Here is a 142,300-nt window from a genome sequence, read left to right as displayed (position 1 = left end):
GATGGAGCGGGCCCTGCCCGGAATAGGGTACAGTAGGCTGTGGTCCTCCCCCTTACACAGACGGTGCTATAGACTAAGTGTTGGTGTCCCCCCAAAATCTAGATGTTAACTCCTAACCCCCAGTGTGATGTTATTTGGAGGAGGGGCTCCAGGAGGTGGTCAGTCATGAGGGTGGAGCCCTCATGAATGGGATTAGTGGCCTTAAGAAAGAGGCCCTTCCGAGCTCCATTCCCCCTTCTTTCATGTGAGGACACAGCCAGTGAGGACACAGCTGTCTGTGAACCAGGAGGTGGGTCCTCACCAGGCACCTAACTTTCTGGCACCTTGGTCTTGGACTTCCCAGGCTCTAGAACTGTGAGAAGTGAATTTCTGTTATTTAGAAGCCACCCAGCCTATAGTATTCTGTTTTAGTAACCTGGATGGACTAAGCCACTTGGGGACAGATCCCTGCCATTGAGAGTCTGCTCTTTGAGTGTTTTTTTCTGTTAATAAGAGTGGATTTATGTTCCTGTGGAGGAAACAATGACTTTCCCATGAGGCTGTTCCAGTGAGGATGCTCCATAGTAGTTGACAGGCTGCAGCTATGGACCCTTCGAGGCAATGATTCCTGATGTATTTTCTGAACCAGGATACCCTATTTGCTAACAGAGCTCACTTGCATCAGTTGTTCACATTGTTTACTTGTTTATATCCTGCCCATGCCCAGAGGGGCTTGTAAATTTATTCACTAAATATCATCAGTTGTTGCTAAAGATTGTCGGATTTGGGGCTAGAGTCACTGATAAGCAAGATGCTTGCTGTCGCTTACCCTGTTTGTCCTTATGCCACTGCTAATACTTGTGCTTGGGACCCCCTGGTTCTTGCTTCTGTATGCTCTGAGATGCCAGATACTCACACTCGGAGAGAGGTACACGAGTCAGGCTTATTTCAGATTTCCAGCCAAGTTTGTAGTAAGCCCTTAGTTGTGTATTAGCCCGCAGCATGTGGGCACAGGAATCTCATGAATGGAAAGTTTCAACGGAGTCTGCTATTCTGAAAACACCAGTCAGCCACGTAGAGGAGCCATGTGCACAGCGGCCATCACTCATTTTCTTCCTTTACCTGCTCTGCCCTCTGTTAGCTGAGACGGGACTCTGAAGTCCCCCGGGTAGAGCCCTCCTCTCACCACCACTTCAGGTGCCCAGGAGGGAGCACAAGGAGGGCAGTGGGTTGTGGGCGGAGGGGTGACTAAGCCGGCTGGGATCCTGCAGGTGCACAGAACCCTTGCACAGCTCTGACGTCAGGATGGACAAAACAGTCTTCCCAGGCTCCTCCCCATCCCGTAGGCCCTCAGCCTGCCCCTGGCCTTTGAGGGGTCACTTTGGAAGTAGCAACGAGGAGCACATTGGGATGGACTAAAGAAAAACACCAAAGGACAGAGAGCTCTTATGGTTTGAATAATGTCCTTGACTCCCCAAAATGTTGAAGTCCTGACCCCCAGTGCCTGGGGATGAGATGTTATTGAGGTAGTCTTTGCAGGTGGTGAAGTTAAGATGAGGCCATTGGGGTGGGCCCTGATCCAGCGTGCCTGGGTGCGTCCTTATGGAGAGGGAAATTTAAACACAGATGCGCGTGCGTACAGGGAAGATGATGTTTGGAGACACAGGGAGAACACCTACCAACCAAGGAATAACTGAGGCGACCAGAAGCCCGGAGAGCCCTCCTCAGCCTTCGGAAGGGGCCAACCCTGCCGACAGCTTGACTTGAGATTCCTGGCACAGCAGCCCCGGGCACTAGCCCAGGAGCTCCCGTAAGTCCCAGCGTGGGGCATGTGCCCTCGTGTGAGCCCACCCCGAAGACTGTCTCCTCATCAGTCATTTTCAGATTGTTCTGCCGCCCACAATCTGGGTTAGCACTCAGAGCCTAAAGATTGTCCCTTAGCTCTCCTCTGTTTCTCTCTTAACGCTCCCCGCGATGTCCCATTGCTGTTCTTGTTGAACCGTATCTGTCGTCTTCTGTTCTGAAAATGTACTGGGACTGGTTTTGAGCAGGTAGGATAAGACTCACAGCCTCAGACAGTGATCGCCATGAAGGAATAAGTGTTCTGTGGTACTCAGAGTCCCCAGAAACAGGAGTCACCACAAGCCCTGCGGGGCCACGCGGGGAAGCACCCAAGTGAGATGATCAGGCAGGGGGAGGGGGAACCGGGCCAGGAGCCTTCATGTCAGTTGACGTGGGAAGGAATGGGCAAAGCAAAGGGAGCAGGTGACACAGCTTATGACTGGGCAGTGTGATTAACCTTGGTGGGCGCTGGGCTCTGTCCCTAGCTGCCCCCACCTGGCCGTGGGGTAATTAGGGCAGGAGAACAGTGTCCTGGGATGTAGAAGTGTGGTAATAAGAGAAGGGTGTGGTGTGGTAGTTGATTTGCATATCAGAGGAATGATGGAAGGTGAGCTGTGGTTCAGGCCCACAGCCCCAAATGCCAGCGCATCAGGAATACAGAAAGCCCGGGCCGGTGGGCTCAGTGGTTAGAGCGCCGGCCTGCTCTGAAGGGTGTGGAAGGCAGCCAGTCGCTGTGTCTCTCTCACATCCACGTTCCTCTCTCTCTCCCTCCCTCCTTCCCTCCCTCCTTTCCACTCTCTTTGAAAACCAATGTAAAAAATATCCTCAGGCGAGGATTAATAGCAACAACATAAAAGAAGACAGAAAACTGAGCAAGTATCGTCAGTACTTCCCTACGTTATCCAGTTGTGCAGTTTACATGGCTGTTTCCACCCCCATCCCCAGCTTACACTTGAAAGAATTCCTAATCAAGTTAGCAAGGGCCCTGGTAAATGCGTTCTCGTTAGCATTTGCAAGCTATACTCTGTCTCTTGTCAAAAGAATGTCCAAAAAACCCAGTATTGTTACTTAACACCGCCTGTCCGTGAGCTTGCTGCTTAATTTGTATTACAGTACTTCTTTCTCTGAAAGCTGTGTCCTTTAGAGGAAAGCGACGTTGGAACGCCACCTGTAGCCTAAATGTTCTGTCCAGCCCTTCCAGCCTTCTAGAGACACATTCAGGGCTCCCTCTGACCCCCGTTTGTGCGCCTCTTCATTTTTCGTCCTCTGTGCCAGTGCTAAGCCCAGAAGGAACCCTGTTCTGCTCCCCAGTCTCGGCCCTGAGGTGCGCGTGGGGTGGGATGTGATTCAGGTCTGGCCAAAATCATTGGTTTAGGCAGAACAGGTGAACCAAATTGGACCAATCTGTTGTGTTAATTGCCTGTTGCTTCTGTAACAAATTACCACAAGCTTAAAACAGCCCACACTTACTTTCTGACTGTCTGGAGGTTAGATATCTGACGTCTGACGCAGGTCTCCCTGGGCTAAAATCAAGGAGTTAGCAGGAGCGATTTCCTTTCTGGGGGCTCCGGGGCAGAGCCCGGGGAGGGGGGATCCGTTTCCTTGGCTCCTTAGGCTTCTGCCCTCCCTCCCTGGTCCTGGCCCCTTCCTCTGTCTTCAAAACCAGCAAGTGAGTCACATCCCTCTCTCACGGCCCCCCTCTCTCACCGCACCCCTCTCTCACCGCACCCCTCTCTCACCGCCCCCTTTCTCACTGCACCCCTCTCACTGCACCCCTCTCACTGCACCCCTCTGTCCCGTCTTCAGTTGTCACATCTCCCTTCGAATCCCTCTGCCCCCTCTCCCACTTTGAGAACCTTGACTTTCATGGGACCCGCCCGGATACTCAGGGTAGTCTCAGGGTCCTCAGTCACCTCTCTGAAGCCCTGCTGGCCAGGTAAGGGAACCTGTTCACAGGCTCAGGGATTGGGACCTGCCATCCTTCGGGGGGGGGGGGGGGGTGACTCTGCCTGCCAACTCGGTGAGAGTCCGTTGTTCGGCTCCTGCCGGGCCTGTTGGGAGGGACTCTGGCCGGGACCCCTGAGAAGCCACGCTGCCCGGAGCAGCTGGCAGCTGCCTTGGAACTCGGAAGGGAAGTGTGTCAAAGAATGGAGCTCCCGCTGAGCGAAACACGCCCGAGTGACGAAGGGAGCCAGGCCAAGTTCTGAAGATGGCCCAGGGCCACTGACGGCCACTCGGAAATCTCAGCCATCGAGCCAGCCAGTCACTGCCACCGTCGTTACACCTCTCCTCCTCGTAAGGCTGGAAGCATGAAGGACCCCCTTTACCGCTCTGCAGGACGTGGGGTGCAGCTCTATGCTGAGAACACCCGGACGGCCGCCCCACTGGCAGATGTCATGGTAGCTGTTGGTTCCGGGGGGCAACTCCGATTTTGACTCCCCCCTGGGCCCTCAGCTCTCAGGCGCCTGTTAACCAGTCAGGCTCTCATCGGTTTTCCTTCGTGAAGTGATGGGGTTGGGTGGACAGGATGCTCTTGGTATCTGCATATTTAAGACTCATCAAACCTCCAGAGCGGGGCCGAGCTGACAGGATCCTTTGGAAGGTCACTGAGCCAATTCCCTCGCTTAGATGAGGGAACTGAGGCGTGGAGGAGCTGAGGAGCTTCCCTGGGGGAGGCAGGGCTGTGACATGGCCCAGTCGGTGACCCCCTCCCCCCATGATCTCCGTCCTCCACCTGGTGAGGGAGATGTACTCACGGGTATATTCCCCGAAAATTTGTGAAGTTAATGTCATTCACTGAGATAACTCAATATATTTCCGTCTCAGCCTGAGAGCTGACATAATATTTGCATGTCTTCTTTTGCTAAGTGTATTTTTATAAAATAGAATTATTACATTATGCCAGTTTCCCCCAGTTTACCTCTGACTGACAGTCATTTTAGTACCAAAGAATTAGATGGTTCTAGAATCTTCTCAAAGCCATTCCAGGGATCAAGGAGAGATTCGGAGATAACACTAAATTCTTGAGGCAGCGCTAAATTCTGCATCGGAGTGTAAATCCTGGCGAATGCTGGGGCGAGGTTGATCCACTCCCTGTCCCTGCTCTCGTCCTTGGACCAGCACGGTGGACAAACAGAATGCTGGCTATTCTGGTTGCCTAATTAATGTGTGACAAACCACCCCAAAACTAGTGGTTTATAATAACAGTGACATTTATGGTCCTTATGAATCTGCTGTTGGGCAGGGCTCGGGGGACAGCTCGTTTCTGCCTGATGCTGAGGCGGTGTCACCCCAGCTCGCTGACTCATCTGCCTCTGGGTCTGTGCTGACCATCCACCCAGGACCTTTGCTGGAGCTGCTGGCCAGACACTCGCCGTGGCCACTCTGTGTGTCGTGGGCTTCCTCACACGGTGGCTGGGCTTCAGGATCGAAGGTCCCTGAGACCCAGCTTGCAGCGTCATTGCCGTCACATTTTATTTGAAGAGGCAGCACAGAGGCCCTCCCGGGTTCAAGGAGGTGGAAACAAACCACCCCTCCTGGTGGGGCCGTGGAAGGGCCCTCACAGGCCCTATGAAATCTGAAAACTGCCACCTGCCGTAGTGGCAGAACGTCGGAGGTGTGTCTGCAGCCAGGAGTTTACCTAGGATATCCAGAGATGAGAGGCTGTGCTGGGCTCAGCTTTTTGTTTAGGTGTTTGGGTTTCTTTTTTTTCTTTTTGTTCTTTTTCCAGCTGGTAAGAATTGTGCGGCCAGAGTGGTGTGGGCTGATCCCTCCTCCATCCTTCAGGTAACTGCTCTTACCCTGAGGGCCTCCTTGAGACTTTTGACCAGGAGAGTCAAAGAGAATGGAATTGGAGGGCTGAGTGACTCCTCGACCTGATCAGCATTTGCATCCAGCGTGCGCAGTGCCCTTGGGGTACCGTCCTGCCTCCTCCTCACCAGCCCACAGGAAGCCACCTTCCTCGGCTCCTGGTCACTGACCCAGCACCCAGAGCCTAACCTGTGCGGGTGCCGAGGGCTCCCCCTGAGGGAAACGCCACAGCTCACTTCAGAGGCCATGGCCCCGTGAAGGGGCGAGTGAAACGCTAAACTAGAAAACAGCGCCTGTTCAAGAACTGAGTGGAGAGATGCAAGAGGACTTCAAGGAAAGGCAATAGACTCTCAGGGAAATACGAGTGTTTTACAAGGGAAAAACCACATTTATGGAACTAAAAGCATTGCGTCCACATTATAACACACTTTTTCAGATGTGTTGAAAAATAGTCACTGCTAGGACTTCTTATCTGCAGCTCCGGAAGGTAGAAGACCCTTGAGCAATCTCTAGAGACTATTGGGACAGAAAGATTGTGATCAGAACTCCTGTATCAAACCTGATTACTGTGTATTTGCAAGGTTAGCACATAAAAGCCCTGGAGTTTATACTCATGCAACTTATCTGTTTATTACTCATGTGACTTATTACTGGAAATCTCCAAAAACTAGAAGGGTAAGAGGACAGAAAACAGTAGTGAGCACTGAATCTTGTGATGAATGTGTAGTTTAGCCTATAACAGATGTTTTTTACCAGGGATCTATGGTGTATGAGTAATTGTTATTAGTAAATGATGGTGATTGCAACAAAATAGACAAACTGGAAGGGGAAAACCTAATAACAGCCTGAAGTCAGATCTCCATCAAACTCAGGAGTGGGGGTGGGGGTTGGGGATGGAAGAGGGTCACTGGAAAAATACACGTTCTAGATGTTTCCTCGCACAGATCGGGAAAAGAGCAAGGAAGTAAAACAGCTTGGGGGGGGGGGCATTAACATATCTACTGATATGTTAATAGAAAAAAGTAGATTCAGTTATGATTTTAGGGGGGATAAGTTTCTTTATGAATGACTTAGGGTTCCCCTCCCCTCGATAATTGCCCACAATGGGGAGAAAGCTGTTTTTTAGCATGTATCTTGCAGGTGTACATCGCATTGCTAACCTTGATATTTTTGACCCCAGACGAACTGCGGTTTGGATTTCTCTGCTTGTGAAAGTTTCCCCATAAACCCTCACCTCTAGAGGACCATCAGCACCCTTGCCCTGCACCCACAGAACCAGCTGAGACCACAGTCTGCCAGCTCCCTTTGAAGCTGCATATCTACCTGGGAGCCTTCACAGCGAGGCTTGGGGATATTTGAGTCCCACGTGGGAAAGAACGTGGGGTCACAGGAAGTGGGAGAGTGATCCAGAGTGTGTATTTTCATCCACTGGGAAACATGAGAGGTAATGGGTGTAAGGAGGAACTAACGGACAGAGCAGATGCCCGAGGGGCACTGTGTCCTCTCGCCATAGAGAATTGTGTCTAAAGTCCTGCTCACTGGAACCCGGAGCAGGCTCCCCAAGGTGAAATCTGCAAGTCATACAGGACTGGGCACCAGGACACTGTCATTTTCATTGTCACAGACCTGCCTCCTAGAGACATATACTTAACAAGCCGCTTTCCGTTGGACAAGATCATAAGTTTATTTTTAAAACTATGCCCAGAACCATAGACCAAAAAAAGACCTTGGCAAGTCATTGAGTTCATCCTTACAGTTCAGAGAGGGCCACTCTTCAACTTCACCCCAGAGAACCTTCCTTCAGTGACAAAGATCAGGAGAAAGGTGCTGCAGGAGGGCTGGGATCTGTTCTTCCTGAGGTGTCAGCCCCCTGTCTCAGGAAACCTTCCTGGTGCTTGCACATCAGGGACCCAGAGCAGTGCTTGGGCTCTGGCCACTGAGGAACCAAACTGTGAGCAGGGGACACTCACAGTGCACGCAGTGCCTTTTACCCTATTCTGTGGCTCCAAGATCGTCCTGCTCCACCCTTAAAATCACCGAGTTCCCAAAGCCCTCAGAGCTCACAGTGGCAAGGAGGGGGTTGTTTGCCAGGCCATCATAACACAGAACCACAGACTGAGGGGCTAAAAACAAGTTCAGAGGCTGGAAGTCTGAGATCAAGTGCATGCAAGGTTGAGTCCTTTGGAGGCTGTGGAAGGCTGTCTTCTCCCTGTGTCTGCACAGTGGTTCTCCTGTGTATGCATGTGCCCTAATTTCTTATAAGGACACCAGTCCTGTTCAATTAGGGCCTGCATTAATGACCTTATTTTACTTTATTATCTCTGTAAAGTTCCTGTCTCTAATGAATTTAGAGGGGACATAGTTTAGCCTATAACAACACTAGAGAGCAGACAAACACCAAGACCACTTTACCTGCAGCCCAAACCCATTTCCAAAATCATGAGAAGGCTGCATTCTTCACAGCCCTGGTCCATGTATGAGAACTTGTGAGAGATTAAAAAAGAAAGACTTTTAAAATAACACATATGCCCAGCCGGGCGTGGCTCAGCGGTTGAGCGTTGACATAGGATCCAGGCGATCCGGGTTTGATTCCTGGTCAGGGCACATGCCCGGGTTGCGGGCTCGATCAGTGACTCTCTCATCATTGATGTTTCTCTCTCTCTCTCCCTCTCCTTTCCTCTCTCGGAAATCAATAAATATATATTTAAAAATAAATAAATAAATTAATTAAATAAAAAAAACATGTATGCATAAGAATATATTATGTAATAATTTATATTAATAACTTTATCATACATTAATATATAACATATTGCATTATTATGCATATATAGGGTGTCCCAAAAATGTATACACATACTTTGAATCATTATAAAGGCAGTTTATTAAAATACATTTCATTTTCAAAATTGAGCTATCGTCTGTTAAAGCGTGTACACATTTTTTTGGGACACCCTGTATATGTACTATTGCAGCGAAGAATTGATAGGATTTGTATTAGAGATTTTAAAATAATGCCTGGGTATTTGGGAACCAGCAAGAAAATTTCCCATTTACTTTTAAAACTCCTCTTATAAATGTATTTATTTGGTTAACCTTAGTGGCATTATGATATGTTATTTATAACTTGGTATGTTCATAAATTTATCACATGTGGCATAAAAATATTCCAGTTTACATTATGTTGTAATACATGTTATTTTATTTTTAAAGACTTTATTTTTTAGAGCAGATTTAGGTTCACAACAACATTGAAAGGAAGGTAGAGAGATTTCCCATGTGCCCCCTGTCTCCAAACATGCACAGCCTCCCTGTTCCCAGCGTCACATGCCACAGTGGCGCTCTTGTCCTTCCCGTGGATGAACCCCCGTCAACACATCGTTATTGCCCACAGCCCGTCGTTTACCTCAGCGTTCGCCCCTGGTGGTGTCCATTCTGTGGGTTTGGAAAAATGTATATATACACATATACCTGTCATCATAATATCATACAGCACATTTTCACTGCCTTAAATATTTTTCTTTATTTTTATTTTTAAAATATAGCAAAGTGCACACAGCATAAATTTACATTCTCAACCATTTTTAACTATGCAAGTCAATGGCATTAAGTACATTCACAGTTTTGTGCAGCCATCGCCTCCATCTGTCTGCGGACCCCTCCATTCATCTTGCAGAACTGAAACTCTACCTGCGAAACAGTAACTCCCGTCTTCCCCTCCTCCAGTCCCTGACAGCCTGCCTTCACAGTACACGCATGTCTGTTGTAGAAAAATTGGAAGATTTAGCGCAAGGGAAGAGCAGAGGACTGGCTGGGAACGCTGGCGTGGCCCCGAACATATCTTATTGCCTCCCTGCATTCAGTTGCTGTGCACACTGGTTTGTAGCCCGCCCCTTTTTGCTTAGTATAAAGTACAAGCGTAGGCCTCTGTGAAGCAGTGCTCTGGCGGACCTTTCTAGAGCCAAGCCTTTGTCTACACCCTCCATTGTTTCTTCAGAAGGAGTTTCTTCATTTAAGTTACTTTGAGAAAGTCATTCTGTCTTTTTAGGCTTTTAAAGGATTGCCAAACTGCCTTCAGAAAGATCGTATCGTTAAAGATGGTCTCGTTTAATGCTTCCAGCAGCTTGGATGAGCACACTTACCTTCCGTATCTCCAGCAGCCTTGGGTATTGTCCCTCAAAACAATCAAAATAATAGGTGGGTGTGGTTTTAAAAGAATCAAGTTATAGGAAGAACTTATAATAAACAGGTATCAGCCTTCTCATTCCCATCCAACTCTCAGTCCTGCTCTCTGGAGATGGTCTGTTTTTAGTTTCTCTGGTGCTCACTCACTCACTCACTCACTCACTCACTCACACACTATTTACTTTCTGCTGGTGAGATGAGGGTTTGATACCACCCACATCCCCCTCCATACCCATTTTTAAAAATTATTGTAAGAATGGCTGAACATTTGCGTTTTATATTTAAGTGTCTCTGCAGTTGCCACGGATGGCCCAGCTGCTCGTGGCTGGCTCTGCTGAGCGTTACTCACCGCCCCCTCTCCAATTCTTGTTTCTGTCAACTGTTTTCTTTTCCTCTCCCTCTTTCTTTCCTTTCCTTCCCTCCTTCCCATCCTCTTTTTCTCTCTGTTCTCGTTTTTAATTTTTTTACATTTTGAAATTTGATAAAATTTACATTTATTCTCTCCTGTAATCATTGTAACTCGGCCTTCTATGCCTTGTCCATAGGCTGGTTCTAAAAGTTCAAAAATCGGTGAAGTACTTCTATTAGGGCTACTTACAGGAGCCAAGGACTATGTCAGTTGTGTTTCCATATCTCCAGCAGCCTTGGGTGTTGTCCCTCAAAACAATCAAAATAATAGGTGGGTGCAGTTCTGACATAAAGATACCTGTTCATGTAAAGGACGATTGTCTAGTGCCAAGGCTTAAATGGATTCTTTTTTCTAACATTCTAAAAATTATTCAATCAAGCATCACTTTACTTTGATTCATATTTGAATCCTATCTTTTGGGGGCATTTTCCCCCATAATATTTTATGGATTATCTACTTTTTTCCTACCAGGAGAATTGTATTCTTTCATACCTTCCAATTTACTCATTCCATTTATTACTTTGCTAAATCTCTTTATTTTAGAAGGTACTGGATTCTCTGGTATTTCTTCTTGTTGGTCTCAGGTTTAGTTCTATTTGTTCTTACTGGGTTAGAATTTTATTCTTATTTTTCTGGAGTGCATCCTCAAGGAATTTTCTCAGAAAGATAGGTAGCTGTCTTTACTATTTCTAAAAATGATTTTATTTTGCCTTCAAATTTGACTGATAACTTACCATAATAAAATTTCTTAGATTGAAATGAACTTTGGAATTTCTCTGTTTTATTCCAGCATCAGTTATTGCTGATAGTTTCTACTGCTGGTCTGATTGTTGCAGCATGATAGCTTCCTCCTCTCTGAAAGCATTTCAGGATTTCTTCAGTATTTTCACTCCTCTTCAAAGCCCATGTCCCTGCAGTTCGAGGACTGTGTGTGTCTTTAGTTCTAGGAAAATTCCTTTCTCGATTGTCTGTCTGTCTGTCTGTAAATAATTTCCTATTCTGCTCCCCCCCATACTTCTTTTAGAATTTACTTCCAGAAGTCTTTCCTATGCACTTATTGTTCATTTTTCATAACGTTTTATTTCTAAGGTATCTTTTTTTTTGAAGTCTCAGAAGAATCTAGTTAATAATGTATTTTGTTTTCCTAATTTAAGCATTTTCTGAGCTTTGCCACTTGTTTCTCCACACCCCTTAATTCCCAAGAGATAATTTTGCTCTTGTTAACCTAATTATTTTAATAGCCTTTTGTTGCCTTTGGTGGCTGCTCTGCCATTTGGGACCTTCTCTCAGGTTTCAGCCTGGCAAATCCTGCCCCGCCCTCAATACCTGCCCAAGCCACCTCCTTAGAAAGCCTTTCTCAGTCACTCTCCCTTTCTCTCATATATCCCTGGACAACTTGGTATTCTATGAAGACCCGTAGGGAAAAGTTAGTAATTGCTCCAGTGATTTTCAGACTAAAGAACTATGGGGAATTTCAAGAATATCAAATAACTGTACTTTTACTCAAAATAAAATTAGTTGTAGATGAGCCCTTCTGCTCCCCATATATTAAGCTAGGGTTGTATTGAACTATCATAATAGAACATCCACTTAGAATGGCTTTGGAAATAGTTTATTTCTCTCAAAAGTAAGTCCAGTCATCTGTTGTGGGAGTTGGATCAATGACTCAGTGATGTCAGGACCAACTTCTCTGCAGTTCTCTTTGACAGTCCTTCGTGGTTACAAGATGGTTGCTGCCACACCTGCCATCATATCTGCATTCCAAACAGGAAGGTGAGAAAGAGCTTACCTGGCCAGGCGTGGCTCAGCAGTTGAGCATTGACCTAGAATCCAGGAGATTGCGGTTTGGTTCCCGGTCAGGGCACATGCCTGTGTTGTGGGCTCGATCCCCAATATGGGGAGTGCAGGAGGCATCCAGTCTATAACTCTCTCATAATTGATGTTTCTATCCCTCTCCCTCTGCCTTCCACTCTCTGAAATCAATAAAGATATATTTTAAAAAATTAAAATAAAAAATTAAAATAAAAAAATGGAGATAATAACACCTCCCAGGAGTTTTTTAAGGAATGAGTGATTGAATTAACTGCATTTTCTTATTTTCTGTATTCATCATGCTGTGGCATCCATAGCCTCACTGACCTGGGAGAGGTTCTCCTCCCAGAGCCAGCTGATTCCTAGAGAGAGCAAACAACTTCTTACAAGCCCACCTTTGGTGTGCAAACCAGCCAATTCCGAGCCCATACCTCCACCCACCTCTTGTCAGAACCCTGCAGTCTAAATAGTATCCCCCTGCCCTAAATCACTCCAGGGCCGGGTACTGGACAATTGGGGACCACCCTTGTGCCCCAGAGTACACCGTAATTATTCAAACTGTCCACTCCTAAACCTTCTCAGTTTGCTTACCTTGCTTCACCTATTTCTTCATGTGAAAGACACAACAAAAGCCATTGCTACTTTCCCTTTACTCTCTGCCTCGGAATGGCCCTGGTGCTTCCCCCTGTGGCCTTTCAGGTTGTTGTGCCTCCTGGTAGGAATCAGTGAGTATCCAGTTCTTCATGACGGTCAATTCCATGTTTGCGCATCCTACCATATCTGATTAAAACACATCCTGGGGAGCTTTAAAACAGTAATAAAATGCTTGTAAAGCACTTAGCTGAACTCCTAGGCATTAGGCAAAAGGGAGTCAGGCAGGCACTTGGGGAAGAATGCTTGGGGCAGTGTGAATGATGAATGGGAGGGAAAGATGGTGGAGATGGAGACATAGGTTGCAAGGATCTTGTGGTCCAGGGCCCAGACTGGGACTGTGCAAATAGAAAGGGAGCAACAGGTGCTGAATATATTAGCGGTACAAAATTAAAAGCATTTGGCAACCTCTTGGATGTTGCAAGTTGGTTTATTATCTGAAGTGGTTTTATCTCTGCTTCAGTAGTCACTGCTTCATTGAGTGTCTTCTGTAATGTTAGCTGAGAAGTCTTCCCAGCTTATCTCTAAGTCCAACTAAGTGTCTTTTTGTGATCAGGCCAGACTCCTGGGAAGATTTCTAAGGTGTCTAGCAGTGAATATTTTCTTCAGCTTCATATTTCCTAAAATATACTCAGCACCCAGGATCTAGTTGATTGGTGTTATGTGAAATATACTTTATAGTTTTGTAGATTTGGGAAATGATGGTTAGCAAAAATTAAGCCATTTTATTTAATTTGCAGGATTTCTCAGAGCCTTTAATATTTTAATGAGACTTTGTTAATGGAGAAAATAGTACTCAGTGTTTCCCTGATTTATTTTTCCACAGAACCTTTATCTTAGTGTCTTATGAGTCTGTTTTTTTTTTCATGGAACAGTTTGAGAAACGTTGCTGTGACCTAACTAATGTATAACACTGGTGACAGCCAAGATTTTTGTGGGTAGTTCATTGTTCACCTGAAGCTCAATTTTTAGATTCATTTGCCAAGGCTCTATTTTGCTTTAGTCTGTTGGTGTAAAAAAAATTAAAAAAAAAAAGATATGATTTGTAACCCAATGTCACCCACACGGTGCCTGTCATCCTATGGAATGACTCTTACCCTGAAAATGGGACATAGTGTTCATTGCCCTGATAGTGAATGGTGCTCTGTCTTTCATTTACAAAGATGAGGCCCAAAAGACCAGGCTTCCTAAAAATGGCAACCTTGTTAGCTCACCTCCCTCCCTTGTGCTTCACGGGATGGAGGGAAGTCTCACATGAGTGGAAAATGGGCCAAAGGGACCTCCATTGATCCTTCTAACTCAATATTGATGAGTCTTTTACCAAGTCAGTAAAACATGTTCTAGAATTTTCTTAATTCTTTTGCTCTTCAAATAAGTTTATGACTCCAAATTTTTAAGAACTCTCTTAAAGAGCAGAATTTCTCTCCAGCACAAGATCCTGTTCTTTCCAAGGAGTGAGTTTGTTGCCTTTTTATCAGCTGTGTAGCTACAATGTTTTTATTGGTTGTTTTAATTTACATGAAGTTGATGTGTGCATAATTGCTCTGGCTAGCGATCAGGATGTCCTAAAACTCAGCTCTTGCTTTTAAACAAAAGGTAGTAAAAAAAAAAAAAAAGAGAGAGAGAGAGAAAGAATATATATATATATGATGTGTGGGAATCATTTATGTAAGTTTATGCTTCAAGCTTAGTGCTTGGTTTCTGTTAATTTTTTTATATTATGTAGTATTTGACACATAGATTACCTATATGTGTTCTTGTATATATGTTCTGAATCATGTTAAGAAAGGCATGTACCTACAACACAAATGCAGAACCAAAGCATGACCAATTTTGTTGAAGCTGCCTGTATATCCCTCCAAAATTCATTACTCCTTCCTTTCCCAGAGATAATCGCTATTTTAAATTTTGTGTCTATAATGCTTTCTTTTTATATAACTACATGTCTATTTTTCCCTTAACAGTATGTTCTTCAGTGATGCTTGATTTTGAGCTTTATGAAATGGTATAATTTTTTTAAGTGTTTTTCTCCCTCTTTTTTTAAGTCTTTATTGATTTCAGAGAGAGGAAGGGAGAGGGAGAGAGAGAGAGAAACATTAATGATGAGAGAGCCATTGATTGGTTTCGTTCTGCGAATCCCTCACTGGGGATTGAGCCTGAAACCCGGTCATGTACCCTGACCTGGAATCAACTGTGATCTCCTGGATCATAGGTTAATGCTCAACTGCTGAGCCACTCCGGCCAGGCTATGAAATGGTGTAATTTAAGTAGACTTCTTTTAATCCCCCCCCCCCCAATGCAATATTGTACTTCTAAGATTTACCCATGTTATTTGGGGTATTTAAGTTTTATTTCATTACTTTTTATTAATGCGTGATGTCATTATGTAAAATATCCCAGTTTTTTAAATACTCTTCTTGATGGTCTTATTATTTGTTTGTTGTTTTTGTTTGTTTTGAAAAAAAGCTTCTATGACTGTTTTGTAAATGTCTCTGATAAATTTGCTAGGGTTTCTCTAGAACAGTAGTTTGTTTTGTTTTTGTTTTTTTAAAAAATATATCTTTATTGATTTCAGAGAAAGGAAGGGAAAGGGAGAGAGAGATAGAAACATCAGTGATGAGAGAGTCATTGATCAGCTGCCTCCTGCACGCCCCCTGCTGGGGATGGAGCCCCCAACCCAGGCATGTGCCCCAACCGGGAATCGAACCTCAATCTCCTAGATCATAGGTTACGCTCAACCACTGAGCCGCGGCAGCTGGGCTAGAACAGTGTTTTTTTTAATGTAGGTCCCAACTCATTAGCGATATGAAATTAATTTAGCGAATATACCACCCCGACTTTTCCCTTTGAGGGAAGCCCCAGGACAGCAGGAATAAGAAGAGTTCAGGTTTCATGTAACATGCAAGATTTTACAGGCCTAAAGGACAGGTTATTGCCTCCAGCAGGGAATAAAAGCCTCCCAAAAGAAACCTGTTAGTTATAATAAACTATCAGCCATTGACCAGGGCTGGGGATCAAGCCTGCAACCAAGGTTGGTGCCCTTGACTGGAATCAAACCTAGACCCTTCAGGGCCGATGCTCTAACCACTGAGAAACACCAGCTAGGGCGGAATGAAACTTTTGAAAAGAAAACATAAAGCTTAACCATAAAAGAGAAGAATAATATATTTACATGAAAATTAACAACTGTTATGGTGGTTGAAAACAAAAGGTGAAAAGAGAATCAGAAACTGGAAAAGATACAGTATATGTAAGAAAATGTAACCACCACAGGATTAACATTCAGACTGTATCAAGAATGCCTGTATAAGTCAACAACAAAAGTCCACTGTACAGAGAAACGGGCTAAAGACTAGCACTGCTTAAAAGAGGAAATTCTAATGATTAACAAATATATAAAAACTTGGTCAACCTCATTAGTAACCAGAAAAATACAAATTAAAACTACAAAGACACCAGTTTAGCAAAAATGCAGATCTGATCATTCCAAATGGGGAAGCTATGGAATAATGGGAACCTCTGTAGACCAAAACTACAGGTGTAAATGCGTGAAAGCATTGGAGAAAACAGTGTGTCGTTATCTTGTACCTTTGACATTGAAACTCAGTACCCAAATGAAACATCTCTTAATGGAACAATACTTACTATGTTTGATGCACACGAATATTTTCAGTTACAGTTGATATACATCATTATATTAGTTTCAGGTGTACACCCCAGTGACCAGACATTACATAACTTAATAAGTGATCACCCCAATAAATCCTTTACCCATCTGTCACCACGCCTAGTTATTAGAATATTACTGACTATATTCCCTATGCTGTACTTTGCATCCCTGTGACTATCCTGTATCAGCCAATTTGTATTTCTTCATCTTTCCACCTTTTTTGCCCATCCTCCCAGCCCCCCTCTCACCTGGCAACCAACAAAAGTTCACTGTATCTGTGAGTCTTTTTTTTGTCTTATTTGTAGATTCAATTGTTGATAATACATATTTATTGCCATTTTATTGTTCATATTTTTTATCTTCTTAAAAAAGACCCTTTAACATTTCATATAATACTTGTTTGGTGATGGTGAACTCCTTTGTTTTTTTCTTGTCTGGGAAGCTCTTTATCTGACCTTCAATTCTAAATGATAGCTTTGTTGGGTATAGTAATCTTGGTTGTAGGTCCTTGCTTTTCATCAGTTTGAATATTTCTGGCTAGTCCCTTCTGGCCTGTAAACTTTCTTTTGAGAAATCAGCTAATAGTCTTATGGGAGCTCCCTTGTAGGTAACTGACTGCTTTTCTCTTGCTGCTTTTAAGATTCTCTCTTTGTCTTTAACCTTTGGCATTTTAATTATGATGTGTCTTGGTGAGGGTCTCTTTGGGTTCTTCTTGTTTGGGACTCTCTGTGCTTCCTGGACTTGTATGTGTAACTTTACCAAGTTAGGGAAGTTTTCTGTCATTACTTTTTCAAATAGGTTTTCAATTTCTTCCCCTCTCTCTTCTCCTTCCAACATCCCCATGATGAGAATGTTGGTATTCTTGAAGTTGTCCCAGAGGCTCCTTACACTCTTCTCATTTTTTTGGATTCTTTTTCCTTTGTGCTGTTCTGATTGGGTGTGTTTTGCTTCCTTACCTTCCAAATTGATGGTTTGATTCTTGGCTTCATCTACTCTACTGTTGATTCCCTTTAAATTATTCTTTATTTCAGTTAGTGTATCTGTCATTTATGACTGATTCTTTTTCTATGCTGTTAAGGCCCTTGCTAAGTTCCCTGAGCATCCTTATGACCAGTGTTTTGAACTCTGCATCTAATAAATTGCTTGTCTCCATTTTGTTTAATTCTTTTTATGGAGTTTTGCTCTGTTCTTTCATTTGAGACATGTTTCTTTGTGTCCTCATTTTGGCCACCTCCCTGTGTTTGTTTCTATGTATTAGGTTGAGCTGCTACATCTCCTAGGCTTATTAGTGTGGCCTAATGTAGTAGGTGTCCTGTAGGGTCCAGTGGCACAGCCTCCCTGATCAATCCAGCTGCACACTCAGGGTGCACCTCCTGGGTGGGCTGTATACCCTTCTGTTGTAATTGAGTCTTGATTGCTGTTGGCATGCCAACGGGAGGGATTTACTCAGGCTGATTAGCTCCAAGGACTGGTTGTGACCACTGACCTTTGACCTTCATCCACGTTGGAGGATCAGCTGTGCAGGGGCCCACAACACAGTGCAAGACTTTCTTCAGCAGGGCTTTGGTACCCACTGAGTCTACCCCTTGAGTGTGTCACTAGTGGAGGTGGTTGGGTGGTGCTTCAACATGGTCTGAAGCTGTCTACTGAGTGTGCTGGCTCTGGGGCCTCCTGGAAGGTGCAGGCCAAGGTCAGCCATGGTCTGTGTTCTTCCTAGGATCACCAGGCATGAGCTACAAAATGATCTGCAGATGGCTGCTGCTTGTGCTGGGTTTCTAGGTGCCCAGGCAAGGCCAAGCTGTGAACCAAGGCTGGTTGCTGCTAGTGCTAGGCCTGGGCCACTTAGCAAGATGTATAGGGTTCACTGAGGCCAGATATTGCTTGTTTGGGAGATTTTAGGAAAATCTGAAGCCTGAGCCAAAACAGGCCACTGGAAATAGCTTGGGTGGGCCCAAAAGTTGGGTGAAATAGGGTCTCAGGGAATCACCAGGGTGCCGAAAACAGTGTGATCTAGGTTGATGGAGTCTTAGATATGTTGCCCTTATGCTAGCTCTGTCAGGAAGAGCTCATCAAGGGAACAATGGCCTCTGCTAGCACTTCTGTCTGGGAGAACGCTGGCCCTTCAGCTCTTGCCTGGATGCCAAACAATTCAGTATCTCCCCCCCCCCCCATGTCTCTGGTGCCTAGCAAGCTGCTGCCCCAGTGCTGGAGCTCAGAGGGAGTGAGTCAGAGTAAGTGCATTGGCCCTTTAAGAGGAACTACGTGGGACTCCAGCAGCCTTAGCCTTCCTCCTCAATCCCTGCTGGTTTTTAACAGCTAGAAGTTCTGGGACTTCTCTTCTTGGCATTGGAACCCTGAGCTGAGAGGTCTGGTGTGGGACTGGGACCCCTTGCTCCTCACGGGGGACCTCCACAGCCAAGATATCCTCATAATTTTTATCTGCCACATGTGGATGTGGGACTAGCCCTTCCGTGCCTGCCCCCCTCCTGTCAGTCTTGATGTGGCTTCTTTAACTTTGTAGTTGTAGGACTTTCATTCATCTGGATTTCAGGCGGTTCCAAATGATGGTCGTTCTGTAGTCTAGCTGTAATTTTGATCTGGCTCTGGGAGGAGGTGTGTACGCTGCAATCTTGACTGGAAGTAAGTCCCAGGAGCTTTTTCAGAATAGCCAGTCAACTTCCCAAGTGTTCGTGGCCTTCTGATGGGTCCAGCCCTGACCAAGGATCTTTCCCTGGTTAGACCCACAGGCTGGTCAGGCGCCTCTTCCTGTGCCATTTTGATTTCTATTGTGCAAGTGCTTACCTCTTCCGCCCCCGCCCCCAGTCAGGTAGCATGGGGGGAGGGGAGGGGAAGGGAGGGGTGCTAATCTTTGGCGGGCAGTGCTGGATCCCTTGGAGTATGTGTGAAGCTGTAGCTTCCTGGTAAAGCAGACGGGCTCATGATCCCCAGCCCATTACACTCAATGATGTCCGATTCCCTTGGTTTCCTTCCTTTTATTAATAACTAGCTAACTACAGTAACAGATTTTTTCCATTTGTGTGGATCTGTTTCTGGGTACTCTTTCCTATTCCAGTGTTCAATGTGAACATTATATAATATTAATTACTTTGACTTTACTAAGTTTCACTATCTGGTAGTGAAGCTCCCTAATCTTGTTTTTTCTTAAGTCTTTGCATTTTTGTATACATTTTGGATGCAGCCTGTTAAAGTCATCTTTTTTAAGTCCTTGTTTGTACTTTTATTGAATTTGCATTCTTAAAAAGGGAATTTATATTTTTACAGAATTAATTCTTCTAATCCGTAAATACTATGTATCTCTCAGTTTGTCTTTGTTAATGTCTTTTATTAATTTAAATTTTTTCTCCATAAAGATATTGCCCATTTTTTATTAAATTTCCTCCAAGTTTCTTTTCTGTGTTAAATGATCTTTTTTTTTTTTTTTTTTTTTAAATATATCTTTATTGATTTCAGAGAGGAAAGGAGAGGGGGAGAGAGAGAGAGAAACATCAGTGGTGAGAGAGTCATTGATCAGCTGCCTAGCCCACAACCTGGGCATGTGCCCTGACTGGGAATCGAACCCCGATTGCCTGGATCCTAGGTTGACGCTCAACTGCTGAGCCACGCCCGGCCGGGCCTTAAATGATCTTTTAAAGTTAAGTTTTCTAAGTATTTACTGTTTTTGTTGATTTTGTTACATTGCTCATATATCCAACTACTTTTCTAAAGTTTCATTGTTTTTAATAATTTATAGATTGTGTCAGTTAAGGGTCTTCATTTTTGGTTTTGCATCTTTTATTGCAGTTACATATCAAGCTGGATAGACTTTATTTAAAGGAATATTTTTAACAAGTTTCTGTTAAAAATAATATTTTATAGGTACTTTAAAAAATAAATATAAGGATTCTACTCATTTTTTCTATTTTTCATGAGCAGACATTGAATTTTATTAAATGTTTGTCTGCAATTTTCTGAGATAGTTATGTTTTTCCTTTAATCTGTTAGTGTGATGAATTACACTTACAGATTTCTGAAGTGCAGTCACTCTTGCATTCCAGCAGTTAATCTGACTTGTTCATAGTGTGCTAATTCATTCTGTTTGGGATGTGTGTATCATCGTTTTTATATAAGACTGATTTATAATGTTCCTTGTCCAGTTTCGGTATCAAGTTATGCTTGTCTCTCAGAATGAGCTGCAGTGTGTTGCTGCTTTTTCTATTCTTTTTAGGAGTTTGTATAATGTTTGGAAATGTTTGGAAAGAAACATTTCTTGGAAATTTGTAAAACATCTTGATCTTCTGTTTTCTTTGTGCAAAGATGTTTAATTACTGGTAAAATTTCTTAAATGTTTATAGGACTGTTTAGACTTCCTATTTATTCTTAAGTCAGTTTTGGCTTGCTTTATTTTTCTAGCTATTTGGCCATTTGTCTAAGTTTTCAAATAAAGTTGTTCATAACGTTTACCTTTTTAATCTCTGCAGCACCATTGGTTATATTCCATTGTTATTTCCTATTGTTTATTCTCTCTTTTTCCCCCTTGATTAAATCTTATAGAGCTTTGACTTTGTTGATTCTGTTATATGATTTTTTTATATTTTACTAAGTTCTTCCCTTTTTTATTTTTTTCTCATTTCTTTAAGTTTATTCTGTGTATACTTAGTCTAAGTATTTTCAGCCTTTTTTCTTTTCTAATATAACTATTTTGTTCTGGTTTTTGTATTTTTTAGTATCACTTTTGCTATCTGACGCTTTTGATATGCAGTCTGTTCATTGTTTTTCAATTCTAAATATTTTAAATTTCTGACAGTTACTTTGGACCTGTGAGCAATTTAAAATTGTTTTAAAGTTTCCAATTTTATTTTTTTTAATTTTTAAATATATCTTTATTGATTTCAGAGAGAGGAGGGGAGAGGGAGGGAGAGAGATAGAAACATTAATGAAGAGAGTCACTGATCGGCTGTCCCCTGCATGTCCCCCGCTGGGAATTGAGCCTGAAACCCGGGCATGTGCCCTGACGGGGAATCAAACTGCAATTTCCTGATCTATGCTCAACCGCTGAGCCACACCAGCCGGGATGTTTTTTAATTTGAAATTTTATGTTAGTGATTTCAGTGATGTTAGAGAACATCATTTATGTGTCACCTGTCCTTGAAGTTCCTTAAGATGTGTTCTAAAGGCTAATAAGTGATTAATTTTTGGAAATGAATTCTTACATTCATGAGGAGAATTTATATTCTATCATGATTAGATTCAGGTTCTCATGTATGTCTATGAAATAAACCCTGTTAACTGGTGTTTTTCAAATCCTCTATATCTTCACTAACTTTGTTTTTTAATCCTCACTTGGGGACATGTTCATTGATTTTCAGGAGAGAGGGAGAGAGAGAGAAGCTTCGATGTGAGAGAGTCATCAGTAGGTTGCCTTCCTGTATTCGCACTGACCGGGGATCAAACCCGGACCTAGGTATGTGTCCTGACTGGGGATCAGATCCGCAGCCTTTCGGTATATGGGACAATGTTCCAACCAATTGAGCTACACCAGACAACACTTCACTTTTTTTCCCTTTATTTCTCATTAATTGAAAGAGGAATGGTGACATCTATTGTAAATTTTCAGGGCTTCCCTGGGGTTCTATCTGCTTTGGTCTATATATTTTGTGACTCTTATCACATACCCAAGTTCCGAATTCTCAGAGCTTCTTGACGAGTTAAACTTTTCTATCATTACATTGTGATCCTCTCTCTCTTGTTATGCCTTTTTTAGTTTTTGGTTCGTTTTGTTTTTGCCTCAAAGTCTGTTTTGGCAATATTAATGTAATATTCATTAGAAATAGCCTGGTATGTGTTTTTTCTCCTTTTATCTTCAATATTCCTGATTCTTTATATTTTAGATACAGTTCTTATGACTATCACAGGGTTAGATTTTTTTATTTTTAAGCTGAATGAATATCCTTAGCATTTTTTTTTATCCTCACTGGAGGGTATGTTTTTATTGATTTTAGAGAGAGAAGGAGGGAGAGAGAGGGAGAAACATCTTTGTGGAAGAGAAACATCCATCGGTTGCCTCCTGTGCGCACCCACACCGGGTATCGAACCTGCAGCCTAGGTCTTTGCCCTGACCAGGAATTGAAACTGCAACCTTTTGTTGTTCAGGATGACACTCCAACCAACTCCTTAGCTTTTAACTGGCACATTTAGTCCATTTTTATTAGTGATATATTTATTTTGTACTATTATTTCACTTTATACTTCCTACTTTTTTCTTCTGTACTGCTTTACCTACTACTATCTTTACCCTTTGTTTTGATTCACTGAGTTTCTATTGTGGATTTTTACGTTTTTGTGTTCTTATTTTAATTGTTTTGCCTCTATTGGCTTGGAAGATATGTGCTCTATTTCTGCTTTTTTATTGCTACCCTTGAAATGTTTATCATGTTTTAGCCTAACAAAATCTAAATTATTATTTTAACTCCCTAACAACAGATACTAGGAGCTTAGAATACTTCATTCCTATCATCATCCCTTCTGGATTTATTGTTTTCTAGTATCTCAGTTGTATCTTGAACTTTTTTTTACTTTTAAAATTGACGTAAAGTAAACGTCACGTTTTTCTGTATAGTTCTGAGTTTTAACGCACACATGGATTTGTGTAGTCACTGACAAACAGGATATGGAACAGTCCGTCACCTTCATTCACTGGATCACACCCTCCCCCGCTCCGGTCTGTGCCTCCCACTGCTGTTTTCCATCCCTGTAGGTTTGCTTTTCTAGAATGCAGCATAAATGGAATCACTCCGTAATGATGTAACCTTTTGAGACTGACTTTCTCAGGAAGCATGGTAATGTTTTTGGCGCCTACCCATGTAGCATGGGTCTGTGGTCTCCTCCGCTTTATTCCTGAGCAGTGGTCTATTGTTAATCCATTCATCTGCTGAGAGACCGTTTGGGCTGTTTCCAGGTTTTTGATTTTACAGGTTGCTGTGAACATTCGTGAGGGTTTCTGTGTGTTTGTAGACATACATCTTACTTCTCTAGAGTAAGATTGCTAAATCAAACGGCAAGTGTTTGTCCAAGTTTAGGAGAGTCCGCCCAGCTCTTTGCACAGCGGCTGACCGTTTGCATTTGGCGTTCCGCCTCCCCCGCCGCATCTGGGAACTCCAGGTGCTCGGTGTCCCCCCCAGCACTGGACGTGCTCAGGCTCTTTGTTTCTCGTTGTTATTTTTCTATTTTAATAGTATTATCGCATCTGGGTATTAATTTGCATTTTCTCAATGGGTAACGATGTTTAATAATTTTTCTTGTGCTAATTTGCCACCTATAGATCTTCCTTGATAAAGTTTCTGTTTGATTTTTTTGCCCATTTTTAATAGAATCTTCTTATTGTTGAGTTTGGGAGTTCTTTACATGTTCTGTATATAATTCCTTTATCATATATGCGATCTACAAATCTCTTTCTGTGGGTTGTCTTTTTATCTTTTAATAATGCCTTTCACAGAGCAAAACCTTTTAAATTTGATGAAGTCTAATATATCAATTTATTTCTTTTATAAATCATGTTTTTGATGTCATATTCAAGAACTCGTTTCCTAACCCAAAGTCAAAGATGTTTTCTCATATGTTTTCTTCAAAAGTTTTATAGTCTTATGTTTTATATTTAACTGTTATTTGAAGTGTGGGTCAAGGTCCCTATTTTTTCATATGAATATCCAATTGTACCAGTAGAATTTGTTAGAAGGTCTCTTTTTCCTCACTGAAGTGCCTCTGCATCTTTGTCAAAAATCAGTTGGTTATGTCCGTCTAGGTCTGTTTTCTTTATTCTGTACCACTGATTTGTTTTTCTGTCCTTTCACTACCACAAAATCTTAAAATTGTGTGGTGAGTTCTACAGATTCATTCTTTCTAAAAATTCTTTTAAATCTTCTACTTCCTTTACTGTTTTACATCAGTTTTATAATCTCTTTGTCTATATCTACAAATCCTACTGAAATTTTGCCAGGGATTGCTAATTTTAAAAATATTTACATCTTTACTGGGCTGCCTTTCAGTCCATTGACACAGTGTGTGTCTCCATTTATTTTGATCTCCTTTGACTTCTTTTATAAACATTTTGTAGTTTCCAGCATACATATTCTGTGTGTATATCAATAGACTTATACCTAAGTATTTTATTTTAAAGCAGTTGTCAATGGTATTTTATTTATATTCTCAGTATTCATGTGCGCATTGCTAGTATATGGAAATAAAATTTATTTTTGCATGTTTTCCTTGTGTCGTACATACAACCTTATTAGTTCTGGAATTTCTTTTGTAGATTCCTTCGTATTTTCTATATAGATGATCGTGTCATCTGCAAATAGGGGCATTTTTATTTCTTTCAGATCTGTATCTTTCTGTCTTCTTTTCTTGCCTGATTGCCCTGGTTCAGGCCTCCAGCACTATGTGGAATGAGTGTTGAGTGCAGACGTACTTGTCTTGATCCTGGTCTTGGATGGGAAAGCACTAGGCTTTCACCATTAAGTGTAATGTTAACCGTAGGTTAGGGTATTTTTTGTTTTTGCTTGCAGATGTTATTTATCAAGTCGAGGCTGTTCCATTCTATGTTTTATGAGAGTTTTTACTAAGAATGGGTATTAAATTTTGTCAAATGCTTTTTCTACATCGATCAATATGATCGTGTATTTTTTCTTCTTTAGTCTTTATTTAATATGATAGATTGCATTGATTTTCAAATCCCTGGCCTAGTATCTCTGGAATAAACCTAACTTGGTCATGGTGAATAATTCTTTTTATATATTGTTCAATTATATTTGGTAATGTTTATTAAGGTTTTTTTGCATCTATATTCATGAGAAATATTTTCTATGGTTACCTGTTTAAAATTTTTCTTCATTTCATTTTGGTATCAGAGGAACACTGGTTTCATAAGATGAGTTGGGAAGTGTTCCCTCCTCTTTCATATTCTGGAAGAGATTGTGTAGAATTGGAGTTAATTATTTTTAAACATCTGGTAGAACTCTTGGAAGCTTTCTGGGTCTAAAGATTTCTTTTTTGAGGCTTTTAGTAATACAGTTCAATTTTTTTTCTTTTTTTACTTAAAGAGTATATCTTTTATAAAAAAATGTTATTTATTGATTTGAGAGAGAGAGAGAAACATCAATTTGTTGTTCCACTTATTTATGCATTCATTGGTTGATTGTTGTATGTGCCCTGGCTGAGGGTTGAACCTGCAGCCTTGGTGTATCAGTATGACTCTCCAACCAACTAAGCCACCCAGCCATGGCTACAAATTCAATTTCTTAATAGTTATAGGACTATTAAAATTATTTGTTTTATATTGGGTGCATTGCGGCCATTTGTGCATTTTAAGTAATTAGTCCATTTCATATAAGTTGTCAAATTTACCTATGTATAGTTGTTTAAAGGCATCCTTTGAAATCTACAGGATTTTATAAAGGTATTCCTTGTTTCATTCTTATAAGTAGTAATTTGTCTTTTTTTCTTTTCAGTTGTACTAGAGGTTTTTTTCAATTTTACTTATCTTTTCAAAGAACCAGTTTTTTCTTTCATTGATTTTCTCTATTATTTTTGTTTTAAATTTGTTAATTTCTGCTCTTTATGATTTTCTTCCTTCTGCTACCTTTATACTTATTTCTGGTCATATTTTTATCAGTGGTTATAGTAAGAGATTAGATTTTTTTAAATTTGAATATATTTTTCTTTTCTAATATATGGGGTCAGTGCTATAAATTTTCCTCTCAGCACTGCTTTGGCTGTGTCTAATATTTTGTTAATGTTGTATTTTATTTTTATTCACTTCAATATTTTTATTTCCCTTGTCATTGTCTCTTTGTTCCATGAATTATTTAGAAGTTTTTGTTTAGTGTCCAAGTGTTTGGATATTTTTTCTTATCTATTTTTTTCAAACCATTCCTTGATTTTATTTATTTATTTTTTGTTGATTTCAGAGAGAGAAATGGAGAGGGAGAGATAGAAACATCAATGATGAGAGAGTCATTGATTGGCTATCTTCTATACACACCCCACTGGGGATTGACCCCGAAACCCAGGCATATGCCCTGACTGGGAATCGAACCGTGATCTCCTGGTCTGAGAATATTCTACATATGGTTTCAGTTATTTCAGATTAGTTGAGATTTGTTTTATGAACACAGATGTTTTCAGTCTTGGCCTATGTACTGGGAAAGGGTGCATATTCTGCTGATGTTGGATGGAGTGTTCTATAAATGTCCATTGGGGGAATCCTGTTGTTTAATGCAATTATTGTGTTCTTATATATTTGTGCTGACATTTAGAAAAATAACTAGCTGTTCTATCAATAGTTGAGAGAGGGCATGTTGAAGTCTCCAATTATAATTGTGGATTTCTCTCTTTTTCTTTCAGTTCTATCAGTTTTTGCTTCATGTGTTTTGCGGCTTTCTTGTTTAGTGCATACACATTAAAGGGATATCTTCTTGGTGAATTGGTCCCTTTATCATTATATTATGGTTCGCTCAATATTTTTGTTTTGGTGTCTATTTTATCTGATAATAGTACTGCCACTTTGTTTCCGTTTGATTAATGCCTGCAGGATGCTTTTCCTACCTATCCTTTTACTTTTAACCTACCTATATCATTATATTTGAGATGAGATTCTTATAGACACCATAATTATAATCCATTCTGCCACTCTCTGTTTTTAATTGCTACATGGAGACCGTTTACATTTAATATCATATGGATATATTAAGGCTTATTTCTGTTATTTCTGCCATTTCATCTTTTGTTTTACGTTTGTTTGGGGTTTTTTTCATTGCTTTGTGTTCTATTTCTTTTCTGTGGTTAGTTTACATTTTTATTTATAAGGTTTTTGAGTATATCTGTGTAGCTTTTTTAGTAGTGGTTCTAGGTATTACATTACATATACATAGCTTATCACAGTCTGTTAGTGTCATTTTACCAATTTAAGTGAAATCTATCAAAATCCTCCCCCGATTATGATATAATTATATTAAAATTTTCCTCTACATTTAAAACCACATCACACAATGTTATAAGCTTTGCTTCGGTCATCAGACATAATTTAGAAAACTCAAGAGGAGAAAGAAAGACAATTGTATTTACCATTTTTGCTTACCATGTTCTTTCTTCTTTCTGATAGTTCAAGGTTCTTTTCTTTACCATTTTTATCTCAGTTTAGACCTGTCTTTAGCTGATAACAATTTTGTTTAGTTTTTCTTTATCTGAGAATAGTTTGGTTTCTTCTTCATCTCTGAAGTATATTTGCAGTAGGTATAGGATTCTAGATTGACAGTTATTTTCTTTTAGCACTTGAAAAATAATGTGCCACTTTCTTCTGTTCTACATGGTTTCTCAAAAGGAATCTCTAATTCCAAGTGCTCTCCTCCCCTCCAAGTGAGTAAGGCGTCATTTCTCATTCACTGTTGTCAAGATTGTCTTTGCCTTTAGTTTATAGAAGTTTGACTGTGATTCTTGGTGATAATTTCTTTGGTTTATTCTCTTTGGGAGTTGCTCAGCTTCTTCAGTATGTAGGTTTATGTGTTTTGCCAAATTTGGAAAGTTTTCAGTCATTATTTCTTTGAGTATTTTTTCAGCACTACCTTTTTTATTCTCTTTTTCTAGGACACTGATGACATAAATATTTAATCTTTTGTTATAGTCCTACAGGTCCCTGTGACTTCGTTTTTATTTGTTGGTTTGACCTGGTTTTGCTCTGTTGTTCAGACAAGTAATTTTTTTTTATTGTGCTTCCTTTTAGTTTGTTGATTCTTTCCTTTGCCCCCCTGTTCTGCAGCTGAACCCATCCATTGGAATTTTAAAATTTAGATTATTGCACTTTTCAGCTCTAAAATTTTTATTTCATTCTTTATACCTTCTTTTCTGTGACTCTATTTTTATTTGTTTCAAGAATGTTCCCTGTTACTCATTGAAGCATTTATATACTGAATGCTTTAAAGTCTTTTTCAGATAATTCTCACATCTCTGTCATCCTGCTGTTGGCATTTATTGATTGTCTTTTTTCATTCAATTTGAGATTTTTCTGGCTATGGGTATAATGAGTAATTTTTTATTGAAATCTGGATACTGTGAGTGTTATGAGACTCTGGATCTTATTTAAACTTTCTGTTTTAGCTGGTTTTATCTAAAGCCAGCAGGGGAAGGTAGAATTTTTCTTTGTTACTGTCAAGTGAGAGTAGAAATCTAGGTTCCCTACTCGGCCTTCGTGTCCCCACTCCCCCAAGCATGGGGTGCTCCTTGTTACTGCTGGGTGGGAGTGGGAATTCTGGCTCCCTAATAGGCCTTCACTGATACCTCTGTGACTGGGAGGGGTAGGAGTGCCTCATTATTGCTCCCCACTTGGCTTTCATTAATATCATGGAAGAGAGTGGTCTTGTTACCACTGGGTGGTGGTGAAAGTCTTGACTTCGGCTTCCTGCGACACCACCTCCATGAAGATGGGGAGGGATGCTTCCTAAGCAAGTGAGGGTGGATGTCCAGGCTCCCCACGTGGTTTCCATTGTCACTGCCCAGCAGTGATAAATGTCGCAGCTCCATATTCGTTTTTCTCTGGCACTGATACTGTGGCCCTCTTACAGGCTGGCGAGGGTGGCTCCTCCCTACTCCCTACTCAGCCTTTGCTTGTGTGGGTGGGCTAGGAAAACAGTTTTTTCTGTAGCATTTGGCCAGAGTGAGCAGTTATCATCTATAAATAACTCACTTCCGTGATCCTTTGGCTACAGAAACCAGGCTTTCTTTGGGTTGTTTTGTCTGCAGCCATTGGTATTGCAGGTCGGAGCCTCCTGAGTTCCACTTTCAGGACATACGAAGCAAAAAACCCTGCCACGCCATTCCCTGGGTCTGGAGGTTCCTAGCCAGTCCGCCTTTTCTCCACCTGCAGTATTATGTTTGTTTTTTATATCCAATTTCCCTGGTTTTGTTTGTACATAGTGAGAGAAATAGGTAAAATACGTTTACTCAATATTCCTAGAAGCAGAAGTGCTGTCCCTGGTTTATTTAACATATCATTTTTTCTTCAACATTTTATACATATGTTGCAGTCTTTGGTAATTTCAGTTATTTGGACTTTCTGTATGCTGTTTCATCTGTCTTTGTAATCAGGTGTTGATCAGTTTTCATGTGAATTGGCGTTTCGTGTGAGCTTTTGTGAGAGGGCGTGAGTGTGAGGAGAGGGAGAGAGAGCGCGCACACCTGTGTGGGAGAACTTACCGGCAACCTTGTCTCTGAGCATCTCGAAGTGACACATTGGGATGCTCTTCTGCAAAGAAGACCTGCATTGCTCTCTGATGTGAGGCTCGCATTGCTCACAGGTTGGGAGCGTTCATCCAGTGTCTAGGTTCTCACCATGAAAATCTCAAGGCCAGGCTCCTCACCTGCTGGGGGCCCCACACTGGTCACCAGATCTCAGTGTTGATATTTGCATTTGTCATCGGGACCCTGGGGTCTCTGCAGTTGTTCTTGTTCGGGATAGAGGAGGGAGCACCTACTTAATTCCGTTACTTTAAAAAAGCCTGGGAAGAAAAGTGTGTGTGCTCTCCTTCCCCCAGCTTCCAGTCGGCAGCAGGAGGCTCTGCAGGGTGTCTTGTTTGCAGTTATTTTAAGGCTCCTGGTCAATTTCAGCATTGTCGCTTTTCTTTTAGACATTTTTGCTCCTAATGTCTCCGTTTTTCTAATCTCTATGTAAGAGAAGAGGGTGGGGAGTAAGTGTGAGACTGTTCCTCATTGTTTGATTGTTTCTGATACGTTTCTCATTTTTCTCTTTAGGGCAGAAAAGACTGAAGTTCTGAGCGAAGACCTCCTTCAGGTACGGTTGTCACCGGCCCTTAGCTGATGGACACTGAAGATACTTCCCCTTTAAAACCAAGCCACCCCCCGTGCCATGTGAACTCATACAAATCTGTTTAGAGGCGCCCCTCTGTGCTTTACAGCAGCCCCTTTCACTCTGAGTACCAGTTTGGATAAGGCGTTTTCGGAGACATTTAAAGTCGTTTCATTGTGCGGTTAGCAGTGAGTCCCACAGTCTGAGACCATGTCCCTCCCAGTCCTCCAGAATCGGACATCTCCCCAGCAGTTCTGTCCCTGCAGAAACATGCATCAGACTCTTTTCCCTGATTGTCCAGACCTGTGACCCCAGTGCTGACCTTGCCCTCACCTAGTGACATCACCACTGCTCTGTGTGCAGGTGGAGAAGCGCCTGGAGCTGGTGAAGCAGGTTTCCCACAGCACCCACAAGAAGCTGACTGCATGTCTCCAGGGCCAGCAAGGGGCGGAGGCCGACAAGCGCTCTGTAAGTGCCCTCCTAGCCCCGGGCAGGCTGGGTCTGCCTGCTGATGACAGGGTCCCACACTTGGGGCCGTGTTTGGGATGGCTGTTTATACGACCGCTTCTTTGTCTGAGAATCGACCTCCGGCGTAGCTCTGCTGTGTGGCAGCCCTCCTGCCTTTGAAGCCTGCCCAAAGCATCCTCTGTCTTCACCAGCCAAGGTTCAGCTCTCCTTCTTCCTTCCCCATCTGGGGCAACTGGAGGCTTGCGGGGGCGTGTGTGAGATCCCAGCATTGGGGAGGCTTTAAACCTTGCTCTTATCCCTGCCTCAGATCATTTATACATTCCACTTGCCTCAATAATATCTTACGATCTCATGGAAAAAAGTATACTGTGTTTTTGAAGCTTATAAGTGACCTAGAAAGGCCCTTGAAAATAGTTTTTGCTGTAATGAAACGACAAAGAGCCTGCTAAATGGAACCACTCCAGTGTCTTTGTATACAACCCATTAGTAATAATGGGCGTTGCATAGTGGGATTCCATTGGACAGTCCTTGGTATGAATGGTTGTTGCAGACTTACTTCCCTCTTGCCCCTTGCCCCAAATCACCACCAAAGATTAAAAGATTCTTAGATCTTCCCTTGGCTTTATAACAGGGGATATGCAATCCAAGAGATTTATTTCTGCTTCCTTAAGTTTACAATCAACATGTTTGGTGTCTGTTTGAGTTTTTTTAATTTATTATTATTTTTTAATCCTCACTCAAGGAGATATATATATATATATATTTAATTGATTTTGGAGAGAGAGGAAGGGAGAGGGAGACAAAGACAGAGACAGAGAGAGAAACATCAATGTGAGAGAGAAATATCGATCCCGGTGGGATTGAACCTGCAACCTGGGTATGTGCCCTAAGAATCGAACCCTCAACCTTTCCATGTACAGGATGATGCTCCAACAACCGAGTCACCCGGCCAGGGCTGTTTGAGTTTTTTCTGACCCGGAGTTACTGTGGACTTTCAGTTTCCTGGTGGTCTCCCAGAGCATCCCTGCACACGCCTGTGTTGGCCTCCTTCCTGTTGACCATTGTGGGGTGTGTCCTGGCTGCCCTTCATCCCATCTCATGCTGCAGTACAGGAGCCCATTCCACATGCTCTGTCAACCACTCCATTTGCTTCCCAGCCCCAGTTCTGTCTTCCTAATATTCCCAGCAGGAATCACTCGTGTGGTAGAAGTAAAACATTCACAGCTTTGGAAAACGTCTTTGGGAATAATTCTTCATCTGTCAGGAATTTCAGCAAGGGGAGCCTGAACAGCCTAAAGGGAGAGTTTGCAGAATAGCTTTGGACATGAAACTCTTTAACCAAAGAAGCCTCTAATGTGAGACTCTGGGAGCTGTTCTGGGTAGAGGCCTGCAGCCAGGCCTGCCTGTGACCCACCTCCTTTCTTCTGTTCCAAGAAGCCCTGTTTTTAAAATAACCCACCTACAGCCCGGCCGACATGGCTTAGCGGTTGAACCAGGAGACTGCGGTTCGATTCCCAGTCAGGGCACATGCCTGGGTTGTGGGCTTGATCACCAGTAGAGGGGCTCAGGAGGCAGCCGATCAATGACTCTCATCATTAATGTTTCTGTCTCTCCTTCTCCCTCCCTCTCTCTTTGAAACCAATAAAAATATATATAAAAAGAAGAGAAAAGAAAAGAACCCATCTACAGTACAGGATGTTTTGGTATCATGAGTGGCATCTGAATGTTTCCTCTCGAGGCTGGAAACTGGCCTTTGGTGGTGTTTACACTAGCGTTATTTTTCTGGGATAAGGTAACATTACCTAGATTTGTAGAACTTTAATTGGGTTGAGAGTCTTGCCAGTCATCTCAGTTGGGAGACATTTGGCTCCCCAAGTATGCCAAAATATAGTGTATTAATAGAAAATTTGAGATACGGGAAGGCCAACAGGTCAAGGGATGATTGGCACTGAGAAGATAGTTTGTTACTTACTTTCCTCAGAGGAGGGGGCATGCTGTGCCATGTAGGGCCACACAGAGAAGCGCCAAGGTCTGTAAGGAGGCAGAGGGAGGAAAAGGTGGGCAAGAGCCTTTATTGTAGCTTCCAGGGGAAGAAAGAGGTGAGGCGGGGTGAGCGGCTTAGGATTTTCAGCAGACTGTGGGACATGGGCTGTCCTCAGTTGTCTGGGATAAGGTAATCATCCTGGGGTGATTAGGGCAGGTGGATGGTGGCCTGGAGTATGAGAACTCCATAAAGAAGTGGTTGGGGAGGGGGACTCAGGACTGGTTGGTTTGCACTTGAAAGACACACTCATGGGAGAGTTAGTTACTGTCTCTAGGAATTGGCTAACCCTGGGAGGGGCAGTCCTTCCAGGATTAGCAAGGCTCCAGATGTCAAAGCCTCAGAATATGAAAGATAGAAGACATAGTTAATTAAATACACTGATTAATAGTAACTTCAGCAGAAAGGTACTTAATGTCTCAACAGTCTGAAGTAGCTGTTCCCAAGATTTGTTCATCAGCTTTGGTTCAAAATTCCTGCAATGCTCGGACTTACCCTTCTTGTCATAATGTGGCTGCTGCAGCTCCAGGCTTTTCGTCCACACATAACCACATCACAGGCAGGAAGCGTGAGGGTGGTGAGAGGATTTTTTTGTAGGGGAGAAAAAAATCTTGCCCAGAACATTTTTTTTTGTCTCCCTACCTAGCTGCAAGGGAGGCAGAGAGGTGAATATGTGTCAGAGAGCAATGGGTTTGTCATGACCATCCATGATTCACCTGCTGAGACACACACAGTTGGGCTTCTGTTAGCATGGAAGACATGCTTACGGTGTGGTCAGGCCCTGAGGGCTACCGCCTTGGGCAGTGATTAACACATAAACTAGGCACCTGTTTAGCTGACTGGAAGAAGTCAGTGGTGGAAGTCGGTGCTCAAGCATGGCGAGACCAGTGATGTCACTACACACATTTCAGGTGCTTAATTTTGTCAGTGATTTCTTGAGTCAAAGTCTTTTCTTATCCTACGATTAAATAAATGATCTGGCTGAAAAGAAAGTCAGAGAGCCACTTAAAATATTTTACAGTCACAGACTTACAGGAAAAACATTTCCAAGGCTAAATTTTTCACTTTTTTCTAAAGTAGAAAAAAGTAGAAACCTTTTCTAAAGTAGAAATCTCTCTTTGAGAGATTGAATGGGAAGCATGACACTTATTAATTGCCTCAAATACTGAAATATTTGCCTAGTTCTTTGTGGTTATTAGGTAAGGAAATGGGTCAAGATCTAAGGAATGTGTGGAGAGAAAAAGGGACGAAAAAGGGGAGCTAACTCGTAGATACAGACAATAGTACGGTGGTTACCAGAGGGAGGGAGCGGGTGACGGAGATGATTTAACCTTGGGTGGTGGTCTCAAAATGCAATATACTGATCACGTATCATAGAAATGTGCACTTGAAACCTATATGATCTTATTGATCAATGTCACCCCAATAAATTTAATAAAAATAAATAAAAAGTGGAAAAAAAAAAAAGAAGGAAACAGAGAGAGAACAGACAACGGAAAAGGTGGTGGTTGTGGGGACAAATGAACAAACACCAGCCGGGGCAGTTGGGTGTTGAAGGAGGGTCACGAGACGGACGTTCTCAGAGGGCGGAAGGCCAGCTGAAGTGGGCGTGTGGCCGTGGGATCTCAGGATTGGAAGGGACTTGGACAGTATGTAGGCAGGATCCTGCATTTTTTTTGAGCACATGTAAGTTGTTGCTTTTCACCATTTCTCTTTTAACCAGCTCATTACCTCTTAGCAGTTTAGTTACAGTTTCCAGCACTGAAACTTTTATCATACACCTTGACAGGCTTGGCCTGAAGGCTGGGGTGGCTGCCATGTGGGAATGAGCAGAAAATTGGAATTTTGTTGCCACTAATTCCACAACAGTATTACCTGGTGGGCACTGAGTGAAACTGGATTCCTTATGTGGGGTGGGGACTAGAAAGGATATGAATGAGGTTTCCTTCGTTAGTCCAGGCGAATAGCTGGTTGATTCATAGATTTTAAGACTCTTAGTGTAATGAAAATGTTTGGTTTTGTTTACCGTCCTTGCATTTCTCACAGGGAAGTCACGTTTAGCAAATACACGGTTAGCGTGTGTAAGTATTTCTCCACTTTACTCTACAAATACTTAGGAAGTACTGAGTCTGGAGTGCAAAGTGGAATATATGCCAAGTCCTGAGCGCTCTCAGCAGGCTCCCTGTCCTCTGTCAGCTCACAGCCTGGAGGGAAGCAGGCATCACGCAGTTCATTAGTTACACAAATCATGTCTTAGTGCTTAGATTAGCTTGCTAGCAATAAAATAGTAGATTTCCATGAGGAAGTAGCCTTTAAGGACAAGCAAATGATAGCACCAAAGGTGCAAACATGCCTCCAGGGCAGGGGATGACCTTTGTGGAGTTCCCAGGTACACGAAGGCATTTTTGAGAAACACAAAGGTGGCCTGAGTGTCTAGAGTCAAGGGCGAGGAGGGTAATGAGGCGGGACTGCAGGGGACCCGATCTAACCTTGTGGGTCTTGGTAAGGGTTTGAACTTCTTCCCTACGAACAGTGGGAAGCCAGTTGTAAATCAGGAGCAGCATGGTCAGATTCCTTGGCAGTAGCTGAATGGGGCAGAGGCTGTGGTGGAAGTAAGGGACAGGAAGACACACGGGCGTGGTCTAGGGAGATGCCACGGGGACAGTGATGAGGGAGAGAATTAGCATGTGTGGTGGATGTTGGATGTAGAGTGTCCAGGGCTTGGCATCTGAATGGATGCGGGCGTACGAGGAATGGAGAGGGATTTCAGGGTCCCTAGCTTGAGTGACTGTTGAGTCCATGGGAGGTGATAGGATCACCTGGGGAGAAAATACAGGGTGAGAAGACAAGTGGTCCTTGAATCGAGAACCGTAGGAACTTCAGTATTTTAAGCTCTAACAGGAGGAATATCTAGCAAAGAAAAACAGAAGTCAGAATGGTACCGAAAATCCACCTGCCTGCTCCAGTCGAAATCCCGGACATCATCTCTTTTTCTTTCCTCCCTTTCCATACCCTGCACATCTAGTCTTTCACCAAGTCCTGCTGGCTCTTCCTTCAGAGCATTTCCATCGGCTCCAGCGTTTGCCACACTAGTCCATGCAACTGTCATCTCTTGCCTGAACACAGCGTTCCTAGCAGGTATTCTGCTCTCCTCTCTGCTCTCCCAACCCCTTCATAATCCATTCTCTACCACGTGAATGAGTGTTTGCAATGGGAACCAGATGGTGCCACTCTCCTGCCTAAATCCCACCAAAGGATTCCCATTGTAGAAAAAAATCCAGCTCCTTCCCGTGGCCCTGCACCTTGGAGTTCAGCCCTTGCTCCCCTCCCCCTCACCTCATTTTCCAGCCCCACTGACCTGCTGCTGAGCATGCTTAGCTCATGTCCTTGGGGCCTTTGCACTTGCTCTGCCCTCGGCATGGAATATTCTTACCCAACATTGTAGGCCTGCAACGCATTGTTCAGTTCTTTCCCCTACTGCCTAACATGTTTGCTCCTTCCATCCCCCAATCACAGCACCCTATTTTATTTTATTTTATTTTAATTTCATTTCATTTTATTTATAGCATGTTTTATTACCTGAAATCATTGTGATCATTCATTTGCTCGTGTGTTTGTTCCCCATCACTGATATGTGAGCTCCATGAGAGCAAGGATCTTATCTCTCCGTCATGACTATATTCCTAATGCCTAGAACGGAGCCTGTCATAGGCTAGGCAATGCTAAAAATAGATTGTGTCACGAATCGATGACCCTGAGTATTTTAGGCGTGGAAGGCGCCTAACACATCAGCAAGCCAGTATGAATCCTTCCTATTCTACGCAGAAGCAGTTTAGCATGGTGGTTGTGAATTTAAGCTTGGGGACCTGACTATCCCAGGGTGAAACTCAGCTCTACTGCTTTCTAATTAGGTCTGACCTGGGGCAAGTCACTTACCTCTTTATGCCTTGGTTCCTTCATTTGGGAAACGGCCATGACAGTAATGAACTCCTACCCAGTAGGTGTTTGAGAGTTCAGTGAGGTGAGGCACTAAATGCCCAGTACAATGCATAACATGAATAAATATAAAGAAATACAACCGGCCGCCGTTATTACAGCTTCAGGCCGCCATGACCGCTGAGAGTGAGCACCGAGCAGTGAGTCTGGGCTGTGTCTTTTGGGGCGTGACCCACAGAAGAATGGTTGGGCTTAGAACTAGAGGGTGGTAGACAGCAGTGTTCAGAGTGGAGTTTGTGGGGTTGTGTGCGTGTTTGTGTGTGTGTTTGGGGAACGGAATGGATATTAGAATTGACTTTTTGTCCAAGTCATTTTACAAACTGTGTTGCTTGTGCCCAAGATAATTTTAGAGACGACAGTCGTCTCAGGTCATATTGACTGCTTCTAAACCCTAGAACATTCTCTTTCCTTCCCTTAATTCTTAAGGTTTTTCAGCACTGTAGAATCAGGGGGAAGTTTATTTTAATAGCCTCTCTTTGACCTGAAAATCGCTGGCCAGGTTGAGGTTTGCCAAGCACAGTCTTTTTACCATGGTCTCTAATACTCACCTGCGTATCAGGTGGCTCTCTCAGCCTAGATCCTTTTGGCGAAGGAAACACACTGAGCCGCCTTTCCAGATCCGCAGGCAGTGTCACCCTCCTAAGACTCAATATCCTTTATTTTCATGGTTTTTTTTCCCCATTTATTTCATTTTTCAATTTTAGCTGACATTCAGTATCATTTTATATTAGTTTCAGTTGTGCAGCATAGTGGTAAGACATATGTATAATTTCCTGAGTGATCCCCCGGTAAGTCCAGTACGCACCTGGCACCGTACATACATGTTATTGACTGTATTTCCTATGCTGCACTTTACAGCGCTCTGGCTGTTCTGCAGCTACCAATTTGCACTTCTTAATCCCTTCGCCTTTGTACCCATCCCCCCGACCTCCTCCACCCCGCTGGCAACCCTCAGTCTGTTCTCTGAGCCTCTGAGTAGGACTCAGTATCCTTACGTGTGAAGTGGGACGGGGTGAGCGTGGTGCGGGGAGAGGAAATGATGCCTCAGTGGTAGGCAGTCATTAGGTTCGGTGAGATCCGTCCTGCACAGTGCCTGGCATCCACTGAGCACTCATTTTTTCTTTGTCTTAGTTAATTCCTTTAGAAAATGAAATAATTTGTGGTCTGTTGTGGGTTACAGCCTGTGGACTCCTACTGCCTGTGATTGCAGATGGGCTCCTTTTCCCATTTCTTCCTTTCTCTTTTCTTTTGGTGGATTTCTTCTCATTTTTTATTCTTAAAGCATCTACACAAATAAAAACTCTTCATTAATTTCCCCCGAGGTTTAAGCCCGTTAGCCCCACTCCCGCCCTTGGAATCCACGCCCTCGAGCCTCCCTGGCGTCTCCTCTCCTAGCGTGAGCTCTCCCTTGCGCGAGTCGCCCTGCCACAGCGCAGGCCTTGGTTTGTGAGACTTACACTTAAACAAAAAAGAATAAGGTAGCCCTGGCCACCGTGCTCCTTTGGTTGGGGTCGTCCTGTGCACCAAAAGGTTGCTGGTTGGATTCCCGGTCAGGGCCCGTGCCCGGGCTGCGGGCTCCATCCCCAGCTGGGGTGTGCGGGAGGCAGCCGGTTGATCTAATGCGCTCACATAGACGTTGCTCTTTCTCTCTCCCTCTCCCTTCTCTCTCCAGAAATCAATTAAAAAATATTTTTAAAAAGAAAGAAAGAACAAGCTAGCTTTATATGTCATGATAGGAAATGACCTGAAAAGATCTCTCTCCATGGAAAGGAAAGCAAGCCAGAGGGTATACAGTGGGCTAACATTTGTGGGGAAAATGCATCCAATTACAACAAGCTCCGGTGAGGGGAACTAGGCGCCTGAGAGTTAAGGATGGGACGGAGACTTTTTAGTGTAAACCCTCAAGCACCTTTTGAGTTCTGAACCATCCGAATGTATTTTCTACTGAAAAACTAATTCATTTCATATAAATAGGTAGATAGGTAAGCTAGATACGATAACAAACAAAATTTTTTCCTCCTTGTGAAAATGTTAAGAATTAAAAGGCAATAGAAGCAGGAACACCTTTCTCACTCTGTGGCACTGTCGCTGCTCCAAGGCTCTTAGCCACCTAAGAGGACCTCAGAATCGCCGGTGAGGGTGTAACGTGACTAGAAATGACTAGGAGAGCACGTTGCCTGTGTGACTCCTGAGGAGGGCCCTCCACTCCTGTCACTTCAAGCGGGTTCTCCAGTGTGAACTTTACAGGACAGACCCTGGCTGTCCCCTCACCACCCTCCCTCCACGACTCTGATCAGCCCCAATCTTCAGTGGCTGTTCCAGTTCTGCTGATTTTGGTCTTCGCTTCTTTTTTTTTTTTAAATCCTCACCAAAGATATTTTTTCCATTGCTTTTCAGAGAGAGAGGGAGGGAGGGAGGGGGGGAGAGAGAGAGAGAGAGAGAGAGAGGGAAACATCTATGTGAGGGACACATCAATTGGTTGCCTCCCACCCTCGCCCCAACCAGGCCGGGGACCGAGCATGCAACTGAGGTACGTGCCCTTGACTGGGAATCGAACCTGAGACCCTTCAGTCCTCGGGCTGACACTCTAACCACTGAGCCCAACCAGTTGGGGCTTCATCTTCACTTCTTTAGTCACCAATGGGCGCAGCTCCTACGTGATGCACGGACAGGACTGATTGGACTAACCCTTTTCCATATTTGGAAAACCTTCACTTACCAACTGGTAGAAATGTTTCTCCAAACGGTGTCAACTCCTGGGCTATTAGAAGTTCCCTTTAGATTGTTACAGGCAAGATCCTCCCTTATCTTGCTTCCTTGTCAAATTCTGAAGGACTCAGAAAAGCTGCGGCCTTGCCCTGAAGGTGGGTCATGGGACTCTGGATCCTCCAAAGCCCAGAACGTTCTTTTCGTGCGAGCTCCCCGGTACCACGGTTGTGCTGTCTGACATCCAAGGGGAGCATCTTCGCTGGTTGGCTATGAGGATGTTTTAGGAACTTGCAGATTGAAGACCTTTCTTTAAGTTGAGTTTCTCAGCTGCTGAACTCACTGTTTTGTGCTGGGTGATTCATTATTTTGGGGGACTGTCCTGTGCGTTATAGGATGTTTAGCAGCACCCCTGGCTTCTAATCACTAGATGCCAGTATTGTTCACCACGTTGTGACAACCAGAATGTCTCTAGACATTGCCAAATGTCTCTGGGGGACGAAATCGCCCGATTAAGAACTAATACCTTGCCCTGTCCAGCGTTGTCCTGTGCACCGAAAGGTTGTGGGTTCGATTCCACGTCAGGGCACATGTCTGGGTTGCAGGCTCGATCCCCAGTAGGGGGCGCAGGAAGCAGCCAATCGATGTTTCCCTAGCACGTTGATGTTTCTTTCTCTCCCTCTCCTTTCCTCTCCCTCTAAGAATCAATTAAAGATAAAAAACAAAACCAAACCTAACACCTTAAACCATGCTCTCTGTGAGCATAGCAAGCATACCTGCTCAATTCTTTTTCTTTTTAACACCACTTTGGACATTTTTCTAAAATGTGCTTTAAGTAACCTTTTTTAATTGGTGAGGTGGGAATAGATGCTCTCCTAAGATACTGTTTCCTGTGCCTTTAAGCGTCTGGAAACTTGTACCGAATAGCTTTGGAGGACAATCAGAAAGTGGCGCTTAAATTTGGGTGTATTAATACTGAGTTGCCTGATCTGGTTTTTTGCAAGAAGAATGTCCCATTTTATTTGAAATGATGGGGTAGTAAGTTTATCCTTTGAGTGAAAGGCACCTGACTTCCATGGAGTGGACCTGCCTAAGGCAGGCAGGGGGGTATTTTAGACCCGTCGAAGGCCTTATCCGCACAGGTGTCTTGGGCTCTCTCCCCCTGGAGTTACCTCAGGAACCCCAGGAACTTCCGTGTCACTCCTCCGGGTTGACCTACCTCCCGAGGTCTTCCCTGGAGATGCCTTAGGGTGCAGGTCTCCTGGGATGTTCAAACCAGATTCCTAAGTTCTAGTGGATGGAGCCCTGAATATCTACAAGTTGATCCCTGTAGTCATTCAGTTGTGTCTCAGGACTGGATTTACACTAACCCCACTGTGCTCTTTTTAAACAAGCCCTTCAGTTGTCCCCAAATGCCTTAGAGTGAAGGCCCAGTGCCCGCCTCTGGCCGACAAGGCCCCACCGGATCTCGCCTCTGCCCTCCTCTCCCATCGCTGTCCCTGCCGCCCTCGGCTCCCGCCACCTGAGCCTCCTTGGGGACCTGGAGCTGGCCGTGCCATTTCCCTCCTCACGGCCTTCTCAGGCCCCTCCACCTGGAGTGTCCTTTTCCAAATCTTTCGAGGCGTGGCTGACTCTTTCTCTTACTTCGGACCGCCTTAACGTCACCCCGAGAGGCAGGCGTGCCTTCATCGCAGCTGCACCCCGCGCTGCCCACTCTGCCCGCCGCCCCGCTTTCTCTCGTCTGTAGGCCTCCCGGCCATCTGACGGGATCTGCATCATAGCACCCCCGCTTCTCGCTCGTCTCCCCGCAGTGGAGGGTAAGTTCCCGTCTCGTCTCCGGGTGCCGTACGGGGCAGGCCCCCGGGCTACTGATCGTGAGGGACTTGCGGCGGAAGCCCGCTGAGCGACATCGCAGGAGGCTCGGGGCTGGACGTAGTTCAGTCTCTTTCCGCCTGAAGAGCTGTCTGTGCAGCGGTGGCCCAGGGGCCTGAGGACGTGCTCGCAGCTCGTAGCTTGTTTTCAGTGTGTGCGGATGGTCAGGCACAGTTGGGAGAGACAGGGCTTGTCGACAGTAAGGAGGGAATGGGTCGCGCTACACTCCTGTAGCAACGCGCTCCTTCCTTCCTGTCTTCCCTCCCCCCTCCCCACATAATATAAAATTTACCACTTTATTTTAAAGTGTGCAATTCAGTGGCATTTAGTACATTCACAGTTTTATGCAACTACCATAATCATCTAATTCCAGAACATTCTCATCACCCCAAAAGGGAACCCCATACTCATTAATCAGTCATTCCCCATTTCCCCTCCCCCAGCCCCTGGCAACCGCTGATCTGCTTTCTGTCTCTGTGGGTTTGTGTGCTCATATAATAGAATCACGCAGTAGGTGCCCTCTTGTGCCTGGCTCATTTCATGATGCTTTCGGAGCTCATCCAGGTTGTGGGCTGTGTTGAGACTTCATTCCTTTTCATGGCTGAATAATATTCCATTGTATGGATGTACCACAGTTGTTCATTCATCCGTGAGAGCTGAGCTGTTTCCACTGTTTGGCTACTGTGCATAGCGCTGCTCCTCACAGCCATGCACATGTTTTTGTCTGAACATTTGTTTTCAGTTATTTTGAGCGTCTACCCAAGAGAGGAATTGCTGCGCCACGTGACAGTTGTTTTTCTTGTTGAAACACTGCCAGACTTTTGCACGGTGATGCACCCGTGTACATTTCCACTAGCAGTGCATGCAGGTTCCGGTGTCTCCGCGTGTTCCCCAGTACTCAGTCTCTGATTTTTAAAAATACGTATTATTAATACTACTGTAGCCATCCTAGTGTGAGGTGGTGTCTTGCTGTGGCTTTGATTTGAATTTCCCTAATTACTAATGACGTTAAGCATCTTTCATGTGCTTATTGGCCCTTCTGTATCTGATTTGGAGTGTGCCTGTATCCTGGAGCCTGCCTTCTTTGTATTGTAATTGTATGTGAACACTTTTTTCTCTCTTTCTTGACCGTAATCTGCCTCATTTGTAAAATGGGGCTAATACACTTTTCAGATGAGAGATTGGTTTTTGGAAATCAAAGCATTGCTTAAATCTTTGTTAATATAGTTTGGAAATGTTCTCTCTTTTCTTGCTGGCCATCCCGCTTTCTGTCAAAATGCAGCCAGTCAACTTTAGGCTTATTTTCCAAATGGGCAAATTTAATTCAGTTTTCATTTTCTGAATTTTGACATCTCTGACTCTAACACATCATTAAATCCTATAAATGTTTAGGTTTTAATCATATTTTAAAATCATTTTGTTTCTTCGCTAATATAGGATCTAGGTGAGTATTTGACTCTTTGCTGTTTTAGAGAAAGCAGGTGACTGCTGAAGGTAGTTTTCATTACAGCCGTTTTTTCCTTTTCAGAAAAAATTGCCTTTGACGACACTGGCTCAGTGTTTGATGGAAGGGTCAGCTATCCTGGGAGATGACACACTTCTTGGGTAAGGTGACACCATGCGTATGGGTTTGCCAAATCTAGGTAAGTCCCCCTCCATAGAAAGGGGACCAGAGCTGCTCAGGAGAGCACTGAGGTCGCCTCCAGTCTGTCCAAGGACCGTGTGCAAATGAAGAAAAGGTTGCCAATGAGAAATCAAAGCCCCAGGCCGCGAAGTTATGCTTATGGCCTACGCAGTGAGGCAACTCCCAGGCGGACAAATTAACATAAAACTGTTGAAGGACAATTGAAATCCCTAGCGCTCCAGTAAAAGCAAATATGAATCCTCTCAATGTCACATGTCAAAACTTATGGGATTCCCAGAGGAACAACCCTTGCTGGTCTTGAGCTCATAATAAAAACAAACTAAAAATAGAATGGACGTGAGAGAGAATCCTCAGGCACAGTGAGTAGGAGAATCAGTACAAAAATAATAGGACAGTATGAAAGAAAATATGAAGTAATTATGTTTACAGTGAAATTTTAAAATTAAGTAAGGACATCGTTTGTTTTGGCAGCACATATACCAACATTGGAATGACACAGAGAAGATTAGCGCGGCCCCTGCACAAGGATGAATTATTGAAGCCTTCATATTTTTAAGAAAAAACAATTTTGTAACTATGTTTGGTGATAAATATTAAGTAGACCATTGTGGTGATCATTTTGCTGTATGTACAAATATTGAATGATAGTGTTATACACCTGAAACTAATGTTATATGTCGGTTATGCCTCAATTTAAAAATTAAGTACGGACCAAATAATCCTTGATAAAAGAGTCAAACAGTATGAAAAAAACAGGCAGAATCAAAGAAAAAAAAAACACAATAGAACTTCTTAAAATTCAGATTATACTCACTATAATTTAAAATCGTATTTGAGATAAACTGAATATTGCACTCAAATAGAAAACTGGTGAACTTTAAAACATCTGGAGTCGCCACTAGAATGAAGTAGGAGAGATAGGGACATAGCAGGCGTTGTTAAATGGAGAGGCGTGGGCGATGGGTACAGAACTATGGCTAGCAGTAGTTCCTGCAGAAGAAAATACGGAGGAGAGAAGTTTACGGTTGAATTTTTCTTTTCTAGATTTTAGATTTGAAGAAAGATGTAGTCTGAGATTTAAGAAGCACAAAAAAGCCCTGATTAAGATCAACACAAAGAAATCTACCCTTGCCTGGCTGGCATTACTCTTTGGTTGAGCATCGACCTAGGATCCAGGAGATGGCAGTTTGGTTCCCGGACAGGGCACATGCCCGGGTTGTGGGCTCGATCCCCAGCAGGGGGCGTGCAGGAGGCAGCCGATCAATGACTCTCTCATCATTGATGTTTCTATCTCTCTCCCCCTCTCCTTTCCTTTCTCTGAAATCAATAAAAACATATTTAAAAAAAAAAAGAAATCTACCCTTGGACACGTTGTCGTAAAACTGAGAATTATTAAAAAGAAAAAAATTTAAACAGAAAAAAGATAATTACATATGAAAGAGCAATTAGACTGATAACAAACTACTTATTAATCAGCCAAAACAAATGCCAGGAAATAGTAGAGGAAAATCTTCAAGTATTGAGCAAAAATATGAGACTATAAGATTCTGTGATAAACTAAGTTATTATTCAAGAATAAAGGGATCATCTTGATGTTTTCAGGCAAGGATTTAGAGAATTTACTACTTGTATATTCTCACTGAAGGAACTAGTTAAGTTTATGTAAAATAGATTATATGCAAAGAAAGGAATGAAATGCAAGTAGCAAGATAGCATTAAGAAAAATAGTGAATATGGTGTGGGGATGAAAAAAATTCTTTTTTTTCCTACTTATTTTATGTCCCTTTACTGTGGTTCTGCAAGTTAAATTGGCAAAGGACAGATTAACAAGAGAAAAAGATGCAGCTTTATTCCTGTGCACAGTGCATACCCATAGGACGGCTCAGCCATTAGAAACTCAAAGGAGGGGCCAGAGCTGGGCTTACGTAGCCGCTTACCAACCGAGCAGTGATTTCAGAGAGGTGGCAAGACACAGGAGAAGAGATTTGCATTTCTAGGGTGACAAATTATGGGAAGGCAAATGAATGGGGAAGCTAACTGAAGGTAAGAGGTGATTAGCAGTTTGTTATTTCTTTGGTGTCTTCTCCAGGCTGATAAGAGTCTGGAGTGGTCTCTGGCGTTAAACTTTTGTCCTTCCTGGTAGAGCGGGGAAGAGGGAGACTTTTACAGATTTATTTTCTGCTTTTAGGCAAGTGAGCAAGTGGCGGGGGGCGCAGAGCTTATTTTGTATCTGCTTCTTCTCAGTTGCGTTCCGTGTAAAATAATGCCCTGCCATTGTGGCATATTTCTGCACATCCTGCTACCCATTAGGGTAAATAAATATAAATAAGCCCTGAATTGATGGTAACAGTATAATAATGATAACTTGGTGAGGATTTAAAGCAAAGTGATACTAACGTATTAGAAAATGATAACCTGAAACGCTGAGGAGAGAGGCAGCGTCTCATGTTCTTACGTGTTTGAAAGGAGAAGATGTTACGTTTAAAGTAAAGCGCGTGTTAGGGAAGGAAGAGTAGCCACCAAAAGAACAGGAATGGAATGTATAACCTCAAAATGGTAAAGGGGTAAGGAGAGAAATGAAATAAAATAAGCATAGAAGGGACTAAAAGAGAAAAAAACTAAGCAAAAAAAAGCATAATAAACAGAAAACAGAACATGAAGGTCATCGTAATTGCTGCGTGTGCCTGTAATCATTAGGGATGGAAATGGAATCAACTTGACTGTTCATGACCTAGGGAATCTCAGGTGGATAAACGTGAAGTCATTAGATGCTCTTTCTAAGGGTCACACACAAGGATGAGAGTAAAGGGACGGAGAATACCAGGTAAAGATGACGGACTGAACGCACACGTCTAATTTGGTTCCCTTCCAAATCCGCTACGACAAAGAGATTCTTTTCTCAAAGAACCCAAAAAGGCAGGAAAAACGAGAGAAGACGACAGCCGCAGCATTTTGTGAGCTGTGACACATGATTGACTGGGAACTGACGTAGCAAGTTCCCGAAATCTGACTCCTGGGGCAGGAGGAAGACACCGCTCACTCTGTGAAATGCGTGCGAGGCCCAGGCTTGCTGGCCCAGGCATTGGTTTTAGCTGTTTCTCCAGTGCTGTCGGGAGACAGGAGCACCTGGCTCCTTGTAGGCCTGTGGATTCGGCATGTGAGTTGCTCTCCCCACATCTCTCTCATGTTTCCCGACATGTCCCCTTTACCACAGTAGGTATTAAGCATCATTTTAACAATTGATGACTTCAGACATGAAAACAGATGGAGCACGTTGGTCCATGGGACACCGTGGAAATCAACCGCTCTGTGAACGTGGTCTCATAAAAGCATACCCGGCCAGGAGGTGGTGACGGTGTGCCGCAGGTGACGCCTTGCTTTCTAGGGTGTTCAGTATGGATTTTCCCCTCTGTTGCAGGAAGATGCTGAAACTCTGTGGAGAGACAGAGGACAAGCTGGCTCAGGAGCTGATTCACTTTGAATTGCAAGTAGAGAGAGATGTGATCGAGCCCCTGTTTTTGCTGGCCGAGGTGAGAAGTGGGACGAGACCGGGCCTAAGTGAGCAGGGGAGGGCAGAGCAGCGGGCCCTGCAGCCATTCCACCGCCCTCATCATTGTTTCTGCCCTCGCCCTCCTCTGACGCTGCTTTCCAGTGGGGTTGCTGCTGCCCAACCGCACAGTCAGGACTGCCCAACAAGGCAGCCCTGTCAGCTTGCTGCCCCTTCTCCCGCCCACTTTCCTCTCTGTTGGCATTCCCGGGGGAAAGGGACAAGCTGGCAGCATTACCTCCTTCCCCCGTGGGGTCTCCACTGCCAGCACCACCCCTGCCCTCCACACATCTCAAGCCTTCAGTGAAACGAATGGCAGCCCCTCACAGGGGACTGGGACCCATGTCCAAGATACTCTGTAAAGCCTCTTGTAGTTTGTTTATATAGGTCCCTTCTCTTGGATTTTAAAGGACACTAAACAAAACTGTTTTATTAAAAAGAAACCGTAATGTCTCTGTGACAGTTTTGCTAGCTTCAAACAAGTAAAAAAGGAAATGGTTGGGGATTTTCTTTGCTCTGAACCCTGGACCTCCTCCCAGTTGCCCTTAATTAGTTATACAAAACCTAGCTGGCGGTGTCCCGTAGAACCCCCTGCAACAATGGAAAGGCCCTACAGCTCCACACCTGCACAGCTCCACACCTGCACAGCTCCACACCTGCACAGCTCCACACCTGCACAGCTCCACACCTGCACAGCTCCACACCTGCACAGCTCCACACCTGCACAGCTCCACACCTGCACAGCTCCTCATCTGCACAGCTCCACACCTGCACAGCTCCACACCTGCACAGCTCCACACCTGCACAGCTCCTCATCTGCACAGCTCCACACCTGCACAGCTCCACACCTGCACAGCTTCACACCTGCACAGCTCCACATCTGCCCCGGACACTTCTCTTTCCTACTGGAAGTCCGTACACTCAGCCCATTGCTCGCCCCGCCTGGAAGGGTGGATGGAAAGCACTTCACAGAACACTGGGTCTTCCTCGAATTTTCTTCTTTAAAAGCCACAGCCTGAGATGACTTTGGTGCAATTGTGGCCAATTTTTCTTCCAAATTCTCACATCCTGCCCCAATTTTGCTGGGCCTGGGACCAAAATCCCTCACTGGAATGTTCAGTTAAGCCATTTTTAGAAATAAAAATATAAAAGGAGCATCCACATAACAAGTACTGTGGAGGAACTTCTCATCGCCGAGGGAAGCCGTGGTGGTGGTGGTGATTTATTATTCACTGTGGAAAAATCTTCTTCCTATAAAAACACATCCTCATTGCACTCCCCATGGCATCTCGGGTCTCCTGGGGCTGCGCTCTTCATTCTTCTGCGGTCTGTTTGGAATTAGGTCTGTGTGTCAGATCTGCTTTTGTCCCCACATTGGTCCTCGTGCGAGGAGAGGGCCGAGGTCACAGCAGGAATGAGGCCGCGCCTCAGCGAGCAGGGGTCACAGACCCTCTGAGATGCTCTGGGCTGAGGCAGGCTCCTGGCAGGTGTCCAGCGAAGAGAGAGCAGAGTTCAGCTCAGGAAAAGTATTTGAGAATTTGATCCAAGAGTACGGGTTGGGAGACCTCCAGCAAACTCGCCGTGTGCCTGTCAGTCATTCTTGAGAATTTCTCTTGAGCTTTGACTGGGTCTTTCGTCTCCTGTAACCACAGGTGGAAATCCCAAATATTCAAAAACAGAGGAAACATTTAGCAAAGTTGGTGCTGGACATGGATTCTTCACGCACAAGGTACAGTAGGCATCTTTGCTTTCCTTTCTGCCGCTTTCAGGGAACCGGGGTCACATTTGCGGTGTGGGTGCGGCTATCTGCATATTTTATGCACCAAGTTTTTCTTGATAACCCCCGTGTGGCGGGCACTGGAGGTAAGAGTGCTGAGCAGAGCTGCGGGCCCCGCTGTCAGGGAGGCTGTGGTCCGGTGCAGGAGACAGAGCTGAACAAGTGACCAGACACACCAGACACTGTCAGGCAGCCATGAGGCACGTACGAAAGGGCACAGGGTAGTACAGGGAGGGGTGCTGCGGAAGGGGGCAGCTGCAGTAGGTAGGGTGACACAGAGACCTTAGACACAAACGGTGCGTAGGAGGCGGCCGTGCAAAGCTCTGATGCAGAACCGCCGCCAGCGAGGGGACAGCACACACAGGGCCCTCGGGGGGACTTAGACTGCTGTGTCCAGGGTGCAGCATGAAGGCCCGCGTGGCTGGGGTCGGAGGGAGGGGAGAGCCGTGGGAGCAGGGACCAAAGGCGTGGGATGGATGGTGCCATGTCTAGTGAGGGGGGAATTTCCGAATCCGGCGACCAGCTCGCCTTTCCCTGAAGCTGACGGTGTGGATGTCTCCATTCCGTGGCCATTCCCTAACCGCTGGGGCCTTATGAGAGAAGTCAAGCTCCAACAGTGCTGCTCTTCTGCACCTTCTCCCAGCAGCCGCCAGAAAAGCCCCGTTAGGGCAGGGGTGTGCCAGAGGCTTTGCGATGGCTTTGACTAGCCGGCGTATGTCACGGTTGTGCATATTACTGTTTTTTACAGCAGTATGTGTATGTTTGTGTAGTCTGCAAGTTGAAAGAATGCAGGGTCATGAATATGAATTAACATGGAATTATATATTTGGCCCTACTTTAGGTCCTTTGCAGGTCAGTTTTAATCATCTCTGCATCTTGTTTTAATTTTCTTGAGAAAAAGGAGCACAAACAATATCCTTGGGCTGAGAGATGGAGGGCAGAGTCCTGAGCCAGGAATCAGAAATGAAATACCAAGGTCAAGGTCACCTATTTCCTAGACCTATAACCTTGGTCAGGTCATTTAAACTCCCAGAATGGCTTGCACACCTGCAGACAGGTAGTAACAGCATCTGTGGGTTTCCCTGGGGAGGTTGTTTTGAGTGTCAGATGACGTCATGTTTATCACAGTACTTCCCACGTGCTTTATCAAAGGAAGCTGCTACTGTGACCAGGTGGGACACTGGAACTCTGTGTCTGGCCCAGTGAAAGTATTAGGCAGCCCCCAAACCAGAGATGAAGATGGTCTGATCAGAAGAAAAACGAAGGTTTCTTGTGTAAACTTAATGTTTCCCAAACTTCCGTCAGCCCGAATGATTTTTGCTATCTGTGCTTACACATCTAAAAAACTGATTCACTTTTCAAAATGAACCTCTTTAACAAATAAGTGTTCTAGCACTATTGTAAATCGAAAAGCCCTGCCCTTGGCTGCCAGCACCAGGTAAACATGGGAGTGAACAGGGAAAGAAAGCCAGTGTCATTAAATGTTCCATCCTGTTGCCTACGAGAGGCGGTGCCCCAAAGCTCGTCCTTTGCTGCGAAGGGTGTGGGGAGCCGGAAGGTTGCCGTAGTTATTCCCACCCCTATCTGAGGCCCTCCCTAGTGCACATGGAGGGACAGAGAGCAGATGGCCTGGGCAGTATTGATTCGGTGCTCAGCTGCGTCCTGTGCACATAAAATTGCCATAACTTAGTGCAGGACAGTGTTCAAGTCCCACATTTTGGGAGGAACATCAGATGATTGAAGAGATGCTGACTCGCCCTGTTAGGAGGAGAGTGGCCACCGTGTTCCTGGGTTGGCAGTGGTTTCCTTCTGGAAGGACCTGGGTGTTTAGCCTCGAGGTCTCGTCTTTGCCACGATAAGGAGAACCCAAATTTCCAGCAAAGAGCTCTGGTCAGAGGCCGGTCTAGCGTCAGAGCTTGTCGTTGCCATCACCACTTACCTATTTTGTTTGGTCTTCTGATGAGACATGTACTCCTGGAGACAGCCATGGTCACCGTTAGTCTGTGTGTTTTAATGGTGATAGCAAGTGCTGTGTAGATTCTGGGACCTTAGAGACGTGTCACTAGGGACTCTAATCCATGATTTAACACCTTTTTCATATTTCAGCTCATCCTCTCTTGTATATTAAAATTTGATAAGGAACTCTCTACCTTCCCTCTCCAAATTCCTATGTTTATAAACTTCAGTTTGGACCTATAATTATTTTTGTTTCAGACCCAAAAAAGAACCACTTTAGATGATTCTCAGAGACCTGCCTGCTTCATCCGCTTTATCACATCAGTGGTTCTTATAGCCCCCTTGTGTGGTTGTGAGTTTGGAGTTTGAGGGTTGCCTTGGAGAGAGATTATTGGCAGTACAGCCCCTCAAAACTCAGCTGCCTTCCCTTCAGGTCTCTGCTTTAGTGACCATGGAGAGAGATCCAGCCCTAGGCCTCAGTCACTGGTTTCCCATCGGCTCAGGCTCTAGGCTTCAGCAGAGAGGGACTCTCTTAGCCAAGGTGTCGTCTTCCTTCCCACCTTCCTCTCAGACTAGCCATTTCTAGCCTGAGCTGATGCACCTTGCAGGACCTTGCAGAAAGCCACAAGAAGAAGCCAACTCACCCAACGTCCTGCCCTTTCGCCTAACACTTCACTCTTGGGCAACATGGGGACTGTGTCCTGAGATACAACAGTGAGAGTCAGACCAAACGCCACACTGTTGGGGGCCACCAGCCATTCTCCTGGAATAGCTGGGTTCTCCCTGCCCCCACCTCCACCCCACACCACTTCCCATGTAGCCAGTTTGCATGTGGTAGGTTCTGTGTCTTGTGACAGCCGCCTTCTGATTACCAGCGCTTTCTTGAGTCGTGTCCTGTCCTTCATGAGTTACAGTGTCCCGACTAAACGGTGTACCCAGGGAGGGGCACACTCTGCCTTTTGAGAAAGGCAGGATCTTTCTGAAGATGATCAGAACATCTTCGTCCATAGTCCCGTAACTGGGTCTCTGAAATCTACCCCAACTCTGGTGGGTGCTGCCAAGTCCAACACATTTATCCACTGTTTAGTTAGGTCTAAATCCAATGTGCACACTTGCCACTGTTCAAGTAAATCTGGCGTCTCTGCTTCATAAGCCAGTTCTATAAACCTTAGCATCCTCAGATAACACTAGAGCTTAGAAGATGAGTGAAAGATTGTAGATGCGGAGCATGGAGGTAACTCAAGGAAGATTTATGCCGAATTAAACTGAGAGGAGGCGGCTCCATCCGTGGTGCAGAACACTCAGGAGGCAGCCAGTCGATGTTTCTCTCTCTCTCCCCCTCTCCCTTCCGCTCTCTCTAAAAATCAATTAAAATCTCTTTTAAAAAATTGTGAATTGGCCCTGGCCCATATGGCTCAGTTGGTTGGAGTGTCACCATACACCAAAAGGTCACGGGTTTGATTCCCTGTCAGGGTACATACCTGGGCTGCAGGTTCAGTCACTGGTCAGAGGGCACATGCGGGAGGCAACCAATCGGTATTGTCCTCATCTCTCTCTCTCTCTCTCTCTCTCTCTCTCTTTCTTTTTCTTTCTCTCTCTCTCCCTCTCTCTCTCTCTCTCTTTCTCTCTCTCTGTCTGTCTGTCTGTCTCTAAAAATCTCTAGAAATGTCCTTGTGTGAGGATTAGAAAAAAGTGAGTTGAATTGAAATGAAATGACTGTGAAGGATACATACACGTACTCTGCTACAGGTTTTGTTTGGCATGGTTAAAGAAGAAGCCCCAGCCTGGCCGATGTGGCTTAGAAGTTGAGCATTGACCTAGGATCCAAGAGCTCGAAGTTCGATTCCTGGGCAGACCAGGTGCTTGGGTATGGCCTCGATCCCCAGTAGGGGGCGTGCAGGAGGCAGCCGATCAATGACTCATCATTGGCATTTCTATCTCTCTCTCTCCCTCTCTCTTTTCCTCTCTCTGAAATCAATAAAGATATATATTTTTTAAAAATAAAGAAGGAGCCGCAATTCTTCCCAAAGTCTGTCTCACATTTTGAGGAGCATGTATCTCAAGGGCAAACCTCTGGAGCCAGAATACTTTATGTTTCTGCTGAATAGCAGCCTCTGGGTCCTGCTGTGGACTGAATTGTGTCCCTTCCCCCAAAAAATTCACATTCTGAACCCTAATGCCAGTGTGACTATATTTGGAAATAGGGCCCTTAGGAAATAATTAAGGTTAAATCAGGTCATAAGGATGTGATGCTGACCCACTAGGGTTGGTGGCCTTATCAGAAAAGGAGGAGAGAGATCTGTCTTCCTCTCTGCATGTACTCAGAGGAAAGGCCCTGTGAGGACAGGGTCAGAGGCAGCCTCCTGCAAGCCAGGAAGAGAGCCTTCACCGGAACCCAGGCCCTGCTGGAACCTTGATCTTGGACTGCCAGCCTCCAGAACTGTGAGAAAATAAATGTGTGTTGTTTAAGTCCCCAGTCAGTGGTATTCTGTTATGGCAGCCCGAGCAGATGGAACCACCTCCCTTCTTTGGAAGCAAGGGACTAACATACGTAAAACAGGAGACATTGGGGAAATATCCTGGGCAGCTCACGTAATTCAAGTGGGTATTAGAAATGGAACTCCCCCTGGGGCTGGGCAGGTCTGAGTACCCCTGGGACTGGCGGCAGCCTCCCCGCCATCAGGAGCAGTTCCTCATCCCCACCTGGGCTTCCCTCCATGTGTAGGCATCTTTTTCTTTGTTCCATTTTCTTCATGGTCACTGGACGTCCCTTGGGCTCCGGTCTCCCCAGCATTAGCCCTTTCTTTTTTGGTTCAGTTCTGAATGTGCAGAGAAGGGTTTCACTTGGCCAAGGTGGCGAAGGACAGGCATGGGCTTGGCTTGCGTCCGGCTCCCTCACCCAGAGCCCTCGCTGGAGAGCCACGCAAACCGGCAGCTGCTTCTGGCCAGCGCCTTCGAGCAGCAGTGGAGGTGGCACAGGACAGAAGTCTGGACAGATGAGACAATTGATGTCCCACTAAAGAAACTTTCCTGGCTGCCTTCCCCAGGTCCCTCTCCTGGACTGCCTGTTGCCCTGGCTTCTCGCACTTGCCTCCTCCCCTTCTCCTGGCCCTTGACGCCTCATACCCTTATTTCTGGCCGTTTTCTCTCCTCGGGCCTTCGTTAAAGCCTGTGTTCTGTCTTCCTCTCCTCCGGATCGTACCGCGAAAGCGTCCTTCCCAGAGAAGGACACTGTCGCAGCAGCCGCCCAGGTGGGCAGAAGTGGACTTTCTACTCTTCAAATTTTAAAGCTCCATCTCTTCTTGGACAAGAGTCCCTGTTTCTTCTCTTAATAGTAGGGCGGTTCCTGCGTTTATTTGTAGAACAGCTGACCCTGAGAATTTGTGATTAATGTCGCTGTTCCTAGCAGATTACTGCCTACACGTTTTCCCAGCTTCCCCTGAGAGTCTGTTATTCTCTGTCCACAAAGGGACCATGTTGGGGCATCTTACAATATCCTATAGTTTTATAATATCAGAACAGATTACTTATGTGTTGCAAATAAAATTCCCTCTGAAGGGAGGGGAAAGGTGTATGATTTTAACCCACCAGATTATTGACTAAAGGACAGAATTGGGGGGAGAGATGGAGGGTAATAAGGAAGAAAGGAAAAAGATAAGTTGGGAAAATGTCTTAATTTTAATATATGTATATTCAATATAATTTGGGTGTTTTTAAAAAAAAATCAAATCCAAATCTGTAAAATCATAAAAATCAGGTTAGTGTTTGTGGCCGCTTTCCTTACTCTTTGCTCTTTACATGTAGGCTGGTGGTTCTTTCCCCAGGTAGCGTGAGTCGGGTGGCAGGTGGAGCTTGATCGCAGCCTGTTGCGGAGGCATATTTATCACCTGAGATTTAAATTACAGCCACGGCATCTCCTATTGAGTTTGACCACAAAAAGGCCACAGCACTTTAATACTTTATTTAAAATGGTTAAACCTGGAAGGTATTAATTAACTAATAACCTTTTTGTAGGGCAAACCATTATAAGAAAGAATTGCCCAGGAATTTTTGCTAATCCTTAGATCTGTAAACATTTTTGAGGACAGTGTGTCTTTTCTAATTTGTGCTGACTTCATCCCTTGCATACGGAAGCTTTCCCGGGCCGCATGTGTCTGTCTTCAAAGTGTCAAGCCAGCTTGGTGTCCCAAAGCCTTTTTAAGTAATTTTTCCCTGAGTGCATTTTTTAAGTGACAAATAACCCTTTATTTTGCTACGTTTTGCTAATAGCAAAGATAACTTTAGTTTTCCTGTCTTGTATCACAGTCTTGCTCTCTTCTGTTTGTCCTGCATATAGCAAAAGAGAAAAATATCGTGTAGAGAAAACCCAGCAGTTAGAGTCTTGCCTGTCCGAGTAGGGTAACGCTGCACTGTCTTCTGATGGAGCCTGATGAGCTGTGTGGTTTAGTCTGTACACTGCTGGCCAGCATGGTGTATAAAAGAAACTGCTTCATCCGTTGCCACATTTCATGAGGAGAGTTTACATGACAGTTTCCAGCTTCTCTGGTCAATGGAAATGGGGGGCAACCCACTCCCACCCTTCTCCTGGGTTTCGTCAGCCCCATGGAGAGCAATCAGAAGTATTTGTACTTCCCCATAAGAGTTTCTGGAGTAGGTCCCTCAGACGGCCAACATTCTCTGCAGAAAGACAAATGCTTCAGAAAATAAAACCGAGGTATCGAAATGTTGCTAGGAATTCTTTGTGTGATTACCAGTGTTATAGAACAGAAAGAGTTCATCCACCCGGCTCTGGCAGAGCCAAACACGAAACCCCGAGAACTGCAGTGTGGAAGGGTGGGCTCCTTAGTGGTATGCAGGCTGCAGAGGTTAGAGGGCGAAATCACAGACACCGTGGGTTGGGGGTTAGGGGTTGGGGGTTAGGGGTCATGCTGGGAGCTGATTGGTTGGACCTGAGGAGGGTAGAGAGAGAGCTGATTTCTAGAGCTAGGATTTAAAACTAAATCTAATCAAAGGCATAAGGACCTTCGGTTTCACGGGTGGAGACTTTTGCCTTCAGATTAGTTTTAACTCTCACCCATGTATCCTCTCACCTGGCACACGTGTTTGGCTTCAGCCAAGTAAGTGAGTGTTTCCAAACTCAGATGCCCACAGGACAGGCACAGGACGTGCTTCAGGGAGAGTGGGGGGATGTCATTTGGCCTGAGTAGTCCGGAGACAGCAGGGGAAACGGTGGCTAACTGGGCGTGCTCGCCCTGTGCGAGGGGCAGCTGACCCTCAGCTGGCGTTCCCCGGGTGGTCTTTGTAACCAGCTGTTTCCCCAGCCTTCCCACAGTGTCCCGGGGCTCTGCTTGTCTCACTCCTCTCCTCTTTTCTCCCGTTTTCCATCAGGTGGCAGCAGACTTCCAAGTCTTCAGGGTTGTCCAGCAGCTTGCAGCCTGCGGGTGCCAAAGCTGATGCCCTCAGGGAAGAAATGGAGGAGGCTGCCAACAGAGTGGAGATTTGCAGGGTACCCCCTCTTTGCTCCTCTCTACCGGGACAGGCGGGGGAGCCCTAGGGGAGGCCTTTTGGTTCGCTGGAGTTCTATTAAAACACTAAGAGTGAGCTTCTGCTTGGACTCACTGACCTCAAGCAGGCCTGCTGGCATCTGCAAAGAGCTGGGCGTGAGTCCTGAGGGTTTGGGCTTTGTTGGTGACATAGGAGAGGGGCAGCGGGGGGTAACCATTGGTGTTCCTGCCTGGTAGGCAAAGAGGAAAGGACCTTGGTATCTGCTGGAAGCTAGTGTAAGCCGTGCGTCCCAATTCACAGTTTTTAGACTGCACAGCACAGTTGATCATTTATGACACATGAGCCTTAACTCACTGTTGATAAATTACCTTGTGTGCCTTTTAATATTCCCAAGTTGCTTTATCCATCCTTTGCCTGGTGGGAGACACTTACCTACGAAGCTGAAATGCTAGCTCGCCCAGGAGATGGTCACGGAGGAGGAAACTTCCCCTAGCTGAGAGGAATGCCCCCTTCTAAGAAGCGCACCTCCACCCTCAGGGATGGTAGAGACCCTTCATTACACGTGGTCAGCTGTGTCCCATCTACTTTCCCCACAGACGGTTCATAGGACTGATTTAGCAGTGTCACTCACGCAACACCATTAGCAATCCCATTCTGTGTATATGTACCCCTGCATATATGCAGATCTGTCAGTTTGGGCTTGAATCCCCGGAACAGGAATCTCGTATGTCTGGAACCATGTGAGTACCTGTTGTCTTAGTCCTAGTTTTAAGGGCAAGTAGCCACTCTGCCTTCAGCCATCTCTGTTCTTTGTGGCTCTGTCTAGTCCTGTTAGCTTGTCCATCAGCTGATCCTTTATGGTCACCCCAAGGTCAAAGTCACTTTGACCTTGCCTTCAGGTGACATTCAGAGTCAGATGGAATTTCTCTCTGGAATTAGAAATACTGAAAAATATTTAGAGAATGCATGATTTCTCAGCCTACAGCACTGTGCAACCAAGTAAAGTAAGACCAGTACTTCAGACCCCCGATTCATCATGAGTAAAGCTGACCTGCGGTTTGAACGCCTATGTGAGTGGCAGTGTCTCGCTGGGGCTGTTCATGGAGTATAGCTCCTCTCTTGTGCTAATTTCACCTTTACTCTGTGTTCTTTACCAGGATTTATGTTCTTCATTTAAGAATATTGTTTCTGCCCTGGCCAGTTTGGCTTAATGGTTAGAGCATCGGCCCGTGGACTGAAGGGTCCTGGGTTCGATTCTGGCCAAGGGCATGTACCTCAGTTGCAGGCTCAGTCCCCAGCCCTGGTCGGAATACGTGCGGGAGGCAACCAATTGATGTGTCTCTCACGTCGATGTTTCTCTCTCTCCCTTCCACACTCTCTCTGAAGAGCAATAGGAAAAATGTCCTTGGGTGAGGGTTAAAAAAAAAAAACTTGTTTCTTACAAAATCACGCCGTCAGACACGGAAGGGTGGTGGTGAGGGGATGTGAGTGTGAACATCCAAATATGTCAGAATAAAGTTTATCAGCTTCATTCGCTCTTCTGTAGCTTCTTACAGTTGCTGTTTTAACCAATGACTGTATTAAATTCCTCTTCGACTATTATAAAAGTAATACATGTCCACCATAACCAATGAAAAAATATGAAACTATATCAAGAAAACGCCAATAATTCTCCCCCTTTGTGCCCAGCAACCTGTTGCCTCTGTTTGCAAGGAAAGTGCCCAGGCCTCTTTCCTCACCAGCACGAAGACTTGTGAGCAGTGTTCGCTGTCGCATGCCAAGGGGCCACACCGGTGATCAGAGGGAAGCCAGTGTTAAAACCATCTAGCTTTCCACCGCTTTCTTCATAATCAGACAAATATACTCATATATAGCGTTTCCCCTGTTACTTGTTTTATGTATATACGTGTGTGTGTGTTTATACAACAGTTATGTTGTTTATATTAACCTACCGCTTGCTTTTCTCAATTAACAATAATACATCCTAGACATCCGTCCGGGTTGGTAGCTATAGATCTGGCTTAGTCTTTTTAATAAGATGCATAATATTCCATGGTAGGGATACACACACACACACATATATATACACACACGTGAATATACATACCATGATTTATTTAGCTATTTTCTTAGTGATGGATATTCAAACTACTGTGTTTTGGTGTTTTTGTTTTGTGTTTTGCCACCAAAAATGATACAATCGAGAGCTTTCTGTGTATATGCTTATACATTGATAATTATTTTCCCTTTAAGATAGATCCCCAAAAGTGATGTTTTTAGGTCAAAGATGGTATGTACATCTAACTTTTGAATCGGTGTTGATAGTTTAGTCTCTAGAGAGGAAGTTGCGGTTCACATTCCCCCCTGCGATACAGAGTTACACCTTCCCCATCACCTTTCCTTGTGATGTACCTGGCTCCTCTTTTCAGTTTTTGCCAGTCTGGTGAGGGGGAAAAAGCTATTCCTATGTTATTATCATTTTAATTTCTCTGAATATTAGTAGTAATAAGTATTTCTTTGTGTATTAATTGGGCATTCTTCATATATTTATAGGCATTTCCAGTTTGGGAAATTGCCTGTTAAATTGGCAGTTAGACCAATCATTTTATTGTTGTTGTTTTTTTAATATCAATTAATCTAAGTTCTCTGTATGTCAGGAATATTAACTTCTTTCTAGCTTTTGTGCTGCAGATACTTTTTCCAGTCCTCCATTTGTCTTTTGACTTTGCTTGTGTGGCTGTCTGCCATTAAAAACGTAATCATATGCATGCATTTCCTTTGCATGGGAAAAGATTCCGGGTCGTCCCCCAGGCATCTTCCACTGTGTTCTTCTAACTTACTGTTCTTTCATTTTCTTTCAATGAATTGTATACACCTATTCTGTGCATTTAATATACCTGAAACTTACTTTTATACATGGTATGAGGTAGAGTTTCGTTGGGGGTTTTTCCCAGACGATTATCCAATTATGCCAGCACCATTTGTTAACTGAGCCGCCTCCCCCTGAAGTGAAATCCTCTCATCTGATCCCTCCCATGCATTGCTGGGCTCTGTATTCCAGTCCTCGCTTTGCCTGTTCCTGAGTTAGTGCTCTACAGTTTCTATTTAATGACTTTGTAGCAATTATAATATTCAGTAAGATAACTCCACCCTCTCATCCTTGTCTTGCCTAATCCATGACCTCTGTTTTATGGCGGTGATGGAGGTAATATGCTTTAGGCAGTTTTATTTGTATACTGAGCCGATCCCCTTGAGAGTGCACACTGATGTTTTTGTGAAATTTCTCTTCTGATCTATTTCTGTTTCCATGGTTGCCAGCTGCTCTAAGTGTCCAGCATGGTCTTCCTCCCTCCTGTCTCTGGGCTCTCCTAAATGGGCCATTTCCCCTTATATCATCATGGTTTTTGTATTTCCTCAGCAGGCAAGACAACCCATTGCGGTAATCCAGCAAAGTGAGAGCTTGTGGGCCCCGGGAGAGTGACGTGGCCACCCGATCCCTCTTCGTTTAGGCACAGAGAGAACCAAGCAGAGCTCCCTTCATCTTTGGGACCCTGAGAGGTTTATTTAGCCTTCAGGGAAACCCAGGCCAAGGTGGGCTCCGTACACGGAACCTGCTGAGACCTCTGGCCAACGGGCAGGCGCAACATTCCTTGCCTGCATTTCTTTGGGAGCCCCTCTGGCCTCTGCTTTGCTTTCCTATTTCAGAGACAGGCCCCACACTTCAAGCTCGTACCTGTTTTCTCTTTTCTTTCCGAGGCCCCTAGAATGAACCAGCACATCAGAGGGGATGTAAGCTGGCGATTTTCAGTAAGAGGAGACCCGGTGAGGAAGGACCCGTGAGCAATGAAATAGCGACAGAGAAGACAGTGCTGGCCCGCTTGCTGTCGGTGGTGTCGTCCTGTTTGGCTTTGTGTTTCCTTTACGGCCTGGAGCAGGCTGCAGGGCTGGGTCCTCGGGGAAGCTAACGCCCCGCCCCCACCTTTCCTGCTGCCTCCCCTTGAGATGTATCACCCACCTTCCATCACGTCTCTCCTTTATAATCCGCACCCGAGGATATGTTTTTATTGATTTTAAAGGGAGAGGAAGGGATGTCTGGCCGGGCGTGGCTCAGCAGTTGAGCATCGACCTAGGATCCAGGCGATCGGGGTTCGATTCCCGGTCAGGGCACATGCCCGGGTTGCGGGCTCCATCCCCAGTCGGGAGCGTTCAGGAGGCGGCTGATCAGTGACTCTCTTATCACTGATGTTTCTATCTCTCTCTCTCCCTCTCCTTTCCTCTCTCTGAAATCAATAAAGATATATTAAAAATAAGTAAATGAGAGGAAGGGAGAGAAACATTGATGTAAGAGAGAAACATTGACCCATTGCCTCCCACCCCCCCCCCGAGAACGGGGATTGAACCTTCCACCTTTGAGGTACCGGACAGCGCTCCGGCCAAGTCACCCGGCCAGGGGCCGTCACTAATTCTCATCGGCGTGCCACCCACAGTGCCATCTTTCCCACGAAGCCGCAGACTCGCTCTCTTTTTAAACGTGTGTCTCTTATTTCCACTTTACTCTTTGCTCTTTGGGAATCAAGCTTGAATCCAGAAACGACGGCCACTGGAAGACAGATGTCTAGGGCCCTGTGCCCTCCTCACAGTCAGACTTACTAAGTGAGCGTCAGACCAAAGGACCGCGCTGAGCCTTGACTCGTAGCTCCTCTTGCTAGTGGGTGAGATCCTGGCAGAGCCCCTGCTGCCCTCCACTTCGGGAGGCTGTGGGATGGCCGAGGGACACTTCTATCGCTTGGGCCCCAGCTGCCAGAGGCGCCTGCCCAGATGTGAGGGCAGGCCCGCCGCGCCCGGTAGAAGCAGCTGTGCCGCCTCCGCCGTGTGCGTGCCCCGACACACCGAGGGGCTAGCGGTGCCGCAGCGGGCCGGGCAGTGGCACCACCGAGAGGCCGGGCACAGCCCTGTCACTCGCCCGAAGGCGAGAACAGAGCACAGTGTCAGCAGGAAGATGCTCCCCGGCCCGATAGCTTCACCAAACCCAGAGGAACAGTAATCGCGGGGAAGCGGGGTTGCGTAGCTGCAGCTCTCCCCCGGCGCCTGCGGGCTGTTGGGTCACTGAACTTCCACCCGACGGGAGATCTGAGAAGGTGCTGTCCGGGTAGGCAGCGAGCGACGGCAAAGACGCTCGCCGTTTGCCGTGTTCAGGTGAGAAAACGTAGTCCTGAATCGATTGTTCTCCTATGTTCGAAGACAGTAATAAGTAAGGAAGCACTAAAAAATCAGGACCCTTTTGGAAAAGATTTACTGATGGTCACGATAAATTTCAGACCACGTATCTTGGCGCCCAAAATAAAATTCAAGGGACTACAGACCTTAGGCAACAGTAGATAAAGGCGAGATAAAGTTGCCAAGTAAAGCGGAAAGGAAACTGAAGGAGATTTGGAATTACTTTTACAAAACACCTAAATAAGTACCGGTATAGATTGCTTTCAGTAAAGGACAGAATTGACCCTGCAAAAAACTGAACCAATGATGTGGAGAAAAGCCCGAGTTCCCATGTGCCTCCTGCCCGCACCCACACACAGCCCCCCATTGTCAGCACCCCGCAGCGGTGCGTTTGTTACAGCCAGTAAACCGGCACTGACACATCACTGTCACCCAGAGGGTGCCGTTTCCTTTAGGGCTCATCTGGTGGTGTTTCCATGAGGGGTCGCTCTTGGTGGTGTCTCCGTGAGGGGTCGCTCTTGGTGGTGTTCCGTGAGGGGTCGCTCTTGGTGGTGTCTCCATGAGGGGTCGCTCTTGGTGGTGTCTCCATGAGGGGTCGCTCTTGGTGGTGTTTCCGTGAGGGGTCGCTCTTGGTGGTGTTTCCATTAAGGGTCACTCTTGGTGTTTCCGTGAGGGGTCGCTCTTGGTGGTGTTTCCATGGGGGGTCGCTCTTGGTGGTGTCTCTGTGAGGGGTCGCTCTTGGTGGTGTTTCCGTGAGGGGTCGCTCTTGGTGTTGTTTCCGTGAGGGGTCGCTCTTGGTGGTGTCTCCGTGAGGGGTCGCTCTTGGTGGTGTCTCCGTGAGGGGTCGCTCTTGGTGGTGTTTCCGTGAGGGGTCGCTCTTGGTGGTGTTTCCGTGACGGGTCGCTCTTGGTGGTGTTTCCATGAGGGGTCGCTCTTGGTGTTGTACATTTTAGGGGTCTTGGCAAATGTACAATGACATGTATTCACCATTGTAATGTCACACAGAATAGTTTCACTACCCTGGAAGTCCTCTGCCTGCATCCCTCCCTTCTCCCTAACCCTGGCAGTCACTGGTCTTTTCAGTCTCCATTGTTTTGCATTTTCCGGTGTGTCCTGCAGCTGGAAGCATGGCAGGCAGCCTTTTCAGACTGGCTTCTTTCACGTAACAGTCAGGGCTTGATAGTCATTTCTTTTTAGAGCAGAATAATATTCCCTTGTCTGGCTGTACCACAGTTTATCCATTTACCTACTGAAGGACATCCGGATTGCCTCCAAGTTTTGGCAATTACGAGTAAAGCTGCTATAAACATCTGCGTGCAGGTGTTTGTACATTTGCGATTCATTTGGGTCAAAACCAAGAAGCGTAATTTCTGGATCTTATGGCGAGAGTATCTTTAGTTTCGTAAGAAACTGCCAAGCTGGGTCCCGAAGTGGCTCTGCCGTTTTGCAGCCCGCCGATAACTGGAAGTTCCTCTCCTTCATGTCCGTGACAGCGTGGGGTGCTGTCAGTGTTTTGAATTTTAGCGATTCTAATAGTTGTGTAGTGATACGTCATTGTTATTTTAATTTGCAGTTAAAATCCCAATATAATTTTGGGATTTTCCCGCTACCTTTCCATTATGGACTTCTAATTTAATGTCCCTGTGGTCAGAGAGCAGGTGTTCTATGATTGTGATTATTTTAAATCAAAGGTGTATTTTATAGCCCAGAATGTGGTCTATCTTGGTGGATGTTCCATGTGAGCTTGAAAAGAGTGTGTGCTCTGCTGTTGTTGGAGTAGTCTATAGATACCAGTTATATCTAGCTGATTAATTATGCTGTTAAGTTCAACTATGTCCATTCTGATTTTATGCCTCCTGGATGTGTCCATTTCTGATGGAAGGGGGTTAAAGTGTCCCACTATAGTAATGGACTTGTGTTTCCTCTTGCAGTTCTGTCATTTTTGCCTCACATGGTTTGGTGCTCTGCTGTGAGGTGCGTTCACGTTAAGGACTGTTGTGTCTTCTTGCAGGATGACCCTCTTGTCACTATGCCTTATCCCTGACGCCTTCCCTGCTCTGAATTCTGTTCTGTGGAAAATGAATGCAGCTAATCCCACTTCTTTTGATTAGTGTTAGCATGGTGTATCTTTACCTGTCCCTTTACTTTTAGTCTATATATTGATAATATATAGATTATGACATGTATCTTTATATTTAAACTGAATTTCTTATAGACAACATATACTTGGGCCTTTTTTTAATCTACTGTGGCACTTTCTGTCTTTTCATTGGTGTATTTAGACCATTGAGATCTAAGAAATTATTGATATAGTTGGATTAATATCTATCACATTTTTTAGTTTTCTATTTGTTGTCTTTGTTCTTTGCTACTATTTTTGTCTTCTACGTTTTTTCTGCCTTTTAGGGTTTTAATTGGGCATTTTGTATGCTTCTGTTTTTTCTCCTTTCTTAGCATATCAATTACATTTCTTTTTACTTTCTTAGTGGTTGCCCTAGAGTTTACATTATACATTTATAACTAATCCAAGTCCACTTTTTAGTAACAATTTTCTGCCTCACATGGAATGCAGGTACCTTTTAGTAACAAACTATTTCTAATTCCTTCCATTTCGCTTATACCTAAACATACACAGCATAGATATGTATGTATGTGTACTCATACATATATATATATATACATTGTTGCTATTATTTTGAAAAAACTTATGAGATCAATTAAGAATAAGAAAAATAAGTTTATTTTACCTTTAGTTGTTCCTTTTCTGATGCTTCTCCTGTGTTTATGTAGATCTGTGTTTCTGACCTATGTCATTTTCCTTCTCTCTGAAGAACTTCTTTTAACATGTCTTGCAATGCAGGTCTACTGGCAAACAAATTCTATCAGTTTTTGTTTATCTGAGAAACTTTTTAGTTCTTTAAGATTTTTTTTGAGTGATTTTTAGAGAGAGAGGAAGTGAGAGGGAGAGGGAGAGAGAAACATTGATGTGAGAGTGAAACATCGATTGGCTGCCTCCTGAGTGCCCCACACTAGGCATCGAGCCCACAACCTGGGCATATGCCCTGACCGGGAATCAAGCCAGCGACCTTTTGGTGCACAAGACGTCACCCAACCGAGTCACACTGGCCAGAGCTTTAGTTCTTTACTTTTAAAGAATATTTTGCAGGATGCAGAATTCAAGGTTGGAGGGGTTTTTTTCTTAATACTTTTACGTATTCCACTTCTCTTTCTTCTTGCTTACATAGTTTCTGAGAAGAAATCAGATTAATTATTATCTTTGCTCCGCTGTGGGTAATATGTTTTTCCTCTGTGGTTTCTTACAGGATTTTTTCTTTTTTTAAATTTTTCTTTCTGAAGTTTGAATATGATATGCCTATGTGTACCTTTTTTTGACATTTATCCTGCTCGGTGTTCTCGGAGCTTCCTGGACCTGTGGTTTGGTGTCTGACATCAGTCTGGGGAAATTCTCACTCATATTTCTTCAGATGTTGCTTCTGTTCCTCTCTTCTCTTCCTTCTAGTATTTCTACCATGCACATGTCACACATTTCAGAGTTGTCCCACAGTTCTTGGATATTCTGTTCCTTTTTTTCATCTTCTTTCTCTTTGCTTTTCAGTTTTGAAGTTTGTTGTCATGTTCCCTAGCTCAGAGGTTCTTTCCTCAGTCATGTCCGGTTTACCGATGAGCCCATCACAGGCATTCTTCACGAACTTCACAGCATTTTTGGCTCCAGCATTTCTCTTTGATTATTAGAGTTTCTCTCTCTCTGCTTATGTTATCCATCTGTTCTTGCATGTTGTCTGTTTCTTTAATTAATATCCTTAGTATATTAATCATAGTTTTTAAAAAAATATTCCTAGCCTGATAATTCCAACATTTTTGCCATATCTAACTCTATTGTGATGCTTGTTTTATTTCTTGAATCTGTGGGTTTTTTTCTATTCAGTATGCCTTGCAGTTCTAACAAAAGGGTGGATGTGATGTAGTGGGTAAAAGGAACTGTGGTAAATAGGCCTTTAGTAACATAGTGGTGCGGTTTTGGGGGCGGGAAGGGCTCTACAGTCCTGTAATTAGGTCTCAGCCTTTCAGGGAAGCCTGTGCTCCTGGACTGTGCTCCTTCACCGGTGCTTCTCAGTTATTGTTTTTTGTTGTTATTGTTTTGTGTTTTCATATTCTCTGGTTTGTTTTAATTTTAGGTGGGACAGGATGGCTAGACGGGGCTGGGATTGGGTATTTCTCTTTACCAGTGTTTGGAAGGCTAGACCCTGATAGAATTGAGTATTTCCCTTCCCCCAGATCAGTAAGATTCTGATAAAACCCCTATAGGTTAGGCTCAGATAAAATCATTTCTCCTGAAGGTAGTAGGCCTTGCTAAGAGGACTGTAATGCTGAAGAGTATTTCAGGATGGTTCCTTTTCCCTCTTCCTTGTTGAAAGCAGGAGATATTTTCTCTGATATTCACTGTGAGAATTTGTAGAGCTCCTGGAGGTAAAACTCACAGTGACTTGGTGCCCCGTAGTTTTTAATTATCAGACCTGTCCACACGGAGCCTCCAGCAGTTTGTCATGTATAGTTCAGGTTTTCTACCCCAGCCCAGGTACATTGTGATTCTCATAGTCACCTATCTGTCTCTCCACCCTGAGGGCAGTGTTTTGCCGTGTGACCTCGCTTCTCTGATGGGTCAAAAAAGCATTGTTGATTTTTCAGTTTGTTCAGCTTTTTATGTGCTGTTAGTGGGACTTGTAGTCTTACATACCAGACTGGAAACTGAAAATCAGTAATAAAAGTCAAGGTTATACTCTCTACCAGGAAGAAGTATTTAAGAGAGGAGTATCTATAAATATCTTCGGGATATTTTTTAACAACAGAAATATTCAAAATCCTATTATAATATCATATAATATAGGATAATTATAAAATCATATAAATCATATAAAATAGGACTGAGGAAATCAAAGAAGTCTTTATAAAATTGAGAGATGTTCCTAGACAATGTTATCAAAATTTGAATTCCCCCAAGTTAATTTGATTAGAATTAAGTCAATATAATTGTAATAAATGCTTCACAGGGTAATAACGGGTTTCTAAAGTTAATGTGGGAGAATTATTGGAGTTTTGAATTGCTGTCTTTTACAGTATATTGTGAAGTTACATAATTAAAATGTAGGTACTATTTTTAAAAAATAAATAGAACAGTGACAAAAAAAAAGAGAGAGAGATCCCAGTCAGAAGAAAATCCAAAGTCGAAGTGTATGAGAAGTTTTATCTGTGACATTTTAAATCCATGGGGACAATCTATTCTATTCATGAACAGTTTTTAGACATTTGGTTAGCTCTTTTAAAAAATTCTGTATCTGATACAAGTACCAAAATAAGTTCCAAATGTATTAAAAATATAAATGTTATATTCCCTACTGTACATTTATGTGGATGGTTGAGATGCCCTAAGTGGATTAGCAAAGGAGGAAATCATAAACAGAAAGATGTAATAGACACTGCTACATGGACAAGCCATTAAAAAAAGTATAGGACTGAAAAAGTTGTAAATAATATCAAAAGATAAGTGGAAAATTGGGGAAAATATTAGTAGTATTTGATAAAGCCATTGCTCTCATCAATCTAAAGAAGTCTTACAAATCTTACAGATAAATAGATAAAGACTCCTATAGAAAAATGAATACTTAATGTTGACAAGGAATTGACAGTGGGTGACACAAATAGACAATAAATTTGGAAGAAAGTTAAGCTCTTGATTAAACAGAATACAAATTAGAAACATATTTAAATTCTCTCTATAAATTTGATTGTGATTAAACAGAATTAAAAGGTTACTGTAGAAAACAAGGAAAATATTTGTGGATTAATTCATATGTTTTAAGTGTTTTTTTCTGATGGTTGACAGTATAGATCAAAAGCCCTGATGTCCCAACTCATTATTATCTTTCTAATAATCTTAAACTTAATTATAAGGAATTATATAACCAGAATTCATTTTAACTGCAGAATTTATCCTGAGGAAATAATCACAAGATGGGTGCAAATCTGTATAAACAGATATTTTATTCAAATGTCATTGCAATGTGAAAAACTCAAAACACAATATCCAACAATAGAAACATAGTCCATCCATTTATTAAATATCATGTCCATTACGAAACATGTTTATCTGGGGGTAGATGAGCTACAAAGCATCCTGGTCCCATTTTTTGTAAGCCTAGTAACCATACAAAACGTGCCAATTAAAATAGATGCCAGCTGAGCAACATCACGCCCATAGCCACACTATCTCTGCTATTGGGATTACAGGCAAACATGGTCATTTACTTCGTATTTTTCCAAGTGTTGGTTAGTTGCAAATTCAGAGGTCAAATGATTTAAACACATTTAACTCTGGCGATAATTGATGAAAGGTTTTTTTTCTTTATAAAGAAAGTTCACCGATGACTTAGATAAAGGGACATCTTATTTGTGGTTTGCGCCTTTATTGCTTGCAGTGTGGCTTATTTGGAGTCCCCGGGGCTTGCTCAATAAGGCGGTAACCTAACTGTACCTTTGAAACCCTGTTGCGCGCTGAGGCACACGCAGGTGGCCTGACTCCGCAGCCCCGTCCGCGGGTGAAGTTCGGCGCTGACGGGGGAGGTGCAGCTGCGCTGGCGCTCGGCCCTTCCCGGGTCGCTTCCTGTCCGCGTGCAGAGCCGCTTCTCACCCAGCCCTTGCCTTTCCCTCACTTGACATCGCTCCCTCAGCACTGCCAGGCTGGTGACAGATGTCTGCTGATGCGGGGATGGCAGATGAGGTGGATTCCCACAAAACTGCCGTCTCCTGACCCTTTGATCGACGGGCAGCCCTACCAAGGCGTCACTACAGGGGCAGGGGGCTGAGGTGGGGCGCTCAGAGCCCGCCTTAGTCTCAGGAGAGGGACCCTTGCTGAGCCTCCGCTGCTTCGTTTGTTCTGACAGCAGATAGTTACTAAGCCCCCCATCAGAAGCGCTTCTGAGACCATCCGAGACTGGAAATTCAGCACTTGCCTAAGAGAGATGAGAAGTCCCTGGGACAGGTGCCTGGCACCTCGGCTGCTCCCCGTGGGTGCCAATCATGGCTCCCCCTCCCTCCGGGCAAGCCCCCCGAGGACAGGCCCGTCAGCCCTGTGCCCAGCTCCGTTGTCTCGTGTACAAGAGCCCTTTAGGGTGTCCCCGCGGCCCTTGCCTGTTGGGGGCTGCAAGTGGGAGCAGATCGCCCCTCACATGCGCCTGCTGTCACTAAGCATGGGTCCCCCCGCAGCCGGAGGGGCCGGGTCGCTGTAGGTCGTCGAGGTCCCACAGAGCAGGCTCTTCCTGACGCGCGATGCCTGCCGACCGCATCGGCATCGGGTCAGCTCCTTCAGCTGGTCTCCGTCTCCCCCCTGTGGGACATTCTAGGCTCTTCTCTCCTCCACTTAGCATTGCTTCTAGAGGCCTCCTACCTGAGGCAGCGCAGGGAGGAGCTTGAGAGGTCACTTGAGAGGTCACGTCGCTTGCACAAACAGGCTCAGAGATGTGGTCGGTGACAGTCTCCGTGCTGCTCAGAACGTACCTTGTTCCTGGCCGTGGATGTTTCTGTGGAACTGGACATAGTCCTCAGGTGGAACACAGGGTTGGGCCCTGTCCCCATCGCGTGGAGAACCGGGACGCGCGGGGAGGTTAAGACGGGCTTTGTGTGCGAGGGTGAGCCCAGGCCCTGGCGCGCTCTGGACCCGCGGCCTTGCCCCGCCCGCCTGTCTTCCCAGCTTCCCGCAGGCGGGTCACCCAGCCAGTGCTGACAGTGAAGGACGAGAACCCGAGAGAGGACAGGGGGCAAAAGCAGTTTGTACGCGCGGCTTCGCGGCGGTGGCATGAGCTGCAGGGGCGTGTGGACGGGAGGGCGCCGTGCGCTGCAGGCCTCCTGTGCGGTGCAGGCCTCCTGTGCATGCCCGCGTCCTCCGGGGCGGCGCCGAGGAACCGCGGCCATGTCCACGGCAGAGCCGTGACGTTCGGCTTCTATTGAAAGTGCCATTGAACAGTGATCAGGCTGTTTCTCCTGAGGTCTGCACGGTGCATGAGCCGCTCTGTTTCACCTTCCGCAGGACCAGCTGTCAGCTGACATGTACAGTTTTGTGGCCAAAGAAATTGACTATGCAAACTACTTCCAAACGGTGAGTGTCCCGAAAGGCGAGTGTGCGCGGGCAGGGCGCGGTGGGCGTGGGACCGGGGGCCCGCGGGGGAGCGCGGGACAGGAAGGGTGGGGTCTGACGCTTCTGCCCGTGAGTCAATCCTGCCTTGTTTCTCCTTGTATGGATTCCCCAGAACCTAAGGAAAAAACCTGACCTCATCCGGGAAGGTTATTGCAACTCAGAGATCTATGGCGGCGGTTCCCAGTCAGGGGTGGCGTTGCTCCCTCTTCCAGGAGACATTTGGCCATGTTTCTGGAGACATTTTTTGGCTGGCACCCCTGGGGGAGATGCCATTGCTCCCTAGTGGGTAGAGGTCAGGGATGCTGCTAAACATCCTGCAGTGCACAGAACAGCATTTTCCAGACCACAACCAAGAATTTTCTAGACCAGAGTAGGGCCAAGGGTGAGAAACCCTGGTGTATCATCAAGACACTGGGAAGATACCGTCCCCAGCACATTCTGCTTTTAATCTAGGCCTTTGCCCAGGTGATGACAGGTCGGTAAATGATGATTCGTGTGACCTGTTTGCCCCCCTCTCCTCAATGAAAGCAGGTGCAACGAGTAGAGAAACAGGATCGAGAGGAGAGAAAATACACACTAAAAATAGGGAAGTGACGGAATGCTAAGGAAGAAAGGAAAGGAGGAGACATCCGGAAAGTTTACTTTGACGAGTAGGTAGGACGGCTGCGGGCTGTTAGCAGTCGTCCAGCACTTCCATCAGTGGAGCCGAAACTTAGAGGAGTTTCCTCTACCCTGAAAAACAACAACAACAGATATGCATCCCTTCCAACTTAGAATGTTTACTTTAAAGTACTAATACATTTCAAGTATATTCCATTGGTTTTATTGGTGAAGGTAATAGTCAACTTTAGAGCTGTTAAAACTAATGAAATTGTTATATTCCAAGCATCATTCGGCTGCCAGTTGTCATTCGAATACCGTTTATTTCAGTATTCTGATTTTTTAAAAATTCATTTTAGTTTTACTTGAAGATATTAGTATTTACCCTTCATACCAAGCATTTAAATAGTGATTCATTCCCCTTCCCTCACTCATGCCCATTTTTGAGGGGTTCAGAAAATAATGAAGTAACTATTGGTCACAAGTTTTCCTCTACTCTTAGTAGTGGGACAGTCAAAATAGAACAGCTTGAAGGAGTTTGTTCCTTGAGCGATATTATTATAACTAAGGCAGTTTTACCTTCCAAAGTATTTGAAGAAATTGTGGATCAAGCCAGAAGTTTTTTGATCAATTATATCTTGAACCCGCTTTTCAGAAAACTCTGTGTGTGTGTGTGTGTGTGTGTACGCACTCGCTCGCATGCACGCACAGGCTAATGGCATTTAGCTCCTATAGGCAAATGGATTTCTGAACGTGTTTTCCATTTCTATTTACCTATTGATTCACCTCGCTGTGTTTTCTTTTGCTTTGAGAGGTGCTCAGTAGGCGGGACGGCAGCCAGGGCAAGCTCTCTCAGTCAGGCTCCAGCTCCGGGGTGGTCCCCCTAATCCTGCTTGGCTCTCCTACCTCCCACATTCCCACTGTGGTGACTGTTGCTACAGAGCCTAAGGAGGAAGCATGCCCATGATTTTAGGTGGGTTATGGAGGGAGAGGGGACTCCACCTCCTTCCCCGTGACTAAGGCAGCACCTTCATGCGAGGACCCCAGTGGCACAGCAGCCTGTGCTCCCCAGCCTTTGGCGGCGGGTGATGCTTGCTCCTGTGTTTTCTCAGCTGATAGAAGTGCAAGCGGAATACCACAGGAAGTCGCTGACGCTCTTGCAGGCTGTGTTGCCTCAGATAAAAGCACAACAGGGTAAGTGCAGGTCTTCCTGGGTGGGAAGGGTTGGGGGCCTGCTTGCCTTCCCAGATGCGACCCAGGCCCTGTATTTCCGTGCACCCTTACGCTCTCCCCAGCGGCATCATGTTTAGGTGGCCGGCTAGAACTTGACCTGCCTGTGCCTCCATCCAGCTGCAGTGGAGCAGAGCAGGCTCCAACACACCATCCCCTCAGGGATGAGTCAGGGTGGGGGACATGGAGTGTGGGGTGTGTGCTGCAGGAGGCCCAGCAGCTCTGGACATAGTTGGTTATCCATCCAGTCCTCTCAGTCATCCCTAAAACCACAGGCATAGAGGCTCAATTGGGCCTCCATGTCTTTTGTAGTCTTAGGATCATCTATGTGACAAGAGAAAAGACATATTCCAGCCTGAGTGGCCTTCCCTAGCCCTTTTCACTGACTCCTTCCCACCCCACCCCTCAGAGGCCTGGGTGGAGAAGCCTTCCTTCGGGAAGCCCCTGGAGGAGCACCTCACCATCAGCGGCCGGGAGATCGCCTTCCCCGTTGAGGCCTGCGTCACGATGCTGCTGGAGTGCGGGATGCAGGAGGAGGTAGGTCTGGGCATAGCCCAGCCGCCCCTCGCAGGTCCCCTCTTCCTGAGACACAGACTGCAGGATCTTCTTTCTTGTTACCATCCCCACCTGGCTTCCACAGATCCAAACATGGTGACATGGGGTGCAGTCCTTCCCTGAGGACATAGACTTCATCTGGTTTAAGAGTTAGCCCTGCACCTCCCAACACACACACACACACACACGTAGGTCTTTTCACACCTGAATTCCTGGACATCCCCAAATCTAACCAGGTCTCAGTCAAAGTCTTCTCCAAAATGTACCTTAAATACACAAGAATAAGACATCTCAGTGCCCAAGTTTCCTTTTTTCAACAAATACTGAGATGGAATAATGAGCCTCCCATGCTAGGCCCTGGGGACCCCACAGTGGGTCAGCCCAGTCATTGCTGTAAAGGAACATTCAGGAAACAAGGGGCTGTAGTGTTGACATGGTGCTGGGAAATCACATCTGGAGAATTTGGAGCAAAGAGGTGGGCAGGCTTCCTGAATGTTGGTATTGCTTCTGTGCCTCTGAGTGGCAGGGCTGTCTGCTGACCCTCTGGCCCTTTGCAGGGACTCTTCCGAGTGGCTCCATCCGCCTCGAAGCTGAAGAAGCTGAAAGCTGCCCTGGACTGCTGTGTGGTGGACGTGCAGGAGTACTCAGCAGACCCCCATGCCATTGCAGGTGGGTGCCCCACAGCCCCTTGCAAGGCGCTCCCGTTCTGTGGAGCTCACAGGGAAGGGTGAGTATGGCAGCTATGTGGCCACATGCCACAGACACTTGAGCCCATGGCTTCCTGACACGCTTTAGATGTGTCCACACAGGGCCAGTGTGAGGCCTGGTGTCTACCAGTGTGCCAACCAACGATGTGGTGGGAAATAAGAGGCGGGAAGGCGAATGAAATCATCAGCACAGGCCCCACTGCCATGTCAGAGCCTCGGGTCCATTCAGGAAAGCCACCATTGGATGCTGTTGTCTGGGTCAGGGAGCCCGTCCCTATGTAACCCACTTGGGTGACGCTGGCTGGTGGAACTTGTCACTGCCTTGGCAAAGTGGCTCATGGCCAATGTTGTATTCATGCCCAGGAGCTTTGAAATCTTACCTCCGAGAGTTGCCAGAACCTCTCATGACCTTTGAACTCTATGACGAGTGGATTCAGGCTTCCAAGTGAGTACACTGCATTTTGGAGTCTTGTGGGTTGGAGTTTATCTGGGAGTATTTGTTGAAATTATGAAGGCATGGAACCTGTGGTCTAGCAGCTCCCTCCTTATATCTGTCGTGCAGAAACGTGTCACGTCTGCACAGGCGCCAAAGAGGCATATGCGAGAACGTGGGTTGCCGCAGTTTCTGGAGTAGCAAAAGCCTGAAAGTTCCTGAATGCTCCTTGGTGGGGGTGGGGAGTGGCTCAGTGAACTAGGATATGTCTGCACCGTGACGGATTCTGCAGCAGTTGGAACGTGGGGCCCTCTCCCTCCAGGGAGCACGCCCCTGCCATTGCCATTGCATTCTCCCACAGGCACATGTCCCCTGGCCTCTGGGGGACCCCATGGGACTTGCAGCCAGGGGAGCAGTGGTCCTTGTTTTATTGTCCTAAGTATGTTTTTGCTGTAGTCAATAAATTCTTGCTTTTCTTAAAGAACAAGAAAAAAGAAAGAGAAAGAAACATGGGTAGAGCTCCTCATGCTAAAGTGAAAGTCTTATTATTGATCGAAATGAAGCAGGTTAACTGTTGTTGTAAAAAGAGTAAAAAACACTCCAAACAATACAGTTGTAGGAGGGGCTCTGTGTGCGTAAATGCTGAAAGACGGTTCTGGAAGGGCTCACAGCAGAGATAGTGATTCCCCTGGAGTGGAGCAGCCAAGGGAGTGGCACAGGGGTCTTCCCCGATCCCTGATAGTTAAAAACACTTTAGCAACAATTCATAACTACTATGGAAACATGACACTTGGGCAGAGGACACCACCCCACTCTCCAGAAGATGAGCCTGAGGGACAGGCCTCAGCTGGAGATCACAGGAACAGCACCTGAGACTCCAGCCGTGTGCTGGGAAGGGGGCATACAAAGGGCGGGTGAAGCCGCGGCCATGGCACCTACTTTGGCTTTGAAGGGGGGTTTCTTTCTGATTCCTGGCTTCCTCCCTCACGTGACCCACGCATTGGTATTGGCCACAAGGGAGAGCTCTCTTGGGTAAGTGCTGTTTTTTGGAGGACGTTTTAGTGAGTACATGGGCATGGCTAGTGAGGAAACAGAGCTGGCACCAGAGAGTGGGTGGTAGAGACAGTGCAGGAAGAAGAAGTGAAGGAGGGAGGACATCTCAGGAGAGCAGGACTCAGCTCAGTGCCTGCGAAGGGTGTGATTTCTGGAGGTCCCTAGCCCTGGGATTTAGTGTCAGGAGCAGCCAGCTTGGTGTGAGGAAGAACACTGGAGGGCGTGTCTGCTTCTGTGAGAACTGGGGGCTGGAAGAGCCACCCCGCTGACCTGGAGGGAGCCGGGCTGCTGTGTGTCGGGGGAGAGAGTGGTGCCCCAGTCATGGTGTATAACACTGTTTCCCTGACATGATAGAGGGTAAGCGTTTTAAAAGGCTGGCTGAATGTACGGTGCTCTTGTATCTCATTGCGGAGGGGTGTTAAGGTCCACGGCGATATTAATAATCACAGGAGATACTGTTTGTTCTAAGCGCATTCTATGTTTTTAACTCACCTAATTTCACAGCAACTCTATGAAGCGAGTTGCACTGTTTCTCCCGTTTAACAGGTGAGGAAGTTGAGTCATGGGAAGGTATGTAATGCAGGTTACTTGCCATCGAACAAATGGCAGAATGAGGATCTGGATCCAGGAAGGGTGGTTCCAGAGCCCACGTACTTGACCGTGGCCCCGAGACGTCTCTAGGACAGCACTGTGGTCCTAGGGATGAAGATAAGTGGGAACATGTCCTGTGATGGGAACTGTCCCTTTTACTCACTGAATGTCTGAGTCACCCTGGTGATGTAAAGCTAGAGAAGGGGAGGGGCCTGCAGTCTCAGGATCCACCTGAGAGACACTCCTCCTGCCTCAGTTGTAAAGGTGGGTCTCCAATGAAACAGGAAACAGGAAGGATCCTGAGCTCTGTGTTTGGAACCGAAGGAGAGCAAGGACTGCTTTCTGCCCCTGGAAGGTGTGGGTGTCCTGCCTGGTGCCATGTATCCTGGCTTCCGTGCCGGTCACCCTCCTGACAACACCAGGCCCTGCCTACTGCACACATTCTCCCGGGACATGGGATGCGGGCAGGGGAAGGTTTGTTAAGATGGGACTGGGCAAGACAGAAAGAGAACCTGGAAAGATAATAGCAAACAGTTGAACAGTCACAGCTTGCTGACATTGTCCATCAAGTGGCAGGCTCCTTATTCTCAAATACAACAGTGACCGGTTAATATGACTGCCAGCGAGGCTTCGTTGAAGCCTGCGCAACCAGTGGCTTTTCCTATTAATTTCCCAGCATCCAGGAGCAAGACAAGAGGCTTCAGGCTCTGTGGAACGCTTGTGAAAAATTGCCCAAGGCCAATCACAACAACATCCGGTGAGTGGGCCCCGGGGACACTGGGCCAGTTATTCAAGCCCCAGACGCACATTTTCCTGGTTGGAGGTCACGGTCGCTAGCATGCACTGAATCTCAGGGTGTCCAAAGCATTATTAACATGCATGGTCTCTGCTCAGCCTCAAACAACCCTGTCAAGTTGTTCGTTTCCATTTCATAGATGAGGAAACAGAGCCTGTGACTTTGGAGGTTGCCTGACTAGCCACTGGCTAATTCAGTTAAGTTCTTTGATTTGCAAGGAGCAAAGATTAATGCAAGCTATTTCAAGATACTGGGGATTTATTGCAAAGAAGGGGGCTGTTCATGGACACCTGGGAGAAGCTAAGCAGACCTGGAGCTGGAGTTGGCAGGTGCAGCCTCGAGCTGGTCCGCTGGAAGGAGAGGCGGGGGAACATGCTCCAGGGCCCCCGTTCCCCAGCTATTTTAAACGCATGTCTGTCTCTCGCTTTTCTCGCGACCACCCGAGATTTTACTTCCTGCTGCCTGCAGATCTCTCGTCTCCGCTGGCTTCTGCTCCGTCACACTTTCTGCTTCCTCGTCACTTTCTGTTGCCAGTGCTGCTCCTGCCGCGCACCTCCTCTCGGGGCTTCTTTAGATGCAGATTTTCAGCTTCAGCTCCTGCTGCCATCTGCCTGATTATTTCTGTTTCCCTGAAAAAAATCCCAAGAGTGATCCCCAAAAAACTAAGCATAGAATTACCACTTGACCCAGCAGTACCACACCTGGCTGTAGACAAAAGATTAGAAAGGAGAGACTTGCTGTTTGTGCTCCCAGGTTCACAGCAGCATCATCCACGATCGCCAAGAGGTGGAAACAAGCATATGTCCCTTGGTGGGTAAACGGGTCAACAAAATACACATCTAATGTGAGATTCAGCCTGAAAAGGGAAGGAAATTCTCATGCATGCTGCAACGTGGATGAACCTTGAGGACATTACACTAAGTGAAAAAAAGCAAATACAGAAAGACAAATGCTGTATGATTCCACTCATGAGGCACCTGGGGTGGTCACCTCGTAGAGACGGAAAGAATGGTGAATTCCAGTCACTGTGGGGAGCGGGGGAGGGGAGAGTGCCATGTAGTGGGTTCAGAGTTCTTGTTTGGGATGTCAAGGTCCTGGAGATGGATAGTGGTGATGGTTGCCTAAAAGTGTGAAAGTACTTACTGCTACTGAGCTATATGCTTAAACGTGGGTAAAATGGTGACTCATATATTTACCATCCCAAGAGGGAGAATCAGGTGAGTGTAACGCACTGAGTGTTGCTGACCACAGCCCAGCCCCCGGGCGGCTTCGGGCTGACGGCTCTCGGCTGAGGGCCCAGTTCTGGCCCAGCTGTGTGGTCTCTTGGCGAGTGAGACCTGGACAGGAGGGGCTGTGGGTGGAGTTAGCAGAGCACCGCTCAGGGGCGCCTGGTCAGACCAGAGTCTGGTCTTTCTGCTCGGCTGCCAGCAGGTGAGCCAAGCAAAATGTCATTGGAAACACGGCCTTTGTACCTGAGAGTCCAGGAGAAAACATGCCTCAGGGTGCCTGTCAGAGCCTGGCAGATTTGGCGTGTGATTTGCCAGAGCTATTTTTTGTGCTTCATTTGTCAATAGCTTCTTCACTGGTTCTTTTTTTTTTCCTTATTAATAGCTCTATTGAGATATAATCCACTACCATTGTACCCTTTTAAAGTGTATGATTTTGTGGGGGTTTTTGTATAATTGTAGAGTGAGGCACCTATCACCGCAATCGAATTTTAAAACATTTTCGTCACCTCAGAAAGAAGCCCTGTTCCCATAAGCAGTCAGTCCTCAGTTCCCCCAGCCCTGCCCCTGGCCGCCACTAATCTGCTTCCTGTCTGTCTCTGGCTTTGCCTCTCCTGCACAGTTCATGTAAATGGAATCATGCAACATGTGGTCTTTTGTTTCTCAGCACAGTGTTTTCAAGGTTTGTCCATGTGGTAGCATGTGTCAGAGCTTCATTCCTTTTCATGGCTGAATAATGCTCCATTGTATGGATAGACCACATTTATTTGTCCATATATCCCTGGATGGACATCTGGGTGGCCTTCCCTTTTCCACTGTAATGAGTAATGCCGCACGTTTGCGTGGACCTACTTCTCTTGGACATGTCCCTAGGAGTGGAATTGCTGGGTCATTGTGCTATGTCTTAAACTTTTTCTTCATTGGCTCTCTCCAGAAAGCCCCACTGAGGGGGGCTCCAAAGGGACCAGGGGATACCATCCCTAAAATGTCCCTGCCAGTGACACCGAGGCACTTTGCTTCTCCCCTCTGCACACAGGGAAGATGGCAGTGGGTGGCAGATCTGAAATGAAAAAGGAACTTTAGGTCACTTTATACTGAGTCCAAAGGAAGGATTGAGAATGTCTCTGGCCAGAGGTTAACATATAACAGTGAGGTCTGAGTCTGTGTGTTTTGGGCGCATTCCCATGTCCTGACATGTGACATGTCATCACCATACTGCAGGATGTATGAGTCTCGTCAGTAAGCTATGCTACGTGAGAGAAGTTTCTGCCTAGAGCTGGGGAGCGTGGCTGGTGTTGAACTTGTAGTAAACCGTCCCCTCCTACTTCCTTTCAGATACTTGATCAAATTCTTATCCAAGCTGTCAGAATATCAAGATGTAAACAAGATGACTCCCAGTAACATAGCCATCGTGTTGGGACCCAACCTCCTGTGGCCACAAGCAGAAGGGTGAGTGCAGGGATGTGCGGGCATGTGGGTGATGCAGGGCTACGGGAGCAGGGACGGGATGGCCTGGGCCCAGATCATCACCAGACTCGTTCATTTCTCAAGTCAGATTTCTTTCCTGGCCTGCTCCCTTTTAGGCTCAGAGGAGGCCAGAACTCTGCAGATCTTCCCATTGATAATCTCAGAGCTACGGGTCCACCAGGAGGGTCTCCTCAGAGCTAATCCAAGTCAGTGTCAGGATGAGAGGGCAGGGACCTGACGGAGCGGGCTAGGCAAGCTTTTTCAGGCTCTCCTAACACCAGGATGGGCACACGTCCCTGCGTCAGGACCCAGAGGGACAGAGGGCCCTCTCGAAAGCACAGAGTAGGAAAAGAATGAAGCTGGTGGCTGTGAGGATCAGACCTCACGTAGAAGGAGCCTCATACCTGCTGGTGTGTGTAACGTACCCATTTCCTTACTCATTTCCTTCCGTGTCTCCTGTAAGGAGGATTCCTGGGCCTATCTTCATTCTGCAGATGGGAAAGGGGTTCAGAAAGGTGAACCCCTTCTTCTTCCCAAGAGAAAGCTGCTCTCAGACTCAGGGCTGTGGGCTTCCCGGCCAGGGCCCTTCCAGCACTGTGGGGCTAGGGGTGCACCGGCTGATCACCCTGCCCGCACCCCTCTGCTCTGTGCCTGCAGGAACATCACAGAGATGATGACCACGGTGTCACTGCAGATTGTCGGGATCATCGAGCCCATCATCCAGCATGCAGACTGGTTCTTCCCCGGGGGTACGTGGAGGCATTGGGGGGGGGGAGGGGGCGGCTGGGAGGAGCAGGAGTGGCACTGTGGATTCTGAACCTTTGAAACCAGTATCACTGCCAAGAGGTGTGTGTGTGTTCTGTTTTGTTTTGTTTTTAATCCACCCCCCCACACACACACTCAGGTGTGGGGGAGTCGCAGGTATGTGTCCTACTCTCTGGCCTGAAGGTGTCCACTGCCTATAGCAGCCATGTCCATGGATTTTACTGGTCTAACTTCATACCATGGTTGCCTTAAGTCCATGAATCTGGAAACGCTGGAGCAGAAAGGAGAGAGACCCTGTGCTTTTGGATGCAGAGGGGGGCTGAGCCCGGAGGTGAAAGGGACTTTCATTCAGGGCTTATGGATCACCAGTGTGCCCCATGGAAAGGTGGGGCTCAAAGGTGATGAGGTTCTTTTTTGGCCTGGTTCAGAATTAGACTCTGAAGGCAGCTACCTACGACAGGTTTCATAAATGTTCTCTGCATCGGAACGCCACTGCGAAAGTCTGAGACTCAGAGGTGACGGCTCTAAAGAGACAGCAGTCATTACACTAAATCCTTTGTTCCCTTTAAAAGGGGGGTCTCTTATGCTTAGTGAGCATTAAGGGTTTTTGATGTTAATATTTCTGGGCTCTATCAGAGGTGATCGATTATGGCTGATCTAAGACTTTAGAAGTTTGAGTGTATTTTGTTTCATGTGTTTTGACCCTGAGAGCTCTTAACTGCTAATCTCATAAGAGTTCTGTTGGTCACATAAAGTTGGCTATGGGTAAGAAATCAGGATAAAGAGAGAGAAAGGAGGGAGTTGAAGGCATAGTTACTACAGCTAATTCCATTGGCTAGCACTTCTCCAATAGTGTTAAGTGACAGTGGTGAGAGTGGGCATTGCTCGTCTTCCTGATCTGATTAAGGCTGTTCTGATGATTCCCTCTTCATGAGGTCTGAGATGGCTATTTTGTCTTTTTTAGGAATTAGTGCTGTTTTCATTTAATTAAGTTTGCTTTTTAATCACAAATGGAAATTGCTTTTTAAATGCCCATCATATTAATATGATAGGTGAGCTGTCATATTAATATTATGATTTTTCTTAAGGTGAATTAATATCCATAGACGACCTAACATTGAACCATGGAGCAACATTTTCTAGGGGTGAAATATAAAGGAGAAGCCATCTCTGCTCCTCTCTCTCCTGCCCAGGAACACCAATAGATCACGTGCACCCCTCTCTCTTCTCCACAGAGATAGAGTTCAACATCACAGGGAACTACGGGAGTCCGGTACATGTGAACCACAATGCCAACTACAGCTCAATGCCCTCCCCAGACATGGATCCTGCTGACCGACGCCAGCCCGAGCAGGCCCGCCGGCCCCTCAGCGTTGCCACAGATAATATGATGCTGGAGTTTTACAAGAAGGATGGGTATGAGCTGGTGTCCCTCTCTCAGAGTTGGGGATTGGAGAGGGGAGGGGTTGAGATGTAACTAAGAACCGGATTGGCAGGAAGGCTGCACTGACTGGCAGAGTCATATGACTGACCCTCAGTCCCGACGCTTTCATCCTTCACCGGTGCTCCTGGGGCGAGCTGCTTGGCTTGCTGCCCTGGTTGGGGGCTGGGGAAGTGGAGCCTGAACTGACAGTTGTGATGAGGGACTGAGTAGTTCTCCTGAAAAGAAAGAAAAGTTGGTCAACGGGAATTAAAATATATATAAACTCTTTATTTTGACTTGAAATGCATCAGTGCCAGGTCTCAAATGTTTCATGTTTATTTGATAATGGGCCTGCTCGCCTGCACTCTGCAGCAATGTTACGTTATACAGCATCTTTAATGTGTAGTTTACCATGTTCCATTTTCATCTCTCTAAAAGAGAGAAAACCTAAAGCTTAAACCATCTGAGTATAATATCCGTGTACATTTTTAAGAGTTTTTTTCTCATATTTTATGATTATCACCAACACCTACTTTGTTGTAGTTGTTAGAAGACTCCTAAAGCATTCTACTGAGTTTGCAGGGATGGAAGGGAGCGACCCACTCCCAGTCCTGTTAAATCAGTTTACATAACATGTAATTGCACATTGTGATTCCCATAATAAGTATAATGGGCACAAACAGGTTTCATGAGCAGCACAGCTGATCCAGTGAATGTCAGCTGAGGCAGCTGAGGTATGTGGACTTGCGTGTGCAGCAGCTGCAGGTGTCAGCTCGTGTGTCTTCTGGAAGGAGTGGATGCATTGCTTGGTCAAGCCAGTCAGTTGGGTAAACTTTGGTTAGGAATTAAAAATGACTGCTGTAAAATAAAAGTCAGCAGCTGCTGCTTCAGAATAGACGGGAGCATGAAGCACCCAATGGGAATGTCAGAAATTCCTACAGTAGAAAGTACAGCAGCTGCCACTGCCTGCTTCCCATCCAGACCACAGGTGACCAGAAAGCTCTGTTTGTTCAAAGTGCATGTGGCCTCCAGGATTTCAGAGGGAAGGTTGAAAACCCAGGAGTCTGGGGGGCATGTGAGTCCTACTTTCGTACCTCTCCTTTTCCTAATGGGCATTGGCACTGGGGACCTACCCTCTGTCCTGTGAAGGTGGAGGCGTGCTCAGAAAGGCCAGTGTCCCCACTTTTTACCTGACCCACCAGATATTTACCTGTGAGGCCAGTGAGGTCTGCTGTGTGCTGTTGTTTGTTGTTTTTATATCTAGTGGGGAAAGAAAACTGGAAATTCTTAGAAGTTGGAGGGAGCAGAAGGGAATTTCTTAAATCTATAAAGAATAGCTTACTTAGGATCTGATTTTTGCATATGAGGAGCAAGTCAGAGACAGAGATGGAGATGGAGAGATAGAGACAAAGGAAGAGAGAGCACTTGCAAGTGCATTGGAATTTGTTTTTAAATTCATTTCCTTTGTGAAGAATCTCTAGCTGAGGGTTCCCTGGGGAGTCAGTTCTGATCCTGACTGTATTACAGAGAACTCACCTGCTCCCAGCTGTTTCTGCATCACACGTGCTGATCTGCCCTCCCTGCCACACCTCATCCGATCCCCAGTGCCCTCCAAAAAGCAGTCCAGATGACCTGTGTGAGAGACTCTTCACTGTGCAAGCTCAGGGCATTCAGTCTGCCAGCCCCATAGCCTGCAGGCAGATGTAGAAACTTGAACAGTGATGTTCCAAGCAGAGGCCTCATCTCTGAGGAAGTTCCCTTGCTCAGGAACTTGGTGAATGATATGCCCATTCCGCATAGCATTCTAGTTGAAAGCTGAAACCACCACCATCCACTGTAAGGGTGTGGGAGATGCACTGCACAGAGTATTATACACAAAAGGAATATATTTTATGTATTTTAAACCTGTCTTACACTTTAAATTAATTGCAGGGCTTACTGGCTTGAGGTCACCCTCCCTGAGTTGTCTAAGTTACAGGCATATATTTTAGGCTACAGTCAGCTTGTCGATGATCAGTTCTTAACAAGCTGTCAGAGAAATAGAAACCAAAAGTTGCAAGTACGTTTTTTTGTGGGAGGGAAAAAGAATTTGTCAGTTGAGTCCCTGTGTTATTTTAGCAATATTAAGGAAATTCTCCACATTTGTCCCCACTTCTGAGCTTTTAAAATCTTTGAGACACATTTCAAAGTCTTTAAACTACCTTCAACCCCCTGAAACACTGACAAAGTTTACTTTATTGAGGTTTTTTGGTCAGGTTAAAAAAGAATATATTCAGTTATATGTCAATAAAGCTGTTACATAAAAAAAAGAAAAAAGACAATTTGAGGAAGAAAAATTGGATAACATTTTCCTGGGCTGATGGCTGTTATGTCGTAGACATCATTCAAGGTGTTTGTCCCTAATCCCAGCCCCTGGCTTTGGTTCTGACTCCTCTCCGGTTCATAAGGACACAGGAAACTGATTTTCTTTAGCGAGTCCTGGGCTCAGATTTTGTAGCTGACATATACATTTTTCATGATTGTGGTAGGTGAATAATGCCCCTCCAATGTCAGGTCCTAAGCCCTGGAACCTGTAAATACTACCTTATATGGGGAAAGGGTCTTTGCAGATGTGACTAAAATAAGGATCTTGAAATAGGAGATTACTCTGGATTATCAAGGTGAGCCCTGAGTGCAATCACTTGTATCACAAGAGTGCACCCGAGATCTCACACACACACACACACACACACACACACACACACACACACACACACACACACAGAAGAAGATTAAGATGGAGCGGAGGGAGATTTGAAAATATGGCCTCAAGCTAAGGAGTGCTGGCAGCCACCAACCACTGGAAGGGGCAAGGAAAGGATGCTCCCCTGGCGCTGCTGGAGGGATCACAACCCTGCTGACACCTTGATTTTGTCCCAGTGATACTGCTTTTGGACCTCTGGCCTCCAGAACTGTGAGAGAATGCATTTCTGTTGTTTGCCCACTTGGTGGTACTTGTGCTGGCAGCCACAGGAAACTACATCTGCCCCCTGTGGCAGCACACCAGCTGCTGCTTGGTGAAGATGGCAGTGGGTGTTGGGACTTTTCTCCCATTGAGGGTTGAAGCCTAACTGTACTCCCCTTTCACTCTGAGTTGGCCTCGGTGACTTATTTAACTAACAGAATGTGGCAGAAGTGATGCTCTGGGCCTCCTGAAGCGAGGTCTGAGCCTTGTAGACTTTGCTGGGGCTCTTGGAACACTCACTCTTGGGACCCAGCTATGTTGCTTTGTGGGCATCCAAGCAGCCCCTTGAAGAGAAACTGAGGCCCCCAGCCTTCACCCGCAGCCGAGCACTGAGCTGCGAGCCAGCACCAACTTACCAGCTCTGAGAGTGAGTCATCTTAGTCTTCCAAGCCAACTCAAGCCACCTCAGCTAGTTCTGTGTAGAGTAGACAAGCTGTCCCTGTCTGACTGCCAGAACTGTGGAGTTGTGACCTAGATAAATAGGTGTCCAGGTTTTGAGAGTAGTTTGTTATGCAGCAAATATAGTTGGAACAAGCTTTAAAAAAAGACTGCGATGTCCTGCTTCCCCCGCCCCATTCCTCCCGTCTAATTACTTGGCCTGGGCTGGGATTGAGGCATCTGTGTTTGTCAGTGTCCCACATAATGCTGATGTGCATCTAGGGTTGAGGACCACTGAAGCACAGAAAAATTCTGCCATTCTGGGTAAAGAATTTTGCAGTGATACCAGTTTTTAAAATTTTTCAGAATTTTTCCTACCTTATCCACTGAATGACCCAGTATTAACAGGTTACACTAGTGCTCTCTGCACTTCCCTCAGCTCCCACTTCAGAATTTTAGGGTGCAGGTTGCATGTGTTTTAGTGCTTGTTTGTATTATCTTTTTGGTCTGTTTTATAGAATAGTGATATTTGTTTCTTGGATCATTCATCCTAAGTAATAAATGAAAGTAAACTTGCAAATCCCATCTAGTTTTCTGACAATGAAATATTTTTTATGCAAGACCTACTGCCTCTTTGAAAGAGTTGCCAGGATGTCTGTGCTCTTGCCCGCTGGTCAGGATGGACTCACAGCCCTAAGTGTTTGTCAGGTGCATTCGTTGGCTGCGTCCCCAGCAGCGTCTGAACAGACTCAGCGGGGACTCTTGAAGGACCTGTGGAGAAGCCCAAAGGCAAGAGTAGGAAAGACGTGAGCAGTGAAGGGTCCTTGCCAGCTTCACACCTCCACCCGCCTGATGGCTGTCCCCCTCTCTGCCTCCACTCCCTGCCCGTTGCCAGCCTGGTCCCAGACAAACCTCGCCAGTACCACCACTGCCCATTCCCTCCTCATGTGCCCATCTCCTTGTTGCCTGCTTGCCATGTCCTGGTGCTAGCCCACGTTCTCTACACCTGCCCTGCTAGCTGACGCATCTGTCCACAGCCCGTGCTCACTGCTAGCCAGATGTCATGGATAGATGGTGCAATCATTTGATTTCAGATTATTATAGAATAAGCTTACCTAGAAAGTCATCCAAGAGGCCAGTGGAAAATGTGACTCATATTTTGGGTTTGGATGGTCACATGGACCCTTGAGAGGCATAGTCTTCGCCCAGGCCCTTCCTCAGCTCCCAAAGTCCCAGGATTTGCACATTACAGATGCTGAGACCAGGTCTGCGAAATGTTTTCAGACCGGCTCCAGCCTTTATTTGTACTGGGGAGGTAAAGAAACTTTGTTGTTATGTATTTAAAAGAGGAATTATCCTTTGGGGAGCTAGAAATTACCTGATTCTGGTCTCCGTGGGTGAGTGTAGGGTAGACTAAGTCCTCAGGCTTTTAGGCCTCCTGTCACTCATCTTGGTTACCCAGGATACCATATGGTGACTCCACAGACTACAAGGCCACTGCTACAAGGCCTCCAAATTCACCTTAAACATTCCCTGAACTTCCAAGTCTTTGGTGGATATTTAGGGAGCTGCCCAAATTCCCCAGGGTCTGCATCTGGTTGCTAACCCATCTCTTGTCTCCTTTCTTCTGGCCTTCGCCAAATGTAACTGATCTCTAGAACAAAATCAGAACCTACGCAGAGATAGACTTGAACACTTCAAAGCCATCTATTGGCTGACACCCCTGGCTGAGAATGTTCCTAACCAGGTTTCAAAAATAGCACTGCAGATGTCTGTCCTACAGAGCAGAAAACAAAAGCAACTGCTAACACTTGACAGCTTGCTACCTGGAATGGCCCACAGCAAACTTCTGCTCAGTGATAAATGGATCCTTTTGGTAGACACTTATTTTTGCAGCTGGATCTTCCAACTTTCAGATTTGGGTTTTTATTTTTTGCTGGGCCAGGCTTTGTCTCTTTTAATTTTTAAGGTTCTGGATCTTGGGTTTTTCCTGTAGGGGCCTGCCAGGTGACAGACTTTAAAACAGGAAGGCCATTCTATCTCCTTCATCAGAAGACACTTCTAGCTCTAACCTTCTGCGTTTCCTCGCCCACCTGTGTCAGAAGAATCACCTGGTGGGAAACAGCCCTCTGAAAATGTAGAGTATGGACTTTGGGGTCAGGCTCTCTGAATTTGGAGTCTGGCCATGTGACTGGGCAGGTTACCCCCTGAATGATTTGGTTTCTTTACGTGTGAAACAGGGAAGTAACAGTAAGCCCCAGCCTCAGAACTATTTGGAGCATGAAATAAAATTTTGCTTATGAAGTGTTTAAACCAATGCCTGGTACAGGCTAACATTGCTGATTTTAGTACACACACCAGATTTTTGGATTGCATCACATTTTCAAGGTAGCAACGTCACTGGGCACACATCTTCACCCATGAGGCACCTAACCAACTCCATGCTTTGACATCTCACCAACAACACCATGGATGTTTTTATCTGTCTCCACTTTCCCATGAGCAACTGGGTTAATTCCACAAGTACAAAATGTACTACTACAGCCAAATGGACTTGCCGAGGCTGAGGACAGTGGAAGGTTGCAGGGGGCTCCGGGACACCGACGACCTGTAGGTGGGGAGGGCGTGGCCGTTCAGTCTCAGTCTCCGGCCCCCATCACAGTTTCTTTCCCAAAGAAGCTTTCAGCCAAGATGACCCTTCTGCTTTCCTTCTTTCCTGTCCGGACAACCTGGGCTGGGCTGTGAGATTTGGGGGTTTGTGAGGATCCCCTCTATTTTCTGTTCCTTAAGCCTAGAATCATCCCAGTAGGCTTCCAGCAGCCTCTCCTCTGAACCCACAGTGGCCCGTCTAACTCCTAGGTTCCTAGAACAGTAAGGAGCATGGGGAAGAGGGACTCCTACCTCTACTGCGTTTGTTTCTTTTACTTCAACCAGGGAAGCCGCCCCCAAACCTTTTCATGTTCAGGGCAAGTGTTAGGAAGGGAGGAAATCTGATGGCAGACGCTGTAAACCCGGTAGGTGACATGCCCCAGGTGGGGTCTTCCCAATCCGTCCATCTCATACTGTGCCTGACTCGCTGATACAATATCCTGTTTCCTCCTTTGATCGGCCTGTTTTAGATGGGTTAATCCAGAGGGATGTTTTTAAATCATCTGCACTCAGCAGCTCTGGGGACAGAGCGTCATCGTATGCAAGGCTGCCACTCACTGATTTCTTCGTAGATGCTAAGTAACTGGTGCATCTATTTGTTCTTTACAACCACCTAAGAGAGGGGGCATGGCATTACTCCCGCCTACAGGGGGTAACCAGAGGCTACTACATGGTGGGTAGCTTATCCATGTCACACAGTAATGAGGAAATACAGGGTTCACACCCAAATTCCTCCTTTCAGAGCCCATGCTCCTGCCCAAAGGACTGTGCTGCTCCCGAGAAGAATTGGGGTGAGCAGGACAGGGAGTAGGGTCACCCCATCATGGAGATGCCACTCCAGCTCCACACTATCCAGCTACCAGGCCTTTATCACTCCTCCATCACCATGTCATGATTCTCTGTACCTCCAGCTGGTCGACTCCATGAAATTCCATTTGTGTGGCTGGACAGACCACTCATTGGGCCCAGCCTGGGTGTCCTACCGCTCACACCACCACAACCCATTGCAAGACCACGTGGCTTCCTCCCCTAGGCAGTGGCCCAAGGGCATGCTAAATATACCTTAGCACCCATTCATTGATAAAATTCCTTCTTCCTGGAAGTGCTGAAAGCGGATGGGAGGTATTAGCCTCATTTTGTAGGTGAGGAGAGAGCTTTACTGAGCCAGTGAAGGTTTAGCTGGGTCCTGAGGCAGCCTTTCAGAATCTATTCCATGATACAATCTCATGAGAAACACAGAGGGGGGCTTACGGTAAGTTTCATGCAAATTCAAGGTCCCGGTGGACTGGGAGAATCTATCCCCTGGCCTCCCCCCCCCCCCCCCCGGTGAGCGGGCAGGAATTCTGCATCCCCTGCACGCCATCCCCTACCCTCACTCCTTCCTCTCTTTTTGAAAATATCAATGAACATCTGATGCATACTCACTGGGAGCAGGTGAGCTGCCACCTGTGAGAAAGTAATTCCAGGTGGAGGGTGGAGATTACCTGCAGCAAAGAAGTCTCTGTAGGAGAAGTGCCTGTTCAACCATTATTTCTTGGTGGCTGGCGTTTTGCCACTGACACCTGGCAGGTCTCACTCTGTCCATACCCTGTGCCCTAGCTGGCTCCTTCTCTTGGGAAACCAGATCACCAGGTAGTCTGGCATCAGAGGTTGCTGACATTGGGAGGTGCCATTGGAAGTAGAAGGCATCCCTGCCAGCCCTGACCTGAAGCCCATGCCTCTCCTCTCCTGCCTCCCCACCCCCACCCATGGGAAAGGTCTTTCTAAGGGAAAGAAAATTGGTAAGGAAGAGAAAACGGCGAGACCTAACATCCTTCAGGCTCCTCTGCATGGGACACATCTTGCGTGCCTGCCATCTCGCCGACCATTGCAGCCAAGTGGTATCAGTTCCCTTTCCTCAGTGGGATATTAAGCTGCTTGCTCTTTGCATCTTAAAAAATTCTGAAGCACAAGAGCATAGAGTTTGCTTACTATATGGTGACAGGAGAGGATATGACTTTGTGTGGTGGGCACACAGCAATACTAAAACTGAACCTTGTGGACACAAGAGCATAGTTCGATACTCCGTTGCAGCTCACTTTGAATATCGGGATGCGCTGGACCCTGCCCCAGACTTTTGGGTTGCCTCCAGGAGTGATTCTGGATCTCCTATGGAAGGTGCTGTTTATTGGTGGAGGGTCCTTAGAACCAAGATGACTTGAAAGCTAGTGGATCCTGGAGACTGACCACCCCCCAAGGTGCCTCATCCAAGGAGTGACACTAGACATGGAGACGTCTCTGGGGATCGTGCAGAGGAAGGAGTGTCAGGAGGCTGTCCCCATCCCAGTGTGTACTCAACATGCATCTCCATTTCTTTACTGTGCACTCACTGCAGGCTTCACCCCAAGGCACATTTCCTTAAAGGACCCAAGTCCCACCTGCTAACTTGACCTCCAGGCTTGACCCATTTTATTAAAAAATATTGCTGTACTTCCACAAGGTAAACGTGACCTTTAGGGAGGCTCCGTGCTTCTGAGCAGTGTGGGTGAAGAGGTGAGAGGAAGCACACGGAAACCCTCACGCCCACACCGCACTGCGCATGTACCCGGTAGAGGCAGACGCCGGCTGGGAGCACATATTTTCTCCCTGAGTGACTGTCTGTGTCTGCCCTTAACACTGGAGATAGAAGCTCTTGCCTTAGTCAGTGAAGGCCTTGACTGTGCTGTAGCTCCAGCTCCTCCTAGACGTGAGGGAAGGGAATTAACTGCTTTCTGCATCATGACTAAAGCCTTCCGTCAACTTGTTTTCCCCCTTATGATGCCGTTTCTTTCCTGCCCAGCCCTCTCCTACCTACACGCACCAATATCACCTTTCTCGCTTCTCTCTTTGTTCACCTGTGAGCTTGGGAGGATAAGGTTTTTCGCCCATACAAATAGGAAGGAGAGTCACTTTAACGAAGAGACCAACAAAATCGAAACAAGTTCTTGGCGCAATAAAAGCTGAGACCCTGACCTTGCCCAGAGACGACCTGTTTGCCCAAAGAAAGGATAGTTTTTTTGACACTAATATCTGTATGTTTCTGTCCCTGCAGCCTTAGGAAAATCCAAAGGTACAGTATCCTTGGGTAGCTGCAGGCCACGTTCAGCCTCAGAGCTGAGCGAGCTACGCCTTAGCTCTGCCTGAGGGAATGTGTCCTGTCTGCTTGGCCGACTCACTTGAAGCCGACTGCCCCCGTCACTGAAATGGGACCAGAGCAGGGGGTGAACGTAGGCATGATCCGCCCCTTCCCTGCAGCGTAGACCCGCGGGCGTGGGCTGCGGAGGTTGTAGCTTGGCCTGGTGCTGGTGCTCTAGATGGCCCGGCTCTGTGCTCTAGATGGCAGATGACGAAAAGGATGGCTGTTTAGACGTCCCCTGATGGTCGGTGCCTTGTGCTAGTCTGACGCTGTCCTTGTCCCTGTCCTGCTCACCTGCGGCTCCGCCTGGGGAGCGAGTGCCCCGGCGAGGCCGCCTCCGCCCTGAGGCCAGCTGGCTTCGGCAGAGGTGAAGCGCAGCTGCCGGCTGGGCGGGGCAGGCGGGCCGGGGAGGCTCCAGGCCGGCCTGTTGGTCGCGGAGCTGGGCCCCCGCCCCTCGCTCCCCGGGCCCGAGAGGGTGCTAAGGCTGCGCTGCTGTTCCAACACCGACCTGCTTGAATGTGTCGCTTTGGGGGGAGGGCGCCCGCCGTCTGTCGTGGTGGATAAGCACATGTCTTTGTGTCCCTCACCAGCATGGGCGTGAGGGTGATGGACACGTCCTGGGTGGCTCGAAGAGGCTCCTCGGCAGGCCGGAAAGGGTCGTGTGCCCCGCCCTCCACGCAGCCCCCCGCCCCGCCCGAAGAGCTGGCAGCGCCCCTGCCCTCGCCCCTCCTGGAGCAGCCCCCGGACGACCCCGCGGTGCCCTCGCTTTCCCCATCCAGCCTGGGCCTGCAGCCTGGGGCCGAGCGGACCAGGTAAGCCCGGCGGCTGCCTTCGGTGAGGAGGGTGGCCGGGCTCACTGCACCCGCTCCTGGCCTCTAGGATTTCACCCCCCACACACATTTCTGAGCATTTTTGTTGACTTTCTGCTTCGTGCCGGCACCGTCAGCCACGCACAGCTCCCTGAGTGTCAGGTAGAGGCCAGGCCTCCCAGGAAGAGCATCCCACGCAGACAGCCAGCGTGGCAGGTGGCAGCTTGGAAAGCTGTGAGAGGAACCTCAGTGCCCAGCTCTCCATTCCCCGTCCCTGTGCTCTTATCGTCTTCCTGCTTTGAAATTTAGAATTCCAATATTTCTCTTCTACCCTCCTCCACCTTTTGATTCGGAGGGGCCATTTTTACTGCTAATGTGGGTGCCAGTTGGGGAAGGAGTGGAGGTTATGTGGTCACGCAGGCCTGGTGACCTGGGGGAAGAACAGAGAGAGAACAAGCTCATTTCATCACTTGTTCAGTGAGTGTCTGCAGAGGACTGTGTCCTTCTGAAGAGGAAAGATGCAGTCTGTGCCTTTAGGGCGCACTCATGCCAGCCAGCAAACACTCACAAAAGGTTAAGGCACTGGGTCTTACCCAGGGTCACAGCAGGAGGGGGCTGCACCTGGCCCTTCCTTGAAAGGGGTGTGCTCAGAGGGGTTTCTAGAGGCCACAACTGAGCAATGAACTATTCCTTTACTTGTATCTGTTTCCAACCAGCAATTCAGAGAACTAGGAAAGCTATATCAAATCAGATGTCAATGAGCACTCAGTGGCCACTGCTGGGAAAGCTGGAGACTTTGAGAAGCAAACCTTTTAACCCAGTGTTTGCTCGTGTGTGCACACACACACATGCACGCACACGCACGCGCTCACACAGACACCCCCCCAATGAAGGATTGTAGGCTTTATATTTTTTCCTTTAATGACCAGAAGGTATTATCCTGTGCAATGGGAAGGTGACGATGGGAAAGGAGACAATCACAGCGTTTGGGAGAGGGGGGCTAATACAGGAAGTGCTTGGGTGGTTGCTCATGGCTCCAACTCAGAGGACAGGAGGAGCCCGCCCTGGCTGGGTGCTTACTAGCCTCAGGTCCCCAGATGGGACTGGGACTGGGGGAGCAAGCTCGGAGGAAGCAGAGGCTGACGCTGTGGGCCAGAGAGGCTGCGAGAGGAAATGGACCAAGAGGAGATCTGCTGCAGAGGCTCCCTTTACACACACTCACTCGCTTCACCCGGACTCCACATCTCATAACTGAGACTTGGTGCCCAACAACAGTTGACATATAAATGATATTTCTAGAAAATGCCCCTCAAAGGTGGATTTCCCCTGGTTGTGAGACGTCCCTAGAGTGTTGCGGGTGAGTGGCCTTGCAGCCACTCATGGGCAGGGAACAGTGCTCACTGGTTCAGGTTATTGGAAGGGCCAGTCCCATTGCTCGGCAGTCATGTCATCCCGTTTCCCGGAGCGACCAGTCCTGTGGCTCTCCTTCAGGTGTCAGTGTCCGTATTTGTCTTGTACACTCTCTTACTCTTCCCGCCTGGACTCCTCCAGTGCAAACCAGTGTTCCATTGCTTTTCTGTTGCTTTCTTGGTTTATTTGTTCTGTTTTCTGGACATTCCGAGCCTAGGTGATGTTTCCTCCTGTTGCCGGGTTCCTGCCACGCATTCCCCCCCCCCCCCCCGTGAGGATAGCAGGCCCCCCCCCCGCGCCTGTTCTAACCTTCCCATTCCCCGCCAGGTCCGTCCCCTAGTCCCCTCTGCCCTCGAGGCTAGTGGCTCTCTCCAGCCAGGCTCAGCCTCTGCACCCTGCTCATCTGCTCGGCATTAACTCTAACCCCAAACCGTTTCCCGCCCCTTTGCATCCCAGCTCAGAGTCATGCATCCCCAAACCCGCCTGTGCTCCAGCGCGTTGTACCTGTGCCTCATCCACCAGCGCTCCGAGTAACCCCCTCACGGCCCCCCTCCCGCGGGGCACCCATGCTCGAGAGAGGCCCTGGGCTGCGGCGCTAATTACCTGTTCCTTCCGTGGGGAACATGGGCGGGTGGGAGGGAGAAAGGAGGAGCTTCTTGGTCCCTAGACTCTTGTCCATCTAGAGGAAAGAAGAGTCTCTTCCCTGACAAGAAGCAATTGTTTTGTTTGCTTGTTTTGTGTTTTCTTTTGTTGTTTTATCGTTTTATTTTGCCCCCTTCTCAGTGCAGGCGGAGATGGACAGAGGGGTGGAGAGGCCATTGGCAGTAATAGCTGAGTGCCTGGGCGCCTTAGGCCCGAAGAAGTATAAAGAGAGAGGCGAGGGTTTCAGGTAGTTGCTGCTGCTGCTGCTGGTCAGCAGGGCAGAGAAAGGAGCTGTTGCTCTTCTGGTCCTCTGAGGGATTACTCAGCTGTGGTGTCACCCTCATCCGAGAAGGGGGGACTTACTGCTACCTTGACCGTGGCCTTCCCTTCGTCCCTCCTTGCTGTTCCAGCCCTCCCAGCCTTTCTCAGCATGCCCGGTGGAATGAGCAGTATATTCCCAGCTCTGTAATATTTTCAGTTTCTAGACACATTTAGGGAGAAATGGGCTGTCACTGCTTTTGTGGGAAGAAATGACCGTTGAGAAGGATGTAGGTTTCCACACTTCCCATTTCTTACGTGAGGGCAGCAGATTCCAGGTAGGTTCTAGCGAGGATGGCAAACAGCTTCCAACTCCAAGCTCACCGCCCTGGTTCTCTAGGGCCCCCTGCAGCATTACGCTGAAAACAAGTGAGAGCCCTGGGGGGGGACATAGGGAGGTCGATTGGTAATGCCTGCCATGGAGGGCGTTTTGGGGGGATGGTAGGATGAGGGGTCAGCCATCCATTAGCTGCCCCTGGTCTGTGGGGTGGAGTAGGAATAGGGTGTCTTTTTACATAAGGAACTTTATCCTTAGGAGGATTCCAGAGAAAGAGCCAACAGTGAAGGGTGAACCCCCCTTGGGACCTGGTGACGCAGGCTGTCCCTTTATCAATTGAAGGAACTCCGGTGGCCTTCAGGGCATTGACCCTGGTCCCTCCTCCAAGCTTGGAGGGCTGGACTTGAACTCGCCCACATTTGGGAGCACTGCCAGGGTCTGTTTCAGCCCTGCCATTTGCTGGGACCTCCTGAGTTTGAGGATGGATCCCCAAATCCCCCCCCCACTTGGGGGTGTTATGGAGGTTCAGGGAAAGCTGATGGGGAGCTGGAAGCTGTGGCCATGAGGCTCAGCAGTGTGAGCCCCGTCACCAGCCCTTACTCCACACTCTGGTTCTGGCATGCTGTGGATGTGGAGGGACAGGAGCATGTAGGTGTTTGTGTCAGGATGTCCAGGAACCCCGGCGTTGATCACAGGTTAAAGAGGGGATGCTTGGGGCCCTATTGACCATGGCGCATGGTCTCCTGTTGGACAAAAGGCAGAGGGCTGGAGAGGAAGCTGGCAGGGAGTGCCACACGGAGGAGGAAGTGGGACCCAGGCCCGCAGAGCGCCAAGAAGGGACAGTCACCTCTAGGGTCATCTTGGAGACTTACAGACGGGCCTGAGACAGAGCAGAGCTGGAACCACCTTGAGCTGGCCTGGAAAAGCACATGCTATAGTCCACAGGGCTGGTGCTGAAGCTGCCTGAGTTCAGGGCTTCTCTCTGTCCTGTGTGCTTGTGTTTCAGCACTTCTAAAGGCAAGGAACTCTCTCCGGGATCTGGGCAGAAGGGAAGTCCAGGCTCCATCCAGGGGCTGCCCTGTGCTGGGACGCAGCCAGGGACGCAAGCAGGCACCAGCCCCAGTCAGCCGCCGGCCGACCAGAGCCCTCACACCCTCCGGAAAGGTATGTCACCACCCTCCACATCTGTCCCAGGCCAGATGGCTGCTTGCTGCCCGGAAGCACGTTCCGTCACCTGCGTGGGTGCTTAGAAACCTTTGGCTTAGTGAACCCTTCCTGATCTGAGGTTAGAGGTTTGGAGGTTAGCCAACTTTAACAGGAGTAGTGGGCTCGTTAGCGTGTGCACAGGGCCTGGCTTTCCGTACACCAAGACCTCCGTGCAGAGTCGCTGCCCAGTGGGATGGGTGCCTCCACGGTTCCTGCCAGGCCCCTCCCTCATTTAAGATGCTGCGTGGAGTCTCCTGCCCCCAACCAGGGCCTCACACAGGTGCCTGCCCCTGGGATTGCTTGTAGAATGTGACAGAGAGGAGGGAATCGGATTGCTTGTCCAGGAGTCCTGCCCTTCCGTAGTTGTGTTTTAGAAGTTCTGAGAATTTCTAGGCTCACCTCTTAGCTGCCCAACCCAGAAGCCGCCACTGGAACCCACTGTAAGGGCCCCGTTAAAATTCTCTCTGGAATGACGCCCCAGAACTAATGACCTGCTCCTTCGTGACAGTTCATGGGGGGGGGGGGAGCACAGGGAACGTGGGCTTATTCCAGCCTGCTTTGTTTGTTTTCATCTCTGCCATTGCTTTTCACAGTCTTTAAATTATTTAAAATAGCATCTTGTTTAATTTGTTCTCAATTCAGGCCTTTCCAGCATCTAGATGTGGCTTTAGCTCTAGGACTTGGGGGACAGAGCTGCTCACCTTGCCCACATACACCTTCACGGCAGGTGGCTTTCCAGCCGGCTGGCTGCAGGCCACAGTGGGCACCCATTATCCAAATGTGCCCTCACCCAGCCCTCCTCTTCATTCCCCGTCATGCCTTGTGCATTCTACAAATGGTTATTGGGCCTACTGTGTGCCGAGCTCAGAGAATATAACAGTGGCAGGCACAGCCTCTCCGGGAAGGTGAATGTGGAACTAACACAAGGTGGTGGTGTTCGGGGCACTGTGCTCACACGGGCCCCTTCCACACCCAGGAGTTGGGCCACAGCAGTGGTGCTGGGATCTTAGCATCCAGGGTTTTCTCTAGCACCCATAGTTTTTCCTTGTGGTCTAGATATAGCTCTTTGGCTGTGTTTGAGTGCAAGGCCCTAACCCTCCCCCCAGCCCTCCGACACAGGGTGACGGCTGAGCCATTGCTTTGTCCAAAGGAGTCCGGGCTCCAGGCCCGTCGGCTTCCTGACGCCAGCGGCAGGGTGGCCTCTCCTTTCCCACAGCACACAGACCTCTGCAGGACGCGCAGCCTGGAATGACGAAGGGCCCCTTCCCAAGTGACATTCCGCAGCTCGGCCATCGCTGACAGATAGGACTTTCTCTGCCACCCTCCACCATCGCCCACTATTGGCTCATGTGGCTTTTTTTTAACCCCTCAGTCTTTTGACGTCATGGCCTTGTCCTGTAACTACCCAGATGTGTAAATGTCACTCGTGGGGATGCCACTGCCTCCTCCCTCTCAGCTCAGTTAGGAGAATACAAGTAAAAGCGTGGTCCTTGGGGTCTCCACTTGCCTCGCACCCGGAGGAGCAAGTCCTGCCCCGGCGGCAGAGCTGAGAGGCGGCCGGTTTGGTGAAGTCAGGCCTGGAGGGCGCTCTCCGCGCGTGGTCTCCTTTCCCTGCTGCCGTGTGTGGAGCGGGTTAAGTGAATTGCCCCAGGGCCCGCGGGGGTTAGCCCACGCCGGTGAGCCCCGAGGAACGTGTCCTTTCCTTGCCCACACTGCACGCTCAAGGGCCAGGCGGGGGCGTGAGGTGTGATTAGAGTAGGTTGTGTTCCACGGGGGGCAGAAGAGTCCCTGGTGCCCCCGAGGGCTTCAGGGACAGTTTCTTCTAGAATTAGTGGTCCCCACGGCCAGCCCTCACCTGACGGACAGATTAGTGTCACTTTCTCAAGATCTTTGTCCCAAATATTTCAATTTGTCGTCCTTCCCTGTTCATTTTTAATTGGACGTCCGGTGCATTTGTCACCCTTTGGCGTGGTTAGGTGAGTAAAGAGGGAGGCGAAGCACCGCGAGGAGGCTGGGCCGTGCGGGGCTGGGCCAAGGCGGTGGACCTGTACACAGGGGGGAGGGCAGGCCGGGGGACACGGGATGGAGGGCAGGACGGGGGGACACGGGATGGAGGGCAGGACGGGGGACACGGGGTGGAGGGCAGGACGGGGGGACACGGGATGGAGGGCAGGACGGGGGGACACGGGATGGAGGGCAGGACGGGGGACACGGGATGGAGGGCAGGACGGGGGACACGGGATGGAGGGCAGGACGGGGGGACAGACAGGATGGAGGGCAGGACGGGGGACACGGGATGGAGGGCAGGACGGGGGACACGGGATGGAGGGCAGGACGGGGGGACAGACAGGATGGAGGGCAGGACGGGGGACACGGGATGGAGGGCAGGACGGGGGGACAGGCAGGATGGAGGGCAGGACGGGGGGACAGGCGGGATGGAGGGCAGGACGGGGGGACAGGCAGGATGGAGGGCAGGACGGGGGGACAGGCGGGATGGAGGGCAGGACGGGGGGACAGGCAGGATGGAGGGCAGGACGGGGGGACAGGCAGGATGGAGGGCAGGACGGGGGGACAGGCGGGATGGAGGGCAGGACGGGGGGACAGGCAGGATGGAGGGCAGGACGGGGGGACAGGCAGGATGGAGGGCAGGACGGGGGGACAGGCAGGATGGAGGGCAGGACGGGGGGACAGACAGGATGGAGGGCAGGACGGGGGGACAGACAGGATGGAGGGCAGGACGGGGGGACAGGCGGGATGGAGGGCAGGACGGGGGGACAGGCAGGATGGAGGGCAGGACGGGGGGACAGACAGGATGGAGGGCAGGACGGGGGGACAGACAGGATGGAGGGCAGGACGGGGGGACAGGCGGGATGGAGGGCAGGACGGGGGGACAGGCGGGATGGAGGGCAGGACGGGGGGACAGACAGGATGGAGGGCAGGACGGGGGGACAGGCGGGATGGAGGGCAGGACGGGGGGACAGGCGGGATGGAGGGCAGGACGGGGGGACAGACAGGATGGAGGGCAGGACGGGGGGACAGGCGGGATGGAGGGCAGGACGGGGGGACAGGCGGGATGGAGGGCAGGACAGGGGGACAGACAGGATGGAGGGCAGGACGGGGGGACAGACAGGATGGAGGGCAGGACGGGGGGACAGGCAGGATGGAGGGCAGGACGGGGGACACGGGATGGAGGGCAGGACAGGGGGACAGACAGGATGGAGGGCAGGACGGGGGGACAGACAGGATGGAGGGCAGGACGGGGGGACAGGCAGGATGGAGGGCAGGACGGGGGACACGGGATGAGGGCAGGACGGGGGGCAGGCAGGACGGAGGGCAGGACGGGGGGACAGACAGGATGGAGGGCAGGACGGGGGGACAGACAGGATGGAGGGCAGGACGGGGGACACGGGATGAGGGCAGGACGGGGGGCAGGCAGGACGGAGGCCCTGGGCGTCTGCGGTCGGTGCATCGCCCTGGGCAGGTTCGGCCGAAAGCTAGAGCTTGCCGTTCGAGGACAGCCGCCGGCCCGGCCCAGGGCCCGCTGTCACAGGTGAGCTCTGGCTGCCCCACGTTGGACCCTGTGTCACTGACTGTGCCTCCGTGTGCCGCTGACGCCTTTGCCGCCCTGAAGTGGTGGCGGAAGGCTGGGAGGTCGGCCCCTGCCCGTGAGGGAAGTTTGCTCTGCAGCCTGGCCGTGTGTGTGTGTGTGTGTGTGTGTGTGGCGGCAGGAATCAGAGAACAGGAGAAATTAGTGAACAGATGGGAAGATAGAAAAACTTGCAATTCTAGGTGAATTTTTAAAAATTTGGTTGCCTGCTCTCAGGGTGCCACGAGCTGGGAGTGGCGAGGGGTAGGCGGCGGTGCAGGGACCACGGGCCTCATTTAACAACTGTGTGTGTTGCTGTTGTGTTGTGTCTCCTCTCCCAGTTTCCAAGAAGCTGGCACCAATTCCACCCAAGGTCCCCTTTGGCCAGCCGGGCACCGTGACCGAGCAGTCCACCAGCCAGCCATCCCCACTCAGCCTGTCTCCCACGCCCCCGAGCACCCCGTCACCCTACGGACTGAGCTACCCGCAGGGGTACCCCCTGGCCTCAGGCCAGCTCTCCCCGGCTGCAGCAGCGCCCCCCCTGGCCTCTCCTTCCAGCTTCACGAGCACTTTAACCAAATCGAGGCCCACCCCGAAGCCCCGACAGAGGCCCACCCTGCCGCCCCCCCAGCCGCCCACGGTGAGCCTCTCAGCCTCCAGTCCGCAGTCCGCAGAGCACCCCGTGCTGGACGGCATGGCCCCCGGGGAGAGCATGTCTACAGGTAACCACGCCCCAGCTCCCCCCGACTTTTCCATGAACCTTAGCAAACTGTGTGAGGGGGGACTGTGGGTGCCCCTAGTAGTTTCCAAGGTGATCTCAGACACCCCACAGCCAGTGGAGAGCAGTCCAGGAGGGGTCCCTGTTGTCTTGCGGAGGGGCTCCCTAGGGGGTTCTCCCCAGCCAGTGCCCGCGGCCCAGGGCTCTGCCTCCGTTCCCTGGGGCCTCGGGGGAGGCGGGAAGCTGGGTTAGACTGCAGGCCAGCTGGCCTCAAAGCACAGGTGCAGGCGGGGCTTCCCTGGCCCGAGCCCCAGCACCCACACGGGTACAGACCCGTCTTGAGAAAAGACGCTGAGGACCAGACGTTTTTGTAGTAATAAAAAAGCCTAATTAGAAAATGTGTTTCTAGCGCCATATATTTAGGAGGGGTCACGTCCAGAAAAGATGTGTGTCCCTGGCCTAGGAGGAGCTGACTGGACAAGCCCACCATGGCCAAATTTGATTTTACTTTAAATTTAAAATAAGAGGTGGAGCTATTTTCCCCAGAAAAACATGTAAGCCTGAAACCATAAGCACACACATTTAGCAAAAGCTACTTGTTGGTTGGAAGAAGAGAACATCGTGAAACATCTCCCCAGACCCTGAGCACACCGGACTAGAGACGGCACATTTGTGTGGCCACTGAGGTCGGCAGTGCTTTCCTCTCGCAGGGCCCGGGAGGCGGGGCGGGAGGCAGGCCCCAGTGTCGGGTGGTGTCCTGGCCTAGAGCCAGCCCCACCTCACCAGGCAGCAGAGCCCGGGCACCTCTGCTAGTGTTGTCCTGGGCAGCAGAAAGGGAAGCCCCGGGGATGGACCCCCCCCCCCCCAAAAAATGCACACACCGCACAACACACCATACCACACACTGACACACACCACACACACACCACACATACAACACACTACACAAAACACGTGACACAACACACAACTACACAAATGCGGACATGCACCCTCACCACACACACATGCGCACAGTACACACACGCACACGCCAGCCCTGGGGCACGGGATTTCCCCTGGACACTGGGCCTTCCTCCCAGGCCCGCCCCCAGGAGCGGGGCCTTTCCCCCGAAGCTGGCAGCTAGCCCGTGGGCTCAGCCCCCGCCCCTGTGGGAAGCCCAGCCCGGTGTCAGTGTCTGTGCTCGGTCAGATTTAGAGACGGCCGGGCAGCCGGCCGGGATTTGGCTTGTTCCCGGATGTGATTAGTGTTGAAGGCACAGCTGCTGCCCTCTGCCCGGAGGCTTGTGAACAGGCACCGAAACCCTTCCTCGAAAGAGGACAGTGAGCGGCAGTCCCCGCCGGTGGTTCTTGGTATTCGGTGTGTCCTCGGGGAGCCCTCATGGGAGGGAGCACAGGCCCACTGCCCTCTGGCTCGTGGCCACACCCTGGAGCTCCTGGTCACCTGAGCCGACTAGAGGGGCCGCTCCCCCCGAACCTCAGCCTGCCAGCCTCTGCGGCCACCCCGAGAAAGGGACGCAGGGTGGTGCTGTACTGAATGCAACAGAATGACCAGCAGCTGCCACTGAGGAGAAACTGAGAACAGACCGAGGATAAATTTGGGGGCATCAGAAAGCACTGAGGAACAGGCGGTGGCCCCACAGCCACGTGACACGTGTGCCGACCCCCTTCCAGGCACCAGCTTCGGAACTGCTGCCCTTCAGGACGAGCAGTGCCCCCGCGCCCCGTTCTGTGTCCATGTTCTTCGGCTGCAGACTGTTGTCCTTTCTGGTCCGCACAGGCCCTGGGGCCGCAGTGGACGCTGTAATGACCCAGGTGGCCGCCTGCCTGTGACACTTGGCGCGGGTTTCTGTTGCGTACTCGTTCCGTCGTGTTTATTCCTCTCTCCGATCCTGTCATTGTGTCCTTGCAGCTGTGTGACATGAGTGCCGCAGTGTTGGATACGTGTGAGGGGAAGTTCAGGGTAAGCGGCCCCAGCTCGCCCGTCCCGCGCCCGCCTGAGCCAGGGCCACAGCTCTCTGCTCTGCACCCTGCATGTGGCTGGGACCTGCATGTGGCTTCCCCTGGTGCCTTCCCCAGGCGCTGCCGGGCCTGGGCTCACTCAGCGTTCTGGGATCACTGGCCGTTTTGGGGGTCTTTATAGTCTTGTTCTCAGGAGACGGGGGAGAAAGCCAGGCAAAGAGGCTGAGCCCCTCTGCTCTGCCTTCTTTTACCAGCCACGTAGGCCAGCGTCCCTTCTCTCCCTGTGGTTTAGATGAAGGGGAACGGGCCCGTTCTTCCCATGATGCACCTGTTAGCATCGGCGAGCCTGCTGAAGACTGCTGTGCCCAGTGTCCAGTTCCTCACCCCACCTTGGTTTAGGGACGTGCCTGATGAAGGGCCTGCCCAGGGCCGTGGGCACAGCCTCCCCACGCCCGCTGGAGCCTGCCTTGGGTGAGGGCGCACTGGGGACCTCCACTTTCAGACGGGAAGCCCAGCGTGCCTGCCCCTAGGCTGACAGCTGGCGAGCCCTGCAGAACCCTAGTATGAGAGTGTCCACCAAGCTCATTCTCTCAGCTCAATAAGATATTTGGGAACATTTGTACCCATTTCTGCCTGGTCTCCTATGAGGAGCAGGTGCTCTAATGTGAAACCGAGGCAAGAACGTGAAAGAAGCCAGAAGGAATGAGGTGTTTCTGCCTCAGTAAGAAGGGGCGGCCAGAGCAAATCCCCAGAGCGCCCTCTAGGGTGCCCCCGTGAGAGCTGCAGAGACCAGTGAGGGATCAGTCTCCCAACAGAAACTTCTGAAGCTGCCTCCGAAATGGGAAACAAGATTCTTCCCCCCAGCGTTGTCAGTGGGGCTTGTTCCCCTCGGGTCTCCAAGGAACAGCCAGGATAACAGCGGGCAGCTCAGCTCACGCGCCCGTTCTGGGCTGGGCATTCTTGACCTGCTCTGTACTGTCGCAGACCCCTCACCACCCTTGGCTGTTCCCATTTGACCGCTGGACACAGGGAAGGTGAGAAACTTGTCCAAGGTTATACGCCGCCTAGTGGCAGAGAAGGGATTTGGACTCCAGGCCAGAGGGCCTGTGCCTCGCCCAGCAGAGAATGCGGCGTGGAGGGTGGGGTGGGCCCCAGGCCAGCAGCAGCCTCCCACTAGGCACCCCCAGATGGCCCAGCGTGAGGGCAGGGCACAGGCAGGCAGGCCCAAGGCCGCAAACGTCCTCTGGAGCAGGTGGCCCCGGCTGAGCTGGGCCTCAGACCCCAATCTCTGCTCCCCCAGGCAGCCGATGAAGTCGGGCGGGAACAACATTGTGAGGACTGGGGCTGCGGTGAGAGAGGACCTTTGTTCAGGAGCGTCCATGTTTGTAAAATGTCTTTTAGGACCGTGTCCATATGTCTGTCTGTCTACTTGGTAGGGTATTCTTGGGCTGAACGTTTGTTTTACACAAAAAACACACCAAAAAACCACCTCCCAGTTCTGGCCCAGAGCTCCTCCCCCCGTATACGCTTCCTCCATCCGGAGTGCTGCTCAGGACCAGGCTGAAGCGAGGCTAAGGACAGGCAAAGATGAGCAGGCGGGACCGGCCTGGCCGGGCTGAGAATGAAGGGCGCAGGGTCTGCGCCCTGGGTCCTGGCCCTCAGTGCGCCTCCTGCAGCCCCGAGCGCAGGCAGGGCTTCCAGCGCAGCCTGCCCGGCCCAGCACGTGGCCTCGCCTGCGCGGAGCTGCTGCATCTCACTCGCCTCTGCCGGCTCACAGGTGGCCCAGGCCCCACAGTCGCGGAGCCCTTCTCAGTTCCATCTTCCCCATCATCTCCCAGGAACAATGACCGTTAGTGCCCCCAAGGAGGCTGTACCTCAAGGTGAGCAGCTTCCAAGGGCTGAGAGGTGGGGTTTGCCTACATTTGGGGATCAGTTTGCTGCAACTACTGCCCAGCTCGAGAAAAGCCCTCTGCCGGCCCCTGCAACCATCCGAAGCATACTGTTTACAGCCTTAGAGTGTGAGGGTGCCATGAATCTCAGGATTCCTGCAATCGCTGGGAAAATGGGGTTTTTCCACTGCCTCCCATCCTGTCCCTGCAGGCTTTAGGGAACTAAATGCAACCCCAAAATGAAGGCTGTCAGTGGGACGGGCCTGGAGGCAGTGTGTGTTAGCAGCTGGGATACGCCCTGGCAGTCCTCTGTGAGCCACCTGGCAGGATCCCGACGCTGGTCCCACAGGCTTGCTTGGTAGAAACATTGCAGCCCAACCCTAACCCAATGCTTCAGCTGGCCCCCGACCAGGCTGGCCCTCTGGCGACTGATCCGCTGCTGCTTTCTAACGCTGACAGTTGCCTGCCATCCACGTTTCCTTAGCCGAAGCCCCCGCTCAGTCACCTCTCTCTCTGCCAACTTCCAGATCTGGTTCACTTCGATGTCCCCTCCATCCACGTAGAGCTCGGGTCGACGCTCCGCCTGAGTCCCCGGGAGCACGTGCGGCGACACACAGTAACTGAGAAGAGGGACTCGGAGGAGGAGTCTGAGAGCACCGCCCTTTGACACGCGTGTACATACATGGGCCCAGACCAGCACACCGCCAGAGCACCTGGCCCGCCGTGTCACCCACGGGCTCTGCTGTCACTGCCAACCAAGGCCGGAGCTCTGCAGAAACTCATCTCCGGCCTGGGTGGCAAACGTCGGTGGTGCAGATTTTGTTCGTTCCCCTCGGGTGGTGACGTTGGCCTTTTGTTTGATCTTTGCCTTCTGACCTTGTGCCTATTTGACCCACTTTCAGCCTCCATGCCAAGGGCTTCCTGTCAGGTCCTCTGCAGGGTGGGGTGTGGAGGAGGGTCGAGGTGCCGGGGGGGTGGGGGGGAGACCTGGGGCTGCCACCTGTACTCTGATAGCGACATCCAGTCCTTCCAGTGTCAGCTGAATGGCCACAGGAGGGAGATTGGGTAGCAGGGCCCTTCACTTATGAGGGATGAGACTGGGATTCTCCTAGTCCTGGGCACTGACCTGCCTGCCACAAGGGGAACCGCCCTTCCTGTGGGCTCCAGAGTAAAATGGCTGAAAACAAAATTTGTTTGACTTCCCAACAGTTCTATTTTCCACACCGTATGACTGAAAGCTCCTGTTTCTACATATCATTTCACACTTCTGAATTTAAAAGCGATGTTGAGGGTGTCTGGAGGGCCTAACGATACCTCTCCATGCCCGCCCCCCCCAAATATCAGATAATCTGACAGTAATTCTCCCCTCCGGGCTCTCAGGGGCACCAGCTCACAGGAGCAGGGTCCAGGAGCCTGCCTCTTCCCTGGGGGCACAGGTGAATAGCAATAACTGTTACCCAGAGCATGTAGCAGAGTGAGACCGGCCCTGGGAGACACCAGGCCAGCGCCACCGGCCTGCCCCTGCGGTGCGCGTGCTGTGCTCACCAGAGTCAGGCTCTCCCCCTTCTCCCCGAGTCCCGCCCGCTCTCCAGGACAGGGCGGAGAGCACTGGGAGCCCACGCACACCCGGCACTGAGGAGTGGGAGACGTTCGGGTCATGCATGCGAAGTCACACTTTACAGTTTTATCCTTTTGAAATAGATAGGACATACCTATCATGATATATTTGTATATATGAAATTCCTCCATATTTGTTTAATTTGAGCCAATCTAAACCAGTGTACGGGTGTGCAATGAGAAGTTTAAATGCTCAGTTTTTTTTCCCAGCACAGTGTAAAATAGCCCTTCTCTGACCACAGGAAGGGCAGACTCGGATGCTAACAGCTTTGCTCACTTCCTGGCGAGGGCGGTTCAGTACCCAATTTGCAATGGAGCCCGGGGGCTGAAAGTACCTTTAAATACATGTACAAATAGTTGTCAAAAGTAATCTTATTAAATAGATTTATTATCCCTGAGCATGGCCTATCATTGTTTAAATTAAGAGACTTGTGGGGACACAGGACTCGATGCCAGATGCTGCCTCAGGAGGTAGCCTGAGGTCACGGCTAGGCGACCGAATCCTGAGTCTCTCTCTCATCACCTGAGTTTTTAAAGCATTTCTGTATTCTCCTTGGTAGGGGGAATATATAAATACTAGATTTATCTTTAAGAATTCTGTTTCCAAGCACTAACCTCAGTGTTGTTCAATCTCATGAGGAGGGCGGGGAGCCAACCGACAAGCCGCTACTTAATACTCTGAAGGGCAGTGAGTGATTCTCGTACTCAGTGTGCCAAGGAACAGCCAAACTACTGTTCCTGCTGCTCCCCAGAACGGCAGGAAGGCTTCGTTTTCGGAGCCACTGCCTGGGCCCAGCTGGTCAACTAGTGCATGAAGCCAGGCTACTGCTACCAGCCAGCCACTGAGCTCTCTGGGGACGAGCTCCTAAGGTCCTCGCTGTCCCCAGAGATGGCTCCAGGACACCTGGGTACCTGGCAGCAGGAGAAATTGCATAGGATGACTTGTGCTCGGAGGTGGCACCAGGATGAGGCCAAGCACTCAGGTTCCAAACGGAATCTTTATTATGTCCTGGGTTTTGGAAACACTATTCCTGGAGGTGGGTACTTAGTTTTCAGGTCCAGGCCCCATGTATCCTGAGGCACGGGTCTCTCTGGTGTGCAGAGGGAATCACGTGTTGGGAGTGGGCCTGGGTGCGCCGTTCCTCCAGGTGGCTCTTTAAGTCACTTGAACTGAATTCATTGTCCCTGCGTTCTTCCCTTCGGCAGCCTCCTGTCCAGGCACCGTGCATGAGAGGCTAGCACACCAGTCCCCTCACCCAGGAGCCCAAGCCAAGGCCCAGCTTCACACCCACCTACTCCCGTGTGCCTCCCCGTTGAATGGTGCCCTGTGGCTCCCACCAGGCAAAGGGCGCACGGTGCCCGTGTGTACGGTGGAGAACGTGGGCCTTCCGAGTCCAGGGTCACTCCTGGACCTTCACTTTGCCCTGATCTTCTTGCTCTGTGGGCTTGGAGGCTCCTCTGCATGGGCCCGTTTCTGCTGGGACTCGCTGTCCTCAGGGCCACCCGCCTGCTCTGTGGAGAGGAGGGCCGCCCTCACCAGTCGCAGCTCCCTCTTCTCCCTGCGTTCCTCCATCTCCTCGATGTCACCAGCAAAGAGAGCTTTCAGCGGGGCAGTCAGCTTGGGCACCGTGGGGAGGTCTCTGAGGCAAACCTGGAGGGCAGGACAGAAGATGAGGACCCACCTCAGAGGGGCTGGGTGGGGCAGGAGCGGGAGTGGGGAAGCATGTGCTCCTTCAGCAGGCAAAGATCCCCCCTTACCAACCCTAGTCAACAGGCCACAGCTGGAAAACAAAGTTAAATGCCATGGAGAGAGGCAGGAGACTAAAGAAGGTGACAGACTTCTCACGATGGGCTAAGGGTGACAAGGCGAAGAGGCCTCAGAAACACCAGGCTTCCAGACTGAAAATAAGTGCCTCACAAACCCAGGCCACGCCCGGGGCCACTCCCGGCTTTCCCAGTCCGAGAGGAGAGGACCCGTCTCCAGGCTGTGGCGAGGCTCAAGTGGTGCGACGGTGGGAGGGCCTGAGCCTCAGCGGCGCTCAGTCCTTCCCGCGGCCTGATGTTGTCTGTCTAGAAGGCCTGGGACACCCGGTGCGGTCCCGACAGGTGAGGTGCAGATATCCTCCCCCAGAGTGGACCAAGCCCGACCATCAGTCCCTCGCGCAGATGCAGCGCGCGCTCTGCCTCGGGCCACCCCGCACAGCCCCCGCCACACGCGCACCTTCATGTGGTCGAAGGCGATTCCCACTTTCTCATTGAAGTCCGGGCTGAAGAGCGGGATCTTGGCGTAGCGCTGGCTGAAGTGGTTCAGCATGATGAACTCGGCGTTCATGCGCATCCCCACGCCGATCGCCTGCGAGGTGGTGCTGCACACAGGACCGCATGGGGCTGAAGCGCCGCCACGGGCCCCAGCCCTCGTCCCCTGGTAGTCCCTGGCGTGGCTCACGGGTGGTTCCAGCCCGTTCCTCTCTCTTTCTAAAGCTGTGCCACCCCAGGGCCTTGCCTAGAGAGCCCAGCAGAAGGGAAGGCAGCAGGGCCCAGAAGCAGACGGCTGCCGGGGTCAGAGCCCCACTGCCTTGTGGGAAGCAGGCTGCCCTGCGTCCCTGGGACAGCCCTTAGCAGGGCTGATGTGAGGCTGCTCGGTCACGGGGGAGGGATGAGGTGCAGAGGACGCAGCCTTCTCAGCTACCTGTGTGTCTTCTCCACGGCTTCCTCCTCCAGACCGTCTTCCAGTGTGGCCTCATGAATCAGGAGTGTGGCGTCTTTCCCTAGAGAGCAAGCGTGGGCGTCAGGCCGAGTCCTCTGCTGGCGACGCACACAGGCCTGGTCCACGCAGCGGATTCCTGGCCGAAGCTCCCTCCCCTCCCCCTATGGTATGTCTGCACTTTAGGATGACAACCAGAGGCTGTCAGCTGCCTTTACTCACCCATCTGGACCAGAGCCTCGCAGGGCATGGTGTCCCCCGAGTAGACCAGTTTCCAGCCGGATGTGTGGACCAGCGCGCAGCCGAAAGCGTGCTTGCAGTGCCGGACCAGGCAGGTCTGAAACTGAGGGGCAGGCGGCTGCAGCGGCGCTCCCACCCCCCGCCCCGCCCCGCCCCGCCCCCGGGCTGCCCATACCTCCTCCAAATCACAGGCTCTCAGCAGTGAGCTAATCCACCCTTCAACTGTGGGGCTGGAGACCTCGGCTCCTTTCCGAAGGCATTTGGCAGGGATCACACTATGAGAAATAAAACATTCAAACAAACATTAAAAACAAATTTAACTTGAATGAAAGATTAAGTTTCTGGCTGGAAAACCCCCAAATCATTATAAAGAAACAATTTAAATCACAGTCACTAAGACTGGGAAAGGTAGTCAATTAGAACCAAACCAAGCAGGGGACAGTCTCTGCACTTGCCACCTCCTGGGCGTATGGCCCTGTGACTGTTTAATGAGGAAGTGTCGGGGAAAGTCTAGAAATTAGCACAGCTGAAATGAGGGCTGCAAGGAAATGCACACAAGAAAACAGACATTAACTGGGAACCATTCAATGGTTTTTGCCCTTTAGTGAAAGCTTTTCTCCCCGGCTTCTTCCATCTGGGGCCAAGTCAAGGGGAAGGTTGCCGGGGGTGTCGTGACCTGCCCAGGTCAACCCTGAGCTGTGGAGGGGAGGAGACGAAGCCTGGTAGGCAGGCTGCAGGAGGCTCACCTGACATGGTGCAGAAGCTGCTGGCATTGGTTGTGGTACTGCTGCAGCCAGGCCCTAAGCTGGGTTGGGGCCACTACCAGCAGAGGGTGAAAGGGCTTCCCCAGTGATGCCTGGAATAACAATCAGTGCTGAGTCAACACAGACATCGCAATAAAAACCGTGGAGTGGCAGGAGGTACAGCTATTTATGTAGAACCCAAGCAAACTCAAAATGGTGGTAGGATCAGGTGCCACACTCACCAAAGCACGTTCCCTCTGCAACAGGATATTTAACAAGCCCTGGAAGGAGAAAGGAGATGTGAATTAGACATCTGCAAGCTCGCACCATGCTGGAGTCCCAGCCCTCATCTTGCAGGAATTCCTCGCCCTCTATGGGCCACCGTCCCCTCACAGTGCTGTAGCTGGGAGCTGGCACATGCTGACCCATGACCTGAAATGTCACAGGCAAAGACAAGGGAGTGGCTAGGGACCCGGCTGCGCCCAGGAGCCCAAGCCCCCCGACCTCTGTCTGCAGTTTCCTCTGAGCAGGCCGTGTGAGAAGGCAAGATTCAAGACAGCTGGGCAAAGGCAGAACCCCCACTGCTACATGACAGCAAAGCAGAGAGAAGGACAAGACGTCCCATGGCAGAATTACCATGCTGGGTTTTGTAAAAGACCATCAGCTCGCCGGAGGTGAACCACCACAGCTTTGGGCAAGTTTGGGAACAGAAGGAGCAAGCAGCAGGGCCCTCCAGGGGGAGCTCCCTGGTCCTGCCCAGCACTCACTGTGTGGTGATCCGCGTGCAGGTGGGACACGAACACGGCAGCAAGGGTGCCCAGGACCCTGTCCACGTCATCTCCATAGTGACGACACAGCTGCCCAAACGTGCCTTCACCACAGTCCAGCAGCAGGGACTTGTCGGAGCTACAGAGGGGAGCGAGACATTCATCACTGAAAGGAGAGGCCTCTGACAGCTCAGACTATGCCAGAGGAGAGCAGCAAGCAGCTGGGCACTTTCTGTGTCTCTCGGAACCTCCCATGCCACTCCTGAGGCCCTGTACCAAGTGGAAGGCAACCATACTGTCCTTCCTCCTAAAACAGAACTATCCACGGAACCCTGAAGCCCTCTGGAGAATGCAGAAAGTGCCCTGGCCAGGCAACTCGGTTGGCGTGTGCACCAAAAGGTGGCAGGCTCAATTCCCGGTTGGGGAGTGTATGAAAGGGAACTGATTTATGTTTCCCTCTCAAAGCAATAAACATATCCTCGGGTGAGAATTCAAAAAATAAAGAATATAGAAAGTATCCAGAACTGTACAAACGCTGGGCATAAAGAAAATGCTCACGTGGAATGGGGGTAAAACGTTTACCGGCCCTCATAATGAACCCTGGTTACTCCGGTGCAGTGCAGCAGCACCCACTGTCCCCTGGTGACAGCACCAGAGGTGGGCACTGTCACAGGAGATCTGGCTCCGTCGGATGTTTTACCCCTTAGGAAGCAGCTCTGGTTTTCTGAGCCCTGTCCGCACAGCTGGCTGGTGCAGGACAGGCACACAGGCTCCTCCGGGAAGGGGCAAATGGGGACCCCCGGCTACCAGTGGAGCTTCCATTAGCTGGTCTCAAGCAGGCCTCCGGAGCTTCGACTCCACGAGCTGCTGGCCACCCTGAGGAGTAGCCCATGCTCGAGAGGCAGAGGCCGGGCCTCCTGCAGACCTCATTCTCCTCAGGAAGCCCTGAGACCAGGACACTGCACCCACGTTTCAGAGGGAAGCCTCTGACGGGACATCACCTTTGGGGGAGAGTGGAGCGGCAAACGGAGGGCAGCGAGAGCGCCTTCAGTTAACGCAGCTACTGCAGGAGCCACTCAGCCCCCGAAGGCCGGCCACACCCGGCCACTCTGCCACATCCCCTCCGTTCTATAAATATACGTCTTCAGTTTGTGTATTTCTGATATCAGGGTGCATCTTATAATTGTCACGAACATTTAGTGCAGCAATTGGTTGTTTTTCATCACCACTAACATCTAAGATGTCAAAGCAAAATTTTAACACCTGGTACTTCAGCCTCTCTCCCTTCATGTACACACCAGGAACATCTCAGAGTGCCCCTGATTAACCTCTGCAGAGAAATGGCACCAGGCAAACCCAGAGAAGCAACTAAAAATCAGCCAAACAAAACAAATGCACCAACACGGGGGCTGTTTCCCCATTAGCAGGACCTAGCTGGGGGGCCATGCAATGCAGAGATTAAGACATCAATTCACATTTTCACCAGTCACTACCAACCAAGTAGCCTCTCTGAGAGTGTCAGTTTACTCGTCAACAAAATGGGTAGTTACTTTGTAGGGTTAATCTGAAAATCGAGTGAGATAATTTCTTAGCAAGGTGCATGATCTATGGTAGAATCAGGTATTTTTATCAAAAGACATGGGTGACAAAGAGGTGATTCCCAGCAGTCTGTTAGCTACTGAGGCGCCTCTTCAGAAGCACTCTCGCCAAGATGACAAGCTCACGGGGTTTACACTGTTGCATTTTCAAATTAGCTTGGTGTTGGAACAGAGCTTCCACTTAGAAAATCAGCTCCCTGAGGAATGGGCGATTCCTAGGAAAGCAATCCTACCTCAGGTTGACCAGCGTGGCGCTGACATTTCGAATCTTCATCGGGATGGCAGACCCTGTTCCCAGGAAGACAATTTCTGGATATTGGCTTTTTTTCTCTATGGGAAAATACATATAAAAAGTTCATTTCTTTGTGTCAAATGAGTCAGCAGCATTCCCTGACATGAGTAAGTCAAGCTTCCCAGGAGGGGCTGGTGTCTCCATCTGGCAAATGCCTTTAAGGGCCACAATGAGAGGGGGCCGCAGGCTGTCTGTGGGCCAAGGGCTGTCTGTCTAGGAGGTGGAACAAATGAATTCCAAAGCCCTGTCTTCCAAAGAATTGCTACAGTCTCTTCAGTTACAAAGGGGACTTCTTTGTGCTTAAACTCAGCATTACCTCCAGGGGCTGCTGTCACCTGCATCCAGCTCTCACCGCCAGACCCGCACGTCCTGTGTGCACCCACACAGCTCTGCAACACCCTGCTTTCCAGGGACTAAATGGGCTCGGCTCAGCTCTCAGGAGCCAGGACTGAAGCCCAAGAAGACCTGGCCATTCTGCTGCCTGTGCCCCTTCCACAGCCTCACCAATCTGACAGGTGCCCTGTACACATGCGAACCAGAAGTCCAGTCACAAACCCAAAGGCGAGTAAAGCCAGGGAAGTCAGTATTCCCCAGAACACCCAGGGGCTAAGACCCCAGGTTACCTGCCTGGGGCTGAGTCGACTGCAGCCCCAAGCCGCCTTCTACTGCAGCCTCTCTCTGTCATTCGTTGAAAAGGGCACTGGAGGAACCACTGGAGCAGAGGTTACGAGGTTCCCCTAACTGCTCGTCCTCTTGGGGCAACAAAAGCCCAAGGTGGGTGACGTGTCCAGAACTTTCTATGGATCCTTATTAGCAAAGCCAGCACTAGGTCCCAATTTGGCAAAGTCTCAACTCAGAGTTCTCTCCAGCGCCTCCTAGGAGTTTCAGGACTGCTGCAGCCAGCGTGTGCCTGGAAAGATGCCCATGTGCCATCGCCAAGCCTTCCCACCTAACTGGTCTGGGAGGGGCACGCCCTGGTGTTTGTGAGCAGAGGCTGGGGAAGCAGGGAGTTCATAAATAACCCCCGTCAGGGCCAGCTGTGGTGACTCCACTCAGCGCTATGAAAACACCCGCAGGAGGGCAGAGGACAGGAGAAAGGCTGCCAGGCCCTCCCTCACCTGCAGGGGCTGGGCTGTCCTGTGCGGTCTTCCTATATTCCTGCACGCTCTCTTGGAAATTGGGGAGCTCTAGGGCCTCAGCTATGAATTCATCAGAATTGCAAGTAATTAGGGCATCCCTGCAAAGAGAAAAGTATTTCAGGTGACAAACAGTATAACAACAGTTTGGAGATCCAGAATCAATTCATGGAGAAAATCTGCAGAAAGTTGTTTCAAATCAATTGAAGACCAAGTGACTGAGTTTAAGCAGTTTTGTTCTGTCCTGTGGCACCTTTCTCAGCTGAGTGTGGGTCTCCAAGTAAGCTCTGAACAGCTCTAGCTCCTCAGAACACCTCCCAGCTCAGAGCCTTACAACTTTGGCACTACTGACATTTGGGGCAGGGGTGGGGGCAGGGTCAGGATAGGGTCCTGTGCAGCATGCCTGGCCTCTCCTCAATGGTGCCTCTAGCATCTAGATTCCCCTGGGGGCCAAGGGAAAGGAGGGACACGGGGAAATTACAATAGCTGATGAGAACAGCCAGAGAGCACTGCCTTTCAAACTAATGTACACACAGCTAAGCTCCTTCGAACCTTGTCATACTGCAGGGTCTGATGCAGTGGCTCTGGGAGGAGCCCGAGACTCTGCATTTCCAGCAGCCCCCAGATAGCACTACACTGCTGCTGTTCCACATCTGAACAGCAGGCCTTGGACCAGTGGCTTGTCAACTTCACTGAGCACTAAGGTCACTGGAAGCTTAGGAAATGAGCCCCAGTCCCAACTCTCAATCTAGCTCAGCAGGTTGGAATTACATTTCCCACAGGTACAAGGTGAGCTTGGGCATCGGTGACATTTGTGAATCGCTTTATGAACTGCCTCTGCCGATGCTGACGGCCCCTAGACATTGTGTGTGGGCCCAGCCATGCCGCCACCGTCTCTCACACAGCAGCACCCAGCACCCAGTAACACTCTGGAGCAGGTCTATCCAACATACACACTGTGGAGTGCACAGGGAGCTCTAGTTATTCCAGCTTCAGATCATTAAAGATGGGGGGCCGTGAGCTCTTCTCACGTCACTACCCGGAGTGTCAGCCTGCAGGGCCTTTCGGACAGCAAGATACTTTACCAAGAGCTTTTGGAAGCACCACCCTCTGGCTCAGTCATCCCATGGCTAAGAACTACCCTAAGGGAACCGAGTCCCAGCCAAAGGCGGACAGATAAGACATTTACTGTTTCATTGAATCAGCAAAATCTTGGGAGGGTCTCAAACTAACACACACCCCTACCTGCAGTATGTCAGCCTGGAGTGTGATGCAGTGACAGACGAAAGACTACATCACAGCATCGCATAATGTATGTGAACACGTGCAACCTAGACCACCCACGGGCCCGGCCACTGACCTCTGCCACTCCCTCCGGGGCCGGAGCTGGAACTTGAGGAGGCATTCGCCGCGGACCGCAGGCACAGGGAAGGCAGAGCCCGCCTCCTGGAACAGAGGAACACGCGCCCTGGAGCCAGGGGAAGCGGAGGGCCCAGGCCCACAGGGACGCCCCGCGACACTACCTTACAGCGGAGGCTGGCGAGCGGGGGGAAGATGCCGGGGTGGATGAGGTTGAGCTGAGTCTGGATCTTGTGGCTCCGGAGGTTGTGAACCGACGTGCAGGTCTCATTCAGGATCAGGTGCTGCGTGTCGGGCCCAAACCTAAGATGGAACAGACTCCTCAGGCACAGTGTCCCGGAGGGAGATGGCCCGAGGGCTGGCATGGGACACAGCGGTGACGGTGTGGCGCGCGAGGAGAGTAAGTGGCTTGTCCAGACAGACGGTCACTGAGTGGCCAAGCACGGTCCTACTTATTCTGTCTCAAAGTCCAATTTATCCCCAAACTCAAACCAGAAAAAATAAAATACCAGAAAAAATCACAAGGAAAGTGACAATGTTCGGAGCCGACAGCTACAGACCGGAAACAAAGTGGAGTGGAGGGTGGAAAAAAAAGCTGCATCAGGAAAAGAGACAACACGTGTGGAGACTCAAACCCCAAAGGAACAGGGGACGGCGGGAGCTGGGGAGGAAGGGACGCCAGGGCTAACGGAGGGAGACAGGAGGGAGAGGCCGGGAGGCGACAGGAAGGCAGCCTGAAGGGCCACCCCCGGGAACTCGAGATAATCCGCCCGCTGTGCCGGCCCAGCCCGTGCGGCCCACAGGGGAACGGGCCCGCCTCCTGGCCCTGCGTTTGGGCCGACTGATGCCTCAGAGGGTGCTGGGAGGGTTAGAGAACAGGAGACGAAATGCAGACTACTTAACGTACTGCCAGACAGGGCTGTTTAATAAACCGAAGCTTTTATTTTAAACCCCCAAGTCTCTTCTTTAGGCTACACCCACGGAATCGTCAAAAAAAAGGTAGCGCTCGTTCAGACACCGAGTGCAGAGGGTGTAAGCTGATGCTACACGGGCCGCACACAAGTAGGACCTGTGCACGCTGTGCCACCTAGCGGTCATTCTTCACAGAGGGGCACAGGTGGCCAAGCTCAGAATTCAGGGACAGCATGACGCCCAGGGAAGCAGGCAGGCGAGGAGTAAGGGGGTGGAAATGTGTCACGCATGTGCCACGGGCCCGGCTCCTTACCTCTGCATCCACTGCTGGTACCTGCTGTCCGCAAGCACACACTCTGGGGCCATGTGGACCACCAGGGCCACGGGGGTGTCGGCACTTCCCTGGTACCTGGGTGGGAGGAAGGGTGGGGCTTTGCTTTATAAAATGATATAACCTCAGAACACCCACAAACGGGACTGGGCAGCCAGGGGGGGCACTGCTCGGCTCTCTTGGGACTGCAGTGAGCCCAAAGCCTCCACGTCCAGGCCGGGCTGTCCCCAGCTGCTCCCAGAGGTGCCTGAGCTCAGCGGAGCCCCTGCACTGCCCCGGGGTTCCTCTATGCGGCAAGCTCTGGGCCCACCCTAGACTAGAACTCTAACAGGCCACTAATTTCCTAGTCTGAAGATGTTTCTGCTTTTTCATCTTTTCTGTTTTCACTTCAAGGTTGCGTAACCTGCAACGCCCACCAACTACCAATCACTACGAAACGCTGCCTGGACCGAGCCTAAGATAGGAGATTGCCTTGGCCCTTCCAGTCCAGACAGTGAGTTCTCCCAGAGGCCCGGCTCTAAGCCCAGAGCAGCCACAGGTCAGGGATGCTGTCAATGCCGTGGGCCTTATGAGCAGTGTGTCACTCTCAGGTGTCACTCCCCAGGACCCACGTTACCTCTGGAAAGTAGTGTTCTCACAGATGGGTTGAATGAATCCTTCGTCTGGACATTCGATTACAACAAAAGCGAGACTGGGATCCGGGGGAGTACAGATCTCTTCAGGCAAAATCTGCAGAATCAGTGGGGTCATGATGCTCTCCCTAAGCAGTCACAGTTCAGCAAGCACATCGGCGGCCTGCAAGGCCACGGCAACATCACACAGCCTCCTGAGCAGGCGCAAAGCCCACGGAAGGGGCACCACTTACACCCTCCTGCTCCCTCTGCTTTTACTTAGGCAGCTGACTGGCAGGGGCCACATCAGACCCAGTGGCCAGAAAGCCAGGCATGGCACGCACAGGTCTGTGGCCAATGTTCTAAAGTCCTTGGATGCTACAAAAAACATCCTGGTAAAGAACATGGTGGCATTCTTTTGGGCCATGCACCCAAAGTCCATCCTTGGGGGTCTTCCCTGGGCTCTCATACAAGGGAAAGCACCCATCCTATTAGGAGGAGACCTTCAGGTCCTAAATGGGCTACAGAAGTACCCCAATGCGGCCAGTGTGGACAGGCAGGACAAGCCCAGATGACCTAATTTTTTTGCTTAGCCGGGTAATGAAATCCAGGCTGTCCCACTTCCCCCAAAAGTGGTGTCTGTAGGGCCTGAGCTGGACGGCGACTCTGTCCAGTGTTCCAGGCCCTACCTGTAAATGCTGAAACATCATGAAATGGGGCAACTCACCTCCCTTCCCTCAAAAGTGACACTTTTCCCGTCCTTGACAGCAGCAATGATGGGAGCGATGGCAGCGGTCCCACTGAAAGGAAGAGGCAGGCCCCCGTGAGGCGAGGCGCTTTACCAACCAGGGTGGGCCCACTGAGCCCCGACAGCCGCGGCCCCTGACACTCACACTGGGAGCCCCAGCTCTTTGGCTCTGAGCACCAGGAAGTTTCCTTTCTTCAAGTGAAGCTGTAATGAAAAGAGCTCAAATGTACTTTCAGTGACTAAGCAATTTTCTAACAAATGCATCTTTCTGGTTTTACTTTTTAGTTATTGTTATTTTCTTATAACTCATTAAAGTGCAGGTTAGGTTGCTGCTTTCAGATAAAGTGTATTATATTCTGAAGAGTCATTTATTTTGAGACACTTTAGTGATAAAAGTGGAATGACTTATAAACACAGTGCTTTCTTTCCCAACATTAATTCCCTATAAATTTAATGAAATGTAACCCATTTCCATAGCAAATAAAAAGTATCCTTCAAATGCCCTTGAGGAGAAACACTGCTCTGCTTTACTGCCCCGCATTCATCAATCAATAGCAAAAGGAGCCCCAGCCAGTTTGGCTCAGTGGTTAGAGCATCGGCCCAAGGACTGAAGAGTCCCAGGTTCAATTCCTGCCAATGGCATGGACCACGATGCGGCTCGGCCCCGATCAAGGAGAGTTCAGGAGGCAACCAATCAATGTCTCTCTCACATCGATGTTTCTCTCTCTCTCCCCCTTCCACTCGCTCCAAAGAGCAATGGAAAAATATCCTCAGGTGAAGATTAAGGAAAAAAAAATTGCAAAAGGAAGCCACTGGGACACTGTCTAAGAGGAATGACTGCGCGTCGCTGAGTAACGTGATGCTCCATGACAAAGGCCGGGTATAAAAGTGTGGACAGCTTTTCTCCATTTTTCACATCTGGCAATAGAATGCTGTTGCTTTATACTAGAGAAAAGCTATAATATACAAATGCCCAGTATGCTGGTAGTACATGAGAAGGAAAACACTCCTGTCGCGAAACCTCGCAACCATCATTCCGTACTTAAGATCTGTCCAAACATTTTCGGGATCTACATATTTCACACAGAATAAAAGGAAAAAAAGACAGAAATGGCATAAAATGTTAACACGTCTTTGGGTATTGAATTAATTTGATTTTCCTTTTCTTCTTTAAATCTTTATATAAACTATTTGCATTTTCTTTTAACTTCCTGAAGTAAAGAAATTATTCTTAGGGCAAAGTCTCCAATTTGGATCCTAAAGTCTTATAAGGATTCCACAATTTTCTGTTTTCAAAAACACTGCCCTAGGGGAAGGCTTAGAGCTTAAGTGTGTGCAGGTAAAGCAAAGATGACAGGGCTCAGATGACGTCTGGAGACAGTGACATTGACAAGCACCGCTGCGACCACTCTGCAGATGCCCTGGATTGAGGATGACAACTAGTTTCCAGTGTCTAATAGGAGCTCGAGGACCTAAGGCAGGGAAGGCCCAGCCCCTTCCTGTGAGCCGAGTTCAGCCCACGGAGAAAGCGAATCCACCGAAGGGACAGAGTGTCTGGAAGATGGGTGGGAGCCGGCTGAGCCAGGGCCCCGAGCAGGCACAGTGGCCAGGAGCCCGCGCTCACACCAGCCGCCCTGCACAGGGCCCATCCCCTCCGACCTCCCACGGCGTGAACCAGCTCAGCGTCACCGCCTTCCCAACCCTCAGCAGAGAAACGGCAAGTTAATGAGGTGAGGGGAAGGGGGCCACAGGCTGACCCGGGAGAGCAGCTCTCAGCAGCAGCGGACAGCCCGGCAGGGGACAGGAGCCGCAGCAGCAGCTGGTGGCGCCTCAGCTCCCAGCACGACCGCCAAAGTGGACGGGAGCACCCCTACCCTTCAGAGCACATGCTCGACGTAATCTACTTACACAGGCAGCCAGGATCTAACACAACTTAATATTTACCATGTAAACTACTTTAAAAAATTATCTTGCTGCCTAAAAACTCAGAAATACACATAATAAGCCTATTAGCAATAGTACTTAGGTCATTAGGTCTCGAAAATACCTTATTGCAATAATATTTTAATAGAATTTGACCAACTTTCAGATTTTGCAGATCAAGGCCTTTGTGAATGCTGGCCAAGAGTAAATCAGTCCTGCTGTTAGCAGTTAAATAACGTCAACTAAAACATAGTTGAAGGAGTCTGAAATGAATCAGGCCTTTCTCTAAGTCTTTAACTTCGGAAACTTAGCCAAATATAGCATACGAAGGTAGTCCTAATGTAGCAATGGGAGAGAATTTGAAAGTATGTAACAGTTCAGGTGGTATACTGGGGAACACAGGTGTCTCCTCTTGGCTCAGGTGACTCAGGTGCTACCTGGGAATCACTGGGAAAGTGCTAGCGCAAGGTCACCATGCATGCGCTCACTCAAAACCCAGCGGAAAGGTGCTTACCTTACAGATGAAAGCTACGACCAAGGAAGGGTCCCTGCCACCCCTTCTCTGTCTGACACCTGGAAAAACAAATCTGATTATAATAAATGTGAAGGTTTACTAGCTTCATAGATGGTGATCATCTGATACCAACTTCACACAAAATTAGAGCCATAACCCTTCCACACAAAGGCTGAAGAAAGCACTGGAATTCTGTTTCAATCAGACCTCTTCTTTTTCCCACTCGTGTTGGATCGAGTAAGCGAAACATGCAAAAATCCAACCAGAAAACTTCAAAATGGCCAGTGAAATGTATAAAAATGACTCATTTACCTAGGAGTGGAGATATGGGAAAATACAAGTTGCAAGGTGCTTTATAAACAAGTATAAAAATATATGAAATAACGCAAAAGCTAAGAGGCCTGCGGAGAAAGACTGGGCAGTCTTCTCCCCTGCCATCCAAGAAAGGAAGCTCGCAGGGTCGGCCTCCTCTCAATCAGATAAAACCACCTCGGGGCAGAAAGGGGAGCTTGCCCTGCCCAACACTGGATAACAGAACCCTTAAGCAGTCCAAGCCCTCTGGTACATCTACTCCTAATTTTAGCAGTTTCCAGCACGCTGGCACCCTGAAAGAAAAGGTGCAGATCCACTCACTGGTATGACGGCTTTGTCGGCTTAGCAGTTATAAATTCTGCATTCATAAAAAATTAACTTGCATTAATAAAAACCACAAAAGCCTCTGTGTGAATCGACTGCCTCTGGGTAAACTGAACACAAAGTTGGGGGTGCACAGAGGCCGCAGACTGGCACTGCCACCTTTACAGCCCCTCAGTCCTACAGGCCGAGTCTGCTGTGCGAGAGAACAGCTAGCCCTTGCGAACGTGGAGCCCTCCTGCGACGGATGCTCCCTGAAGGCCCTCAGTGGCAGTGGCTAAGAGGCAGAGTTCTCTGGACCGCGCACTGTTGCTTAATCAGCATTACCATCCGGGAAGTGCTGCTCGTTTTCAGACGACGCGGAGTCGGAGGACTGCTCTGGGCTGAGCCTTTCTGGACTCTGCGAGGGCTCGTGATTTCCACACTTCTGTTCACCTGGTCAGTACAGGAGACAGTGAGACTGCACGCCATGAAGGGGCGCTCCCAGCCAGAGCTTGGAAGCTCACGTGGGACGCCGGGCGCCTGTAAGTCAGACGCCTTCTCCTAGAGCAGTAAGTGGCCGACACCTCCCCTCCCGGTCTCCGGGCCGTGTGCACATCATGCTCCCCTCTGCGTTTCCGCCCAGCTCGAGCCCGACTACAGTGGGAACGCAACAGGGTTTAACTTAACAGTGGGCTGTTACTCACTATCATCACTCTCAAACAGACTAGGCCCGAAAGTTACCCATCCACCCAAAAAGGAGCATAATTCCGCAGTCAGTGAAATCCCAAGGTCAAGGAATAAAAAGCTGCTCTAGGAAGCTGCTGCACAGCAGCTGGTCCCACGGAAGCCTGTTCGCTCCTAGGACCCTATGGCCAGCAAGCTGGGCATGTTCACACTGGTCACACAAATACATGCAAAAATAAACTGCTGCATGCTAGGGAGGAACAAACAGGGTGCTACACAGGAATAGTGGGGACACAAATCAGGATGGGGTTGAGGGTGGGGGTCAGGATAGGGAAGCCACCTGAGCAGGGGTGAGCCAGGCTCAAATTGGAGTAGCCACCCACAGGCCTATGAGCATAGTGCCTTTGCTGGAGGCACGTCCCTTGCCTCCCTCTCTTCTTCCACCCGTGGGCCAGTGCAAGCCTGTCTCCTGTGCAGGCCCGGACCCCTCTGACCTTTGCTAGGAGCTCTCATCTGTACCCCTTCAGCACTTGGCAAGCACAGCGCTAGTCAGCAATGTCGAGGAAATGTCCTGACGACTCTGCATTCAACTGGCAGTCAGTAAACCTGACATGAACTGTGTTCAGCCAGACTCAGGGACACCACCACCATGGCAGGGCCTGATGTGGACTGTCCCTCTCTAGGTCAAATCCACATCATCTGGCCTGGGACCTTGAAGGGGTTCCTGTGACCTCTGACCTTCAACAACGCTTCTACTAGGTTGCTGTGTGTTTAAAACATTTATCAGTGCAAACCCTCCAGAATCCGCTCACCAAAGGGAGTACTTACATCTGTGGCAAATACACCCCAAGGATACATGTGCAAATCTAAGAGCAACGTATTTTCTGCCAGCGCTCAATGATGTGCTATTTCAAAGCAGACTCACTATTGTTACATGTGAGTTAAATGTGTCTGTCCACAAGATCATACGGTCACTACCATTACATATGAGTTAAATGTGTCTGTCCACAAGATCATATGGTCACTACCATTACATATGAGTTAAATGTGTCTGTCCACAAGATCATATGGTCACAACCATTATATACAAGTTAGATGTGTCTGTCCACAAGCTCATAGCTCCTTAAAGTCAAGAACCGTTATCTTAATTCCTCAGCTAAATTCCTAATTATGCTCAGAAAACAAAACTGGGCCCACAAAGCCAGTATTCTAGCAGTTTCTATTCTCACCCACGCTCTCCTTCCCTAAGAACCACACCCTCCTGCTCCTAGATGCGCCTTTCAGACTCACTGTATATGGGGATCTGGAACACCGTCATGGTCTCATCCTTATATTCTGGCGCAGAGTGGGGCCGCACGGCTTCACAAAAGACAACAGGAAGTCACTGAGTTAGTACAGACGCAAGAAAGGTCACTTTCCAGACCACCAACTGCAAGCAACTGAACTGCCCTGGAATTTTGGTAAGAATCGGTACTAAAACCAGAATTTCTGAGTAAATTAAAATTTGGGGGGGGAAGAAGCCAAATATATTTTCATCAGCTATTAATATTTACCATGGCCAAATGAAAAGATGTATTATGATCACTGGTGACTACATGTTAAATAAAAAAGAAACCAATACTCCAATGTAAGAGGCACACGTTAACAGACAGCACTGTGAGGCCAGAGAATCTATCATCTCGACTGCAGGAGCCAGCAGACTTTGGAATAAGACACTGGTGTTTCTACAGGAGAGCATGAGCGAGCGGGAGGTACACAGGGCATCCAGGACGGGCTGCCGGCACGCTGGGTGGGCCTCTCCCGACAAAGAGCCCGCACGCAGAGGAGCTGGAGCTGAGGTTCAGTACAAAAGGATGGCGACAGAACCTCTAGGTCTCTCTGCTCACACCCCTCCTCCCTACTGCAAGGAATTCAAGGTAATTCGACTCCGAGAACATCTCCAGCCTATACTTGGGGGAATGAGCTGGGGGCATAGAAAGTGTACCAGGCAATATTTTAAAAATGCATCTATGTTGATGAAGGATCCGTTTTAAGGTTTAATTCAGGGTTCTAATTTGGCAGACTGGGGCATATATGGAAATAAATGGCAGAAAGTGAGTCAGAGTCAGAGACATACCCAGGTCTATTCCTTTCAATGGACCAGAAAATATTTTGATAGCTTCTAGGAATTTTTCCTACAAAAGAGAAAGAAAGAAGTGAGCAGTTATTGTTGTGTAAATGCAGAATGCAACGATGTATTCAAACACGTAAGAGGCATCAACATGACCTTTAACAGTATTTTGAACTTCCTCTACACAAATATTTACAAAGCGTCCACTGAATGTTAGACGCTGAGGATTTAGCAGAGAGGAGGTGGGGTCCCTGCCTCATCCAGTGGAGGAGACAAAAATGAAAGAAATGATAACTCAGGCAAGGACACAGGCAGTTGTGCTAAGTGCTCTTCAAGAAACGGGCTGGGGCATAACTCGTCTGGAGAGTCAGGCGGCTCCTGAGTCAATGACCTTTCAGCTGAGCCCTGAAGGATCAGAAAGATTTAGGCAGAGATTAAAGCGAGTGGAAGAAACTCATGTGTGGTGAAACCTGGACATGGGAAGAGCTTCAGTGAGGTGCAGTGCGGCTAAGAGTCGGCCTATGTGGGTCCAGCCTGGTGACTAGGATACGATGCAAGTGTGGGTGAGGGCCACAGCCTGCAGGACTTGTGGGCCATATCAAGGTATGTGGACTGTCCTGAGTGGAGAACCCTTGAAGGGTTTCAGGATGGAAGTAACAGGTCTGCTGAGGTCCCTCTGGCTGCTGTGTGGGAGGTGGGTTACAGGGAGCCAAGAGCGGATATGGGGAGCTATCAGCGGACAGGTGCAGCAGACAGAGACAATGAAGAGCCTGATGCGAAGGGGACAGATGGATGGACTTGAGACATTATTTTGGAGACGATTAATAGTATTTGGTAATTGGCTGCCTTACCCTTAAGAACTGGGAAATAAATTGTTATATTCAACAGTTACAACAACGTGCACACTTTTTCAATTGTGTCATATGCAGATCTGAAAGGTATGAAGATGTCCCAAATTTAATACATAGGTAGGAATAAAAGCCAGTATTTACTGTGTGCCTGCTTGATGCCAAACATCTAATAAATCGATCTACTGGTGGGGTTTTTAAAGTAGGTTTTTGTTATTGTTGTTAATTGATTTTTTTTAGAGAAAGAGCAAAACATCAACCAGTTGCCTCCTGCATTCCCCCTACTGGGGACTGGGCCCGCAGCACGGCACGTCCCCTGACCAGGAATCGAACTGGCGACTTCTCAGTGCACCGGGCACCACCAAACCAACCGAACCACACGGGCAGGGCTGATTTAGTGTTTATATGTGTTACTTCATTTAATCGTTAACAACTCTATGAAACATTACAGCCATTTTACAAATGATGAAACTGAGGCTCCAAGAAGTAAAGTAACCTGTTCAAGGTCACATAGTTAATAAGTTTGGACTCAGGCCTCTTTATCTTGAAAAGTCAAGTGTTTATTCCACTATTGGTTATCTCTGGGGCAGAAGACTGATTTCCAAACATGAAAATTCTTGTTTAACTTTAAAAAAGGATGGGTTAGTTTTGGAAGCTGAGTCAGGAAAGACTCACCAGTTGTGGAGGTCCGGAAAGTACACACTTTGGAAGCCCGGTTTCCTTTAAAGTAAGAATCATTCCTAAAAAGGGACGAAAAACATCAGATCTCTCATCATCCTGCCCTGGAGTCACTGCCAGCAGAACTCCTTATAAACCAGCTATTCTAATGAGGGAACGTGTACAGCAGAAGTGATGTTGGCAAGAGGTACAAGGGACACCAAATACCCCTCTAATGCCTCTAGAATGAGCAGGGCTGATACTAGGGTGAGGCAGTGAGGCACCTAGGGTACAAAATCACTCAAGTGAAGGAATGGCCTTAAACTTCGCACCCCAGGCACCTTCTTGCCTCGCTCTAGTCTCAGCTCTGAGAATGCAACCAGCTCAGCACTCCTTCCTATCCACACCACAAAGCTTACAGAATTTGGTGGCAACACAATGCTGACCTTTGTAGCTGGCGGGCACGCACAATGGGGCAATCTGGATAGCGGGTTCTCTGTGGAGAGCTGCCGATGTTCTCAATGGTAAATATATTTACTGTAATCACCATCACTACACTCTCCAGTTTACCGTCAGGTGTCTCCCGTCCAGCGACTCAGTAAACGAGGCCATGGAAACACGTGAGGGCAGCCCCATTTACACTCCGCCCTCCCGGTCACAGCATGGGATGCTCTGTGCGGAGCCGACAGGCCTAGCACGCAGAGGATCGGCTCCCCTGGATGCAGAAGGTGAGCAAAACCAGGGCCAGGCAGGTTAAACCCCCGACTTCCTCCAGCCTGACCCTGGAAAGAATAGCTCACCGCACAATCCCCCGACGCTGCTCCAGTGCATCCGGGTCAGGAAGATGTTGTCCAGACGAGACACCTTCAGCCTAAGGAAGAGAAAACACTTGAGCAGGCCCAGGGGGGCTGACCAGGGAGCCTGTCTTCTGCTGTGAGGACACTCTCGCCTCTCCCCTCGGCTTTCAAAGCCCGCAAGCACCTCACCCCGAAAGAAAGCGGCCGACTCACTTGTGCTCCTGCATGAGTCGCTGGACGCCTTCTCCGCAGTTGAAGAGGTACCTGCAGGACGAACGTTACAGAAGTTACTTCCGAGGTTCTGTTCTGTACAATCGCCGCCGTTCAGATGTTTTATTATACACTTGGGGGGAAAAAAAACACACACACACACAGAAAGCTAAAAAATCCCACGTTGCACTACCCGCCGCCTTTCTGCTACTCGGATGGATGCTGTGTTTTGAGAGGTTTTTAGCAGAGACCGGGTGGGATCCAGGGAGGTGGGGGGACTGTGAGGCTGGTGCGGGGCCTGGGGGTCCCTTCCCCGGGATCAGGCCTGTGGGGCTCACACCCCCACTCGGGGGCCCATCGGGCGAGCGGGAGGGGGTGCAGTTCCCACAGTGCCGAGAGGGGACTCGGGGCCCCAGGGATGGGAGAGGGCGCTCAGACCCAAGTCTGGAGTTCTCCCGGGACCCCGGAAACCTTATGGGGGGTGTAAGGATCTCGGGTGCCCCGCCCACCCGAAGACAAGTGAAATCTCACGTGTCAGAGGGGGGCCGTCAATGGGGGCCGGCTGCAGTACTTTCAACAACAAAGATATATTTAAAAAAACAACACAAAACAAAGCAGGCGAGCCGCGCCCCGGCGGTCACTGACCGGTTGTACTCGGAGAAGACGTAGAGCGCCGCGCCCGCGTCGCGGCCGCCCGCCGCCACCACCTGCAGGTACACGGTGTTCGGGCCGCCGGGCTCCCACGACGGGCCGCGCTTCTCTCGCGTGCGCAGGTGCCGCAGCGGGTCCTTGGGCGGCCGCTGGCGGCGAGCGGGCCCCTGCGACATGGCGCGCCCGGCCGCGGCCCGCAGCAGCAGCGGCGAGCGCAGCGCCCACATGCGCAGGTCCCACCCGGCCGGGAAGAGCCGCCGGTCACCGCGGGCCGCGTGCCCCACGCCCCGCCCCCCCGCCCCGCATGGCAGGCCCAGCCAATCAGCGAGCCGCAAGCGGGGACGCCCCGCCTACGAGAGGTTACGCGCCCAATCGAGAGGAGCCTTGCCTCTCGGGCTTGTCAATTGGCGGCAGCCATAGAGTAGGGGAATGCTAGAGCGCCCTGGGTGGCCCCGCCCCTTGTCTTTTTCCGGCTTTCCCCGAGTCAATTCCTTCCGGAAACTGGGCTGCGCCGCGGCTTCCGGGAGCGTGCGGAGGGGAAAAGCCGTGCGGGCGGAAGAGCTGGTCCCCGGAGCTTCCAGTCCCGGCGAGGGTTCGAGCCCCGTCGCCGCCAATTGTGAGCCGTTCGCTTAGGCCCCCGGCCCCGGGAGCTTTGGTTTGCTCTTGCTTGTGGGTTGTTAGAATTACACGGGAGGGGATCAATGACCGGGGGGTTAGTGTAGGAGCTTTCACTCCCGAGGGTGAAAAGGGCAAAACGGCCTTAGGACTGGACCTGGAGCAACATTGTATCCCCAACTACTGTTTGCAGAGTTAACAGGAAAGCAAATGTTATGACTGCCTGACTGATGACTACCGAAATAAAAATGAAGAACAGTCGTCAGCGTTAACATCGCTTTGTCATCGTCCCTGCGCCCGCGGCAGCCAGCGCCTTCCTCCTGAGCCTCATCACCCTCGCCCGGCCTCCTGATCAGCGCGGGTTTCGGGGAGCCGGGGTCCCTGGACGGCTCTCCTTCTGACCTCAGAGGCCTGCCGCCTCTCACTGGGGCCTTTTGTTTTAAGGTTAACAATGCTCAAGGGAAATAAGCCGGAGAAAGACAAATACAGCAGGATTTCACTTTTATGTGGAATCTAAACAGACAGACAAACTCGTAGAAACAGCAGGTTGGTGGTTGTGGGGCGGGAGGGAAGGCAAACCGGGGAGGCCGAGGGAGACACACTTTCAGTTATGGGGCGAATGAGGTCTGGGCACGGGGATTATGGTTAATCATCCTGTACTGTGTACTTGAAAGTGACTAAGATGGTAGATAGAGCCTCAAAATTCTCACCAAAAAAAATATGTAACCGTGTGAGGTGATGGATGTATTGTAGCCGCCGTTTTGCAAAGTACACTTATATAAATCGTATCATCACTGTACACCTTAAAGGCAGACAGTGTTTTATGTCAGTTACATCTCAATAAAGCAGAGGGGGAAACAAAATAAAAACTATTAAATTTTTTAAAAGATATTAGGATGTGCGATAAAATACTAATTTTTCCCTTGATGACTGCTTTGATTCTTGTTAAAGAAATGTTCAGTTCCACACACAAAGATAAATTTTGGTTCTTCTGCCTTACGTGTTCTCCAGGCTCATTTCTGTCAGGTAATCCCAAACTGCTTATACCTTAAAAATATAGGAAGAATTGCTTGTGTTCTTCCACTTATATAAAGTTCTGAGAGCTGGATGAAAACGTTCAGGACAGTTGGTGGTTATCAGGCTGTTTCCAGGCACTGATGTTCTGGGTCATAGTTTCATGCCTAGTAGATGATGAAGACAAAAGCCGAGACTTCCCCAGTCTGAGGTTAAACTGGATGGTAAATTCCATGAGCACAGGGCTTTGTGGGTCTGGATCTCTGCTGCAATCCTTAGCATCTAGGCTTACGGCAGGCAATTAATATTAGGAAATTAGGAAGAACCTGGTAGTTGAAATGAGATTGTGTCCTTGCAATTGATCGGGCCCCGAATTCAATCAAGACAACAAGGAATGTGTTATCAGAAGAGGGGATGGTCTGACTGGTGCCTCCAAAAGAATAGGTCAGGGAGTCAGAGACAGACGTGTCCCCAGAAATGCTAGAGTAGAGGGAGCCTGACATCTGGGCATCAGGGAAAGCGGAGATGGAGGCCGTGGGCTTTCAGAACCCAATGATACCAGTAATGAATATAGTCACTTTTGTGCTTTGATTTTCTTAGAGTTGTTCACAAACTACCCCCCAACTCAGAGGCTTGAAAACTGTTCTCAGTCATTTTATCGCTCACAGTTTTGCTCAGGGGGCACAGCTCTCCTCCGTTTCTTGCCGTAGCTGCTAGGGTAGTAAGTGGCAATGGAGTATACAGCAGGGCCTCACATATCTGGGGCCTTGGTGCTGACTGTAGGCTGGGGGGCCTTGGTTCACCTCCACATAGCCCCTCCCTGAGGCAGGATAGTAGGAAAAATCCTTGGCAAGTGGAATGGGGAAATTGAGACAGAAAGCTGAACAAACTGGCCTAGCAATTTACAGCCAGATGTGAAAGCTCATCAAGGTGCTTAGCAACGGGCAAAACTGGCTCTGGCCCTGGCCCTCAGGGTGGCCTTTCTTCCCCCAGCATATTGCTGATTATGCAGCAGTTTAGACCCCCTGGTTCCAAGCCTAGTGGGGTCCCTTAGAATTTAGGAGATGCAGGCCTGTGGAGAAAGGATGGGGCGAGGGGGGCATAGGCGTACTCCTGGGAGGGAGAGCAGGTGCTGGGACTTTCTTTTGGAGGGGTCTTAAAGTCTGGGGGTTTAGGGGAGGTTTTGGGGGAAGAACAATGGAATATTCCTCAGCTTTATGCTGATGTATGAAAATGAGGTTTAGTCTCTTAACTTCATGAGTCCTTGGGTGTGGTTGGCAAAAGGCACTAATTAGATTTCTGCTACCTGTCTCCCTGAGTCAGGTGACATGTAGATTTTCTAGATGGTTGCAAACTGCTGTTTAACTATTTGTCTCAGCTTCCCTATGTCGCTTGTCCTGGCTTACTAAGGTGTTCTCATAAGGACCCCCTGCCCTGACACTGACCAATCAGTGGACTAAGACTTCCCCTAAACCACTAGCCTTTAAAAACCTTCAAAGAAAGTCCCCAGTGGGAGCTCTCCCTCCAGGGAGCACGCCCACGCCTCTCCCTTCCCTCTGTCCTTCCCCCACAGGCTGCATCTCCTAAACTCTCAGGGACCCCAGGAAGCTTGCAGCCAGGGGAGCAGTGGGCTTCAGCAGCTCATCCAGGGCTAGCCCCACGAACCTGTCCCCAAGGCCCCCCTTTCTGTGACTCCAGTGAACTGACAGCAGCCGAGCCTTGTCTCAGTTCTTTTCCATAACGTTTCTGGAGAACCAGAGCAGCTGTCTAGGCCCTCCTGCTGCCTCTTCTAGCTTAAGCCTTCCTTTGCCTCACTGTCCCCAGCTTTACTAAACGTGCTCTCAAAATCACCTGGACTCCTGCTGTGAAATCCTTCCTGCACGAAGCCACGAACCCACACACTGCTGCCAGCCCGAGGCAGGCCTGCTCCAGCCAGGCCCCCGCTCCGTGACATCCTCCATGTAGACGGCTCTCTTTCAGTAGTCAGGCTGAGCTTCTGGACAGGGTGGCCAGCTTCCCAGGAGGTAAAAAGACACTTCAGTGCTTCTGAATCAGGCTCCAAAGTCAAAGCAAGTCAGTCGACAGCCATCCAGATTCAAGGGAAGGGGAACTAGATGCCAGCTCTCCAAGGGAAGAGTGTCAGAGCCACACTGCAAAGGATGCTGGGAGTGGAAGAGCCCACGTTCCCAGAACACTCTGATTATCCCATGGGCGCCTCTGAAAATGTGGCTGCCAGGCAGAATGAACTGGCCAATGAACACTGGTGTAGGTGTATTTCTATCATTGACATAAGAAACATCCAAACCTACAGAGAATTTCTGAGTTTATTTTAGCCAAATTGGTTACAATTGCTGGGAAGCAAAATCTCAGTCTGGAGAGTCACGGTTTGCAGCTTCTTTTATGCATAGATCGTAGGAAGATTATATGGAGGTGGGAGAAAGCTAGGCAGGGATCAGATTACAGGATCGTTAACAAGATGGATGTGCTCCCTTGGGGGTGAGGACACCTGGGAGGGGCATTACTAATGGCATTGCAAAGGTGTGTTCACCTAGATCGGGGTTGGGGAACATCTGGCCCTCAAAATCATTTGGTCTGGCTCTGCTAAGGCAACCCCAGGCAGAACTCGAAATTCAATAAATGTAGGAGTTTTTTTCAGAGCCAATTTTTAAGTTGATAGTTTTGTATGTCCCAAGGATGATGTTATGGCCCTTGGCAGAAAAAAAGGTTCCCTACCCCTGACCTAGCTGCACAAGAACAATGGACAGGACTTGCTGAAAACCTTTCCCTAAAGAAGTTCTAGGCCTGGGGTGTAACTGCTCACCATGACCTGCTCAGTTAGTAATTTATGATCAGATCACCCTCGAGGTTACTTTTTGTTAGATTTATTACAGCACCCCCCTCCTTTTTTTTCCTCCACACCACATATGTACAACTATAAATGTGCAATTTATAACGGGTTTCTAGTATCTATGCTTGTAGGTATGGTTGCCATTGAGACTGGCTAGTAAGCCAGGACAAGCGGAATATGGAAACTGAGACGGATAGTGGAAGAGCAGTTTGCAGCCATCTAGTAAATCTTGTCTTCCCTAAACCAAGGACACTTAAGAGTAAATGGTTTGCACTTCTCCCAAACCAGAGGGTAAATAGCTTAAATCACCCTACTCAGGGAGACAGCAGAAATCCAATTACTGCCATTTGCCAACCGCACCCAAGGACAGGTGAAGTTAAGAGAATAAACCTCATTTTCATATATCAGCATAAAGCTAACGAATATTCTACTGATCCTCCCCTAAGACCTCCCCTAACTCCCAGCCTTTAAAACCCTCAAAACGAAGGTCCCAGGAGATCCCAAGATGGCAACAGACTGAGTGGAAGCTACACTGAGACACTCCCAGGATCAAACTGGAATTACAGCTAAAATATATATTTTTTAAAATCCTGAGTAATCAACTGCAACTGAAGATGAGCTGGAGAGCACCCTCATAACCAAGGAGGAGAAGGGGAGACCACTAGAGACTGGTAGGAAGTGCGGAGGCACGAGGGGGCTGGCTGGGCTCCCACAGGCAGCAGCTGAAGGTCAGAAGGGAAATCTCAGTTGTGGGGGGTTTCCCCTGAGGACTCTGGGGCCTAAACCCCAGACCGGGCTTCCCAGCCCAGAGCACCAGGACTGGGAAAGGTGCCCACATAACATCTGGCTGTGAAAAGCAGCCAGGTTCCTGTCTCCCAGGGAGAAATGGCTGGAAATGCAGGCTCCCTCTTAGAGAGCCAACACACAAAGTTTCGTGTGCAGCCACTCACCTTGGGCTCCAGCAGAGGGGGGGCATAGTGGCCTGGAGCTGTGAGAGGAGAATCCAGGGCTGTGGGCTCTGGAGATTGAGGTCAGAAGGCACTGCTCAGGATTCCTGTGCCAAATCATTCCCCCCATACTGCAGAGGATGTCTTTTTTAGGCAGACAACTTGGGGTTTTTGTCTGGGTTGTGGGGGAGGAAGCAATTGCCCCACCCTGCTGGAAAACCTCTCATCCTACCCCATGGAGTTTCTACAGCCTGAGGCTCATTAAGAGAATCAGATTAATCAGCCTGCAGCCAGAGGCAGACCTCAGAGTGCTTTGAGTCTTTGCCTGATCTGCTTCTGGACCAGTCCTTGGAAAAGCAGACTTTGGTATGTTTGGTCCTGTCCAACTGCACCCAGGCCCCGCAGAGGAGACCTCAAGCAGAGGGTTGTTGATTGCTCCAAACAGGGTACTCAGGGCCAGTCACAAATAGCACCTGACATTGGCCTGTACCAAAGACCCTCCAAAAAGACTGGGAGTGGTAGCAGATTTACCTGCTACATAGAAATAAACCCAAACAGGCAGCCACATGAAGAGCCAAAATAAATAAATAAAATAAGCCCAAATGAAAGAGCAAGAGAATTCTCCAGAAGAGATAAATGAAATGGAGATAAGCAATCTATCAGATATAGAGTTCAGAACACTGATTGTAAGGATGCTCAACAGCATGAGAAAAGATGGAAACCATGAAGGAAATTAAGAATGACATAGCAGAAATAAAGAATACATTGGAAGGAATAAAGAGCAGATTAGAGGAACCCAAGGATAGGGTCAGAGAATTAGAAGACAGTAAGTAAGGGTTAGAGAACCTGTTTGAAGAAATAATGGCAGAAAACTTCCCTAACCTGGTCAAGGAAAAAGTCACACAAGTTCAGGAAGCACAGAGAGTCCCAAGGAAGAAGAACCCAAAGAGGCCCACACCCAGACACATCATAATTAAAATGCCAAAAATTCAAGACAAAGAATCTTAAAGGCAGCAAGAGAAAAGCAATCTGTTACCTACAAAGGAGCTTCCATAAGGTTGTCAGATGATTTCTCATTAGAAACTCTACAGGCCAGAAGGGAATGGCATGAAGTTGTTCTGGCCACCATGCCCAGAAGAATATACCTAAGGAACTAACAGTAAAGGTAGAACAAGATCCCTACTGTACAGGACAAGGCCCGACAAGCTATCCCAATAATTACCGCCCCCCTGAGTTCCCATAGAAAGAACAAACCAGTCATGTTCCTGGCTAAGCATAACCCCATTACTCATTGTAAGACATTGTGTTTAAATCGTTCCTTTTGTGTTGCTAAAGGTCCCCCCTTGTTTCCTGTACCAAAAGCTGACAGCCTGACAAATTATTGGAAACCCCTTTACTGCAGTGCCTTTGTGCTTACTGAGCATAAAGTGAGAGAAGAACTGAGGGTCGGGGCTGCAGTTCGGCTCTTACGTGGGTGAGACGCCGCAACTGTAGCCGCTGGCCAGCTAATAAAGGCTCCAAAATTCAAACACAAACTCTAGTGGTCCTCTGTCACGGGTCACCCCAGAACACAGTATTCAAGGAAATGAAAACCAAGGATCTGAAACCAAGACTACTCTATCCAGCAAGGCTATCATTCAAGATAGATGGTGAAATAAGGAGCTTCCCAGACAAAAAAAAGGCTAAAGGAGTTTATCACCACCAAACCAGCATTGCAGGAAAAGTTAAAGGGACTGCTGTAATAAGCAGAATGCTTGGTGGGGCTCCCTTGTGAGGCTGTCCTAACCAGGGCTTTTGTTTACTGGGAATTTGTGGTGTTTTTTTGTTTTGTTTTATTGTTGTTTATTTTTGTTTAAAATATTACAGATGTCCTTTTTTCTCCCCAGTGACCCATTCTACCCCGTCCCACCCCCCTCCCCAGTCCCTCTCCCCACCACTGTCCATGTCCTTAGGTTGTGTGTATATGCATATAAATTCTTTGGTTACTCTCTCCGCCTCCACCCAGCCGCCCTCCTCCATCCCCCTGACATTTGTCAGTCTGATCTATGCTTCCATGTCTGTGGTGTTTTGTTTTGTTTTATTACTGCTTCGATTTCATCAGTTGTTATTGGCCTATGCAGGTTTTCTGATTCTTCCTGATTCAGTTTTACATGATCTTACTCATATGTGGACTCTAATGAACAAAATAAACTAATGAACAAAATAGATCCAGAGACACTGAAGCATGGAACAGACTGAGGGATCTCAGAGGGAAGGTGGGGGTGGGTGGGTGTTTGGGAAGAGATTAACCAAAGAACTTATATGCATATATGCATAACCCATGGACACAGACAATAGTGTGGTGAAGGCCTGAGGTGGGGGCGGGTGTGGGGTAGAAGGGGTCAAGGGAGAAAAAGGGGAGACATCTGTAATACTTTCAACAATAAAGACAAATAAATAAAAAACAATAAAGGTCTTAGCACCCGCTCTTCCTCCCAAGAGCACCCCATGCTTTCCTCCCCCCTCCTCCCTCTTTCCTCACAGGCACAAATCTCCTAAATTCTAAGCAGCCGTTCATCCCAGGCAAACCCCCTGAAGTGGTCCCTAAGGCCCCCTTTTCTCTGACTTCTTAATGAGCCAAAGCAGCCCAGCCTAGGTTCATTTCTCCAGCCTTTCTTTGTTTCACTGTCCCCAGCTTTAATAAATGTCTTCTAAAATTCTCCTGGACTTGTGAAGTTTTTCCTGCATGAAGTCAAGAACCCACACACTACCGGCTGGCTCTGGGCAGAGCCACTCAGGGCCAGGTCCACTTTCCGGTAACACCATGAGTTAGTTTCCATCTCCTGGTGTACTCACCAATCAAATTTCTGTGCTCACAATGCTGAGGCAGATCCTGAGATCCCCAGACTCTTGTGATCTGATGAACAGGCATCCCCTCTGGGGCCCTTCTGAAATTCCTACTGGCCTTCCCCAAACATTCATTCATGATTCATTCAGTCAATAGTACCTATGGAGCTTATATCAGGTTGTAGATACTCTGCTAAGACGGTATACAGATATGAGTAAGACCAATATAGTCTTTTTAAAAAAAATCCTCACCCATTGCTTTACAGAGAGAATGGAAGGGAGAGAGGGAGGGAGAAACATCAGTGTGAGAGAGACTCATGATTGGCTGCCTCCAGCATGCACCCCAACCACTGGGGCTGGGATGGAGCCTGCAACCGAGGCACTTGCCCTCGGCCGGGATCAAACCTGGGACCCTTCAGCCTGGGACCCTTCAGCCGACGCTGTGACCACTGAGCAAAGACAGCTTGCGCAAGACCGATATAGCCTTGCTATCCAAAAGCTCAGAAAGTTGGTATCTTGGGGACTGGGATGGGGGTGTGGTCCCAAGGCACACAAGGAAAATGTTTCCTGGGTCTGACTCTGAGGTGTTCTGAGTTTAGATCTCTAGAAACCAGACAACTCCAAATTTCCTGGCCACAATGCCTTCCAATAAAGATTTAAAAAAACAACAACAAAAAAAACCAAGTCATATTGTCTTCTAAAGATAAGTTACATAGCTCTCAAGTCCCTCAGCTGGTCCCAAAACTGTGTGTTACTGGTCAGAGTGAAACTGGTCCCCGAGGAGTGTCATGTGTGCCTTTCGCCACTAGAGGGCCGAGTGGTGCCACAGCCTGGGGAACGCTGGGTTTCTAAGGAGGCGGCCCCTTTAGTGCCCAGGTATTTGTAGAGCTTATTTTCAAGTCTACCAAATATATTGACAGTAAGAGAAACCACCACGTTTAACCACGGAACTTATAGTCTGGCGGGAGGTTGGCGAAGTGAACCTTAGGATTGCCCCCACCACTGCCAATTTATCTTGAAATTTTCAGACCCATCACCCACTACTTACACCCCACCATTAACATTTGCTGGGCACGCTTTATCACGTATCTGTCACGTCCATCCCTCTGTCCATCAGCCATCTACGCTGTTTTTTATGCATTTCAAGCAGCGAGTGAGCTCCCTTTAATGTCTCAGGAGAGGGATGTTGCCACGAGGAGAGCCAAGGTAGCTAGCCCTGGGTGTTCCTTGATTTTGTTTCAAAAGTGTCAGCTCCTGCGAAGAGAGGAAAGCAAATTTGTTTGAGCCCCCAGCGCGTGGCATTTTGTTTTGGCAGCCCGAGCAGGCTCGTTCAGCCCGTCCGCAGGCACCCAACACGGCCCCTGGGGTACTGGGGACTCTCACCTAGAGGTCAGAATCTTCTACCAGCCCAGCCTGACGGCCGAAACGAAGGTATAAGACATAGAGTTACGTGGTGTTTTGCACAGCTGACGTTTTCGTTGAGGGTCATATCCAATACACCACTGACTGGAGGATGTGTGTTGAGCGTGGTGTACACTGGGTGGGCTTCTCTCAGACAGATGGCATGCTTGGGATTTTGAAAATTTTCTAGATTTCTAGAATGGGAGAGAGGAAAGTCATTCCAGCAGGAGGGAACAGGGCGGAGCTATGAAAGACAGGGGTGTCCACAAAGAGCTATGCAGAGTGGTCCACGGAGTGCTGCTCGGTGGTGGGCACCCGACCAAGAATTTAAATGTGTGACTCATCTAATCCTCACGATGACCCTGCCAGGCAGAGCCTATTCTAACCCCCATTTCACAGATGAGAAAACTGAGGCAGAAAGGGATTCACTTGCTCGAGATTACCAAGGTGATAAGTAATGGCGATAGAATGCAAACCCAGTTCCCCAGTTTCCGCCCCCCTTCAGTAATCTCACCCTCAGATAGTTGCTGGTCCTGGAGGGTAAATTCAGGGTGAAGTGGGCTCCTCTGCAGGAGGGCCACGAGGGGTGCCTGAAGCCAGCCAGGTCAGATGGTGCAGGGCTCGGCGTTTTAATGTTTTCATGCAGCCCGGGATCACTCGGGCTGGGGTTCTCAGATTCCCGGGTGTGTTACTTACTCTTGGGGACCTGAGGATTCCAGAACTCTTCAGCACGGGCTCTCATTTGAAGGTACTCTAAAGTAACTAAGGCAATCTCACAGCCCCGGATGTCGCCCACTTCCGTTGTACTTCTCATTAGGATCTCCACAGGGGCCCGGGCTCGCTGTTTAACCCTTAAGTCAAACTGGAGTTGGTGGATCTATCTCAGGACCTCAGCACAGATTTCTTTCATTTAATAGGATCCTCACATCACTCAAATCTGAGAAACACGACTGCAGGGTCCTAAGCGGGGGTGGGCGTGGGGGTGGAGGGAGAGCGTAAGAGGCTGGGTTCTGCTGCTCCTGGAGGGGACCCCAGGTGTGTCCTCTGTGGGGGCCAGTAATGGCCCAGGTGTCAGGAGCTGCCCAGGAAGGAGGGCTGCCCATGGTGCAGTTGGCATCTGTGGAAGCCCCATGTGCAGCCAGGAGTCCATGGACACTGGGGTCTTGCTGCTCTGAGCCCAGCTGCCCAGGGCATGTAAGGTTAAAGGAGGTAGGAGAGGTGAGGCCCTGCACCAAGCAAGCGCTGGTCCCGGCAGGCTCTTCCCCTCCCTCCCTCTCTGTGACTCGCTCTCCCCTCACTCCCCTCCATCCCCACGTCTCCCCCCCACGTCTCTGTCTCCCTCACTCTCCGCAGGCGCAGACTGCAGCCCCTTGCTCCGGCAGGTGCCACACTGAACTGTCGCCCTCCACCTGAGTGTATCTCCCTCTGGGCCGCCCTCCCTCAGAGACAAAGGGAAAGGCGCCTGCATCTCCTCGGAAAGGCCGGGGAGCCGAGAGAGGGCCCCGAGCTGTGGCGTGATGGCACCTCCATCCCGCGTGTCTGGCTGCTTCAGGAGAGGGCGCTGGGTGGGGACCAAGGGGGACATGGGGAGGCGTGTAGAAGATGATTACGGCCCGGACTGGGGTGGCGATGGCGTGGGCAGATGAGCAGGTGGTTTGAAGGGGAGCCCCCAGAACCTGCTGGCAGCTGAGAGTGGAGCGAGGTCAGAGGAGAGCCAGGGCCGGGGTAGCTCCAGCTTTCACTTGGTTAAGGGGCGGATGGGGGTGCCTTTTGCGGGGATCCTAAAGGCCGGGGGAGAGCAGACGGAGGGTGAAGCAGAGTTTCGTTTCATGGCGTTTGGTTGGGTTGCCAATAATAGGTGGATGCACACCTGACCGGAGTTCTAGAAGAGCTTAGTGCTGGCCACACAAAAGTGGGATCCTTGACAGTCAGGTGCCATGTAAAGCCCTGGGGCTAGCTGAGGCCCCTGGGAGAGCATCTCATATAATAAAGGAGATGTGGCCCTGGCCCAGCCCCAGGACACAGCAACGTGCATGGCCCTGAAGAACTTAGCAGAGGAACTAGCCAGAAACGGAGGCCAAGAAGGAGCCTCCAGCAAGTCAGGCAAAACCAGTGGGATGTGGAATCTCAAAACGAAGAAGGCGCTTGAGCAGAGAGCAAACTCGCTCCAGCCAATACCACTGAGAGGTCAGGCTTGATGAGAACACAGGAGGGGCCCCGGGGGCTCACATCGCCCCCACTGCACGCTCACTGGCTGAGGCGCACTTACCCCCTTGCCGCAGACGCCACCTCAGGATCCTCCTCAACACCGCTTCTGGGTGCTGCCACTCATGGACTGAAGATGACATGGAAACTCAATCGATTTGCAGTCCTGTTACACTTCTATCTCTTAGGTTTGTAGATGAAGAAACTGAGGCCCAGAGAGATTTACTCTCACAATATTTCACCAGCAGACACCAGTGTTCTGCCGTCCAGGCCAGCGGTGTCCTCCTAGGGCCCCGAGGAAGCGCGTGGCTGTGTGGATTCTGTCATGCTTTTGTGGAATCCTGTATTAGTCAGGGTTCGCTAGAGAACCAGCAGGATACGTGTGTGTGTGTGTGTGTGTGTGTGTGTATGTGCGTGTGGTGCATGTGTGTGTTTTGAGAGGGTTTATTTTAAAGAATTGGCTCATGTGATGTGAAAACTAGCAAGCTGAAAGCCTGCAGGGTAAGCCAGCAGGCTGCAGACAGCAGAGTCGTGGTTCAGTCCGGAAGACCACGTGCTGGCAGTTCCCTCTTCCTCTGAGATGGTCAGGCTTTTATCCATTCAGGCCTTCAGCTGATGGGATGAGGCCCACCCACATCACGGAGAGCAATCTGCTTTACTCAAAGTCTACTGATTTAAATGTTAATTCATCTAAACTACACCTTCACAGAGACATCTAGAATAATGTTTGATTAAATAGCTGGGTACCTGGGCCTACCCAAGTTTTCACATAAAAGTAACCATCACATACTGGTTTAAATTAGTTCATTGTAGGAAACAGTTAAAAGTAGTCTTGTCTGATATTAGGAGGAAAGATAGAAAGGGGGTAGGGACCTCTGCTGGCTGTCTCTTGCTGAGGAAGCGTCCACAGGGAACATGGCTTTGGTGATTATAAAGGCCTCTGAAACAGGATCACCCTAATAAAAAGCAGGAACAGCTGCAGTTTATTGAGCACTTGCTATGTACCAGGCACCCTGCTAAGTGCTTCTCAGGGGTTATCTCATTTGGAATCACCCTGGCCCATCTGGCCAGACCCTGCATGCAGCCCCGCCCTGTCTGGGATCTGTTACCTCCCTTGGACTCTAACCCAGAAAGTCGGCCACAGAAGCTCTTTCTCTGGGACCCACAGGTAATGCTCCACAAACTGGGGGATGTTTTCAAGAGGAATGGTGGGGCAGGAGCCTGAAACCATAGCCCCGGGCCTTCCTTGCTCTCTGCTCTCTAGTCTGCCTGATTCCTCCCGTGAGTGGGCCTCCTGTTTGGATGGGGAAGTGTGAAGGTGGGAGTCTCTGGGAGGAAAAGTCTGTTAAGAGTTTAAAGACACTGTCCCACCTGGTGGTCAATGATGCCACCTTTTCTTGCTTATGTATTTTACTCTCCCCCCTCCAGCCTCACCTCCCTGTTCATAAAGGAGAAGGGGATGTGTCCAGAGGGTTGCAAATTCCTTACTCTTATACCACAAGCTCCTGTTTTATAAGAGAAAAAAGTCATAAAAGATCTTGAATGCTGCTTTATGTTCATATTTATGTTCATTCCCTCTCGCCCTCCCTCCCTCTCTCTCCCCTGAGCTAAAGGAAGCTGGTAGCAGCCACTCTGCTTTGCAGCTCAGCTGGTAAAGTGCCTGGAGAGCAGCCAGTGGCCTGGGTTTAATCTACTGATGAGTCATCAATTTCTTTCTCACCCAAAACATCTGGTTTAGGGTCCTGAGTTATGAGCTAATATTAAATATAAAAGTTTATAGCATCACATATATAATACTGTTGATTAGAAACATCAAGAAAAGTAATTGACTGGAGGGGACTTGGTGTGACCAGCTGGTTGAACATCTGGATGGAATCCAAGGGTCCTGAATTGAATTCCCAGTTCATCTATTTTTTTCTTGGTCAGCAATATCTGGTCTGGGATCTTTAAAGATTTTGACTCTCCTTGGATGCTGTTTTTCCCAGTGTTTTATATACAAAAGTGGGAATCTGTGTTTCAGTTCACAGTAAAAGGCTGAAATAAAATAATTATAGCTTTTATGCCCGCATGCATCCATTCATTAGACCTTGACTGGTTTTCGCGACGTGCCCTTGGCTGGGGGCGCTGCCAGCCTGGCCACGCGGTGGCAGTGCAGACTCAGTTTTCGCCAGGGGCTGGGCGTTGGGAGGGAGACTGCAGCTACCCCTCCATCTGTTTTGCAGCTGAGCAGCCCCACAGGGGAGGACTTCCTACCAGCACGGGGCTTTGTTCTCAGGGGGCTTTACTTGACATGCATTACTTAGTTATCCGCAACATTCCTCTGCCAACTGCTTCCCTGTGGCCAATAACCCGAAGTTAACCGAGCCTTTTGGTGACCCTCTGTGTTCTGTTTGCTGAATAGTTGCTTCCTGCCAGACGCCATGGATTTCTCCATCCCCCCTGATACATTCGGGTCCCAGATTTAAGAAGCACAGTGGTCTCTTCTCTGGAATCTCTTCTCCAGCAGCTTCTCTCCAGGACGTCGGCAGAAAGTTCACTCACATCTGTGCCAACTCCGACTGGCTGAGAGGAGCTACTTGGACGTTGTGCTAAGAATCCCTCTGAGGCCTCGTGGTCCAGGCTCAGAGAGCAAGAGAGCTGTGAGGCCTGAGTGGTAATGTCTGCTCCATATCTGCTTCTCCTTTACTTCGCCATGGGATTTGGGGAGAGCAGCAAGAAGTGCTGATAGGTGGTAGTGTTACTAGAGTAACTAGCTAGTTTATTAGCATTAATAATAGGAAGAAAGCAAAGGCGAGACCAGACATTATAAGCACGGTCATCTGGGCAGCTTCACTAGGACGCTGCAGCTTCACACAACCCAAGGAACCACTGGTCCATTCCCTGCAGGTCACTGGGGGGAGGGGATTGAATAAAGGGGGAGATGGGCCCGTGCGCAGTGAAGCTGGTGACATAGGGAAGGTGCTCGCCTGTCCATGTAACCTGGGAAGAAGAGAATTGGCTAGGGGGGTGAAGCCACTGTAAGCGTGTGAAATCTTGAAGTATTAATTGGTTAAGCTCCTGGTTATCACCCTCAGACAGAGAGTTCTCTCTCTTGTTTGGCTCTTGCCCCCTTGCTCCTTTCTTGCTCCGTGACCTACACTCGCCCATCCTCTCATCACAGCCATGTGGCCTTAAGCAGCTGCATGACCATGGCTGTGCAGACCCCCCACATAGTGAACTACAGCTGGGAACACAAGCTGAGCTAGCCAGATGCTGGACTGGACTTTAATATGGAGCGGAAACTCTGGGCAGTGGCCTTAATTCTAGGCCTGCTGAAGACAAGATTGGACTTTTTCCATGGTGGGATGGAGGAAAATGGGACATTGGAAACCCAGGGATTTAATTCCATGGAAATAAAGATCACTCATCTTCCCATTCAAGTCTCAGGAAATTCCTTTCCTTACGACATTGCAAGAACTCCACTTCTGACCCAGAAGACACCCCACCAATAACAATATCATCCTGGTCTGATCTGCACTGTTGAGGAACATGTTATATCCCTTCCCTCCCTCACTGTTCAAACTCTTTGTGTCCAGAAAGTTGTTGCTCGGGGAAGGGCAGCGAGCTTTCCTTACTTCACACCCGAGCCCTCTCGGTCTGCTGCTGGGCCTGAGCTTCAGGCGGAGGCAGATCTGTGGCCACCTGCTTCCCCCAGAGCACTGCAGGCAGGAGCATGGAAGCCATTCCCTTGCCGGCCACTTAACCATTACTTATTGTGCAGCTGATAAATTCTAAACTAAAAAGAGATGAGAGAATTACTAAGAGTCTGTAAACCATTTATAGAAGCTGGTGCTTTGAAGAAGATTCACCAAGAGGAAAGGTTTTCAAAATGTGGGTCCAGGGCCACAGCATCAGTGTCAGCCAAGGACTTGCTGCAGAGCAGACTCAGGTCGCACCAGACCTGCTGAATCGAGCACCCTGGGGTGGGCCCCTGGCCATGCTGTGACAGGTCTGGGCGGTCCCCATGCCCACTCGCGTCTGAGCGCCACTGTGTTTGGGTGAGCCCTCCCTCCACCTGCCCTTCCTTGTTTCATGAATTCCTTTGAAGAGCCAGGTAGATTATCTCCCTTCCCGCCCTCATAGAATTTACAGGCGGAGACGGCACCAACCCAGCACCGGGTAGGAGGTGCGCCCTCTTTGGGGGTTGGGCTGTTAGGATGGCAGGCTCTACCGCCCACAGAGGCCAGGCAGGGCAAGAGGGTGAGTGCCACAAGGAGTGGGAAGGCCAGGCCAGGGCAGGGTCCCTGTGCACCAGCTGAAGGGCCAGTTCTGCTCAGAGCCAAGCGGCCGTCCCCCAAGAGATGCAGGCCCAGGTAGTGCCAGATCTTGAGGCTGTTTTGCAAATGAGTCTGGAAATCTAGATGTTTACGTGAAATTTCCCTGGGATATTTATAAACACTCTGTGGGCCAAAAAGGAGGTGCCTGGATGTCAAATTTGGGCCCCTGGGAACCTTGGGCTCCCTGAGCATTCGTCTCTCTACCGCCGTCTAGTGGTGGGAGTGGGTTGCCGTGCCCTTTGTTCTTCCACGGGACCGAGGGAACCAACTTCTTTCTCCCTTCTTAAATGTGGGCTTTTATTTCCAAAAATATATTGTTACGGAAAGGCTTAAAGTGCCACCCTGACAACTATTCTCCTTCCTCTTCTGGAAGCCAGTTAAACTGAAGGTGGGCAGTGTGGGGAGAGTGCGGTTGAAGCCCGGGGTGGGGTGGGACGGAATGGTGACAGCCAGGCCTGAGGACCTGTTTACTGCCGGCGCTTCGCAGGGTGAGTCCAGTCCTCCAAATGAGATTTGACAAACACATGGACCTGCTGGGGTCCGGATCCAAAGACCACGAATAGCGTCTGTTTCTGCAGGTGGAGCTGGTTCTCTGCCACTTTCCTGGATGCTCAGACTTCAGACTTTTCTTAAATGAACTGCATGGAAGCCTTTGAACACCCCCCCCCCCCCCCCCAACTGTATGCAAAAGTCCTGGCTTATGATTTTTCTTGGGGAGAGCTGCTGGCCTGAGTCAGATTCTCGGAGGGACCCGTCACTCAGAAGGGGGGAAGAGGAATCTGTCCCACAGGAATCTGACCCTGAGTCCTTTGGGTTCCTCTGAGGGTTGTTAGGATGCAGACGCTGACCCCTCCCCCAGTGTTTCTGATCCTGGAGAAACTGCCTTTTTAACAGGTTCCCTGGTGATGCTGAAGGTGCCGTCGGGGACCACATGGGCACTCTGGGACCAGAGGAGCCCTGGGTGGAAACACAACCCTCGACCCTTGTCCCTGCTCTGGCAGAGCCAAGGGTGACCTGGGGCAGCGGTCTGGGTAGTGAGTCCTTGGGCCTTGGGCCTGACTCCTCAGTACAGATAAGAACCCAATGCTCTTGCCTTCCTCCTTGGGAGAGTTTGAGAATTTGAGGAATTGAAGGGACTTTTCCTTTTGAAAACACTTGCTTGTAAGTTTACTGAGGTATAGTTTTCATACAGAAATGCGCCCATTTTATCCCCTCTCCATGCAGTTCAAGGAGGGTTCACCAAGCTGTGCCCCCGAATTGCACTGCAGTCAGGGCGTGGGCCGACGTCTCCTCTCCGTGGTTTTGTGCCTCTTCACGGTGCACTTGCTCCTGGTCCCAGCTGACCTTGGGCACTTGTCTCAAATCTCTCTTCTCCATTTGCTGTTGTGACAAACTTCCCCATTTTACAGGCTTAAAACCACACACATTTATTCCATCACAGCTCTGGAGGTCAGAAGTCTAAAGCGGGTTGGCAGAGCTGTGTCCCTTCAGGGCTCTAGTCTAGGGGGACTCTCTCCGGTGTTTCTTCCACCTTCTAAACGCTGCCCCTTGCCTTGGCCTGTGCGCCCGCATCCCTCCGACCTCTGCCTCAGCCCTCATCTCCGGCCCTGGCTCTCACTCTCCTGCCTCCCTCCTGTGAGGCCCTGGTGATGCCTGGGCACCACCCGGGTAACCCAGGCTAATCCCATCTCACGGTCTTCAGTTTCATTGCCTCTGCAAAATCCCTGTTGCCACATAAGGTGATGGAGTTAGAGGTTCTGAGCAGCAGGACATTGACATCTTTGGGGGGCTGCTATCCAGCCCCCACCCTCACACAGCACAGGAGGGACTTGCAAGCCCACGTCTGCTTTTTCACTCCTACTACACAAGTGCAAATGGAAGTGATACCAGCTAGTAGTAATTCTGCGCTTGCTATGTGCCAGGCACCTTTTAAGCACTTTCTGTGCCCTAAACTCACTCCTCATAGCAATTATATGAGGTGAGTGTCATTTTTATTTATTCCTGTTTTACTGTTGAGAAAACTGAGACACAAAATGTGTAAGGAACTGTCCCAGGTCGCACAGC

At 48.7% G+C, this 142,300-nt stretch overlaps 2 protein-coding genes and 1 pseudogene across 2 annotated transcripts; 2 read left to right on the top strand and 1 right to left on the bottom strand.

The window, feature by feature from the left end:
* Positions 1 to 30,534: 30,534 nt before the first annotated feature.
* ARHGAP44 (Rho GTPase activating protein 44) lies at positions 30,535 to 104,162 on the top strand (the record flags this gene model as incomplete). The annotated part of the gene is made up of 18 exons (XM_087825840.1): positions 30,535 to 30,678; positions 42,822 to 42,898; positions 46,357 to 46,468; positions 48,138 to 48,214; positions 55,607 to 55,724; positions 69,042 to 69,110; positions 70,862 to 70,943; positions 71,389 to 71,516; positions 72,092 to 72,203; positions 72,605 to 72,686; positions 74,995 to 75,075; positions 77,676 to 77,789; positions 78,465 to 78,556; positions 79,808 to 79,988; positions 89,771 to 89,992; positions 93,643 to 93,800; positions 97,770 to 98,150; positions 102,525 to 104,162. Coding segments are annotated over 18 exons (2,370 nt in total), but the record flags the coding sequence as incomplete, so codon positions are not given.
* LOC148091188 (U6 spliceosomal RNA) lies at positions 43,398 to 43,493 on the top strand (annotated as a pseudogene).
* Positions 104,163 to 104,593: 431 nt separating the features above from the next.
* ELAC2 (elaC ribonuclease Z 2) lies at positions 104,594 to 124,311 on the bottom strand. Its single transcript, XM_087825839.1, has 24 exons — positions 124,059 to 124,311; positions 123,417 to 123,467; positions 123,207 to 123,277; positions 122,425 to 122,489; positions 120,908 to 120,965; positions 120,082 to 120,150; positions 118,453 to 118,560; positions 117,493 to 117,551; positions 115,201 to 115,259; positions 115,035 to 115,107; positions 114,313 to 114,425; positions 113,679 to 113,774; positions 112,618 to 112,756; positions 112,455 to 112,540; positions 111,077 to 111,195; positions 109,900 to 109,996; positions 108,069 to 108,207; positions 107,544 to 107,582; positions 107,305 to 107,414; positions 106,734 to 106,833; positions 106,541 to 106,661; positions 106,304 to 106,382; positions 105,836 to 105,980; positions 104,594 to 105,265 (listed from the first exon to the last, which is right to left on the bottom strand). Exons 1-24 carry the CDS (start codon positions 124,289 to 124,291, stop codon positions 105,029 to 105,031), a joined length of 2,466 nt encoding a protein of 821 aa, XP_087681965.1. The 5' UTR covers positions 124,292 to 124,311; the 3' UTR covers positions 104,594 to 105,028.
* Positions 124,312 to 142,300: the final 17,989 nt, after the last annotated feature.

The sequence above is a fragment of the Miniopterus natalensis genome, chromosome 17, assembly GCF_054644295.1.
Source record: "Miniopterus natalensis isolate mMinNat1 chromosome 17, mMinNat1.hap1, whole genome shotgun sequence".
In the NCBI taxonomy this organism is placed as follows: domain Eukaryota; kingdom Metazoa; phylum Chordata; class Mammalia; order Chiroptera; family Miniopteridae; genus Miniopterus; species Miniopterus natalensis.
This window is presented reverse-complemented; position numbering and strand designations above follow the sequence as displayed.

What these genes read in the sequence shown, in the direction of transcription:
- ELAC2 (XM_087825839.1), bottom strand. Translation starts at nt 124,291, where the DNA reads ATGTGGGCGCTGCGCTCGCCGCTGCTGCTGCGGGCCGCGGCCGGGCGC. An exon ending in CGACTCATGCAGGAGCACAA is followed by an intron (nt 123,278 to 123,416) that starts GTGAGTCGGCCG and finishes TCTCTTCCTTAG; the next exon opens with GCTGAAGGTGTCTCGTCTGG. An exon ending in AAAGAGCTGGGGCTCCCAGT is followed by an intron (nt 115,108 to 115,200) that starts GTGAGTGTCAGG and finishes TCTTCCTTTCAG; the next exon opens with TGGGACCGCTGCCATCGCTC.